Raw genomic sequence first — 144,179 nt, 5'->3', positions numbered from 1 at the left:
CAACTAGTCACAGACATAGACTTCCAATCCAGCACATGATTATGTATCTGCAACCATGGAAAACCCAGCACAATAGCATCATGCAAATTATGCAACACCAGAAAACGACAATCTTCCTGATGGGCTGGCGCCATGCACATGGTCACCTGTGTCCAAAACTGGGGTTTATTTTTAGCCAAAGGTGTAGCATCAATGCCCCTTAAAGGAATAGGGTTCTGCAAAGACTGCAAGGGGAAACCACAACGCCTGGCAAATTCAAAGTCCATTAAGTTCAAAGCGGCACCTGAATCCACAAACGCCATGACAGAAAATGACGACAATGAGCATTTCAAGGTCACAGATAACAGAAATTTAGGTTGTACAGTTCCGATGGTAACTGAACTAGCGATTCTCTTTGTATGCTTTGGACAGACTGAAATGACTTGAGAAGCATCGCCACAATAAAAACACAACCTATTCTGACGTCTGTTGTTCCGTTCTAGACAGAATCCTATCATACTGCATAGGCTCAGGCATCTGCTCTGAGGACAACGCCAAAGTGCGCACAGTTCTGCGCTCCCGCAAGCGCCGATCGATCTGAATGGCCAGAGACATAGGATCACTCAGACCAACAGGCGTGGGAAACCCCACCATAACATCTTTGACAGATTCAGAAAGACCCTTTCTGAAAATTGCCGCCAAAGCATCCTCATTCCATTTAGTCAGCACAGACCATTTTCTAAATTTCTGACAATACAATTCTGCCGCTTCTTGACCCTGAGACAGGGCCAACAAGGTCTTCTCCGCTTGATCCACAGAATTTGGTTCATCATATAATAATCCTAGAGCCTGGAAAAAGGCATCTACATTAAGCAAGGCCGGATTCCCAGATTCCAGGGAAAATGCCCAATCCTGAGGGTCGCCACGCAGCAGGGATATGACAATTTTAACCTGCTGAATGGGATCACCAGAGGAACGAGGCTTCAGAGCAAAAAACAGTTTACAGTTGTTTTTAAAACTCAAAAATTTGGACCTGTCCCCAAAAAACAAATCAGGAGTAGGAATCCTAGGCTCTAAAAGTGAAGTCTAAGCAATATAATCAGAAATACCCTGTACCCTAGCAGCAAGCTGGTCTACACGAGAAACTAATCCCTGAACATCCATGCTAGCACAAGACTCCTCAGTCACCCAGAGAAAAGGAGGGAAAAAAAGTCAAAGCAGACTACAGAAAAAAAAATGGCTCTTTCTTCCCTTCTTCTGAGATGCATTTAACTCATTGTTGGCCAGTTGTACTGTTATGATCTGGTGACCGTGGAGCCGCATGAGAGACTTTCTCAGGAGTAGGTGTTACCTGTACTGACCTCAAACCCTAAACTAACACCGCAAATAGAAGTAGCCGTGGGATGTACCTAACACATCCTAGACACCTCGACACAGCCGGAGAACTAAATACCCCTATAGATAGAAAAGGGAATTCTATCTTGCCTCAGAGCAGAACCCCAAAGGATAGGCAGCCCCCCACAAATATTGACTGTGAGTATAAGAGAAAAGACGCACGCAGGCAGAAAAACAGGATTTAGCAAAAGAGGCACTTCTAGCTAAATAGAAAAGGATAGGACAGAATTCTAAGCAGTCAGTATTAAAATCCTAAAAATATCCACAGCAGATAATACAAATATTCCACATCTAATTAAAGACATATAAAGTATATCTGCATCTCCTGAGAATCCAGCATGACTGAAAAATCCAAACAAAGTCTAAGCTGGACAAAAACACAATAAATTGCACTGAATTGCAAAGCACACTGCATGTGTGCACAGAGACAAAAAAACAGACACTTATTTTATCTGAATTGGCAGCATGGCATGAGGAGCCAGAGAGAGATGCAATCCCTCCAAATACAATGGACAACTGGCACTGACTCATGGAGCCTGCACACCTAAATACCTAATAGAGCTGCAATCAGCAGAAACACCTGCCCAGATTACAACCCCAAGACAACTGCACTACCACCAACAACCACCGGAGGCAGCCCAAGAGCAGAATTCACAACATTTACACAGTATGTTAGATAGTATATCAGTGGGCAAGTCTGTCCTCTTCACCCACCAGACACAAACACCTAAATTCTCAAGCCAATATACAGACAAAAAGCCAGTTCTTTTGGCTTTGCAAAAACATGGCTGTCTGGGAAATTAAGATACAATCTGGTTTCTTCACACACCCATATTGTATTAATGGCCCCCTGTTGTCCCCCCACATTATATGCATGGCCCTCAGCATTCCAGTAGTCCCCCACACTGTATGCAAGTTCCCCAGTAGCCCCCCCACACACTATGTATGGCTTCCGGTAGTCACCCCACACTATATGCATAGCCCCCAGTAATCCAGTAGTCCCAACACATTGTATGCATGGCCCCACAGTAGTCTGCCCACACTGTATATATGGCCGCTAGGAGTCCCCCACACTGTATGCATGGACTCCAGTATTCCAGCAGCCTCTTACACTGCATGGAGTGCTCCCAGTAGCCTCCTGCACACTCTATGCATACCCTAGATTAGCGCCCCCCGCATATTATATGTATGGCCCCCAGTAGCTCTGGGGGCCATTCATTGTATGCAGGGCCCCAAGTAGCCCTCCACATTGTATGCATGGCCAAAGAGTAACCCACCCACATTGCATGCTTGGTCTCCTGTAGCCCACACACACTATTTGCATGGCCCCCAGTTGCTCGCTAACATTGTATGCAGGGCCTCCAGTAGTCCTCCCACGAGCACTATTAAAATAAGATAAAAACATCTTATACTCACCTAACCATAGATCTTGAGTCCACAAGCAGTCTGGACCAAGGTGTGGGGGAAGCAACAAGGTGATGTAATTGCGCCGGGGCATGCAAAGTCACGTCATGATGATGTCATCATGTTACTCACCTCTGCCATATCTGTGCATCTCCCTGATTTTCTGTAGACAGCTTTAATTGACCTGCAGTATATATATCATATAAGCTGGACAGTAGTCCAGGGACATCGTCTGTCCCTGCTCTACCACAAAGTTCAACTGCGCATGCTGATACAATTTAGAGTAGCTATAGTCTGAGTGGGCCCATGTAAGCATGGAGCCTTGGGTGACCATACCCTCTGCCCATCGGTAGCCACACTACTGATTGTATACCATGTGAAGTGAAAGATTTGAGGCATTATGGGAGACACAACCTCTGACTAAGCTGGGCGAAACGCGCTTTGGGGTTCAAGGACTACACTACAAACAGGTTTTCCTATTAGACTATCAAGTAAAATATGCTAAAAATCATTGTTATGTCTTGTGACTTAGACTATGGGCATGGACATATTACAATTGCTATATACTGCAATCTAGGTGTGTTTTTTAGCCCCCATTGCATTACTCTGCTTTTTATTAATAAGTTGCTATTTAAATACATTCTTTATATTAATGAAGTATTTTTCTTCTATGAGACTTTTGGAGGACCTTTTTGTTTATTTTTGTTTTTGCTGTTATGGGGGAAGCTCGCGCAAAGTCATTTGCGTCTTTTCTGGCTGATGCAATGGGTAAAACAGGGGCCATAATAAGTGATTTGTGCAAAGCAAATTAAAATATGTTCAAATTCATCAGATTCGGTGAATTCCTTAAAATTTAATTTGCATTGAATCGACTCTCTCATCTCTAGTAAACAATGATATGTTATATAGTAATTACATGGTAGATGCAACATTCACCTTTCCAAGCAGTAACACTTCCTCGTCCTATTTAAGCTGTAAAAGGCTCTCTGCACATAATTATATGTAACTTTTGCGTGTGTAATGTGAAGGAATTAATAATGATTGCAATAATTCACTTATTTTTATAAGTAAAAAGCACTTACTAGATGAATGGGTGTTTGCTATGAGACATTCAGTGAACATATCGGCATGGCCATGCGTTGCTCTAATTATAACTTAGCTTTAATGAGCCTTTTTTATAAGTATGTTTTTCAATGGAACTTCACAATCTTTATGGATACATTTACCCATGATTGAATGAATTCATTTACATCTAGAAATCATCTCGGAGTTTTTGCACCAGGCAGCCGATTTAGCATTGCAGATTACTTTGTAATCTACTTGGCACGCCTTATCTACCCTCAAAATTAACAGTTCCATGGTTAAACCATGCATGAAAATTTTATAACACTAAAATCCATTTTGTGAAAGTCTTTGGGCACTCATAGTCTTTTGCACAGTTTTTTGACCAGAAATGGAGCAGAACTGCCAAGTTTTTATGGAGTTTTTAATTTTTAAGGGGGATTTGGAGAGTTTCTGCTCAGTTCTCACTGAGTGGAAATGTATTCATAGAATTTTTTTTTTTTTACGAGGTTTTGGAAACTGAGTCAAAATTCTCCAAATCCTTCTCAAAAATGCAAAACTCCTCAAAAACTTGGAGTTTCGGCTCAGTTTCCTAAAAAAAACCTTGACGAAAGACTCCATGTGCATGTAGCCAGATTCTGCTCCAAAACGTTTGAAAAAAAAACTCATTCACAAATTGGGCTTTTGACCAGAATCATATCCAAAATCTCTCCAATGCTTTACTTAACCAAATGCTCCCATCTAAAAGAGTTCTTCGCTTTGGACAATCCCTACTTTTGGAAGGGTGCTTATGAAAAAAATCTGATCGCTAAGGGTCTCCCTGTTGAGAACTGCAGAAATCAAATGTAAACTGAGGTGTGTTTTCACAGTATGTGTTTAACCCCTTTACCCCCAAGGGTGGTTTGCACGTTAATGACCGGGCCAATTTTTACAATTCTGACCACTGTCCCTTCATGAGGTTATAACTCTGGAACGCCTCAACGAATCCTGGTGATTCTGACAATATTTTCTCGTGACATATTGTACTTCATGATAGTGGTAAAATTTCTTTGATATTGACTGCGTTTATTTGTGAAAAAAATGGAAATTTGGCAAAAATTTAGAAAATTTTGCAATTTTCCAACTTTGAATTTTTATGCAATGAAATCACAGAGAAATGTCACACAAAATACTTAATAAGTAACATTTCCCACATGTCTACTTTACATCAGCACAATTTTGGAACCAAAATTTTTTTTGTTAGGGAGTTATAAGGGTTAAAATTGACCAGCAATTTCTCATTTTTACAACACCATTTTTTTTAGGGACCACATCTCATTTGAAGTCATTTTGAGGGGTCTATATGATAGAAAACAACCAAGGTGCTCAAAACCACATTCAAGAAGTTTATTAACCCTTCAAGTGTTTCACAGTAATTTTTGGAATGTTTAAATAAAAATGAACATTTAACTTTTTTTCACAAAAAATTTACTTTAGCTCCAATTTGTTTTATTTTGCCAAGGGTAACAGGAGAAAATGGACCCCAAAAGTTGTTGTCCAATGTGTCCTGAGTACGCTGATACCCCATATGTGGGGGTAAACCACTGTTTGGGTGCATGGCAGAGCTCGGAAGCAAAGGAGCGCCATTTGACTTTTCAATGAAAAAAATTGACAGGAATTGAGATGGGACGCCATGTTACGTTTGGAGAGCCACTGATGTGCCTCAACATTGAAAACCCCCACATGTGACACCATTTTGGAAAGTAGACCCCCTAAGGAACTTATCTAGATGTGTGTTGAGCACTTTGACCCATTAAATGATTCACAGAAGTTTATAATGCAGAGCCGTAAAAAAAATCATATTTTTTCACAAAAATGATCTTTTTGCCCCAATTTTTTATTTTCCCAAGGGTAAGAGAAGAAATTGGACCCCAAAAGTTGTTGTACAATTTGTCCTGAGTACGCTGATGATACCACATATGTGGGGGTAAACCACTGTTTCGGCGCATGGGAGAGCTCGGAAGGGAAGGAGCGCCGTTTGACTTTTCAATGCAAAATTGACAGGAATTGAGATGGGACGCCATGTTGCATTTGTTGAGCCACTGATGTGCCTAAACATTGAAACCCCCCACAAATGACACCATTTTGGAAAGTAGACCCCCTAAGGAACTTATCTAGATGTGTTGTGAGAAATTTGAACCCCCAAGTGTTTCACTACAGTTTACACAGAGCCGTGAAAATAAAAAATCTTTTTTTTCCACAAAAATTATTTTTTAGCCCCCAGTTTTGTATTTTCCCAAAGGTAACAGGAGAAATTGGACCCCAAAAGTTGTTGTCCAATGTGTCTTGAGTACGCTGATACCCCATATGTTGGGGTAAACCCCTGTTTGGGCAAACAGGAAAGCTAATAGAAGGAAGGAGCACTGTTTTACTTTTTCAACGCAGAATTGGCTGGAATTGAGATCGGACACCATGTCGCGTTTGGAGAGCCCCTGATGTGCCTAAACAGTGGAAACCCCCCAATTATAACTTAAACCCTAATCCAACACATCCCTAACCCTAACCCCAATGGTAACCCTAACCACATCCTTAACCCTGACACACCCCTAACCCTAATCCCAACCCTATTCCCAACCGTAAATGTAATCAAAACCCTAACCCTAACTTTAGCCCTAACCCTAACCCTAACTTTAGCCCCAACCCTAACTGTAGCCTTAACCCTAGCCCCAACGCTAACCCTTGCCCTAACCCTAGCCCTAACCCTAGCCCTAAACCTATCCCTTGCCCTAACCCTAACACTAACCCTAGCCCTAACCCTAGCCCTAACCGTAACCCTAACCCTAGCCCTAACCCTAACCCTAATGGGAAAATGGAAATAAATACATTTTTTAAAATTTTTTAATTTTTCGCTAACTAAGAGGGTGATGAAGGGGGGTTTGATTTACTTTTATAGCGGGTTTTTTAGCGGATTTTTATGATTGGCAGCCGTCACACACTGAAAGACGCTTTTTATTGCAAAAAATATTTTTTGCGTTACCACATTTTGAGAGCTATAATTTTTCCATATTTTGGTCCACAGAGTCATGTGAGGTCTTGTTTTTTGCGGGATGAGTTTACGTTTTTATGGGTATCATTTTCAGGCACATGACATTTTTTGATCACTTTTTATTCTGATTTTTGTGAGGCAGAATGACCAAAAACCAGCTATTCATGAATTTCTTTTGGGGGAGGCGTTTATACCGTTCCGTGTTTGGTAAAATGGATAAAGCAGTTTTATTCTTCGAGTCAGTTTGATTACAGCGATACCTCATTTATATCTTTTTTTATGTTTTGGCGCTTTTATACGATAAAAACTATTTTATAGAAAAAAAAGTTATTTTTGCATCGCTTTATTCTGAGGACTATAACTTTTTTATTTTTTCTTTGAAGACGCTGTATCATGGCTCGTTTTTTGCGGGACAAGATGACATTTTCAGCGGTACCATGGTTATTTATATCTGTCTTTTTGATCGCGTGTTATTCCACTTTTTGTTTGGCGGTATGATAATAAAGCGTTGTTTTTTTACGGTGTTCACTGAAGGGGTTAACTAGTGGGACAGTTTTATAGGTCGGGCCGTTACAGAAGCGGCGATACTAAATATGTGTACTTTTATTGTTTTTTTTTATTTAGATAAAGAAATGTATTTTTAGGAACAATATATATATATATATATATATATATATATATATATATATATATATATATATATATATATATAAAAAAAATTTGGGGGATTTTTTTTATTTTTTTTACACATGTGAATATTTTTTTTTACACTATAACATTGCCCCAGGGGGGGACATCATGTTATAGTGTAAGATCGCTGATCTGACAGTTTGCACAGCACTCTGTCAGATCAGCGATCTGACGTGCACAGCCCCTCCAGGCTTCTCGGCGCCTGCTCTGAGCAGGCGCTGTGAAGCCACCTCTCTGCGGGACCCGGATGCTGCGGCCATTTTGGATCCGGGCCTGCTGCAGGGATGAGGAGGTAAGAGACCCTTGGAGCAACGCGATCACATCTCGTTGCTCTGGGGGTCTCAGGGAAGCCCGCAGGGAGCCCCCTCCCTGTGCTATGCTTCCCTATACCGCCGGAATACTGTGATCATGTTTGATCGCAGTGTGCCAGGGGTTAATGTGCCCGGGGCGGTCCGTTACCGCTCCTGGCACATTGTGCCGGATGTCAGCTGTGATAGTCAGCTGACACCCGGCCGTGATCGGCCGCGCTCCCCCCGTGAGCGCGGCCGATCACATATGATGTACTATCCCGTCGGTGATCATACGGGCCCACCCCACCTCAACGGGATAGTACATCTAATGTCAGAAAGGGGTTAATTCCACGTCTCCACCACCATGAGCAGAGACTTGGCATTACATGTAGTCCATTGAAATATTGTCTTTGAATTGCAAAACAGATCATATTCTTCAGAGTGAGAGACGTTCTATATACCCAATTCTTACTGTGGTCAATGGAAAGGAATCTTGTACAAAAGAATCACCCTTCCCCGCTATTATATTCTCTGATAGGCTGTATGAAATTGCTCTCTACTCTTATGAAATTTAATCAGTTCAGCTTTTATCCTAAGTCATGTGACAAGGCTCGTTAAAGAGTCAACATTGACTGTTAGGATTGCTACTTCCAATAGGTGGCACTAGAGTTCTAGTCCTCTTCCTCTCTGAAGAGACAATTTGCATATTACCCAGAGGAGCATTGCGGCTTTAAGTCTCCTCAACTCGACATGCTTAACATGTCACTCTCCGCAAGGAGAAACGATACTTCTTGGATCCCAATCAATTCAGTGGAGACATTCGATTAGCATCAAATAAATTTTGGTGCAAATCAAATCTACCAGAAACAGGTTGAAAATAATAAACTCTCGTTGGCCCTCCCCACATTTGTCTCATCAAGGCCGCCCTCATCTCACTTTGTTAGGCCACATGCTGCCACATGGGTTGCAACACACTTCAATGATGTAAACTGCCTCTCAAGTGGTCAAGTGGAATATGACACATTAATGTGACAAAATGGGGCATAGTCAGTTGTAATGGAGCCCATCGAAAGACCTGGAGGAGTAACAAGAAGGAAATGGAGTTAATCAGAGGAATGGGCAGGGCCCGACATCGGTGAACAGGTATAGGGAGAGCCAAGTGTTTACCTCAATGCACAAATTTTGAGAAATTCTAAATTAATTAGTATCAATTTGCTAATCTCTATATGCTATACTATATATTTTATGTGTCCCTTTTCAGCTTTTATTTTTATTTTTAAATCATAAAGCAAATTTAAAAGGTAAATTCATTTTTGAGGGTTTTTATATCTTGCAATTTGTTTTCTAATTTCTGGACATAAAACTGGTGCAATTGCAGTGGGACCTGGATGTGGAGGGGGGCCATTGGAGGGAGGCTAATAATGAGAACAATCTGGTCTGTTTCTCAGAGCCCCAGGCTCCAGGGGGCTCATGGCCAGATTGCTTTCATCATGTGTGGTGTGCTGGGCAGGGACCAATCCTGAAGCTCTGCTGTGTACAGTAGAAAATGGAAGTGGAGCTGCAGGAAGAAGTCCTCAGGTTGTTGCCCGGTGGTTTCTCAGTGACACAAGAGCATCACAGGCTTGATGATGTCAGAATGCAGTGCATGCCTGTGCCATTTAAAAAGTTACAAGCGAAGAAGAATTATGTGATGCTGCAGAATAATGGATGGAGAGGTGAGTGCATTTTTTCCTGTATGCTGGGAGAGGTCAATGATTGAAGTGGGGAGAGGACAATGATAGGAGTGGAGAGAGGACAATGATTGGAGGTGGGAGAGGACAATGATCGGAGTGGGGGTAGGACAATGATTGGAGGTGGGAAAAGACAATGATTGGAGTGAAGATAGGACAATGATTGAAGTGGGAAAACAAAAAATGTTGTTGTGGGGAATAGGACAATGATGGGAGGTGGGATTGGACAATGATTGAAGTGGGAAAACAAAAAATGTTGATGTGGGGAATAGGACAATGATGGGAGTGGGTAGAGGACAATGATGGGAGTGGGGAGAGGACAATGATAGGAGTGGGAGAGGACAATGATGAGAGTGGGAAGAGGACAATGATTGAAGTAGGGAGAGGACAATTATGGGAATTGGGAGAAGACAATGATTGGAAGTGGGAGAGGACAATGATTGGAGTAGGGATAGGACAATGATGGGAGTGGGGAAACAAAAAAGGTTGCTGTGGGGAGAGGACAGTGAGGGGATGGGGAGAGGACAATGATTGGAGTGGGAAAGGACAATGATGAAAGTGGGGAGAGAACAATGATTGGAGTGGGGAGAGGACAATGATTGGAGTGGGAGAGGATAATGATGGGAGTGGGGAGAGGACAATGATTGGAGTGGGAGAAGACAATGATGAGAATGGGGAGAGGACAATGATTGGAGTGGGAGATGACAATGATAGGAGTGGGGTGAGGAGAATGATTGGAGTGGGAGAGGACAATGATAGGAGAGGGGAGAGGACAATGATGGGAGTGGGCAAGAAAACAATGAGAATTGCTGTGGAGAGGACAATGATGGGGTGGGTAGAGGACAATGATGAGAGTGGGAGAGAACAATGATGGGAGTGGGTAGAGGACAATGATTGGAGTGGGAGAGGACAATTATGGGAGTGGGAGGGGATAATGATGAGAGTGGGGAGAGGACAATGATTGGAGTGAGAGAGGACAATGATTAGAGTGGGCAAGAAAACAATGAAAATTGCTGTGGAGAAGACAATGATGGGGTGTGGAGAGAACAATGATAGGAGTGGGGAGAGGACAATGATGGGAGTGGGGAGAGGACAATGATTGGAGTGGGAGAGGACAATGATGGTTGTGGGGAGAGGACAATGATTGGAGTGGGAGAGGACCATGATGAGAGTAGGGAGAGGACAATGATTGGAGTGGGAGAGGACAATAATGGGAGTGGAGAGGACAATGATTGAAGTGGGCAAGAAAACAATGAGATTTGCTGTGGAGAGGACAATGATGGGGTGGGGAGAGGACAATGAGGGGGGATTGGAATGGAAGTAAGGGGGACTTATAATGGACTTAATAACAGAGGTAGGGGAGGAGGACATTGGAAATGGATGACAAATGAAGTGGGTGGTGGAGGAGGGTGTTAAGTCCTTTAAGGCATCCTCCCCATCTCACAATTCATTATAACATTATCAGGGGCTTAAAATATATTGGATAGTCAGAGAGGAGGGAGTAAGATGCATAGGACACTTTGTAATGAATTGAAAAGTGGGAGAAGATACTGTCAGAGATTTGTAATGAATTGGGAGGTGGCGGAGGATTTTAAGCACCTGATAATGTCTCCTTCCACCCCCAAATTCATTATGATTGTATCAAGGACTTATAATGAATGGTGGAGGACAGGACAGGGACTAAGACTATGTGCATACATGTAGGATTTGCAGAGAATTGTAATGGGTTTACAGGAAGGACGCTGTGTAAAATATTTTTTTGCCACGTTTTTGACATGCTTTTGATGCATATTTTCTCCTACTCATTAGTATGAGTGAAATACACTGCAACAATTGAGATTATGCAGATTTTTATCTGCAGCAAATCTGCAAGGAAAAAATAAACAACATGTATATGAGACTTCAGGGATCTCATTCACTTTTTCTCATACTTTAACATGCTGCTTATTTTCCTCAACAAAAACGAAATGTGTGCACATAGCCTTCAAATGAATGGGCTGAACAGTCACAGAGACTGATTAATTTATATTTATTTGGCGGCTTAGATTATAGTTAATGGGGGGCACAACGCTGCTTATCACTTTATATTTTGATTGGTTTGCTGCGAATAGCGTGTTAATGGAGGGGTACATATCTGTATACAGTGGTGTAGTGGTGGGGAGACACATATACGACCTTGTTATTTTCAGGCCTGGGGTGATGTAGACAAGATGGAGAAGAAACAGCAGAAAACAACTAATCAGACAAGACGTCAGTAGTAAGTCCCTGGATGTAAGTATAATTCTGCATGTGTACCGTATTCTCACATTTGTGTGAAATATCCATGTGCTGTCAGATTATTTTATCAGACGGCATATGGACTCGAAGAGTTTTATTGATCCATTTACATGAAACACGAATCTGAGAATAAGATCTGGGAGGGTCAGAGAATGTTCTGTTCTGATCCAATTTTGAGAATCATAGTAGAACATGCTCAATGCATTTGTAAAATACACCGACACTGCACACGGATACAAGAATGTAGCCTTGTTATGTATAGCACAGTCTCATAGCATGCAGTGTACTCACTTATGTATAGCATGGTCCCTTAGTATATAGTGTACTTAGTTATTATTTATAGCACAGTCCCTTAGTATATAGCATACTCACTTATTATTTACACCACAGTCCCTTATTACATACCATCCTCTCTAGTAAAGTATGGTTGTGGTCCCTTATTATATAGCTTCCCAACTGTTATGTGCATTGTTGTCCCTTACATAGTGTATTCTTGTTATTTTTATTACATAGTCCTCATTTCTTAGACATAAAATGTCTGCTAAAGGAGGAGCTGATGGAGAAGCCCATGACTAGAAGACCGATACATCAGCCTTCTCCATTAAAAAAGAAGCTTTCCCATGCTTCATCAGCATCATTTGCATTATATATTTAGCAAGAGAGGATGCTATGTAAAAAAACAAACAAACAAACAAAAAACAACAACAACCAGGGCTTTATATAATCCGATATGTAAGGATGGAGCTGTACAAAACAAGAGAGGGCATAAAATGTATAATAAAGAAGATATATATATATATATATATATATATATATATATATATATACATATATATATATATAATGTGGTGATACGCCACCTGAGTGTGTTGAGGAACACTCACTTGGCATGGGATTTAAGCACTCAGGCACGATTTCTCCACTTAAACAGTCTATTCCGGTTTATTAAACGTCATAAACCATAACACAAACAGTTCATTATTTACATCAACGGAACACATTAACCATCGATAGTCTGTTCCAATGGCAGATCTGTCTCTACCCGTAACCCCCTTGTTACCTGGAGTTACCTTACAGGAGCTCCGGCTCCATATACTGACTCCTGACAGTGCTGATTCACAGGGGAAAGCTGCCTCACTGGGATCAGCGTCCTTGTGACCAGGGCACCTCAGATAGTCCAGACCCACAGTAGGAACTGTAGCCTCCCCAATACAGAAGCCGTCACAGGTTCTGTAGTTGCAGCCTCTCCATGTGCTTTCAGGAAGTCCAGTCACAGGCACTTTCAACACACAGGCCATCAGTCCATGATCTTACCAGGTGCTTGCAGGACTCCTGTCCAACACAGGACAATCCAACATCCTGACCATTCCAGGACTCACACTCTTATCAGGTGCTTGCAGGACTCCAGTCCATACCAGGACAATCCAACACCTTGTCCACGGTCTCAGGTGATTCCAGGAAGACTCCACTCACAGGAGCTTCCAAAACCGACCGTCCAGGACCTTGGACAGGAACCAAACGGATCCATACACAGGAACCATGCGACCCACACCCTGGTCACATTACATACCTGTAACCACTCCCATGGGTGGGAGTGGGTGTGTGTGGCTAGTCTGACCCTCCCATCTCTCATAACTAGCCCTGCCAATCTCCCATTAGAACTATACAATCACACGTGGGACTACAGGTCCCAGCACACCAACTTAACTTCAGACTGACAGCGCAGAGTGACCTCCTCTGCGACACACATACCGGCCATTTATAATCCTGCCGGATTTTCTCTCATCACCATTATGCCTCCAAGCGCATCTTGAAGCGCACACACAGCGCCCCCTGGCAGTAACATTGGTCACTGCACCACAATTGTTATGACCCCAGTGGACAGGGTCTCAGAGGAACGTGTAAGTCTGCAAGATACAAAAATCCAGCTCATAGGGCTGTGGTAACTGGGTTGACCAAATAGCTACTCCTAACGCCAACACTAGAAGTAGCCGGGGATCATGCCTACGGTGATCGCTAGATGACTCGCGCCAGCCGGAGAATCTAACTACCCCTAGGAGAAGAAAACAAAGACCTCTCTTGCCTCCAGAGAAAGGGACCCCAAAGCAAGATACAAGCCCCCCACAAATAATAACAGTGAGGTAAGAGGAAATGACAAACACAGAAATGAACCAGGTTCAGCAAAGAGAGGCCAGCTTACTAATAGCAGAATATAGCAAGATAACTTATCTGGTCAACAAAAACCCTATAAAAATCCACGCTGGAGATTCAAGAACCCCCGAACCGTCTAACGGTCCGGGGGGAGAACACCAGCCCCCTAGAGCTTCCAGCAAAGGTCAGGATACAGATAGGAACAAGCTGGACAAAAATACCAAACAAAACAAAAGCAAAAAGCAAAGAAGCAGACTTAGCTTGAAAAACAGGAACCAGGATCAGAGGACAAGAGCACAACAGATTAGCTCTGATTTCAACGATGCCAGGCATTGAACTGAAGGTCCAGGGAGCTTATATAGCAACGCCCCTGAACTAACGGCCCAGGTGAGGATATAGGAAAAGACAGACGCTCCAGAGTCAAATCACTAATGACCACTAGAGGGAGCAAAAAGCAAAATCACAACAGTACCCCCCCCCTTAGTGAGGGGTCACCGAACCCTCACCACGACCACCAGGGCGATCAGGATGAGCGGCGTGAAAGGCACGAACTAAATCGGCCGCATGAACATCAGAGGCGACCACCCAGGAATTATCTTCCTGACCATAGCCCTTCCACTTGACCAGGTACTGAAGCCTCCGCCTGGAGAGACGAGAATCCAAGATCTTCTCCACCACGTACTCCAACTCGCCCTCAACCAACACCGGAGCAGGAGGCTCAGCAGAAGGAACCACAGGCACAACGTACCGCCGCAACAAGGACCTATGAAACACGTTGTGGATAGCAAACGACACAGGTAGATCCAGGCGAAAGGATACAGGATTAAGAATTTCCAATATCTTGTAAGGACCAATAAAACGAGGTTTAAATTTGGGAGAGGAAACCTTCATAGGAACAAAGCGGGAAGAAAGCCACACCAAATCCCCAACACGTAGTCTGGGACCCACACCGCGGCGGCGGTTGGCAAAGCGCTGAGCCCTCTCCTGTGACAGCTTCAAGTTGTCCACCACAAGATTCCAGATCCGCTGCAACCTATCCACCACAGAATCCACCCCAGGGCAGTCAGAAGGTTCCACATGACCCGAAGAAAAACGAGGGTGGAAACCAGAGTTGCAGAAAAACGGCGAAACCAAGGTGGCGGAACTAGCCCGATTATTAAGGGCAAACTCAGCTAACGGCAAGAAGGTCACCCAATCGTCCTGATCAGCAGAGACAAAACACCTCAAATAAGCCTCCAAAGTCTGATTAGTTCGCTCCGTCTGTCCATTAGTCTGAGGATGGAAAGCAGACGAAAACGACAAGTCAATGCCCATCCTACTACAAAAGGATTGCCAGAATCTGGAAACGAACTGGGATCCTCTGTCTGACACAATATTCTCAGGGATGCCGTGCAAACGAACCACGTTCTGGAAAAACACAGGAACCAGATCGGAAGAGGAAGGCAGTTTAGGCAAAGGAACCAAATGGACCATCTTGGAGAAGCGATCACATATCACCCAGATAACAGACATGCCCTGAGACACCGGAAGATCAGAAATGAAATCCATGGAGATATGTGTCCAAGGTCTCTTAGGGACAGGCAAGGGCAAGAGCAACCCGCTGGCACGAGAACAGCAAGGCTTAGCTCGAGCACAAGTCCCACAGGACTGTACAAATGACCGCACATCCCTAGACAAGGAAGGCCACCAAAAGGATCTGGCCACCAGATCTCTGGTGCCAAAAATTCCTGGGTGACCTGCCAACACCGAGGAATGAACCTCGGAAATGACTCTGCTGGTCCACTTATCAGGCACAAACAGTCTGTCAGGTGGACAAGAATCAGGCCTATCAGCCTGAAATCTCTGCAACACACGTCGCAAATCCAGAGAAATGGCTGACAAGATAATACCATCCTTAAGAATACCAACAGGTTCAGCGACTCCAGGAGCATCAGGCACAAAGCTCCTGGAAAGAGCATCGGCCTTCACATTCTTTGAACCTGGTAAATACGAGACAACAAAGTCAAATCGGGAGAAAAACAATGACCAGCGGGCCTGTCTAGGATTCAGGCGTTTAGCAGACTCGAGATACATCAGATTTTTGTGATCAGTCAAGACCACCACACGATGCTTAGCACCCTCGAGCCAATGACGCCACTCCTCAAATGCCCATTTCATGGCCAACAACTCCCGATTGCCCACATCATAATTTCGCTCCGCAGGCGAAAACTTCCTAGAGAAAAAGGCGCAAGGTCCCATAACAGAGCAACCAGGGCCTCTCTGCGACAAAACGGCCCCTGCTCCAATCTCTGAAGCATCCACCTCAACTTGAAAGGGAAGCGAGACATCAGGCTGGCACAAAACAGGCGCCGAAGTAAACCGACGTTTCAACTCCTGGAAAGCCTCCACGGCAGCAGGAGCCCAATTAACCACATCGGAGCCCTTCTTGGTCATATCCGTCAAAGGTTTCACAATGCTAGAAAAGTTAGCGATAAAACGACGGTAGAAGTTAGCGAAACCCAAGAACTTCTGAAGACTCTTAACTGACGAGGGCTGAGTCCAATCAAGAATAGCTCGGACCTTGACTGGGTCCATCTCCACAGCAGGAGGGGAAAAAATGAACCCCAAAAAGGGAACCTTCTGTACACCAAAAAGACACTTTGAGCCCTTGACAAACAAAGAATTTTCACGCAAAATTTTAAAGACCATCCTGACCTGCTCCACATGCGAGTCCCAATTATCAGAAAAAAACAGAATATCATCCAGATAAACGATCAGAAATTTATCCAGATAGTTCCGGAAAATGTCATGCATAAAGAACTGAAAAACTGAAGTGGCATTAGAGAGCCCAAAAGGCATCACCAAGTACTCAAAATGACCTTCGGGCATATTGAATGCGGTTTCCCATTCATCCCCTTGCTTAATGCGCACAAGGTTGTACGCACCACGAAGGTCTATCTTGGTAAACCACTTGGCACCTTTAATCCGGGCAAACAAGTCAGACAACAGCGGCAAAGGATACTGAAATTTGACAGTGATCTTATTTAAAAGCCGATAGTCAATACAAGGCCTCAAAGATCCGTCCTTTTTAGCCACAAAAAAGAATCCCGCACCAAGAGGGGAAGAAGACGGACGGATGTGTCCTTTCTCCAGAGACTCCTTGATATATGAACGCATAGCGGTATGTTCAGGTATCGACAGATTAAACAGTCTTCCCTTAGGAAATTTACTGCCTGGAATCAAATCTATTGCACAGTCACATTCCCTATGAGGAGGCAATGCACTGGACCTGGACTCGCTAAAGACATCCTGATAATCAGACAAGTACTCCGGAACTTCCGAAGGCGTAGAAGAAGCAATAGACACAGGCAGGGAATCCTCATGAATACCACGACAGCCCCAACTAGACACTGACATAGCCTTCCAGTCAAGGACTGGATTATGGGTCTGTAACCATGGCAGCCCCAAAACAACCAAATCATGCATTTTATGTAGAACGAGAAAACGTATCACCTCGCGGTGTTCAGGAGTCATGCACATGGTAACCTGTGTCCAATACTGCGGCTTATTTTCTGCCAATGGCGTAGCATCAATACTCCTAAGAGGGATAGGATTTTCTAATGGTTCAAGAATAAAACCACAGCGCTTAGCAAATGAGAGATCCATAAGACTCAGGGCAGCACCCGAATCTACAAACGCCATGACAGGATAAGATGACAGTGAGCAAATCAAAGTTACAGACAGAATAAACTTAGGATGCAAATTACCAACGGTGACAGGACTAACAACCTTAGATATACGTTTAGAGCATGCTGAGATAACATGTGTAGAATCACCACAGTAGTAGCACAAGCCATTCCGGCGTCTATGAATTTTCCTCTCATTTCTAGTCAGGATTCTATCACATTGCATCAAATCAGGTGTCCGTTCAGACAACACCATGAGGGAATTTGCGGTTTTTCTATCACATTGCATCACATCAGGTGTCTGTTCAGACAACAACATGAGGGAATTTGCGGTTTTGCGCTCCCGCAACCGCCGGTCAATTTGAATAGCCAGGGACATGGTATCATTCAGACCTGTGGGAATGGGAAAACCCACCATAACATTCTTAATGGCCTCAGAAAGGCCATTTCTAAAATTAGCGGCCAGTGCACACTCGTTCCAATGTGTCAGCACGGACCATTTCCGAAATTTTTGGCAATACACCTCAGCCTCGTCCTGGCCCTGAGACATAGCCAGCAAGGCTTTCTCTGCCTGAATCTCAAGATTGGGTTCCTCATAAAGTAAACCGAGCGCAAGAAAAAACGCATCAATATCAGCCAATGCCGGATCTCCTGGCGCCAACGAAAAAGCCCAATCCTGAGGGTCACCCCGTAAGAATGAAATAACAATTTTTACTTGTTGAGCAGAGTCTCCGGACGAACAAGGTTTCAGGGACAAAAATAATTTACAATTATTCCTGAAATTCCTAAACTTAAATCGGTCTCCTGAAAACAGTTCAGGAATCGGAATCTTGGGTTCAGACCTAGGATTTCTGGTAACATAATCTTGTATACCCTGCACACGAGCGGCAAGCTGGTCCACACTTGTAATCAAGGTCTGTACATTCATGTCTGCAGCAAGCTTAAGCCACTCTGAGGTAAAGGGGAAAAGAAAAAAAAAAAAATGAGAGAGGGAAAAAAAAAAAACTCAAAGATTTCTTTCTTATAATCCCACTTCTGCAATGCATTAAACCTTTAATACTGGCCTGGCATACTGTTATGACCCCAGTGGACAGGGTCTCAGAGGAACGTGTAAGTCTGCAAGATACAAAAATCCAGCTCATAGGGCTGTGGTAACTGGGTTGACCAAATAGCTACTCCTAACGCCAACACTAGAAGTAGCCGGGGATCATGCCTACGGTGATCGCTAGATGACTCGCGCCAGCCGGAGAATCTAACTACCCCTAGGAGAAGAAAACAAAGACCTCTCTTGCCTCCAGAGAAAGGGACCCCAAAGCAAGATACAAGCCCCCCACAAATAATAACGGTGAGGTAAGAGGAAATGACAAACACAGAAATGAACCAGGTTCAGCAAAGAGAGGCCAGCTTACTAATAGCAGAATATAGCAAGATAACTTATCTGGTCAACAAAAACCCTATAAAAATCCACGCTGGAGATTCAAGAACCCCCGAACCGTCTAACGGTCCGGGGGGAGAACACCAGCCCCCTAGAGCTTCCAGCAAAGGTCAGGATACAGATAGGAACAAGCTGGACAAAAATACCAAACAAAACAAAAGCAAAAAGCAAAGAAGCAGACTTAGCTTGAAAAACAGGAACCAGGATCAGAGGACAAGAGCACAACAGATTAGCTCTGATTTCAACGATGCCAGGCATTGAACTGAAGGTCCAGGGAGCTTATATAGCAACGCCCCTGAACTAACGGCCCAGGTGAGGATATAGGAAAAGACAGACGCTCCAGAGTCAAATCACTAATGACCACTAGAGGGAGCAAAAAGCAAAATCACAACACACAATATATATATATATATATATATATATATATATATATATATATATATATATATATATATAAGAAAAAAGGAAAACAGCACAAAAAGTAACAAAAAAGTGGGTCTTTAATGCCTGAATGGCGTGGCGACGTTTCGGATTTTCCAATCCTTTTCAAGGCTTGAAAAAGGATTGGAAAATCCGAAACGTCGCCACGCCATTCAGGCATTAAAGACCCACTTTTTTGTTACTTTTTGTGCTGTTTTCCTTTTTTCTTATATTATTGGAGCCACTGGAATACTGGCTTGGGAAGCTCTGCACTGCAAGTGTGGTAATATGGTGCTGTTCTAATTTTTTCAATATATATATATATATATATATATACAATACAGACCAAAAGTTTGGACACACCTTCTCATTTAAAGATTTTTCTGTACTTTCATGACTATGAAAATTGTACATTCACACTGAAGGCATCAAAACTATGAATTAACACATGTGAAATTATATACTTAACAAAAAAGTGTGAAACAACTGAAAATATGTCTTATATTCTAGGTTCTTCAAAGTAGCCACCTTTTGTTTTGATGACTGCTTTGCACACTGTGGAGGCCAGGTCATCTGGCGTAACACCCCATCACTCTCCTTCTTGGTCAAATAGCCCTTACACAGCCTGGGAGTGTGTTTGGGGTCATTGTCCTGTTGAAAAATAAATGATGGTCCAACTAAGCGCAAACCGGATGGAACAGCATGCTCCTGCAAGATGTTGTGGTAGCCATGCTGGTTCAGTATGCCTTCTTTCTATTTTGAATAACTCCCCAACAGTGTCACTAGCAAAGCACCCCCACACCATCACACCTCCTCCTCCATGCTTCACGGTGGGAACCAGGCATGTAGAGTCCATCCGTTCACCTTTTCTGCGTCGCACAAAGACACGGTGGCTGGAACTAAAGATCTCAAATTTGGACTCATCAGAACAAAGCACAGATTTCCACTGGTCTAATCTCCATTCCTTGTGTTCTTTAGCCCAAACAAGTCTCTTCTGCTTGTTGCCTGTCCTTAGCAGTGGTTTCCTAGCAGCTATTTTACCATGAAGGCCTGCTGCACAAAGTCTCCTCTTACCAGTTGTTGTAGAGATGTGTCTGCTGCTAGAACTCTGTGTGGCATTGACCTGGTGTCTAATCTGAGCTGCTGTTAACCTGCGATTTCTGAGGCTGGTGACTAGGATAAACTTATCATCAGAAGCAGAGGTGACTCTTGGTCTTCCTTTCCTGGGGCGGTCCTCATGTGAGCCAGTTTCTTTGTAGCACTTGATGGTTTTTGCCACTGCACTTGGGGACACTTTCAAATTTTTCTCAATTTTTCGGACTTGCTGACCTTGATTTCTTAAAGTAATGATGGCCACTCGTTTTTCTTTACTTAGCTGCTTTTTTCTTGCCATAATACAAATTCTAACAGTCTATTCAGTAGGACTATCAGCTGTGTATCCACCAGACTTCTGCACAACACAACTGATGGTCCCAACCCCATTTATAAGGCAAGAAATCCCACTTATTAAACCTGACAGGGCACACCTGTGAAGTGAAAACCATTCCCGGTGAATACCTCTTGAAGCTCATCAAGAGAATGCCAAGAATGTGCAAAGCAGTCATCAAAGCAAAAGGTGGCTACTTTGAAGAACCTAGAATATAAGACATAATTTCAGTTGTTTTACACTTTTTTGCTAAGTATATAATTCCATATTTGTTAATTCATCATTTTGATGCCTTCAGTGTGAATTTACAATTCTCATAGTCATGAAAATACAGAAAAATCTTTAACTGAGAAGATGTGTCCAAACTTTTGGTCTGTATTGTATATATATATATATATATATATATATATATATATATATATATATATACACACTATGTTCCAAATTTTTATGCAACTGACATTTTTATTGGATTTTCCTAAATCATTGGTGCGAATGACAGTCAGTCTAATAAAAGTAATCACCCGTTAGATTATACATCGAATTTTATTGAAGAAACCTCCCAATAATAACAGTGTAATCTCCAAAATGAATAAACACTTAAAATGCACTGTTCCAAATTATTAGGCACAGCAGAATTTCTAAACATTTGTTATGTTTTAAAGAACTGAAAATGCTCATTTGTGGAATTAGCAGCATTAGGAGGTCACATTAACTGAATACAAAATCTATTTAACTCCAAAACATCCTAACGGGCCAAGTTACATGTTAACATAGGACCCCTTCTTTGATATCACCTTCACAATTCTTGCATCCATTGAACTTGTGAGTAGGGTTGAGCGAAACGGGTCGATCATTTTCAAAAGTCGCCGACTTTTGGCTAAGTCGGCGTCTCATGAAACCCGATCCGACCCCTGTGCTTGTCGGCCATGCGGTACGCGACTTTCGCGCCAAAGTCGCGTTTCAATGACGCGAAAAGCGCCATTTCTCAGCCAATGAAGGTGAACGCAGAGTGTGGGCAGCGTGATGACATAGATCCTGGTCCCCACCATCTTAGAGAAGGGCATTGCAGTGATTGGCTTGCTGTCTGCGGCGTCACAGGGGCTATAAAGGGGCGTTCCCGCCGACCGCCATCTTACTGCTGCTGATCTGAGCTTAGGGACAGGTTGCTGCCGCTTCATCAGAAGCAGGGAGAGCGTTAGGCAGGGTCCACTAACCACCAAACCGCTTGTGCTGCAGCGATTTCCACTGTCCAACACCACCTTCGGTGTGCAGGGACTGTGGAAGCTATTTTTTTTTTTTTTTCCCCTCAGCGCTGTAGCTCATTGGGCTGCCCTAGAAGGCTCCGTGATAGCTGTATTGCTGTGTGTACGCCACTGTGGAAACCAACTGCTTTTTTCAAAGCACATATCCTCTTGTTCCTTCCTTTCTGCACAGCTATCTTTTCTGTTTTTCCACACTTTTTATTTAATTTGTGCATCAGTCCACTCCTATTGCTGCCTGCCATACCTGGCTTACATTACTGCAGGGAGATAGTAATTGTAGGACAGTTTTTTTTTTTTTTTGTTTTTTTTTTTTGTGGGAGATTAAGATTGGCATTTCTGCTACAGTGCCATCCCTGTGTGTGCCATCTCTCACTGAGTGGGCCATAGAAAGCCTATTTATTTTTTCCGTGATTTGTGTTCTAAAATCTACCTCAACACAAAAACAGTACATCAATCAGTGGGAGAAAAATATTGGCCTCAGTCAGGGCTTGTGTGCCACTGCTGTGTGTGCTATCTCTCATTCAGTGGGCTATAGCAAGCCTATTTTTTTTTTTTTTTTTAATATTATTTGGTTTCTAATTCTCCCTGAAAAAAAAAAAAAAAACCTAAAAAAACAGTGGGAGAATAATATTGCCCTTTCAGCTTGTGTGCCAGTCTTGACTCCTGGGTGTGCCACCTCTCTCCCTCTCATTCAGTGGGCCATAGAAAGCCTATTTATTTTTTTTTTTAAATATTATTGGGTTTCTAAAGTCTCCCTGAAAAAACAAAAAATACATAAAAAAACAGTGGGAGAGTAATATTGCCCTTTCAGCTTGTGTGCCAGTCTTGACTCCTGGGTGTGCCACCTCTCTCCCTTTCATTCAGTGGGCCATAGAAAGCCTATTTATTTTTTCCGTGATTTGTGTTCTAAAATCTACCTCAACACAAAAACACTACATCAATCAGTGGGAGAAAAATATTGGCCTCAGTCAGGGCTTGTGTGCCACTGCTGTGTGTGCTATCTCTCATTCAGTGGGCTATAGCAAGCCTATTTTTTTTTTTTTTTTTTTTTTTTTTAATATTATTTGGTTTCTAAAGTCTCCCTGAAAAAAAAAAAAAAACATAAAAAAACAGTGGGAGAGTAATATTGCCCTTTCAGCTTGTGTGCCAGTCTTGACTCCTGGGTGTGCCACCTCTCTCCCTTTCATTCAGTGGGCCATAGAAAGCCTATTTATTTTTTGGTTTTTTTAATATTATTTGGTTTCTAAAGTCTCCCTGAAAATAAAAAAAAAAAATACATAAAAAAACAGTGGGAGAGTAATATTGCCATTTCAGCTTGTGTGCCAGTCTTGACTCCTGGGTGTGCCACCTCTCTCCCTCTCATTCAGTGGGCCATAGAAAGCCTTGTTTTTTTGTTTTTTTTTTAATATTATTTGGTTTCTAAAGTCTCCCTGAAAATAAAAAAAAAAAACATAAAAAAACAGTGGGAGAGTAATATTGCCATTTCAGCTTGTGTGCCAGTCTTGACTCCTGGGTGTGCCACCTCTCTCTCTAATTGTGGGCCATAGAAAGCCTATTTATTTTTTGGTTTTTTTAATATTATTTGGTTTCTAAAGTCTCCCTGAAAATAAAAAAAAAAAATACATAAAAAAACAGTGGGAGAGTAATATTGCCCTTTCAGCTTGTGTGCCAGTCTTGACTCCTGGGTGTGCCACCTCTCTCCCTTTCATTCAGTGGGCCATAGAAAGCCTATTTATTTTTTGGTTTTTTTAATATTATTTGGTTTCTAAAGTCTCCCTGAAAATAAAAAAAAAAAATACATAAAAAAACAGTGGGAGAGTAATATTGCCATTTCAGCTTGTGTGCCAGTCTTGACTCCTGGGTGTGCCACCTCTGTCCCTCTCATTCAGTGGGCCATAGAAAGCCTTGTTTTTTTTTTTTTTTTTAAATATTATTTGGTTTCTAAAGTCTCCCTGAAAATAAAAAAAAAATACATAAAAAAACAGTGGGAGAGTAATATTGCCATTTCAGCTTGTGTGCCAGTCTTGACTCCTGGGTGTGCCACCTCTCTCTCTAATTGTGGGCCATAGAAAGCCTTTTTATTTTTTTCCTTCATTTGTGTTTTAAAATCAACCTCAACACAAAAACACTACATCAATCAGTGGGAGAAAAATATTGGCCTCAGTCAGGGCTTGTGTGCCACTCCTGTGCGTGCCATCTCTCATTCAGTGGGCCATAGAAAGCCTTGTTTTTTTGTTTTTTTTTTAAATATTATTTGGTTTCTAAAGTCTCACAGAGAAAAAAAAAAAAATAAATTAGGTGGGAGATTAATATTGACATTAGTGCTTGAGTGACAGTCCTGCGTGTGTGTCATCTCTGTGATTTGGTGTCACAGAAAACAGAGTGTGTAACATTGTGCCTGATTTTCCTTGTGGTCTCACCAACCTGTTAAGGGATATTGAAATCATACTGAAGTTATAGCTCACCGTGTAAGTTGTTTGACAGCAACAAATAAAGTTAGTTTGGTTACGATTTTTAAACAATGAGGAAGTCTGGTGCAAGAGGTCGTCGTGGGCGTTCATTGTCAGCTGGTAATGATGGTAGTGGTAGTGGAGCATCAGGTGGTCGTGGGGATAAAAATATTCCACCTAAGTCTGGAGCTGTGGAGCCAGTTTCGTCGTCAGGCTACACAAGGCCTCGAACGCTCTCTTTTCTGGGAGTAGGAAAACCGCTTTTAAAGGCTGAGCAGCAACAGCAAGTTTTGGCTTACATTGCAGACTCAGCCTCTAGCTCTTTTGCCTCCTCTTCCGAAACTGGTAAATGTAAAAGCAGCGCGTCGCTTGTGGATGTTCACGGTCAGGGACAAGTCGCTTCCTTGTCCTCCTCAGCAAAAACTACAACAAGAGAGAAGGATGCAGCAGGCGACACAACGGGTCACTCCATGGAGCTCTTTACACATACCGTCCCTGGCTTAGAAAGTGAAACATTTAACAGGCCATGCCCATTACAAGTAGATTCTGACATGGAGTGCACTGATGCACAGCCACAGCCAGAGTACTATGCTGCTCCTTTGACTCAGACCACCACATTGCCCTCTCAGGGTACAGATCCACAATCAGACCCTGATGAGACTATGTTGCCCCGCCACGAACGCTATACCACCGACCGACACAGTGACACAGACGAAGTTGCACACGAGCTCGAAGAGGAGGTAATAGATGACCCAGTTATTGACCCCGATTGGCAGCCATTGGGGGAACAGGGTGCAGGCGGCAGTAGTTCAGAAGCGGAGGTGGAGGAGGGGCCGCAGCAGGCATCAACATCGCAACAGGTTCCATCTGCCGGGCCCGTATCTGGCCCAAAACGCGTGTCAAAGCCAAAACCTGTTGGAGGACAGCGTGGCCATCCGGTTAAAGCTCAGTCTGCAATCCCTGAAAAGGGATCCGAGTCTAGGAAGAGTGCAGTCTGGCATTTTTTTAAACAACATCCAACTGATCAGCGCAAAGTCATCTGTCAAAAATGTTCAACTAGCTTAAGCAGAGGTCAGAATCTGAAAAGTCTAAATACTAGTTGCATGCATAGACACTTAACCACCATGCATTTTCAAGCCTGGACTAACTACCAAACGTCCCTTAAGGTTGTAGCACCCTCGGCCAATGAAGCTAGTCAGCAACGCAACATCCCTTCCGTCACTGTAAGGCCACCATTTTCCGCACCACCGGCAGTATCTGTGCAGGTTTCTTTGCCAGCCAAAAGCAGTCAGGGTCAGGGAATCACCAGTTTAGTAGGAGGAAATATTGCATCTAGGGCACCGGCGGAAACAATACCGTCTCCAACCGTCTCTCAGTCTGCCATGTACACCGGCACACCCGAAAGTTCCACGATCTCCTGCTCTCCAGTCCAGCTCACCCTACATGAGACTCTGGTTAGAAAAAGGAAGTACTTATCCTCGCATCCGCGTACACAGGGTTTTAACGCCCACATAGCTAGACTAATCTCGTTAGAGATGATGCCCTACCGTTTAGTTGAAAGCGAAGCTTTTAAAGCCCTGATGGAGTACGCTGAACCACGATACGAGCTACCTAGTCGACACTTTTTTTCCAGAAAAGCCATCCCAGCCCTGCACCAGCATGTTAAACAGCGCATCGTCCATGCACTTAGGCAATCTGTGAGTACAAAGGTGCACCTGACTACAGATGCATGGACCAGTAGGCATGGCCAGGGACGTTATGTGTCCATCACGGCACACTGGGTGAATGTGGTGGATGCAGGGTCCACAGGCGACATCAATTTAGGGACAGTTGTGCCTAGCCCACGGTCTAGGAAACAGTTGGCTGTAGGCGTTCGCACCCCCTCCTCCTCCTCCTCGTCCTCCTGCAGAAGCTACAGCTCTTCCACAGAACGCAGTCGGCCAACCACTCCATCGGCAGATGACACTGTTGCACACCAGTTGTCCCATTATGGGCCAGCTACTGCCAAGCGTCAGCAGGCTGTATTGGCTATGAAGTGTTTGGGCGACAACAGACACACCGCGGAAGTTCTGTCCGAGTTCTTGCAACAAGAAACGCAGTCGTGGCTGGGCACAGTAGATCTTGAGGCAGGCAAGGTAGTGAGTGATAACGGAAGGAATTTCATGGCTGCCATCTCCCTTTCCCAACTGAAACACATTCCTTGCCTGGCTCACACCTTAAACCTGGTGGTGCAGTGCTTATTGAAAACTTATCCTGGGTTCTCCGACCTGCTCCTCAAAGTGCGTGCACTTTGCTCACATATCCGACGTTCGCCTGTACACGCCAGCCGTATGCAGACCTATCAGCGGTCTTTGAACCTTCCCCAGCATCGCCTAATCATAGACGTTGCAACAAGGTGGAACTCAACACTGCACATGCTTCAGAGACTGTGCGAACAGAGGCGTGCTGTTATTTATTTGTGGGAGGATACACGGGCAGGCAGTAGGATGGCAGACATGGAGTTGTCAGGTGTGCAGTGGTCGAAGATACAAGACATGTGTCAAGTCCTTCAGTGTTTTGAGGAATGCACACGGCTGGTTAGTGCAGACAACGCCGTAATAAGCATGAGCATCCCCCTAATGCGTCTGCTGATGCAAAGTTTGACGCACATAAAGGAGCAGGCGTCTGCACCAGAGGAAGAGGGAAGCCTTGATGACAGTCAGCCATTGTCTGGTCAGGGCAGTGTACAGGACGAGGTAGCGGGCGAAGAGGAGGTGGAGGACGAGGAGGATGATGGGGATGAGTATATTTTTAATGCGGAAACTTTCACGGGGGCACAGGAAATTGGTTGCGTGTCACGGCCGGGTTCTGGTTTTTTGAGGGACACAAGTGACGTAGATTTGCCTGCAACTGCCCCTCAACCAATCACAACCGGAGATTTGACAACTGGAACTTTGGCCCACATGGCGGATTATGCCTTACGTATCCTAAAAAGGGACACACGCATTACGAAAATGATGAACGATGACGATTACTGGTTGGCCTGCCTCCTTGATCCACGCTATAAAGGCAAATTGCAAAATATTATGCCACATGAGAACTTGGAACTAATATTAGCAACCAAACAATCAACTCTTGTTGACCGTTTGCTTCAGGCATTCCCAGCACACAGCGCACGTGATCGTTCTCACACAAGCTCCAGGGGGCAGCAGACTAGGAGTGTTAGGGGTGCACACATCAGAAGTGGCGTTGGACAGAGGGGTTTTCTGACCAGGTTGTGGAGTGATTTTGCTATGACCGCAGACAGGACAGGTACTGCTGCATCAATTGAAAGTGACAGGAGACAACATTTGTCCAGTATGGTTACTAACTATTTTTCATCCCTTATCGATGTTCTCCCTCAACCGTCATTCCCATTTGATTACTGGGCCTCCAAATTAGACACCTGGCCAGAATTGGCAGAATATGCATTGCAGGAGCTTGCTTGCCCGGCAGCAAGTGTCCTATCAGAAAGAGTATTCAGTGCTGCAGGTTCAATATTAACCGAAAAAAGGACTCGTCTGGCTACCCAAAATGTTGACGATCTAACATTCATTAAAATGAACCACAACTGGATTTCGAAATCTTTTGCCCCACCTTGCCCGGCCGACACCTAGCTTTCCTATGAAAAGCTCTTGCCTGTGAATTACTTTTCTAATGTCTAATTTGCTGCAGCTGATTGTACAGCATACGACATGTTTACACCTCCCTAAATGGCAAAACTCCCCACACGGGGCCGTGGTATCGCGACTTGGCGCAAGCACCCGTGAGACTGCTGTTTGTCTGAAGAGGTGGGTGTGCTCGCTTTTGGTTGACGGCATTGCTACTGGGTCCCTCATAGTACAATGTAGTGTCTCTGGCGGTGGTGGTGCGCACCCAACGTCAGACACACCGTTGTAACATGAGGGGCCCTGGGGCGGTCCCGCCGGCCTCAAGAGAGTTCCCCCCTACCCCAGCTCAAAATGTGCTCTACCACGTGCAAAATTATGTCGCACAGCTCCACCAATCTTTAGTCTATTCGCTGACATCATTCAATGTCTGGCACTGACAATACAAATTTGTAGACATCTATGATGCAACTTAAAGTAGTCTGTGTCTGTGTCCTATATTGGCACCATTAAATAGTTACTGCCAAATTACAATGTCAGAAACTCAGTAGATGAGCCCACCCCTGTACCTAAGTATGCCACCTTTTTTTTTTGTTTTGGTTGTTTTGCGAGACATTAACATCTATTTATATTTTGGGAGTACTGGGACAGACACTCCTTGCACTACTCCTCCACTCACCACCAAGCTGCCTGTGTATCCATGTAACCGCTGTAAAACTGCCATGAGCCTATTGTTTGTTATTTTAGGCCTTTGATAGCCTGTCTGCGGTCCCTACTTTAAATACTCCTCCACTGACCACCAAGCTGCCTGCCCGTGTATCCATGTAACCGCTGTGAAACTGCCATGAGCCTATTGTTTGTTATGTTAGGCCTTTGATAGCCTGTCTGCGGTCCCTACTTTAAATACTCCTCCACTGACCAGACCACTGCTGCCCGTGTACCCCTGGAACCAATTATAAAGTGCCTACAGCCAGCCCATTTTCTTATGTTAGGCCTTTGAAGCCTTTCTGCGGTCCCTACTTTAAATACTCCTCCACTCACCACCACCAAGCTGCCTGCCCGTGTATCCATGTAACCGCTGTGAAACTGCCATGAGCCTATTGTTTGTTATTTTAGGCCTTTGATAGCCTGTCTGCGGTCCCTACTTTAAATACTCCTCCACTCACCACCAAGCTGCCTGTGTATCCATGTAACCGCTGTAAAACTGCCATGAGCCTATTGTTTGTTATTTTAGGCCTTTGATAGCCTGTCTGCGGTCCCTACTTTAAATACTCCTCCACTGACCAGACCACTGCTGCCCGTGTACCCCTGGAACCAATTATAAAGTGCCTACAGCCAGCCCATTTTCTTATGTTAGGCCTTTGAAGCCTGTCTGCGGTCCCTACTTTAAATACTCCTCCACTCACCACCACCAAGCTGCCTGCCCGTGTATCCATGTAACCGCTGTGAAACTGCCATGAGCCTATTGTTTGTTATTTTAGGCCTTTGATAGCCTGTCTGCGGTCCCTACTTTAAATACTCCTCCACTCACCACCAAGCTGCCTGCCCGTGTATCCATGTAACCGCTGTGAAACTGCCATCATGAGCCTATTGTTTGTTATGTTAGGCCTTTGATAGCCTGTCTGCGTTCCCTACTTTAAATACTCCTCCACTGACCAGACCACTGCTGCCCGTGTACCCCTGGAACCAATTATAAAGTGCCTACAGCCAGCCCATTTTCTTATGTTAGGCCTTTGATAGCCTGTCTGCGGTCCCTACTTTAAATACTCCTCCACTCACCACCAAGCTGCCTGCCCGTGTATCCATGTAACCGCTGTGAAACTGCCATCATGAGCCTATTGTTTGTTATGTTAGGCCTTTGATAGCCTGTCTGCGGTCCCTACTTTAAATACTCCTCCACTGACCAGACCACTGCTGCCCGTGTACCCCTGGAACCAATTATAAAGTGCCTACAGCCAGCCCATTTTCTTATGTTAGGCCTTTGAAGCCTGTCTGCGGTCCCTACTTTAAATACTCCTCCACTCACCACCACCAAGCTGCCTGCCCGTGTATCCATGTAACCGCTGTGAAACTGCCATGAGCCTATTGTTTGTTATTTTAGGCCTTTGATAGCCTGTCTGCGGTCCCTACTTTAAATACTCCTCCACTCACCACCAAGCTGCCTGCCCGTGTATCCATGTAACCGCTGTGAAACTGCCATGAGCCTATTGTTTGTTATTTTAGGCCTTTGATAGCCTGTGTGCGGTCCCTACTTTAAATACTCCTCCACTCACCACCAAGCTGCCTGCCCGTGTATCCATGTAACCGCTGTGAAACTGCCATGAGCCTATTGTTTGTTATGTTAGGCCTTTGATAGCCTGTCTGCGGTCCCTACTTTAAATACTCCTCCACTGACCAGACCACTGCTGCCCGTGTACCCCTGGAACCAATTATAAAGTGCCTACAGCCAGCCCATTTTCTTATGTTAGGCCTTTGAAGCCTGTCTGCGGTCCCTACTTTAAATACTCCTCCACTGACCAGACCACTGCTGCCCGTGTACCCCTGGAACCAATTATAAAGTGCCTACAGCCAGCCCATTTTCTTATGTTAGGCCTTTGAAGCCTGTCTGCGGTCCCTACTTTAAATACTCCTCCACTCACCACCACCAAGCTGCCTGCCCGTGTATCCATGTAACCGCTGTGAAACTGCCATGAGCCTATTGTTTGTTATTTTAGGCCTTTGATAGCCTGTCTGCGGTCCCTACTTTAAATACTCCTCCACTCACCACCAAGCTGCCTGCCCGTGTATCCATGTAACCGCTGTGAAACTGCCATCATGAGCCTATTGTTTGTTATGTTAGGCCTTTGATAGCCTGTCTGCGGTCCCTACTTTAAATACTCCTCCACTGACCAGACCACTGCTGCCCGTGTACCCCTGGAACCAATTATAAAGTGCCTACAGCCAGCCCATTTTCTTATGTTAGGCCTTTGAAGCCTGTCTGCGGTCCCTACTTTAAATACTCCTCCACTGACCAGACCACTGCTGCCCGTGTACCCCTGGAACCAATTATAAAGTGCCTACAGCCAGCCCATTTTCTTATGTTAGGCCTTTGAAGCCTGTCTGCGGTCCCTACTTTAAATACTCCTCCACTCACCACCACCAAGCTGCCTGCCCGTCTATCCATGTAACCGCTGTAAAACTGCAATGAGCCTATTGTTTGTTATTTTAGGCCTTTGATAGCCTGTCTGCGGCCCCTACTTGCAATACTCCTCCACTGACCACAATGCTGCCTGGAGTGCCTGCCTGTGTATCCATGTAACCGATGTAAAACTGCCATGACTGCCTACTGTTTGTTATTTTAGGCCTTTGATAGCCTGTCTGCAGCCCCTACTTGCAATACTCCTCCACTGACCACACCAATGCTGCCCGTGTACCCCTGGAACCTATTTAAAAGTTCATAGAGCCTAGTTATATATTTTATTTACTATTAATAAGGCCATGATGGACTACGCTGTACCACGCTACAAGCTAACCAGTCGACACTTCTTTTGCGAGAAAAGCCATCCCAACCCTCCACCAGCATGTAGAAGACCGCATTGTCCATGCACTCTGGCAATCTGTGAGTACAAAGGTGCACCTGACAACAGACGCATGGACCTGTAGGCATGGCCACGGAAGATTACGTGTCCATTACGGCGCAATGGGTTAATGTGGTGGATGCATGGTCCACAGGGGACAGCCTACTAAGTCTGTCTGCAGTCCCTAATTCAAATTGTGCTCCACTGTCTAAATCGGAACTTCCACCTTCTGGCTTTCGGCCTATAGTATCAGAAATTAAACTGCATTTGGCCTTCAACTTTGGTTAGGGCCTACTAACGGCTTCTGCCCCTCCCTGGTGTTGCCCTCAACTAAATAAAGCTGAGCTTCAACCTTCCGGCTCTCATTATGTGGTTTTAAAAAAAAAAAAGGTGGTTAGGGCCTACTAACGGCTTCTGCCCCTCCCTGGTGTTGTCCTCAACTAAATAAAGCTGAGCTTCAACCTTCCGGCTCTCATTATGTGGTTTTAAAAAAAAAAATGGTGGTTAGGGCCTACTAACGGCTTCTGCCCCTCCCTGGTGTTGTCCTCAACTAAATAAAGCTGAGCTTCAACCTTCCGGCTCTCATTATGTGGTTTTAAAAAAAAAAAAGGTGGTTAGGGCCTACTAACGGCTTCTGCCCCTCCCTGGTGTTGTCCTCAACTAAATAAAGCTGAGCTTCAACCTTCCGGCTCTCATTATGTGGTTTTAAAAAAAAAAAGGTGGTTAGGGCCTACTAACGGCTTCTGCCCCTCCCTGGTGTTGTCCTCAACTAAATAAAGCTGAGCTTCAACCTTCCGGCTCTCATTATGTGGTTTTAAAAAAAAAAAATGGTGGTTAGGGCCTACTAACGGCTTCTGCCCCTCCCTGGTGTTGTCCTCAACTAAATAAAGCTGAGCTTCAACCTTCCGGCTCTCATTAAGTGGTTTTAAAAAAAAAATGGTGGTTAGGGCCTACTAACGGCTTCTGCCCCTCCCTGGTGTTGCCCTCAACTAAATAAAGCTGAGCTTCAACCTTCTGCTCCAAATTACCATTTTAAAAAATGCAATAGGCTTTTCCGGCCTACTAAAGGTGTCTGCCCCTCCCTGGTGTTGTCCTCAACTGAACAAAGCTGAGCTTCCACATTCTGGCTTTCGCCCTATACTATCAGATATTAAACTGCATTTGGCCTACTAGTGTGGTTAGGCCCTTGAAACAGTGTCTGCTGCTCTTGGGTTTGCTACTCCACTGAACAAAGCAATGCCGCCTGTTTAGTCCTGTTACCAATTTTGAACTGCATGTAGCCTACTTTATTCTTTGGCCCTATATCTGTTTCCTCCTCATCCTGCCCATTGCCCAGCCACTGCTAAATGAGTCTGCTGGTACATTGACCGAGACCACTACATTCCCCTTGTACTCTACACAGCCAGAATCTGTCCCTGCTGAAAGTAAGGTTCCCCTTCCCGCATGTTATACCACCTTACACAGGGACAAAGAGGAAGGTGCAGATGAAAGTGCAGGTTCCTTCATCAGGTGGGGGGGCATACTCGTTGGCGACGTCACTGGCACAGGGCCCCTCAGAGTACGCAAAAGTGTCGCTGCTGGTGGGAGGCGCCCCCGCCATGCAAACACACCGCCGTACTTTGAGGGGCCCTGTGCCAGTGGCAATGCGAACGAGTGGGCCCCCCCCCTGCTTGCTCAGGATCACAGCACTTGCAACTTTTAAATAATTACCTTTCCCTGCAACACCGCCGTGACGTAGTCCGCATTTCCTGGGCCCACGAAAAACTTGAGCCGGCCCTACTCCCCCCACAACTTTTGCCAAATGACCCCCAATTCCCTATGCCCAACTATTATTATAAAGTTAATTACGATTGGCAAGCTTCAGAAACAAGAATGGATGTTTTTGGCATTAAAATGGGCACTGTAGGTGTTTTCCTGGCCTCCACTCACTGCCGACTATGCTTCCCCATTGACTTGCATTGGGTTTCGTGTTTCGGTCGATCCCCGACTTTTAGCGATAATCGGCCGACTGCACTCGACTCGACTCTGGACAAAATCGGGTTTCCCAAAACCCTACTCGATCTTAAAAAAATGAAAGTCGCTCAACCCTACTTGTGAGTTTATGGAGAGTTTCTGCTTGTATTTCTTCCCTCCCTGAGCTGCTGTTTGGATGTGAACTGCCTCCACACCCTCATAGATCTTTTGCTTCATGATACTCCAAAGGTTCTCTATAGGGTTGAGGTCAGGGGAAGATGGTGGCCACTAGGGTTGAGCGACTTTCATTTTTTAAAGATCGAGTCGGGTTTTGTGAAACCCAACTTTGTCCAGAGTCGAGTCGAGTGCAGTCGGCCGATTATCGCTAAAAGTCGGGGATCGACCGAAACACGAAACCCAATGCAAGTCAATGGGGAAGCATAGTCGGCAGTGCGTGGAGGCCAGGAACATCATGCCAAATACATCCATTCTTGTTTCTGAAGCTTGTCAATCTTAATTAACTTTATAATAATAGTTGGGCATAGGAAATTGGGGGTCATTTGGCAAAAGTTGTGGGGGGTAGGGCTGGTTCAAGGCTTTAGTGGGCCCAGGAAATGTGGACTCCGTCACGGCGGTGGAGCAGGGAGAGGTAAGTATTTCAATGTTGCAAGTGCTGTGATCCTGAGCAAGCAGGGGGGGGCCCACTCGTTTGCATTGGCACTGGCACAGGGCCCCTCAAAGTACAGCAGTGTGTTTGCATGGCGGGGGCGCCTCCCACCGGCAGCGACACTTTTGCGTACTCTGAGGGGCCCTGTGCCCGTGACGTCGCCAACGAGTATGCCCCCCCCACCTGATGAAGGAACCTACACTTTCATCTGCACCTTCCTCTTTCTCCCTGTGTAAAGTGGTATAACATGCGGGAAGGGGAACCTTACTTTCAGCAGGGTCAGATTCTGGCTGTGTAGAGTGCAAGGGGAATGTAGTGGTCTAGGTCAATGTACCAGCAGACTCATCTAGCAGTGGCTGGGCAATGGGCAGGATGAGGAGGAAACAGATATAGGGCCAAAGAATAAAGTAGGCTAAATGCAGTTCAAAATTGGTAACAGGACTAAACAGGCGGCATTGCTTTGTTCAGTGGAGTAGCAAACCCAAGAGCAGCAGACACTGTTTTAAGGGCCCAACCACACTAGTAGGCCAAATGCAGTTTAATATCTGCTACTGTAGGCCAAAAGCCAGAAGGTTGAAGCTCAGCTTTATTCAGTTGAGGACAAACAACACGGAGGGGCAGACACCTTTAATAGGACCTAACCACCAATTTTTAAAAACACAGCACTCAATGAGAGCCAGAAGGTTGAAGCTCAGCTGTATTCAGTTGAGGTCAGACTCAACACCAGGGAGGGGCAGACACCGTTAGTAGGCCGTAACCAAAGTTGAAGGCCAAATGCAGTTTAATATCTGATATTATAGGCCGAAAGCCAGAAGGTTGAAGCTCAGCTGTATTCAGTTGAGGGCAAACACCAGGGAGGGGCAGACACCGTTAGTAGGCCCTAAACATCCTTTTTTTAAAAAATACCAGCACTTAATGAGAGCCAGAAGGTTGAAGCTCAGCTTTATTCAGTTGAGGACAAACACCAGGCAGGGGCAGACACCGTTAGTAGGCCCTAAACACCCTTTTTTTTAAATACCAGCACTTAATGAGAGCCAGAAGGTTGAAGCTCAGCTGTATTCAGTTGAGGTCAACACCAGGGAGGGGCAGACACCGTTAGTAGGCCCTAAACACCCTTTTTTTTTAAATACCAGCACTTAATGAGAGCCAGAAGGTTGAAGCTCAGCTGTATTCAGTTGAGGTCAACACCAGGGAGGGGCAGACACCGTTAGTAGGCCCTAAACACCCTTTTATTTAAAAAAAAAAACAGCACTTAATGAGAGCCAGAAGGTAGAAGCTCAGCTTTTTTCAGTTGAGGACAAACACCAGGCAGGGGCAGACACCGTTAGTAGGCCCTAAACACCCTTTTTTTTTTAAATACCAGCACTTAATGAGAGCCAGAAGGTTGAAGCTCAGCTTTATTCAGTTGAAGACAAACACCAGGCAGGGGCAGACACCGTTAGTAGGCCCTAAACACCCTTTTATTTAAAAAAAAAAACAGCACTTAATGAGAGCCAGAAGGTAGAAGCTCAGCTTTTTTCAGTTGAGGACAAACACCAGGCAGGGGCAGACACCGTTAGTAGGCCCTAAACACCCTTTTTTTTTTAAATACCAGCACTTAATGAGAGCCAGAAGGTAGAAGCTCAGCTTTTTTCAGTTGAGGAGAAACACCAGGCAGGGGCAGACACCGTTAGTAGGCCCTAAACACCCTTTTTTTTTTAAATACCAGCACTTAATGAGAGCCAGAAGGTTGAAGCTCAGCTGTATTCAGTTGAGGACAACTTGAATTAGGGACTGCAGAAATACTTACCAGGCTGTCCCCTGTGTGGACCATGCATCCAATACATTAACCCATTGCGCCACAAAAAACACGTAACCTTCCGTGGCCATGCCTACAGGTCCATGTGTCTGTTGTCAGGTGTACCTTTGGACTCACAGATTGACATAGTGCATGGACAATGCGGTCTTTTACATGCTGGTGGAGGGGTGGGATGGCTTTTCTCGCAAAAGAATTGTCAACTGGGTAGCCCATAGCGTGGTACAGCGTAGTCCATCATGGCTTTATTAATATTAAATAAAATAAAAAAATAGGCTCTATGCACTGTAAAATAGGTTCCAGGGGTAAACGGGCAGCATTGGTGTGGTCAGTGGAGGAGTAATGCAAGTAGGGACCGCAGACAGGCTATCAAAGGCCTAAAATAACAAACAATAGGCTCATGGCAGTTTTACATCGGTTACATGGATGCACAGGCAGGCAGCATTGTGGTCAGTGGAGGAGTAATGCAAGTAGGGACCGCAGACAGGCTATCAAAGGCCTAAAATAACAAACAATAGGCTCAAGGCAGTTTTATATCGGTTACATGGATGCACAGGCAGGCAGCATTGTGGTCAGTGGAGGAGTAATGCAAGTAGGGACCGCAGACAGGCTATCAAAGGCCTAAAATAACAAACAATAGGCTCATGGCAGTTTTATATCGGTTACATGGATGCACAGGCAGGCAGCATTGTGGTCAGTGGAGGAGTAATGCAAGTAGGGACCGCAGACAGGCTATCAAAGGCCTAAAATAACAAACAATAGGCTCATGGCAGTTTTACATCGGTTACATGGATGCACAGGCAGGCAGCATTGTGGTCAGTGGAGGAGTATTGGAAGGAGTGTCTGACACAGTTAGTACTCCAAAAAAATAAATAGATGTTAATGTCTCGCAATACAACTATAAGTAAAAAAAGGGTGTCATGCTTAGGTACAGGGGTGGGCTCAACTGCAGAGTTTATGACAAAGTAATTTGGCAGTAAATTAGTATTTACTGGTGTCAATATAGGACACTGACCCAGACTACTTTAACTAGCATCATAGATGCAAACAAATTGGTATTGTTTGTCAGTGCCAGGCATTGAATGATGTCAGTGCATAGACTAAACATTGGTAGAGCTGTGCGAGATAATTTTGCACATGGTAGAGCACAGTTTGAGCTGGGGGGGGGGAACTCTCTTGTGGCCGGCGGTACCGCCCCACCACCACCGCCAGAGACACTACATTGTACTATGAGGGACCCAGTGGCAGTGCCGTCGACCAAAAGCGGGCACACCCACCTCTTCAGACAATCAGCACTGTAACGGGTGCTTGCGCCAAGTGGCGAGACAACGGCCCCGTGGGGGGATTTTTCCCATTGGGGGAGGTGTAAACATGTCGTATGCTGGACAAACAGCTGCTGCAAATTAACAGATTGGAACACTCAGTAAGACCAGTCCACAAGCAAGACCTTTTTATAGGAAAGCTAGGTGTCAGCCGGGAAAGGTGGGGCAAAATAATTTGAAATCCAGGAGTGGTTCATTTTAATGAAGGTGAGATCATCCACATTTTGGGTAGCCAGACGAGTCCTTTTTTCGGTTAATATTGAACCAGCAGCACTGAATACTCTTTCTGATAGCACACTAGCTGCTGGGCAAGCAAGCTCCTGCAACGCATATTCTGCCAATTCAGGCCAGGTGTCTAATTTTGATGCCCAGTAATCAAATGGGAATGACGGTTGAGGGAGAACATCGATAAGGGATGAAGAATAGTTAGTAACCATACTGGACAAATGTTGTCTCCTGTCACTTTGAATAGATGCTGCAGTACCTGTCCTGTCTGCGGTCATTGCGAAATCACTCCACAACCTGGTCAGAAAACCCCTCTGTCCAACGCCACTTCTGATTTGTGCACCTCTAACACCTCTGCCATGTAGCCCCCTGCAGCTTGTGTGAGACTGAGAACCATCACCGGCGCTGTGTGCTGGGAATGCCTGAATCAAACGGTCTACAAGAGTAGCTTGTTTGGTTGCTAATATTTGTTCGAGGTTCTCATGTGGCATAATATTTTGCAATTTGCCTTTATAGCGAGGGTCAAGGATGCAGGCCAACCAATAATCGTCATCGCTCATCATTTTAATAATGCGTGTGTCCCTTTTGAGGATACGTAAGGCATAATCCGCCATGTGGGCCAAAGTTCCAGTTGTCAAATCTGCGGTTGTGCTGGTTGGAGGGGCTGTTACAGGCAAATCTACGTCACTTGTCTCCCTTAAAAAAACAGAACCCAGCCTTGCAACGCCACTAATTTCTGTTGGCCCAGGAGAAGCTTCCTCATTCAAAAAGTACTCATCCCCATCATCCTCCTCGTCCTCCTCCTCCTCTTCGCCCGCTACCACGTCCTCTACACGGCCCTGACCAGACAATGGCTGACTGTCATCAAGGCTTTCCTCTTCCTCGGCTGCAGACGCCTGCTCCTTTATGTGCGTCAAACTTTGCATCAGCAGACGCATTAGGGGGATGCTCATGCTTATTATGGCGTTGTCTGCACTAACCAACCGTGTGCATTCCTCAAAACACTGAAGGACTTGACACAGGTCTTGTAGCTTCGACCACTGCACACCTGACAACTCCATGTCTGCCATCCAACTGCCTGCCCGTGTATGTGTATCCTCCCACAAAAACATAACAGCACGCCTCTGTTTGCACAGTCTCTGAAGCATGTGCAGTCTGGAGTTCCACCTTGTTGAAATGTCGATGATTAGGCGATGCTGAGGAAGGTTCAAAGACCGCTGATAGTTCTGCATACGGCTGAAGTGTACGGGCGAACGGCGGATATGCGAGCAAAGTCTGCGCACTTTGAGGAGCAGGTCGGGTAACCCCGGGTAACTTTTCAGGAAGCACTGCACCACCAGGTTTAAGGTGTGAGCCAGGCAAGGAACGTGTTTCAGTTAGGAAAGGGCTATGGCAGCCATGAAATTCCTTCCGTTATCACTCACAACCTTGCCTGCCTCAAGATGTACAGTGCCCAGCCATGACTGAGTTTCATTCTGCAAGAACTCGGACAGAACTTCCGCGGTGTGTCTGTTGTCGCCCAAACACTTCATTGCCAATACAGCCTGCTGACGCTTGCCACTAACTGTCCCATAATGGCACACCTGGTGTGCAACAGTGGCAGCTGCGGATGGAGTGGATGTGCGACTGCGGTGTGTGGACGAGCTCTCGCTTCTGCATGAGGAGGAGGAAGAGGAGGAGGGGGGGCGAACGCCTACAGCCAACTCTTTCCTTGACCGTGGACTAGGCAAAACTGTCCCAATATTGCTGTCCCCTGTGGACCCTGCATCCACCACATTCACCCAGTGTGCCGTGATGGACACGTAACGTCCCTGGCCATGCCTACTGGTCCATGCATCTGTTGTCAGGTGCACCTTTGTAGTCACAGACTGCCTGAGTGCATGGACGATGCGGTCTTTAACATGCTGTTGGAGGGCTGGGATGGCTTTTCTAGAAAAGAAGTGCCGACTGGGTAGCTTGTAGCGTGGTACAGCGTAGTCCATCAGCGCTTTGAAAGCTTCGCTTTCAACTAACCAGTAGGGCATCATCTCTAATGAGATTAGTCTAGCAATGTGGGCGTTCAAACCCTGTGTACACGGATGCGAGGATGAGTACTTCCTTTTCCTAACAAGAGTCTCATGTAGGGTGAGCTGGACTGGAGAGCTGGAGATCGTGGAACTAGCGGTGGTGCCGGTGGACATGGGTGAGTGAGAGAGGGTTGGAGATGGTATTCTTGCCGGTGCCCAACATGCAGTGTTTCCTACTGCAAACCTGGTGATTCCCTGACTGCTTTGGCCTGGCGACGAAAGCTGCACAGATACTGCCGGTGGTGCGGGAAATGGTGGGTTTACAGTGAGGGAAGGGATGTAGCGTTGCTGACTAGCTTCATTGGCCGAGGGTGCTGCAACCTTTAGGGACATTTGGTAGTTATTCCAGGCTTGCAAATGCATGGTGGATAAATGTCTATGCATGCAACTTGTATTTAGACTTTTAAGATTCTGACCTCTGCTTAAGGTAGTTGAACATTTTTGACAGATGACTTTGCGCTGATCATTTGGATGTTGTTTAACAAAATGCCAGACTGCACTCTTTCTACTATCGGATAACTTTTCAGGCATTGCAGACTGAGCTTCTTTAACCGGATGGCCACGCTGTCCTCCAACAGGTTTTGGTTTTGCCACGCGTTTTTGGCCAGAGACGGGCACGGTAGATGGAACCTGTTGTGATGTTGATGCCTGCTGCGGCTCCTCCTCCTCCGCTTCTGAACTACTGCCACCTGCACCCTGTTCCCCCAATGGCTGCCAATCGGGGTCAACAACTGGGTCATCTATGACCTCCTCTTCTATGTCGTGTGCAACTTCGTCTGTGTCACCGTGTAAGCCGGTGGTATAGCGTTTGTGACGGGGCACCATAGTCTCCGCTGGGTTTGATTCTGCCTCAGTACACTGCGAGGGCAATGTTCTGGTCTGAGTCAAAGGAACAGCATAGTAATCTGGCTGTGGCTGTGCATCTGTGCACTCCATGTCCGATTCAACTTCTAATGGGCATGGCCTGTTAACTGTTTCACTGTCTAACCCAGGAACGGTATGTGTAAAGAGCTCCATGGAGTAACCTGTTGTGTCGACTGACGCATCCTTCACTGTTGTTCTGGGTGAAGGACACAAGGAAGCGACTTGTTCCTGACCGGGAGCATCCACTGATGATGCACTGCTCTGACATTTGGCACTTTCCGAGGAGGAGGCGAAAGAGCTAGAGGCAGAGTGAGCAATGAAAGCCAAAACTTGTTCCTCCTGCTCCGGCTTCAAAAGTGGTTTTCCTACTCCCAGAAAAGAGAGCGTTCGAGGCCTTGTGTAGGCAGACGACGTTTTTGGCTCAACAACTCAAGACTTAGGTGCTGTACTGCTTTTACCACGACCACCTGATGCTCCACCACCACTACCATCATTACCAGCTGACAATGACCAGACACGGCCACGACCTCTTCCACTAGACTTCCTCATTGTTTGCAAAACGTAACCAAAGTAACACTATTTGTTACTGTAAAACAACTTATAAGGTGAACTCAAACTTCTGTAGGATTTATGTATACCTTTATAGGTGCCTGACACTGAAAGGAAAATCAGGCCCAATGTTACACACTAGGCTTTCTGTGCCCCAATAATTTGAGACATATGGCACACACAGGAGCAGCACTCAAGCAGACTTGACAATATTTATCACCCACAAATTATTTTTTTTTTAAAAGGGAGAATTTACCCAAAAATAAAAAAAAGGCCCAGTATTACACAGTGGTTTTCGGTGGCACACAATGAGAGAGAGATGCCACCCACAGCAATGGCACGGAGGCAGACTTGCCAATATTTATCTCCCACTAATTTTTTTTGGGGAAAAGGGAGAATTTAGCAAAAAAAAATAAAAATGGCCAAGTATTACACAGTGTTTTCGGTGGCACACAATGAGAGACAGATACCACACACAGCAATGGCACGGAGGCAGACTTGCCAATATTTATCTCCCACTAATTTTTTTTTTGGAAAAGGGAGAATGTACCCCCCAAAAAAAAAAAAGGCCAAGTATTACACAGTGTTTTCGGTGCCACACAATGACAGACAGATGCCACACACAGCAATGGCACGGAGGCAGACTTGCCAATATTTATCTCCCACTAATTTTTTTTGGGGAAAAGGGAGAATTTAGCAAAAAAAAAAAAATGGCCAAGTATTACACAGTGTTTTCGGTGGCATACAATGAGAGACAGATACCACACACAGCAATGGCACGGAGGCAGACTTGCCAATATTTATCTCCCACTAATTTTTTTTTTTGGAAAAGGGAGAATTTAGCAAAAAAAAAAAAATGGCCAAGTATTACACAGTGTTTTCGGTGCCACACAATGACAGACAGATGCCACACACAGCAAGGGCACGGAGGCAGACTTGCCAATATTTATCTCCCACTAATTTTTTTTTGGGAAAAGGGAGAATTTAGCAAAAAAAAAAAAAGGGCCAAGTATTACACAGTGTTTTCGGTGGCACACAATGAGAGAGAGATACCACACACAGCAATGGCACGGAGGCAGACTTGCCAATATTTATCTCCCACTAATTTTTTTTTTGGAAAAGGGAGAATGTACCCAAAAAAAAAAAAAAAAAGGCCAAGTATTACACGGTGGTTTTCGGTGCCACACAATGAGAGACAGATGCCACACACAGCAATGGCACGGAGGCAGACTTGCCAATATTTATCTCCCTGCAGTTATCTCAGAAAAGTATGGCAGGCAGCTATAATAAGGACTGCTGCACACAAAAGTGTGGACAAACACACAAGATAGCTGTGCAGAAAGGACGGAACAAGAGGATTTGTGCTTTGAAAAAAGCAGTTGGTTTGCACAGCGGCGTACACACACAGGCACAGCAACGCAGCTATCAGGGTCAGGGAGCCTTCTAGTGCAGCCCAATGAGCTACAGCGCTGAGGAAAAAAAAATGTAGCTTCCACTGTCCCTGCAATCAAAAGGTGGTGTTGGACAGTGGAAATCGCTACAGCACAAGCGGTTTGTGGCTTTATGTACCCTGCCTATCACTATCCCTGCTTCTGAAGAAGCGGCAGCAACCTCTCCCTACACTCAGATCAGCAGCAGTAAGATGGCGGTCGGCGGGAACGCCCCTTTATAGCCCCTGTGACGCCGCAGAAAGCAAGCCAATCACTGCAATGCCCTTCTCTAAGATGGTGGGGACTGAGATCTATGTCATCACGCTGCCCACACTCTGCGTCCACCTTCATTGGCTGAGAAATGGCGCTTTTAGCGTCATTGAAACGCGACTTTGGCGCGAAAGTCGCGTACCGCATGGCAGACCCCACACAGGGATCGGCTCGGTTTCATGAGACGCCGACTTTGCCAAAAGTCGGCGACTTATGAAAATGAACGATCCGTTTCGCTCAACCCTAGTGGCCACACCATGAGTTTATCTCCTTTTATGCCCATAGCAGCCAATGAGGTATTCTTTGCAGCATGAGATGGTGCATTGTCATGCATGAAGATGATTTTGCTCCTGAAGGCACATTTCTCCTTTTTATACCATGGATGAAAGTTGTCAGTCAGAAACTCTATACAGTATACTTTGCAGAGGTCATTTTCACACCTTCAGGAACCTTAAAGGACCCTAACAGCTGTTTCTCCATGATTCCGGCCCAAAACATGACTCCTCCACCTCCTTGCTGACGTTGCAGCCTTGTTGGGACATGGTGCCATCCACCAACCATCTACTACTCCATCCATCTGGACCATCCAGGGTTGCTCAACACTTATCAGTAAACAAGACTGTTTGGAAATTAGTCTTCATATATGTGTGGGCCCAATACAACTATTTCTGCTTGTGAACACTGTTTAACCCCTTTCTGACATCGGACGTACTATCCCGTCGAGGTGGTGTGGGCCCCCATGACCACGGACGGGATAGTACGTCCAGCGCGATCGGCGGCGCTCACGGGGGGAGCGTGGCCGATCGCGGCCGGGTGTCAGCTGCCTATCGCAGCTGACATCCGGCACTATGTGCCAGGAGCGGTCACGGACCGCTCCCGGCACATTAACCCCCGGCACACCGCGATCAATCATGATCGCGATGTGCCGGCGGTGCAGGGAAGCATCGCGCAGGGAGGGGGCTCCCTGCGGGCTTCCCTGAGCCCCCCGCAGCAACGCGATGTGATTGCGTTGCTGCGAGGGTCTTACCTCCCTCCCTGCCTGCTCCAGACCCAGATCTAAGATGGCTGCGGATCCGGGTCCTGCAAGGAGGGAGGTGGCTTCACAGAAGCCTGCTCAGAGCAGGCACTGTGAAGCAGCCTGCACTTCTCTCAGATCGGTGATCTGTCAGAGTGCTATGCAAACTGGCAGATCACCGAACTGTATTGTCCCCCCCTGGGGCAAAGTAAAAAAGTTAAAAAAAATTTTTCCAAATGTGTAAAAAAAAATAAAAAAAAATATTCCAAAATAATGAAAAAAAAAAAAATATTATTCCCATAAATACATTTCTTTATCTAAATAATAAAAAAACAATAAAAGTACACATATTTAGTATCGCCGCGTCCGTAACGACCCGACCTATAAAACTGGCCCACTAGTTAACCCCTTCAGTAAACACCGTAAGAAAAAAAAAAAAAAACGAGGCAAAAAACAACGCTTTATTATCATACCGCCGAACAAAAAGTGGAATAACACGCGATCAAAAAGACACATATAAATAACCATGGTACCGCTGAAAGCATCATCTTGTCCCGCAAATAACGAGCCACAATACAGCATGATCAGCAAAAAAATAAAAAAGTTATAGTCCTGAGAATAAAGTGATGCAAAAATAATTATTTTTTCCATAAAATAGTTTTTATCGTATAAAAGCGCCAAAACATAAAAAAATAATATAAATGAGGTATCGCTGTAATCGTACTGACCCGAAGAATAAAACTGCTTTATCCATTTTACCAAACGCGGAACGGTATAAACGCCTCCCCCAAAAGAAATTCATGAATAGCTGGTTTTTGGTCATTCTGCCTCACAAAAATCAGAATAAAAAGCGATCAAAAAATGTAACGTGCCCAAAAATGTTACCAATAAAAACGTCAACTCGTCCCGCAAAAAACAAGACCTCACATGACTCTGTGGACCAAAATATGGAAAATTTATAGCTCTCAAAATGTGGTAACGCAAAAAATATTTTTTGCAATAAAAAGCGTCTTTCAGTGTGTGACGGCTGCCAATCATAAAAATCCGCTAAAAAACTCGCTATAAAAGTAAATCAAACCCCCCTTCATCACCTCCTTAGGGAAAAATAAAAAAAATGTATTTATTTCCATTTTCCCATTAGGGCTAGGGTTAGGGTTAGGGTTAGGGTTGGGGCTAGGGTTAGGGCTAGGGTTAGGGTTAGGTCTAGGGTTAGGGCTAGGGTTAGGGCTAGGGTTAGGGTTGGGGCTAGGGTTAGGGCTAGGGTTAGGGCTAGGGTTAGGGCTAGGGTTAGGGCTAAGGTTAGGGCTAGGTCTAGGGTTAGGGTTAGGGCTAGGGTTAGGGCTAGGGTTAGGGTTGGGGCTAGGGTTAGGGCTAGGGTTAGGGCTAGGGCTAGGGTTAGGGCAAGGGTTGGGGCTAGGGTTAAGGCTACAGTTAGGGTTGGGGCTAAAGTTAGGGTTAGGGTTAGGGCTAAAGTTACGGTTAAGGTTTAGATTACATTTACGGTTGGGAATAGGGTTGGGATTAGGGTTAGGGGTGTGTCAGGGTTAGAGGTGTGGTTAGGGTTACTGTTGGGATTAGGGTTAGGGGTGTGTTTGGATTAGGGTTTCAGTTATAATTGGGGGTTTTCCACTGTTTCGGCACATCAGGGGCTCTCCAAACGCGACATGGCGTCCGATCTCAATTCCAGCCAATTCTGCGTTGAAAAAGTAAAACAGTGCTCCTTCCCTTCCGAGCTCTCCCGTGTGCCCAAACAGGGGTTTACCCCAACATATGGGGTATCAGCGTACTCAGGACAAATATGACAACAACCTTTGCGGTCCAATTTCTCCTGCTACCCCTGGGAAAATACAAAACTGGGGGCTAAAAAATCAATTTTGTGGGAAAAAAAAAAAATTATTTTCAGGGCTCTGCGTTATAAACTGTAGTGAAACACTTGGGGGTTCAAAGTTCTTACAACACATCTAGATAAGTTCCTTGGGGGGTCTAGTTTCCAAAATGGGGTCACTTGTGCGGGGCTTCTACTGTTTAGGTACATTAGGGGCTCTGCAAACGCAATGTGACGCCTGCAGACCATTCCATCTAAGTCTGCATTCCAAATGGCGCTCCTTCCCTTCCGAGCACTTCCATGCGTCCAAACGGTGGTTCCCCCCCACATATAGGGTATCAGCGCACTCAGGACAAATTGGACAACAACTTTTGTGGTCCAATTTCTCCTGTTACCCTCGGGAAAATACAAAACTGGGGGCTAAAAAATAATTTTTGTGGGAAAAAATTTTTGTTTTATTTTTACGGCTCTGCATTATAAACTTCTGTGAAGCCCTTGGTGGGTCAAAGCGCTCACCACACATCTAGATAAGTTCCTTAGGGGGTCTACTTTCCAACATGGTGTCACTTGTGGGGGGTTTCTACTGTTTAGGTACATTAGGGGCTCTGCAAACGCAATGTGACGCCTGCAGACCATTCCATCTAAGTCTGCATTCCAAATGGCGCTCCTTCCCTTCCGAGCACTTCCATGCGTCCAAACGGTGGTTCCCCCCCACATATGGGGTATCAGCGCACTCAGGACAAATTGGACAACAACTTTTGTGGTCCAATTTCTCCTGTTACCCTCGGGAAAATACAAAACTGGGGGCTAAAAAATAATTTTTGTGGGAAAAAATTTTTGTTTTATTTTTACGGCTCTGCATTATAAACTTCTGTGAAGCCCTTGGTGGGTCAAAGCACTCACCACACATCTAGATAAGTTCCTTAGGGGGTCTACTTTCCAAAATGGTGTCACTTGTGGGGAGTTTCTACTGTTTAGGTACATTAGGGGCTCTGCAAACGCAATGTGACACCTGCAGACCATTCCATCTAAGTCTGCATTCCAAATGACGCTCCTTCCTTTCCGAGCCCTCCCATGCGCCCAAACAGTGGTTCTCCCCACATATGGTGTATCATCGCACTCAGGACAACTTGGACAACAAATTTTGGGGTCCAATTTCTCCTGCTACCCTCGGGAAAATACAAAACTGGGGGCTAAAAAAATAATTTTTGTGGGAAATTAATTTTTGTTTTATTTTTACAGCTCTGCATTATAAACTTCTGTGAAGCCCTTGGTGGGTCAAAGCGCTCAAAACACATCTAGATAAGTTCCTTAGGGGGTCTACTTTCCAAAATGGTGTCACTTGTGGGGGGTTTCAATGTTTAGGCACATCAGTGGCTCTCCAAACGCAACATGGCGTCCCATCTCAATTCCTGTCAATTTTGCATTGAAAAGTCAAACGGCGCTCCTTCCCTTCCGAGGTCTCCCATGCGCCCAAACAGTGGTTTACCCCCACATATGGGGTATCAGCGTACTCAGGACAAATTGTACAACAACTTTTGGGGTCCAATTTCTTCTCTTACCCTTGGGAAAATAAAAAATTGGGGGTGAAAAGATAATTTTTGTGAAAAAATATGATTTTTTATTTTTATGGTTCTGCATTATAAACTTCTGTGAAGCCCTTGGTGGGTCAAAGCACTCACCACACATCTAGATAAGTTCCTTAGGGGGTCTACTTTCCAAAATGGTGTCACTTGTGGGGGGTTTCAATGTTTAGGCACATCAGGGGCTCTGCAAACGCAACATGGCGTCCCATCTCAATTCCAGTCAATTTTGCATTGAAAAGTCAAATGGCGCTCCTTCGCTTCCGAGCTTTGTCATGCGCCCAAACAGTGGTTTACCCCCACATATGGGGTATCGGCGTACTCAGGACAAATTGTACAACAACTTTTGGGGTCCATTTTCTCCTGTTACCCTTGGTAAAATAAAACAAATTGGAGCTGAAGTAAATTTTTTGTGAAAAAAAGTTAAATGTTCATTTTTATTTAAACATTCCAAAAATTCCTGTGAAGCACCAGAAGGGTTAATAAACTTCTTGAATGTGGTTTTGAGCACCTTGAGGGGTGCAGTTTTTAGAATGGTGTCACACTTGGGTATTTTCTATCATATAGAACCCTCAAAATGACTTCAAATGAGATGTGGTCCCTAAAAAAAATGGTGTTGAAAAAATGAGAAATTGCTGGTCAACTTTTAACCCTTATAACTCCCTAACAAAAAAAAAATTTGGTTCCAAAATTGTGCTGATGTAAAGTAGACATGTGGGAAATGTTACTTATTAAGTATTTTGTGTGACATATCTCTGTGATTTAATTGCATAAAAATTCAAAGTTGGAAAATTGCGAAATTTTCAAAATTTTCGCCAAATTTCCGTTTTTTTCACAAATAAACGCAGGTACTATCACAGAATTTTTACCACTATCGTGAAGTACAATATGTCACGAGAAAACAGTGTCAGAATCACCAGGATCCGTTAAAGCGTTCCAGAGTTATAACCTCATAAAGGGACAGTGGTCAGAATTGTAAAAATTGGCCCGGTCATTAACGTGCAAACCACCCTTGGGGGTGAAGGGGTTAAGGGTGGCCGAAAAGTAGGTTTATGCACCACAGCAAGCCTTTGAAGGAGCCTACACCTTGAGGTTCGAGGGACTCCAGAGGCACCAGCAGCTTCAGATATCTGTTTGCTGCTTTGTAATGGCTTTTTAGCAGCTGCTCTCTTAATCCGATGAACTTGCCTGGCAGAAATCTTCCTCATTATGCCTTTATCAGCATAAACACATCTGTGCTCAGATACAGCCACAAATCTCTTAACACTACGATGATCACTCGTAAGTTTTCGGGAAATTTCTAATGTTTTCAGCCCTTCACCAAGGCATTGCACTATTTGATGCTTTTCGGCAGCAGAGAGATCCTTTTTCTTTCCCATGTTACTTGAAAACTGTGACCTGCTTAATAATATGGAACATCATTTTTAAGTAGTTTTCCTTTAATTAGAATCATCTGGAAAACCAATTATCACATGTGTTTAAGATTGATTTCAGTGATACATTGAGCCCTGAGACACAATACCATCCACGAGTTTATTTGAAAAACAAAACAATTAAATCTTTATCACACTTAAATCCAATTTGCATAATAATTTGGAACACAGTGTATATATATATATATATATATATATATATATATATATATATATATATATGCATATGTATATATGTACTGCTCAAAAAAGTAAAGGGAACACTAGTATACCACATCTTAGATATCTCTGAATGAAATATTCCAGTTGCAAATGTTTATTCATTGCACAGTGGAATGTGTTCAGAACAAAAACAAAAACATAACAATTATCAACGTAAATCACAACTAATATCCCATGGAGGTCTGGATTTGGATAGTAAAAATCTAAGTGGAAAATCAAATTACAGGCTGATCCAACTTCAGTGGCACATGACAAGGAAATGATGTTCAGTAGTGTGTGTGGCAGCAGATGGTCTCCTGAGGGATCTCCTCCCAGACCTGGACTAAAGCATCCGCCAACTCCTGGACAGCCTGTGGTGCAAATTGACTTTGGTGCATGGTGCGAGATATGATGTCCCAGATGTGCTCAATTGGATTCAGGTCTGGGGAACGGGCAGGCCAGTCCATAGCTTCAATGCCTTCATCTTGTAGGAACTGCTGACACACTCCAGCCACATGAGATCTGGCATTGTCCTGCATTAGGTGAAACCCAGAGCCAACCGCACCAGCACATGGTATCACAAGGAGTCTGAGGATCTCATCTTGTTACCTAATGGCAGCCAGGCTACCCCTGGAGAGCACATGGAGGGCTGTGCGGCCCTCCAAAGAAATGCCACCCCACACCATTACTGACCCACTGCCAAACCGGTCATGCTGAAGGATGTTGCAGGCAGCAGATCGCTCTCCACGGCATCTCCAGACTCTGTCACGTCTGTCACATGTGCTCAGTGTGAACCTGCTTTCATCTGTGAAGAGCACAGGGCTCCAGTGGCGAATTTGCCAATCCTGGTGTTCTGTCGCAAATGACAAGTGTCCTGCACTGTGCTGGGCTGTGAGCACAACCCCCACCTGTGGACGTCGGGCACTCAGACCATCCTCATGGAGTCAGTTTCTAACCGTTTTTGCAGACACATGCACATTTGTGGCCTGCTGGAGGTCATTTTGCAGGGCTCTGGCAGTGCTCCTCCTGTTCCTCCTTGCACAAAGGCTGAGGTAGCGGTCCTGCTGCTGTGTTATTGCCCTCCTATGGCCCCCTCCATGTCTCCTGGTGTACTGGCCTGTCTCCAGGTAGTGCCTCCAGCCTCTGGACACTACGCTGACAGACACAGCAAACCACCTTGCCACAGCTCACATTGATGTGCCATCCTGGATGAGCTGCACTACCTGAGCCACTTGTGTGGGTTGTAGAGTCCGTCTCATGCTACCACGAGTGTGAAAGCACAACCAACATTCAAAAGTGACCAAAACATCAGCCAGAAAGCATTGGTACTGAGATGTGGTCTGTGGTCTCCAGCTGCAGAACCACTCCTTTATTGAGGGTGTCTTGATAATTGCCAATAATTGTGTTGTCTATTCCATTTGCACAACAGCATGTGAAATTGATTGTCAATCAGTGTTGCTTCCTAAGTGGACAGTTTGATTTCACAGAAGTTTGATTTACTTGGAGTTATATTCTGTTGTTTAAGTGCTCTCTTTATTTTTTTGAGCAGTGTACATAGATATATATATATATACACAGTATATATTTGGAGCTTTGTCACCATAAAAAGAGAGGGCCCTGCAGACACGTTTCTTGCACAGAGGTCCTGACCTGTGAGCTTCCGTCCCTGCTAAAATAGTGGCCATGTAAGACCTCCGGCTATCTATATTATTATTATTATTATTATTTGTATTATTATTTTTAAAGATTGATTCATATGTAAAATAAAAACTTTGCCATTTTTTTTAAGTGCATGTAACACAAAAACCTCATTTAAACAATAGGTCATTTTCTAATTATATACTTAATCAAAGGTCTGAATAAGTCTGATCATAAAGAGGTTAAAAAATTGAATAACGTCTCTTTTCATTTTGTTTTGTTATAAATGAGCACTGACTGCCGCCACATAAGAATTATTTTCTGGTGGGATTGCTCTGCGTTGTATATTTAGGCCAAGTTCACACTTTCACAGTTTGTCAGATGCTATATGTTAGTGAAGTGCAGCCTGGAGCTTTCTGCTTTCTAGGACATGCAGGAGACCGAATTAGCAGCAGCGTGCACCAAACGTCTTTTACAAATTGTGGGGAGGGAATATATAACACACATAGGGAAGGAGGTGGCACCATATTTATTACAGGTGTTTATGACGCTTTTTATGAGCCCTGTGAAAAAACAGAGAATTGTTTAAAGGAGCCATAAAGTGCTGAAAAAAAATCTTTAAAAAATAAATTCAATTTTAATGCTACCTTTGTGTGTGGGGTGAAGCTGCATTATTTTTGAGATTTTTTTTATTTTTCTCATTTTATTTTAGATAACTTGCATGACACAATAGCATTTTGCATGAATGTTAGATGGCGAAGCCTTGTTACATTCTTAGACGTTACCTAAAATATGACAAAATTACCTCTAGTAACCAATATTATTACAAGATCTCCAACGAGATGCATTGAAAGTGTTTGATCAGCTTCTACAGCTAATTTTCATATTCCACTGATAGGGCTTGTTCACACATCGAGTTAGTGAAATGTGTTTTTTTTTATAGTAACAGCAAAATGAATGAGATTTCTAAAATGCTTTTTTTTGCTTTTTTTTTACTGTTTAGCAGTTTTTCTCCATTGAAATTAAAATGATTTTGCACCAAAAAAAAATGCATTAAAAAAAACGCTGTAAAAATGTGCATAATTTCTGTTGCTCTTTTCTTGCCAATACATAAAAAAAGCTGATCATATCCTTAAATAATTTAGAGGCCTGATCAGTATCCTCCTGGTAAAAAGGTTGCAAAGATCAGCTCTCACACTGGGGGACCTGTCATTTGCTACATTACACAGACAGAAAACACATTAATATACTGTGTAATACTGCATTTCCCCTGCGGAAGTGCTGTACAGACACTGAACGTATACTATCAAGTTTTCCAATAGATTACTGTAAATCATTGAGGTTGTTTTTTTTTAAACATTTTGTGGTTGTGATGAGATCTAAAAATGTGCACTGTTGTGTCTACCCTTAAAACAAATCTGCTGGATTCATGCATCCCAAACCACTGCAGCATGCATCAGAGGTTGGCTGCAGAATTGCAGCCGAGTATGCTTTTTTCAGAAACTCTCCATCATTTCAGAGATAATTTAGTTTGAAGCCCCCGATTAGGTTCTCGCTGCTTTACTCTAGTTGATTGACAGGTCTCTGGCATGTTTGTATATAAAGTGATGTAAAGTAAGCTGCGGAGATACCATCACGTGTTTCTCAACGCAAGCAATGAATAGCCAGGCCTTTCTCCGGGAAGGAACAACCACGTGAAGGGCAGCATCCAATAAAGGAGAATATCCAATAAAGGAAGACCACCTATGCCAAGCATGGCATCCATACACAAACAGCTGTTTCGGGGTTTTTGCCCCTCATCAGTGTGGAGCAGGAAACTGGCTATTAGGAGCAGTGCCTGGTGAAAGGCTATGAAGGAACAGATGAATGACCTCGGAGAGACCAAAACATCCAACACTGCGGAGACACCATCACGTGTTTCTCAACGCAGTGTTGGATGCTTGTGTTCATTGCTTGCGTTGAGAAACACGTGATGGTGTCTCCGCAGCTTACTTTACATGCGTTTGCATATTTCCCATAAGGGATGGGGGCAGTGTTCTGGATCACTGCATTGAGAAACACGTGATGTTGTATCCGCAGTGTTGGATGTTTTGGTCTCCCCGAGGTCATTCATCTGTTCTTTCATTGTATATAAAGTGAAACCTGTCAATCAATGCCAGAGCGTTTTAGATAAAAAAAAACCCTTGTTGCAATGGAGTATCAAGGCTTTGATTCTCATGCTGATTCTCATGCTGCCTGAGACTTGGGGCAGCATAAATCAAGTGACAGGCTCTCTGCATACACCTACAATTTGTCATGATGAAAAGTCAATATGCTCTCAAATGATCCAGTAAAAAAATACTTCTTTTGGGTGATTGATGGCAGCTGGATTGTACCTATCAGAAACAACCTAGTAGTAAAAAAAGTATGCATTAAAGGGGTTGCCTTCCAAATAAAGTACATTTAAATTAATAGATCTTGGAATAATATTAAGTTCCATAATTTGGATGTGTTAAAAAAAATGTTCCTGTGCTGAGATAATCTTATAAATGTGCCCTTTTTGTGGGCTGTGTAATGGCCGTCTCTGATCATGCAGGAACATTGTCTGATCATACCACAGCTCCTGGGCAGTGGAGGAAGCAAAAAAGAGTATACAGACATTACAGCATGTGTTCACATTAAAGTATACAGACAGGACAGCATGGGATCACATGAGAGTATACAGACAGGACAGCATGGGATCACATGAGAATATACAGACAGGACAGCACAGGATCACATGAGAGTATACAGACAGAACAGCACAGGATCACATGAGAGTATACAGACATTACAGCATGGGATCACATTAAAGTATACAGACAGGACAGCATGGGATCAAATGAGAGTATACAGACAGGACAGCATGGGATCACATGTGTTGTGAAATTGGATTTTGGGCTCCCCCGGTGGCCACTGGTGGAATTGAACTGGTGTGCATCATCCTCTCTGTTCACCTGTTTCCATCAGGATGTGGGAGTCGCTATTTAGCCTTGCTCCTCTGTCACTTCCATGCCGGTCAACATTGTAATCAGAAGCCTTTCTGTGCATGTTCCTGCTGCTAGACAACTCCCAGCTAAGTTGGACTTTAGTCCTTGTTTGTTTTTGCATTTTGTTCCAGTTCACAGCTGTAGTTTCGTTTCTGTGTCTGGAAAGCTCTTGTGATCTGAAATTGCCACTCTGATGTTATGAGTTAATACTAGAGTCTTAAAGTAATTTCAGGATGGTGTTTTGATAGGGTTTTCAGCTGACCATGAAGGTGCCCTTTCTGTCTTCCTGCTATCTAGTAAGCGGACCTCAATTTTGCTAAACCTATTTTCATACTACGTTTGTCATTTCATCTAAAATCACCGCCAATATTTGTGGGGGCCTCTGTCTGCCTTTCGGGGAAATTTCTCTAGAGGTGAGCCAGGACTATATTTTCCTCTGCCAGGATTAGTTAGTCCTCCGGCCGGCGCTGGGCGTCTAGGGATAAAACGCAGGCTACGCTACCCGGCTACTGTTAGTTGTGCGGCAGGTTTAGTTCATGGTCAGTTTAGTTTCCATCCTTCCAAGAGCTAGTTCTTATGTTTGCTGGGCTATGTTCTCTTGCCATTGAGAACCATAACAGTTTGACCGGCCCGAAAGGGTTAAATTAATTGACAGAGAAAGGAGAGAAAAGAGAAGTCTGCTGAAGATTTTTTTTTTTTTTTTTTTTCAGTTCTGAGTGTGCTTGTAATTGAATCTCTTGCAAGTCTGCCTATATTGCAGCCTTTCTCTCTCTCTCTCCTTCTAATCCTGGAATGGCTTTGTGTTCACCTGTTTAAAATGGATATTCAGAGTTTAGCTGCAGGTTTGAATAATCTCACCACGAAAGTTCAAAATTTACAAGATTTTGTTGTTCATGTTCCTATATCTGAACCTAAAATTCCTTTGCCTGAATTTTTCTCGGGGAATAGATCTTGCTTTCAAAATTTCAAAAATAATTGCAAGTTGTTTTTGTCCCTGAAATCTCGCTCTGCTGGAGATCCTGCTCAGCAGGTCAGGATTGTGATTTCCTTGCTCCGGGGCGACCCTCAGGATTGGGCTTTTGCATTGGCTCCAGGGGATCCTGCGTTGCTCAATGTGGATGCGTTTTTTCTGGCCTTGGGGTTGCTTTATGAGGAACCTCAGTTAGAACTTCAGGCGGAAAAGGCCTTGATGTCCCTATCTCAGGGGCAAGACGAAGCTGAAATATACTGCCAGAAATTCCGGAAATGGGCTGTGCTTACTCAGTGGAATGAGTGCGCCCTGGCGGCGAATTTCAGAGAGGGTCTCTCTGATGCCATTAAGGATGTTATGGTGGGGTTCCCTGTGCCTGCGGGTCTGAATGAGTCCATGACAATGGCTATCCAGATCGATAGGCGTCTGCGGGAGCGCAAACCTGTGCACCATTTGGCGGTGTCTACTGAGAAGACGCCAGAGAATATGCAATGTGATAGAATTCTGTCCAGAAGTGAACGGCAGAATTTTAGACGAAAAAATGGGTTGTGCTTCTATTGCGGTGATTCAACTCATGTTATATCAGCATGCTCTAAGCGTACTAAGAAGCTTGATAAGTCTGTTTCAATTGGCACTTTACAGTCTAAGTTTATTCTATCTGTGACCCTGATTTGTTCTTTATCATCTATTACTGCGGATGCCTATGTCGACTCTGGCGCCGCTTTGAGTCTTATGGATTGGTCTTTTGCCAAGCGCTGTGGGTATGATTTGGAGCCTCTTGAAACTCCTATACCCCTGAAGGGGATTGACTCCACCCCATTGGCTAGCAATAAACCACAATACTGGACACAAGTAACTATGCGGATTAATCCAGATCACCAGGAGATTATTCGCTTTCTTGTGCTGTATAACCTACATGATGTGTTGGTGCTTGGATTGCCATGGCTGCAATCTCATAACCCAGTTCTTGACTGGAAAGCTATGTCTGTGTTAAGCTGGGGATGTAAGGGGACGCATGGGGACGTACCTGTGGTTTCCATTTCATCATCTATTCCCTCTGAGATTCCTGAATTCTTGACTGAATATCGTGACGTTTTTGAAGAACCTAAGCTTGGTTCATTACCTCCGCACCGGGAGTGCGATTGTGCCATAGATTTGATTCCGGGTAGTAAATACCCTAAGGGTCGTTTATTTAATCTGTCTGTGCCTGAACATGCTGCTATGCGAGAATATATAAAGGAGTCCTTGGAAAAGGGACATATTCGTCCTTCGTCATCTCCCTTAGGAGCCGGTTTTTTCTTTGTGGCTAAGAAAGATGGCTCTTTGAGGCCGTGCATTGATTATCGGCTTTTGAATAAAATCACGGTTAAATATCAATATCCATTGCCACTGCTGACTGATTTGTTTGCTCGCATAAAGGGGGCCAAGTGGTTCTCTAAGATAGATCTCCGTGGGGCGTATAATTTGGTGCGAATTAAGCAGGGGGATGAGTGGAAAACCGCATTTAATACGCCCGAGGGCCACTTTGAGTATTTGGTGATGCCTTTTGGTCTTTCAAATGCCCCTTCAGTCTTTCAGTCCTTTATGCATGACATTTTCCGTGATTATTTGGATAAATTTATGATTGTGTATCTGGATGATATTTTGATTTTTTCGGATAACTGGGACTCTCATGTCCAGCAGGTCAGGAGGGTTTTTCAGGTTTTGCGGTCCAATTCCTTGTGTGTGAAGGGTTCTAAGTGCGTTTTTGGGGTTCAAAAGATTTCCTTTTTGGGATATATTTTTTCCCCCTCTTCCATCGAGATGGATCCTGTCAAGGTTAAAGGCTATTTGTGATTGGACGCAACCCTCTTCTCTTAAGAGTCTTCAGAAATTTTTGGGCTTTGCTAACTTTTATCGTCGATTTATTGCTGGTTTTTCTGATGTTGTTAAACCATTGACTGATTTGACTAAGAAGGGTGCTGATGTTGCTGATTGGTCCACTGCTGCTGTGGAGGCCTTTCGGGAGCTTAAGCGCCGCTTTTCTTCCGCCCCTGTGTTGCGTCAGCCTGATGTTGCTCTTCCTTTTCAGGTTGAGGTCGACGCTTCTGAAATCGGAGCTGGGGCGGTTTTGTCGCAGAGAAGTTCCGATTGCTCCGTGATGAGACCTTGTGCTTTTTTCTCGCGTAAATTTTCGCCCGCCGAGCGGAATTATGATGTTGGGAATCGGGAGCTTTTGGCCATGAAGTGGGCTTTTGAGGAGTGGCGTCATTGGCTTGAGGGGGCTAGACATCAGGTGGTGGTATTGACTGACCACAAAAATCTAATTTATCTTGAGTCCGCCAGACGCCTGAATCCTAGACAGGCGCGCTGGTCGTTGTTTTTCTCTCGGTTTAATTTTGTGGTGTCCTACCTGCCGGGTTCTAAGAATGTTAAGGCGGATGCCCTTTCTAGGAGTTTTGAGCCTGACTCCCCTGGTAATTCTGAACCTACAGGTATCCTTAAGGATGGAGTGATATTGTCTGCCGTTTCTCCAGACCTGCGGCGGGCCTTGCAGGAGTTTCAGGCGGATAGACCTGATCGTTGCCCACCTGGTAGACTGTTTGTTCCTGATGATTGGACCAGTAAAGTCATTTCTGAGGTTCATTCTTCTGCGTTGGCAGGTCATCCTGGAATCTTTGGTACCAGGGATTTGGTGGCAAGGTCCTTCTGGTGGCCTTCCCTGTCTCGAGATGTGCGAGGCTTCGTGCAGTCTTGTGACGTTTGTGCTCGGGCCAAGCCTTGTTGTTCTCGGGCTAGTGGATTGTTGTTGCCCTTGCCTATCCCGAAGAGGCCCTGGACGCACATCTCGATGGATTTTATTTCGGATCTTCCTGTTTCTCAGAAGATGTCTGTCATCTGGGTGGTGTGTGATCGTTTCTCTAAGATGGTCCATTTGGTTCCCCTGCCTAAGTTGCCTTCTTCTTCCGAGTTGGTTCCTCTGTTTTTTCAAAATGTGGTCCGTTTGCATGGTATTCCGGAGAATATCGTTTCTGACAGAGGTACCCAATTCGTGTCTAGATTTTGGCGAGCATTCTGTGCTAGGATGGGCATAGATTTGTCTTTCTCGTCTGCTTTCCATCCTCAGACTAATGGCCAGACCGAGCGGACGAATCAGACCTTGGAGACATATTTGAGGTGTTTTGTGTCTGCAGATCAGGATGATTGGGTTGCTTTTTTGCCTTTAGCGGAGTTTGCCCTCAATAATCGGGCCAGCTCTGCCACCTTGGTGTCTCCCTTTTTCTGTAATTCGGGGTTTCATCCTCGATTTTCTTCTGGTCAGGTGGAATCTTCGGATTGTCCTGGAGTGGATGCTGTGGTGGAGAGGTTGCATCAGATTTGGGGGCAGGTAGTGGACAATTTGAAGTTGTCCCAGGAGAAGACTCAGCTTTTTGCCAACCGCCGGCGTCGGGTTGGTCCTCGGCTTTGTGTTGGGGACTTGGTGTGGTTGTCTTCTCGTTTTGTCCCTATGAGGGTTTCTTCTCCCAAGTTTAAGCCTCGGTTCATCGGCCCGTACAAGATATTGGAGATTCTTAACCCTGTGTCCTTCCGTTTGGACCTCCCTGCATCTTTTTCTATTCATAATGTTTTTCATCGGTCATTATTGCGCAGGTATGAGGTACCGGTTGTGCCTTCCGTTGAGCCTCCTGCTCCGGTGTTGGTTGAGGGCGAGTTGGAGTACGTTGTGGAAAAAATCTTGGACTCCCGTGTTTCCAGACGGAAACTCCAGTATCTGGTCAAATGGAAGGGATACGGTCAGGAGGATAATTCTTGGGTGACTGCCTCTGATGTTCATGCCTCCGATTTGGTCCGTGCCTTTCATAGGGCTCATCCTGATCGCCCTGGTGGTTCTGGTGAGGGTTCGGTGCCCCCTCCTTGAGGGGGGGGTACTGTTGTGAAATTGGATTTTGGGCTCCCCCGGTGGCCACTGGTGGAATTGAACTGGTGTGCATCATCCTCTCTGTTCACCTGTTTCCATCAGGATGTGGGAGTCGCTATTTAGCCTTGCTCCTCTGTCACTTCCATGCCGGTCAACATTGTAATCAGAAGCCTTTCTGTGCATGTTCCTGCTGCTAGACAACTCCCAGCTAAGTTGGACTTTAGTCCTTGTTTGTTTTTGCATTTTGTTCCAGTTCACAGCTGTAGTTTCGTTTCTGTGTCTGGAAAGCTCTTGTGATCTGAAATTGCCACTCTGATGTTATGAGTTAATACTAGAGTCTTAAAGTAATTTCAGGATGGTGTTTTGATAGGGTTTTCAGCTGACCATGAAAGTGCCCTTTCTGTCTTCCTGCTATCTAGTAAGCGGACCTCAATTTTGCTAAACCTATTTTCATACTACGTTTGTCATTTCATCTAAAATCACCGCCAATATTTGTGGGGGCCTCTGTCTGCCTTTCGGGGAAATTTCTCTAGAGGTGAGCCAGGACTATATTTTCCTCTGCCAGGATTAGTTAGTCCTCCGGCCGGCGCTGGGCGTCTAGGGATAAAACGCAGGCTACGCTACCCGGCTACTGTTAGTTGTGCGGCAGGTTTAGTTCATGGTCAGTTTAGTTTCCATCCTTCCAAGAGCTAGTTCTTATGTTTGCTGGGCTATGTTCTCTTGCCATTGAGAACCATAACACACATGAGAGTATACAGATAGGGTATAAATGGCCTTCCCCAGATTGGTTCTGTGAGAAGAGGCCAGATAATAGTCTTAGATTAATCCTTTAAGTGCAATACTATATGCTGTGCTGTCTGTATACTCTCTTGTTATCCCATGCTGTTCTCTCTGCATACTCTCATGTTATCCTGTGCTGAATATTATCTGGCCTCTTCTCACAGAGCCCATCTGGGGAAGGCCATGTATACCCATTGTTAGTTACCATCACAGTAATGTTCATGTGGTAGTTGTTGCATCTGGTGTTTCAACTTAGTACCTTTCACATATAAGTCATATGTCAACATTAACAAATGCTTCTGTGGGACATAGCAATAATAAATATTGTACTCTTAGTGTCCAAATCCAATGCTGCATTTGTCAGAAATAATTAATTGAAATATGCGTATGAGGCGCTCAGTGCACCAATGGCCGTGTTGAAACAGTTCAGAGCAAAGGGATAATAGGAACAATTTGATTGTATTGTACTATTACTCTTGAATTGAAGCTTGAAAATGGAAGCGGTAGTCAATGCTTGCGAATAATAATTCAAAAATTTGAGTGAGATAGCGATGTGCTGGACCTGAAGAGTCAGTGTGAATTGACTGCTCTGTGCAGTAACAACACACTGCAAACAAGGAGGGCAATATTAAAACCATCAGTGCTAATTTTGCTGATTAACAAAATTCCAGAAACCGAGGCTTGTGAGTCATAGAAAGTGTGACAGCTGAACTGTGAGACAGGCAAACAACATTTTTGTCAAGTCAAAAGAAAGATATCCACATTCCACAAAAGTAAACACAACTGTCTACCTCAAAAAATGTTGTAGAAAAGAATGATTGTTATATCACTTTCATGTTGTAGTAGTCCAATATTACACCTGTTCACACCAACTCAAATACAGTTGCTGGTTACCACCGGTTAAAATATTAAAATCCATTTTTCACAAGCCAGATACCGTATTTTTCAGACTATAAGATGCACTTTTTTAAAAAAAAATTTGGGAGGAAAATGGGGGGTGGGTCTTATAGTCCGAATGCAGGCTTACCGGGGGTTGCGGCACTGGTGTAGCAGCGTCCCTTCCTCAGCGGCGGCAGAAGTGTGGCGATGCTGAAGCTCAGTGTCGACAGTGAACAGTGTGGAGTGCATCATCGGTTTCCCTGTGACCATCTTCCTAAAGCCGTGGGCTGCCAGAGGCAGCGAGTGCACGGATTGAGATCTCGGCTGGGCCTCTCATGCTCCATTTTTCTGAGGCTGTGGGCTTTAGTAAAGTAGTCGCTGGAGGCCGCGCTTGTACAGATTGAGATGTCGGCCGCCCTCAGCTTCAGGAAAATGGTCAAAAGAGATGGCGCGTGCGCAGATTGAGATCTCGGCATCCCTCGGCTTCAAGAAAATGGCCACCAAAAAAACAATAATGCACTCGACTCTGCTCACCACGAACACCGGGCCACAGCATCACCACATTTCTGTCACCGGCATTGTGACGAAGGGACCCTGCTCCATGCAACACCCTCCGCTCTGCCTCACTGCTGACACTGGACCCGTTGCATCGCACCGCTGGGATACACCGGGACTGCAGCATTGCCCCACCTCTGCTGCTGCCAGCTTCCTGAGGAAGGGACCATGCCTCCTGTGACCTTGCTCTACCACCGCCGGCCCGCAGTTAAGATACCTTAAATTCAGACAATAAGACAACCCCTATCTTATAAAAATCTTTTTTTTGCTATTTTTCACCCCAAAATTTGGGGTGCGCCTTACGGTCTGATGCGTCTTATAGTCCAAAAAATATGGTAAGTTAAGGTCACTTGGACATTAAGAAGGCTGAGGTTGCATAAAAAGGCTTTTAAAAGAGGAAGAGGACTTATTGGAAGTAGCAATCCTAAAAGTCAGTAATGACCCTTTTATGAGCCTTGCCACATGGCTTAGGATAAAACCCAAGCCAGAATCTCAGTTTGCAGACACCTGTTCTGGGATGTTGACCGTCCTCAGTGCAAAGCGTGAGAGCTGACTTGGTTATCTAAGACGCCTCTCTGAAGAGACAATTTGCATATTTATTTTCCCAGAAAAGAATGGCACAGCCTATAGGTCTCCTTACAATGGTGTATCAGAGGCATGTCACTCAATATACTCTATATATTATGCATGTGTACAATGTCTCCTTGTTCTGATGTCTCTACTTACCTCAGCCTAGAAAATCATGTTTTTTTTGTGACAGCTCTAGAAAAAAAAGTGTGAATAAAGGTTTTAGAAGGAACATTGGTAACTTGGGACAACTTCAGAGCTGATTAGTAATTAATGACAACTTCCAGCATCTCGTTGCTTCTCTCACACTATTTTGTGATGAGCATTGTTAACCAGAGAACAAATGAGTCCCTGAGTGCGGCTGTTTGTGTGTCTTCCCTACAATGTTTTTCCCTGACAGCCGAGGGACGCATTTATGGGAATTTCCAGAAGCTGCCGCAGAGATGCTTGTCTGATCTCTATCGATAAGCTGGTGTGAAAGGTATTATATTCCTTCTTAAGTACATCCGGGGAATATGGGCAATTACAGGTGACCGGGGCTTCAAACGCAAGATGAAAACAACTCAATAAATAGTTACATTCTTCCACTTTACGATGTGGATGACCAATAATATAGACACGAAACAAAGAAAACAACAACCACTGCATGCACTAAGATGTCTGCAAACACTGAAAACATGTAACATAAACCGCATTACTGCAATAGAGATTGTAGCAGATAGATCAGCATAAAAGTGTTAATTGGGACCTAATAGCCATATCAAAAAAAGTCATAAATGACAGAACAACTCCAAGGCAAGGGGTCCATTTAAATACTGAAAAAAAATGGAGTCAAGAAAGGTCTGTTTAAATATAATACAAAAAAAATCCTTTTATTAAAGTATCATGTACTGGCATTCAGTAACAAGAATCAATAAAACATGATTACATAAAGAGCAAAAGATATGTCATAAAGGACTTGGGTATAGAGGTCAATACCAAATAGTTTATAGATCGGGAGAATCATATTCCTTTAAAGTATAATATTTATATCCAACGTTACAAATGTGGACAGATATCATTAAAGGGTCCAGAGGAATTGCTATATCATGACAAGTGTCAAACTAGATATATCTATAAATATATGGTGGAAAATTACAAGCTGAACCTGCAAAATAACAATTGAACAACCTAAGGTGTAAAGTATTGATTCTTACCCATGTGGATCTTTATTAAGATGCCACACAGCCCCAACGCGCGTTTCGCGTGGGCTTACTTTAATATAGATTATATTTATGAAGTGAAGGCACATGCATTGCTTTTGGTCCAGCAGAAATAAGTCTGATAGAAATGGTTAGAGTGCTATCAGATAAAGGTCACTGCTTTTTCGTGCCTAGTGGGCTCTCATTAATTGGCCAATCTGTGCACGTAGCACGTTTATTTTACAAGTACATCCTATATAGCAGTAATGCATCCAAATGACAAATATTCAATATTTGCAGACATCTTAGTGCACACAGTGACTGATGTACTCTGGTTTGTCTTTACTGCAGTTAAAGCAGCTTGCACCTGTTCACATTTGCTTCATTCTGTTAGGAGGTGCTGATCAGTTTTTTTGCTTATTTACAATATGTAGACAAATCTTATATTTGTGTTTTCATATTTCTAATTCTGTTCATTTTATTTTTCAATGGTCACCTTAAAAAATACTTTAAAGATTACCTGTCAGCATGATTTTGTGATGTAAAGACATGACTGCAATGGGGCTGAAACAAAGTTTAAATTGATACATTCGGTGAAGAAATCCGCTTTGTGGTTCTCGATTAATCACCATTTAAAGTTTCTGCTAATTAGATTTCGGTGCACAGGGGCCGGACTGTGCACTGAATCTCTTCCTCCCTATCCTCCCGCTGCCTCTGGTCTGTTATTGTCTTGCCCCTCTGGTCTGTAAATGACAGGTCACTGCTGAGACTTCAATGGCAGCTCAATAATAAACCGGAGGGAGGTGGAGGAGTTGGGGAATCACAGACAGGAAGGAAAAGACCCAGTGCACAGTCCGGCCCCTGTGCACCAAAATCTAATCAGCAGAAAACTTCAAATGATGATTAAATGAGAAAGAAAAAGCGGATTTCTTCCCCGAAGGTATCAATTTAATCAGTATTACAGCATCATTACAGACATGGCTTTACTTTACATTACAAACACGTGCTGACAAGTTCTGTTTAAATTACTCTGATTTGCATCAGTTTTTTGTATTATTATTATTATGATTATTATTATTATTGTTGTTGTTGTTCTAGGTTTTTTGTATTACTATTTTAAAAATCTGACTTAGACATTGTACAGATTGCAGAATCTTGTTCATAAAGTAAATCCACATTGAGCCCCTGTACTATGGAGCTGTTCTCTGCTGTTTGGGCCTCTGGAGATTGCAGGTTGTAACAATGCTTTTGGCAAATGAGCAACGTGCAACTCTTTGGTTGTAGCGCGCCTCACATATTGCGCTCACAGCTGCTATATGTGAACAGAGCCTGAGCCAAACACAACCTAATGCAAGATCCAAAAGCAAGAAAAAAGCAAATGGCACTGAGTAGCGCACTTTACTTACTATCATCGCAGAGTAGTCGCAGAATCACGGACACAATACAGTGGTTGAATCACGCTGTTGAAGGTGCTTGCTGGAAAGCCACATGAAGAAATCCCAAAATGAAGAAAAATAGCAGCAACACTCCAAATATTGGTGAAAAAAAATCCTTAGTCCTTTATTTTACAAAGAATTGCATGGACAAGGTTATGCAGGCAAGGACAAGTGCAGGTTATGCACAAAAGAGAAACAGGACCACGGGTCAGATGGGACCCGTGGAAGCGTGAATAACACGAAACGGCCGTCATCCTGTTTCTCTTTTCTGCATAATCTGCACTTGTCCTTGCCCGCCTAACCTTGTCCATGCAATTCTTTGTAAAATAAAGGACTAAGGATTTTTTTTTCACCAACATTTGCAGTGTTGCTGCTATTTTTCTTCATTTTGGGACAACCTAATGCAAGATTGTGGTCTGAGTCCATAGTTTGATCAAAAAAATACTGCATGGGATGTCATATGGTCTGGTTTTAACAACCAGATCGTTTCATCAACTGGCGTGAAAATATTTTTTTTCTGAAAAGAAATAAAGGAAGGAATAATCACCAGCTTTGGCCCTCGTCGCTCAGGCAAAGGCCAATCCGCTGGTCCCAGCCAACAAAGGAAGCAATGGCGTCCCATGGTTGGGTTGCCTTTGATAAGTTGCAGAGGTCCAGTGACAATCGCACATCGCATATCACATGCATGACCCCTATCACAAGCCTAAGCAGTCAGGTGGACAAAGAATGGTACTGACCACTGCTTCCTGTTCCGCTGGAGACCCCTGGAGACAATGGATTTGCTGGAATGACATTGATTAGAGTTAGTAACTATGTATTTTTTTTATTATTTTGCAAAATATGTATCATTTTGAGAATTTTTTTTATAAGTTTGTACATAACTTTAGTTTTTTAGTTTTTCATATAGGTGTGACTCAAGGACCTTAGTATTAGGTGTAATATTGAGTTTGCCCTGTGGGGGCACTGCAGTATTCAGCTCAAGCTGTCGTAAACCTTTCACATAAGGATTTGCTTAAAACAAATTTCTACCGCATTAGTCTATAATATGCGCATCTGAGTTGTCAAAAAACTACAACTCCCAGCAAGGCCAAGGCATATTGAGAGATATACCGGTAGCTTACAGACTCGAATTCTACAGTACCTCAAAAGGACTTGATGCGCTATCAAACTACTCCATGTGGCAGAGAGTCCATTACCTGTGGACATCTTAAAGAGAAATCTCCTCCTGACATCCTTAAAAGAGACGACTTTGAGGTCCATGGCTAATTTTGCCTATTTCTAATATTAGGATATTTTTGTGTTTACTTGGTCTATTTCGAGCAATGACTAATTTCCCATCATATCGAGTGTCAGGCAGCTTGTCATACGCGTTTAATCAATGTTTCCATGCCTCGGCTCCCTGATAGGCAGCATAATAATGCCAATTAATTAATATAATGAGTGACTCCTCTGGAGAAAGAATTAGTATCCGTATAAATAAAGTATATCTGACATTTTGCACTCAAGTTACTATGGCTGGATAGCAATTTCCACATTATAATGCAAAGAAAACAGCAGGGTAGGAAACTTAAAACTTAAAATTTGATAATATATTTAAAAGATACAACAAACATAAAAATCAGAACCTTCAAAGACCTGCAAGAAACCAAATCAGCTCAGTCAGGGCACCAGCGGTCTATCCTGTGCTACCTATGCCAGTAACACTGGCGGTATAGTGAACAGACCTAATGGGGTATAGCAAGCAAGTATCCGTGCCAATGCCACTGACACCTTACTAATCAAACCCCAGTAATATACACTCACCGGCCACTTTATTAGGTACACCTGTCCAACTTCTTGTTAACACTTAATTTCTAATCAGCCAATCACATGGCGGCAACTCAGTGCATTTAGGCATGTAGACATGGTCAAGACAATCTCCTGCAGTTCAAACCGAGCATCAGTATGGGGAAGAAAGGTGATTTGAGTGCCTTTGAACGTGGCATGGTTGTTGGTGCCAGAAGGGCTGGTCTGAGTATTTCAGAAACTGCTGATCTACTGGGATTTTCACGCACAACCATCTCTAGGGTTTACAGAGAATGGTCCGAAAAAGAAAAAAAATCCAGTGAGAGGCAGTTCTGTGGGCGGAAATGCCTTGTTGATGCCAGAGGTCAGAGGAGAATGGGCAGACTGGTTCGAGCTGATAGAAAGGCAACAGTGACTCAAATCGCCACCTGTTACAACCAAGGTAGGCCTAAGAGCATCTCTGAACGCACAGTGCGTCGAACTTTGAGGCAGATGGGCTACAGCAGCAGAAGACCACACCGGGTACCACTCCTTTCAGCTAAGAACAGGAAACTGAGGCTACAATTTGTACAAGCTCATCGAAATTGGACAGTAGAAGATTGGAAAAACGTTGCTTGGTCTGATGAGTCTCGATTTCTGCTGCGACATTCGGATGGTAGGGTCAGAATTTGGCGTAAACAACATGAAAGAATGGATCCATCCTGCCTTGTATGGAGCATCTTTGGGATGTGCAGCCGACAAATCTGCGGCAACTGTGTGATGCCATCATGTCAATATGGACCAAAATCTCTGAGGAATGCTTCCAGCACCTTGTTGAATCTATGCCACGAAGAATTGAGGCAGTTCTGAAGGCAAAAGGGGGTCCAACCCGTTACTAGCATGGTGTACCTAATAAAGTGGCCGGTGAGTGTACTTAAGATCCATAGAATAAAACTAGAATGGTCTCACCCAATTCTGTTTGTCACTTGGACCTCTGGCAAAGAGTCAAAGAAACTCATGTGGAGCTAAAGGCGTTGAAGCCACTGAAAAAAATCATCCACATCATAGGTTGGAATCTTTATGCCATTTCCAGAAAGAACCACCTCCCGACGCATTTCATCCCATCAGGACTAATGAGGGTACATGGCTGCCAATCTTAAGAGGGCTCCACCATGTCAGGCTCTTTCTTTCTTTTCAAATTCAATTTTAATTCAGTGGAAATTATGGTTGGTGGTTGTTTTTAATCCAATATTCATGTTTTGCACATGTTTTAATCTTGTTTTTTTTCAAGAGGTCACGTGACAATGTATAAAAAGGAAATGACTTACCATCAGTTGTATCTGGACCCGTTGAAGCGTTTTATACACGAAACGGCCGTAGTCCATTAACAACACCAGATTGTTCTGCTATTGCCCTGCCCTCTCAAACCATGTCCACAATTTATTGTTGAAATAAAGGACAAAGGTTTTTTTACTGGAAGAATTGATAAGTGCAGCTATATTTCTTTTTCATTGGATCTCACCCAATTCTGTTTGTAGCTTGGACCTCTGGCAAAGAGTCAAAGAACCTCATGTGGAGCTAAAGGTGTTTAAGCCACTGAAAAAATCGTCCATATCATGGGTTGGAATCTTTATGCCATTTCCAGAAACAATCGTCTCCCGACGCATGTCAACCCACCAGGACTCATTAGGGTATATGGCAGCCAATTTTAAGAGGGCTCCACCATGTCAGGCTCTTTCTTTTTTTTCTGTCTGACATGGTCTTTGAGGGTTCTAATTTTTATATTTATGTATCTTTTAAATATATTATTAAATATTATGTATGTTTTACGTTTCCTACCCTGTTATTCTCTCTCTTAGACTGGGGTCACACTTGCGAGTGCAATGCGAGAATCTCACGCAAGTCTCTCGCCTCAATACCCGGCATTCGGGACCGGAGCGTTCAGCTGCAAGTATTTCTATGCCGTTGTTGTGTCTGGATACAACACAACATTATGACTTGTTTTTGGCCACTTTTGATATTTTTTTGGCACAGTTTCACCCTACATGGCGTTCTGCTCTGCTTTGAATAGCCATAATAAGGTACAAGCTAATCTTTCCTTTGAGTTTTCTATAATAAAAACCCATGAATTTGAATGTCTGCTCCAGCAGAAAGTTTCCTTCATTGAAGACTGATTGATTCCAATCTGCTGCTGAGCGGCTCCATTACTACACCCCATTCCTGGCTATGTGGTGATGAACTAATTTTTATCTAATTGCAGAGAAAAGTGAGCAATGACACTTTGCAAAGAAAATAAAACATCGCGGCTTCTTTGTGTCAAGGTTAAACATCAACATTTGCATTCAGAGCTCAACGCGCAAACCTTGGAGGAGCAAATGGAAAAAGGAAAAGATGAATATGTGTTTGTTTTGACTGACATGTTACATCTAACCAAACACACTCGCTATGGGCCTAATACTGGAATACTGCAGCTATTTTCTTATACATTTCTGTAAAAAATTCCAAAAATATATATTTTTGACAAATGTGAAATATTTGTATTTTAATTGTTACCGAGGCATAAAGTCACATTCTGTTTGCTGCCATTGTTTATGCCCCACTTGTGACCTGCATGAGAGAAGAGAAGCTGTGGATCTATCTAAGACAAGCAAGCGTTTTATCACAAAGAAGTGTGTATGAATGGATAGAGAATGTTAAGGAGGGTCACCCAAGTGTCAGCCATAAAGAAGGCGTTCGTCCATGACCGTTGATGATACTGAGTGTGCACACGTGATCTGATTCTTAACAACTGTCAAATTTAAAAGTGAAAAACTATTTTAATTTGAAATTTAGAAATTAGAATTTAAAATTTCCAAAGCTAAAAATCCAGAATGTTAAATCGCTTAGTTTTAAAATTGAAAGTTTAAATTTTTAAATGAAAAAAAGAAGAATGAATCTTTAAAAAAATAAACATAAGGGATTGAAAATAGTACAAGTATTAAAAGTAAACTTTGTAATAACATTAATAATTGACTCTACATAGACATCAATTTTCAGTTTAAAGAGGTTGTCCACTACTTTAATCTTGATGACCTATCCAATGTCTGATTGGCATGTAACATATTGGTGGGGGTGGGACACCTGTTGGTGGCATCCGGAACTGCTCAGGTACAGAGCTACACAGCACAGTCCGATTTACTGCATAATGGACGTGTCCTCTTAGTTTGCACCTGTTCACACTTGTCTTTTTCTCTTTGGAAGTTCCGGTCTGTATTTTTGATATTCAATCCTTAGGATAGGTCATCAATATCTGATTAGTGACACATTGGTGGGGGTGTGGCCAATGTTCCCAGTCTTGGCGGCCAGAACTGCTCAGTTACGGAGCTGCACCGCACAGCTTCGTCTGCTGTATAGTGGACTCGGCCTTGTACTGCACATTCTATTGATTTGAAGAGGTGGCAGATGTGCAGTACTTAACTGTAGCCAAAATACAGTAGATGGAGCTGCGTAGCTCCATAACTGAGCACTTTCAGCCACTACCGACCATGGGAACAAAGGTCATGACCTCACCAATGTGTCACACCCCCATTAATGTGTCATCAAGGTTAAAGTAGCGAACAACCTTTTTAATCCCTTTTTGACATTAGGCATAATCATTCGCCCACGTTGGAATCCCTCCCTTTGATGTGGATTTTGGCACTGAGCCCACTTCTTTCCTGGCACATGTCAGCTGTTTTGAACAGCTGACATGTGCATCTAACATCCGCGCGTGGAATCGCAATCCACCGGCGGCTGTTATCCTGTTAAATGCCGCTGTCAATCTCTGACAGCGGCATTTAACGAGCTCCTACCAGAAGCTTGTCCAAAATCCCACCCATCGGTGATCTCGTCATGTGAACATGGGTCACCCATTGGTTGGCATGATAACCAGAGGACTCCAGCAGACCTCTATGGTTGTCATAGCCGAATTGCTATGAGTGCCGTCAGGTGGTTGGCGCTCATAGCAAGTAAGCATTTCTGCTACACACAGGTAATCTGATCATCGCCTGTGTGGAGGAGATCAGCATACTACAGCTTCTAGTCTCCCATGGAGACTATTGAAGCATGGAAAAAGTAAAAAAAGTTTTAAAAAATATTTTAAAAAATAAAAACAATACAGAAATTAACATCACCCCCTTTCGCTCCTTTCAAAATAAAACAATAAAAAAAATCAAATATACACATATTTGGTATCATTGAGTTCAAAATCACCCAATCTATTAATATAAAAAAGAATTAACCTGATCACTAAACTGCGTAACGAGAAAAAAATTCAAAACTACAGAAATATGATTTTTGGTCTCCGCTGCATTGCCTTAAAATGCAATAACAGGCGATCAAAAGATCATATCTATACCAACATGGTACCAATAGAAAGATAAGCTGAGCTCTCAAAAAATAAGCCCTCACCCAGTCCCACACCATGAAAAATGGAGACGCTACAGGTCTTGGAAAATGGTGCTTTTTTACCAAAGTTTGGATTTTTTTTCATCACTTAAATAAAAAAGAACCTATACATGTTTGGTGTCTATAAACTCACAATTTTGGCATAGGTGGTTTTCCTTTGTTGGATGCTGCCCTTCCCGTGGTTGTTCCTTCCCGGTGAAAGACCTGGCTATTCATTGCTTGCGTTGAGAAACACGTGATGGTGTCTCCGCGGCTTTTCTACATGCATTTGCATATTTCCTATAAGGGATGGGGGCAGTGTTCTGGATCACTGCGTTGAGAAACACGTGATGGTGTTGAATGTTTTGATCTCCCCGAGGTCATTCATCCTTATGTTTATGAACTGACAATGACCTGGAGAATCATAATGGCAGGTCATTTTTAGCATTTAGTAAACATGGTAAAAAATAATAAATAACAACTGTGGAATTGCACTTTTTTTTGCAATTTCACTGTGTAATGCTGCTGCAGCGCATTATGTACAACCTCCACCAGGGGGAGCTAGTGGAGGAAGAAAGGTTGTGCTCACAGTGTACATCCACAGTGTGGCAGTGCAGAGCCCACTAGGTGGCGAGCGAGAGTGGTCAGTCAAGCCAAGTCAGAAACAGTCAGGAAATGAAGTACCAGAGGAAACAGCAACAAATGTGGTCAGATGCAAGCCAGAGAAGTCAAAGCCAGACAGGAACTGAAGCGCCAGAGACATGAAACAGACAAGTCAGAGGTCAAGCCGGGTCAGATACCAGGAGGTCAGAGTATGGGGAGCAAACACTAAGTCAAGCAGGGTAGCAGGAGTGGGAAAGCATGGGGACTGAGCAAATAAGCAGAGGACAAATCAGGGAGTAACGGGGTCAGATGCTCAAGCCTGGGCAGGAACTATAACTGACACTGTCTACAGACAGCAGCGGGCAGAAATAGCCAAACAGACCCCAGAACGAGGCAGAGGAAGGCTAATCCCTGCATGACCAGACCGGGGAGAGCATAGCAAGAAACAAACCCCGGCCTGGATCATGACACACTGCACTTGAAATTTTTTTCCTGTTTTCCAGTACATTATATGTTAAAACCAATGGCGTTGTTCAAAAGTACAAGTTGTCCCACAAAAAAACAAACTCTCATATGGCCATTTTGACCTAGAAATAAAAAAGTTATGGCTCTGGGAAGAGGGGGAGAAAAAAAGAAAAGGCAAAACCTAAAATACATCCAGTCATGAAGGGGTTAACCAAGGCAGATTTAATCAATTAGAGAAGAAATATGGGGAATTAAATTTGGGTCAAATAAATTTGATATCAATGAAATCTGCTGGGAAGGGATTAAAAAAAACCCTCTTATACTCAACTTTCCTTGGCCTTCTTCACACCTGTTCCGCCATCGGACTACTGATCCCCTGGAGGACACAGAAAAGGGAAAAGGGCCCCTGTGCAAGAACAGTATATTGGCCGTTTGCATTCCAATAGCTCATCATAATGTATAAGACCACCTGTTTTAGAAGTTGAACCTCTTGGACCCCTTTTGTTACGGCATAGGTTACACCAATGATATGTCTGCTCATGCTCTGATCATTTCTTATGTCTTCTATATTTTTTCTTCTGTTCTCTATCTTCATTCCAGGCCCACAACTATTTACAGCTGAGTCTTCTGCTCACTAGGCGACACGACATCACGTGGGGCAAAATGGACTCCATTGATGTGATGATGTACAATATCATACAATATGCAGTCACATTGGGTGGGACGCATGACATGGCGTCTAGTGAGGGAAAGACTTGGCAGAAAGTGGCCAGAACCACAGAAAAATACAGAAGAACCAATTGGAGGACTCGCAATGGTTTGACAAGTACTGGGAAGGTCAAGAAGAGGCACATAGAATTTATTCAACCACTTCTATCCCATTTGAATCAAGCAAAATGGTATCTGGACAATGATTGATTTAATAAAATCGCAAAAAATATTAGATTGATTTGCTCTTTGGATGAATCGATTTGCTCTACTGCCTAATATTAGTTCTACTTTTATTTAACCTCTCATATTTCCATGTATTTCTACCATTTTCTCAGGAGTTGTCTGAAAGGGGCCTATAGCTCTGCTCAATCTACAGGGAATGGAAGGGAACTCTAAGAGATAGATTATAATGCATAGCAATGGTTCTGTTATGGAGAACATAATGGTGACTTAAAGGTCGGAGGTGGCAGTGGAGCGGGGTCACAGGAGGCAGGACCAAGGTCACATTTACGTAACTTGACAGCAGGAGTAGGGCAATGCTGCAGGCCCTGGACTAAAGGCCCCGTCTCACATAGCGATTTACCAACGATCACGACCAGCGATATGACCTGGCCGTGATCGTTGGTAAGTCGTTGTGTGGTCGCTGGGGAGCTGTCACACAGATAGCTCTCTCCAGCGACCAACGATCAGGGGAACGACTTCGGCATCGTTGAAACTGTCTTCAACGATGCCGAAGTCCCCCTGCAGCACCCGGGTAACCAGGGTAAACATCGGGTTACTAAGTGCAGGGCCGCGCTTAGTAACCCGATGTTTACCCTGGTTACCAAAAAAAAAAAACAGTACATACTCACAATCTGATGTCCGTCAGGTCCCTTGCTGTCCGCTTCCTGCTCTGACTGAGTGCCGCCGTACAGTGAGAGCAGAGCGCAGCGGTGACGTCACTGCTGTGCTGGGCTCTCACTGTACAGCCGGATCTCAGTCAGAGCAGGAAGCGGACGGCAAGGGACCTGACGGACATCAGATGGTGAGTATGTACTGTTTTTTTTTTTTTGGTAACCAGGGTAAACATCGGGTTACTAAGCGCGGCCCTGCGCTTAGTATCCCAATGTTTAACCTGGTTACCAGTGAAGACATCGCTGGATCGGTGTCACACACACCGATTCAGCGATGTCAGCGGGACCTCAACGACCAAAAAACGGTCCAGGCCATTCTGACACGACCAGCGATCTCGCAGCAGGGGCCTGATCGCTGGTACGTGTCACACATGGCGAGATTGCTACTGAGGTCGCTGTTGCGTCACAAAACTTGTGACTCAGCAGCGATCTCGCTAGCGACCTCGCTATGTGAGATGGGGCCTTAAGATGAGGGGCTGTCAGGGTGGTATGAGGCAGGAGTGAAATCCCTGCTGTGCACAATGATCACTTTGAGTTCTTCAGTAGAATGGCGATGAAGGTGGCTCATGCTCAAGTCTACGCATGCGCCGACAACCAGCACAATTTCTCTGAGGCCCACGGCGAGGTCAATGTGTTCAGCAGGGACTTTGCTACTGCTTCGCAATGCTTGGACGCCCCTCTTCTGAGCCCAGCGCCCACAGCAGAACCTCCCTCCTGATGCCGCCGGCTTCCTACAGCAGCAACGCTGCTCCTACCTTCCATGAACTTGCTCCACTGCCACTTGCCCCCCTGGAAAGCTACATTTGGACTATAAGATGCAGCCCAATTTTCCTCTCAAATTTGGAGGGAAAAACTGCATCTTATAGTCTGAAAGATATGGTAATATTAGGTCACGGAGTGAATTTTCCCTAAAAAAAACCCTGCCATTAGCTAATGTGACTATAAACAGTGTCGACAGCTCTGAAGGACCTACAAAGACATTAAGTTCAATAAGAATTGTGAATTTCAATAAGAATTGTGTAATACTTAATTACCCCTGTGGAGGCGCTGCAGAAGAATTGAACAGTTGAGTTGGGCTTTCCTTACAAATTATAACAATCTTCCAAGGGTGACTGCACCAGGAGACTTAGATAAGAGCATATGGTCAAGGTTCTTTGTTAATGGGGTTGTCCTTCTTTGGGGACATTTTTTTCTTAATTTTTACTTACATTTTCTAATTGGTTTTTATGAAATGTTTAACTTCTATAGCCTTCAGCAAGCATTTGTTTCTCCTTTATCTATCATTTTTGAGGTCCTCTTAGCTGATATATGACCATATGAAAGTTGAACGTGCTGTAAAACAAAAATCCTGTAAAAGTAAAATAGGGCAAAATTTGTAATAACGCGGAATTGCAAAACTGATATTGATTGAGCCTCAAATAATTGCGTTTTCAAAAAATGTCATGAGGTGGACAAGCCCTTTAACAAAAAGTGTTATCTAAAATTGGGCGCTCCTTTATACACTTTATATTTTACAGATGTCTTTTAAATAGAAAAAAAAAATGAAAAAAAAACGAGATAATGTTTTATTCAATTTTTTTTCCTGTTCCTAATGCTTCCAGGTCTGCACGTCATTGATAAGTTTTCCTTCTGAAGTCTGAAAAATCAATTGAAGCCTATGTGACTTTTATTTATATATTGATAAAGTGCTAAGTGCTGTAAAACAAGGCTTCAGTTACAGCAGCGTAAAAATAGGCAAATGGCAAACACGGCATGTTCAATGACTTCTCAATGTCAGACATGGAGGAGGAGAAGAAGGATAATAAATAAAGGGATATTTCATAATTTAACAGTGGGAATGACAGAGCCGCCTGCATTTGATGGAGCCGGAGAGTAAAAGGAATGAAATGAGAGCCGGGCTTTCTCCATGCTCAGTATTTTATAATATGACATGAATAGTAGGATGAGTCGACTGAAAATACTGTATCGCTGTGAAGGCGAAACACTGGAGTTTCAATCTTGAGGACATCAGCAGAGTTAAGTTTATGGACCTCTACAAGTTATTTTTTTGAAGGGTATAAAGGGGGACAAAGGATGAGAAATAGATTGTACCGTAACGTTTATAGCAGGCTGCATTAATAAAAAATAAAGCCAAGTGCAACCACAGGATTAATATATTTCATATGATTTTATCATTATTACTGGTGATGAACGCATCGTTTGAGATTCGAATTTGTCAAATCTTTCCTTATTGTTCCTTAAAGGGGATACATGGGACAATATAAAAAACAAAAAATGTACAATTGTGCAATTGCAGCTTACCTGCCGTTGTGCCCAGCACCGTTCTTATGTTCTGGGGTCTGGAAACACTGTAGAGCATATTATCAGGGGTGCAGAGAGTTTATGGAAAAACAGAAAATGTACCTAAGCACTAACAGACAGGTTATTGCAGCTTATGCAGATAGAGAGGGGGCTGACAGCACTCACTCATCGGGGTGCCCGTTCCATGTCCAGGGAACCTTCCTGGATATCCACGAACAGTAAAAAAGAGGTGAACAGCGCTCCAGCCAGGTGTATGAATATCAAAAAGAGGTCTTTATTGAGCCATAAAAAGCAACGTTTCGACCACCATTTGGTCTTTTTCAAGCATATCAAACATTGCAAGGGGTTGGCTTAAATAGGGTGCATGCCACGCAGGGCACCAATCCCTAACCAACCACAGCCCTTATTAAAATATACACCATATAATACACAAAACGAACATCAACAGTGTTTAAATCAACCACCACCAACATTAATGTATGCATCAATCAGATCAATCCAATATTCCATCCATAAACATGAAATCTATACTTTGTTGATACTGTGTTCAACCAATCCACTCTTTGCATCGGCGTTGTCATGGAAAGCTTCAACCAATAGATGTAAATGTCTCCGGGTCTTAAAGCTCCAATCAGCTCAATGGAGCAAAACGGCGCTAAAAAGGAAAACAGCCTATCCATGCACTTTATATGTAACATCGCAATCCATATGCCCAATCAGGTAGCCCTATACAATAGAATATATCCACATCATCAGCAAGCGCTTCCTCTGATTGCTGTAGCAACCACAGCGTGCGAGCGCCGGCGCACAAAAAGCCAGGCTAAGCCACATCACATGACTGCAATGAAGCCACACCCAGCTCCGGAGCGCACGTCCGTCACAATGCAGCGGACCCACATGATCGGCTTTCAGAAAGGTCACCCAGGCAACATCAATAAGCACCGAAGCTCTCAAGGATCTCCCCAGGGAGCACAACGGGCAGACGCAGAGGCGCCGTTATGTCAGACGGGACCCCATCACGTGACCGCAACGAGGCCCCGCCCACACACGGCGCACATCCACGCAGCACAGCCGCGATCCCATGTGGTCCATCCACAGGTTGATCACCAGGGCAACCATAGTAAACAGCAAAGGTTACTCTCGTAATCAGAGTTATACCGCCCTAAAGCAGAACACAGGAACTACAACAAACCATAGCATTCTTCAATGATGCACACAGAAATTATTCATTTGTGGTAATAAGGCAATCGGAAGACAGTCGGTGGACTATATATGAAAACAGCAACCTAGATATAATCCTACAACTCTTCACATCATGTTCCAACTCTATAGTTATCATTATCCATCCACCGACTGTCACATCAAACGCCTATATTAAAAGACAAAAAACATAATAGATAAAAAACATAAACAGTGTATTAAAAACAGCATAACCGATGATGACACTATCCCTTAGTGGAGACGATTAGCTCATTATCATGGGGTAAATGAATGGAGATTGAAATCTATATTTAAACCCTTGGGCTGTAAAGAGCCCAGGGTATAGATCCATCTCATTTCCTTCCTCTTAAGTATCTGTAATCTATCCCCCCCTCTCCTTAGGACAGGGACACTGTCTATAACCCTAAATCTTAACTGGTTTACCGAGTGTTTGCTCTCCAAAAAATGTTTAGGAATAGGTAGTTCAGTGAGACCCGTCCTGATCGTACTCTTATGCTTGCTGATGCGGGCTCTCACCTCCATAGTGGTCTCACCAATATAGGTCAGACCACAAGGGCACGTAATCATGCATACGACAAAACTTGACGCGTTTTGCTCCATTGAGCTGATTGGAGCTTTAAGACCCGGAGACATTTACATCTATTGGTTGAAGCTTTCCATGACAACGCCGATGCAAAGAGTGGATTGGTTGAACACAGTATCAACAAAGTATAGATTTCATGTTTATGGATGGAATATTGGATTGATCTGATTGATGCATACATTAATGTTGGTGGTGGTTGATTTAAACACTTTTGATGTTCGTTTTGTGTATTATATTGTGTATATTTTAATAAGGGCTGTGGTTGGTTAGGGATTGGTGCCCTGCGTGGCATGCACCCTATTTAAGCCAACCCCTTGCAATGTTTGATATGCTTGAAAAAGACCAAATGGTGGTCGAAACGTTGCTTTTTATGGCCAAAATAAAGACCTCTTTTTGATATTCATACACCTGGCTGGAGATCTGTTCACCTCTTTTTTAAGGTTATTGCAGCTTATCTGCCTGTTTTCCCCCGGCACAGAGATGTCACAGACTGCTCCTGTCGGCGATTCAGAAGCTTCTAGTGCTGTTTATAATTTCAGTAACAGACAGCAAAAAAAGTGGTCCACCGGCAATGCCCAAACTTGGAGCACGCAGATATATAAGGGCTGTCACGAGAATACCACACTGGCAAATATGTGGCCTTTTTATATTTTTTATGCTAAATAGTGCTGTATAGAATTAGAGTAACAGACAGCAAAAAACGTGGTCCACCGGCCTACAATGCCCAAACTTGGAGCACGCAGATATATGAGCCCTTTTTTTGGTGAATTTAAAAAAAAAAAAAAAAGTGGCACAAGGCGAGCACACACAACTATGCTACGTATGCCTGACAAACTAGGATTTTTCAACAGGCCTCAGTCTGGCAGAAAAGACTGTAGATTTTTGTTTTTTTGTGGTGAATGTTTGGAAAAAAAAATGCAACTAAGTATATAGTAAAGAAGCTGCAGCAGCAGCAGACTGTTATGGAGCTTTTGGAGGGATGCAGCGGGAGCAATGGACGCACATACACTGCCTGCAGGCCTTGCACTGATGTGGATATGCTGTGCCCTGCCTACCTAGCGCTGCAATATCGGGACCCACGAATTAGCCCTAAAAAGGACTGTTGGATTCTCAGGAGTTGTGGATGTAAGAGTTGCAGACCTACACTAACTCTAAAAACCACGATTCTGACCCTATCTTGGCACCAGCTCTCCCTACTCTCGCTGAATCCGGAGCAGAATGCGGCGAGCAGGGCGTTGCCGGGTCTCTTATACTCGGGATGATGCTGTGTGGCCAAGCCAATCACTGCACGACCACAACAAAGATGGCTGCGACGTTTCATGGCCTGGCAGACAATCCCTGCAATGTGACTGGGTCTCTAAAGTCCGCCAAAAATGCTGGGTGGAGACACCAGTTACCACCGAATAATCCCGGAAATGCTCGCCGCTCGCTGAGTACGCTGAGCATAGTGATACTCGGGCGATTAACAAGCAGTGGCGAGCACATTCGCTGATCACTATTATACACCTGTTCTTAGAAGTTACTGTGTAGCTGTGAATCCAGCATTGAGGTAGGATAAAACACTTACTAAAAAGCTGCAATATTACTGCCTCTCTTTCACTCTTCTATCTCATATGTTATAGTTTTTTCTATCCGCTGGTACTATTTATTTGTGCAAAGTGTGTTGAAGCAAAATGACCATTTAGAAAAAAAATCCTTAGTAGGGAATTTTACTTGTTGGATGATACCTTGGCAGTAAGTTGGGCTGCCCAGAACTGCTAGCAGGGCATGTGCACAGGGTGCTGGTTGCTATATAGGCAGTTAGAAGCTCTTGGCAACACAGTATAACAACGTCTTTAAATGCACAGCAGATGGAGTTTCATGAAATCACATTCACTTTTATTGAACAGTTAGGCGGTGTTCACATTTAGCGCAAATGTTGCATATTTTTATGCAAATCGGATGTAATTTAATAAAAACTGAACTCACTGTGCGTCTAAACACGTTGCTGACGTGTGCAGCTTTGGTGCTTTTTTTATCTCTAGAGGCTTGTACAGTACATGAAGCCTGAAAAAAATACATGTAAAAAAATGCAGATACTTTTTTTAAGTGCAGAATAAAAACTTAAACAATAAAAAAGCTGCTTCACATCTGCATTAAAAAAACACATCAAATAAGGGGGGAAAAGTCATAAAAATTTAGCAAAAATGCAATAACCATACAAGATTGCTTTGTGTAGTTTTGTATGTGTTTTTGTCTCTCTTTCATATGTTATTAGATGTGCAAAGATATACTGTATATAGATAGAAAGATAAATAGATAATTAATAGATAATAGATACAGTAGATAGATAGATAGATAGATAGATAGATAGATAGATAGATAGATAGATAGATAGATAGATAGATAGATAATAGAAAGATGAATAATAGATAGATAATAGATAGATAGATTACACAGGTCAACAAAAAAAAAAAAATTTCTGGTGTCCAAAATATTTTAATGAATTTGGGGTATTTTTGGGGTGCTGATTCTGAATATGCTATCAGTTTTGCCAGATTGGCTCAAGTTTTTGAGATTTTTGGTATCTTATTTATAGCACTTGTTGGTAAATGCGACGCATCATCTCATTAATTTCTTTGGATTAGTACTTGAACTGAGCAGTTCTCAATATAGTTTTGTGTTACACACTGCCAAAACATAGAAGAAACATAACAGACTTCGTAAAAAAAGTGTATTTTGCCTATTTTGGGGTTATGCTTGGGGACCAAGACATAGTGTGCAAAGCATGTATCGAATTAATATGAAAATGGAGCAAAGGACAAAGAAAAAGCTTCAAATTTGGTGTTCCAATGGTGTGGAGAGAGCAAAAAAATCATCATGATGACTGTTATTTCAATAAAGTTAATGCGCATGTAGCAAATTACGTCTTTTTTTTACACATTTTACGAAAAATCTCAAAAACTTGAGCCAATCTGGCAAAACTGATTACATATTCAGAATCAGCACCCCAAAGTTACCCTAAATTCGATGAAATATCTTTGGCACCAAAAATGCTGTTGACCAGTGGATAGATAGATAATAGATAGATAGATAATAGATAGATAGATAGATTATAGATAGATAGATAATAGATAGATTATAGATAGATAGATAGATAGATAATAGATAGATAGATAATAGATAGATAGATAGATTATAGATAGATAGATAGATAATAGATAGATAGATAGATAATAGATAGATAGATAATAGATAGATAGATAGATTATAGATAGATAGATAATAGATAGATAGATAATAGATAGATAGATAGATTATAGATAGATAGATAGATAATAGATAGATAGATAATAGATAGATAGATAATAGATAGATAGATAGATTATAGATAGATAGATAATAGATAGATAGATAATAGATAGATAGATAGATAGATTATAGATAATAGATAGATAATAGATAGATAATAGATAGATAGATAGATTATAGATAGATAGATAGATAGATAATAGATAGATAATAGATAGATAGATAGATAGATAGATAGATAGATAGATAGATAGATAGATAATAGATAGATAGATAATAGATAGATAGATAGATTATAGATAGATAGATAATAGATAGATAGATAATAGATAGATAGATAGATTATAGATAGATAGATAGATAGATAATAGATAGATAGATTATAGATAGATAGATAGATAATAGATAGATAGATAATAGATAGATAGATAGATTATAGATAGATAGATATATAATAGATAGATAATAGATAGATAGATAGATAGATAGATTATAGATAGATAGATAGATAATAGATAGATAGATAATAGATAGATAGATAGATAGATAGATAATAGATAGATAGATAATAGATAGATAGATAGATTATAGATAGATAGATAGATAATAGATAGATAGATAATAGATAGATAGATAGATTATAGATAGATAGATAATAGATAGATAGATAATAGATAGATAGATTATAGATAGATAGATAGATAGATAGATAATAGATAGATAGATAATAGATAGATAGATAGATAGATAGATAGATAGATAGATAGATAGATAGATAGATTATAGATAGATAGATAGATAATAGATAGATAGATAATAGATAGATAGATAGATTATAGATAGATAGATAGATAATAGATAGATAGATAATAGATAGATAGATAGATAGATAGATTATAGATAGATAGATAGATAATAGATAGATAGATAATAGATAGATAGATAATAGATAGATAATAGATAGATAAATAATAGATATATAGATAATAGATATATAGATGATACATAGATAACACTGGTCAACAGCATTTTTGGTGCCAAAGATATTTCATCGAATTTAGGGTAACTTTGGGGTGCTGATTCTGAATATGTCATCAGTTTTGCCAGATTGGCTCAAGTTGTTGAGATTTTTCGTAAAATGTGTCAAAAAAAGACGTAATTTGCTACACGCGCATTAACTTTATTGAAATAACAGTCATCATGATGATTTGTTTGCTCTCTCCACACCATTGGAACACCAAATTTGAAGCTTTTTCTTTGTCCTTTGCTCCATTTTCGTAATAATTCGATACATGCTTTGCACACTATGTGTGGTGCCCAAAACTTGTCTTGGTCCCCAAGCATAACCCCAAAATAGGCAAAATACACTTTTTTTACGAAGTCTGTTATGTTTCTTCTATGTTTTGGCAGTGTGTATTCACCACAAATGTAACAGAATGAGTCTGGATCGTTAAGACAACTTCTTCTTGATGAGTTCATGCTTTTCACTGGAAAACAGACAACAACATAAAGTTAGTGCAAAAATCAAGCTATGAACAAACTTTTAGAACACTAATTAACACAAAACTATATTGAGAACTGCTCAGTTCAAGTACTAATCCAAAGAAATTAATGAGATGATGCGTCGCATTTACCAACAAGTGCTATAAATAAGATACCAAAAATCTCAAAAACTTGAGCCAATCTGGCAAAACTGATGACATATTCAGAATCAGCACCCCAAAAATACCCTAAATTCATTAAAATATTTTGGACACCAGAAAAAAAATTTTTTTTTGTTGACCTGTGTAATAGACAGATAGAGATAGATATTTGTGATATTTATAAGTAGTGCTGTACGCGTGTAGTTTATTACACATGTAATTGCCTGTTAAATAAATAAATGAAGAAACAATAATGTGGAATCTCCTCTTTTTTTGACAACCAGCAAAGGTAAAGCAGACAGCTGCGGACTTATATTATCAGGCAGGGAAGTTCTATGGTTATTGAGTCGTTCTCAGCCTAAAAACTCCAGCCTGCAGCTGTCCCACAATTGTCACATCACATTAGATGCACCAATTCTGGAACTTTGTTTGGTTCCTCCAGATTACCCGGGTGCAGTGGAAATTGGGGTAATGGTAGTTGGGTTTGATGATAGCTATGATTTTTCGTCAATCCCAACTACCATTACCCTGTTTGCCACCGCACCAGGGCAATCAGGAAGAGATTAGGCTAAGCACCAGAACTGGCACTTCAAATGTGATGAGCCAATTCAGGGATGGCTGTGGGCTTGTATTTTTAGACTGAGAAGGGCACAATAACCAGGAACCTTCCCAGCATGATCACATAAGCCTGTAGCTGTTGACTTTACCTTGGCTGGTTATCAAAAATAGGTGGGACCCCATGTTATTTGTTTACATTATTTATTTATATATTAGGTTAAACTTTACACAGTTATAAAAAAGAAAAATGTACATGAGATTTCTCCTAGACAAGCTCGTCCTTGCTTAATACAAGTGAATTGTATGAGGTCGCACACGTCTAGTTGGAATGTGGCAGGAAATATGCAAATTGCATACTTGCGGTCACATGACCGCCTACTCTCGCCTCTGACACCAAAGAACCTCCGAAACATGTGGGGTACATAAAGTGACTGAAGATATTTACCAGACAATCCATGTAAGACAAGTAGGACTGCTAGCTCACTGATTGGTCAGATTACAGCCGTCTATTATCTAAGCCTATAAAGAGGTTAGGTGGGAGACATAAGAAGAGAGTCAGATAGTGAGACACAGATGATTCTGCTGCTTCCTAGTAAGAAAACAACATACGCCAGTCTTTTTTAAGACTGAATCTTTATTAAAACTTAATTAAGATAACAACAAACCTGATTGCTTTTCAAAAGAAAAATTACAGAATTGTAGTGAAAGGCCAGAAAAAGAATAATGGGACAGGCTACCTGATTCTGGGAAAAATGCCATACCGCTTATTCTAATAGGTGTATTTTCCAGCAAGTGTTTATCTGACTCCAAAGCTGTATTCACATCTACACAGCTCAGTACCGCTGTATACTGACGTCCATGATGCTGCTGGTGCCGCTTCTTAAAAAGTGTTACATAGAGACTCAAGAGCAGAAATCAATCATGTTTGTATAAGGGAGACATCATAGAATCTTTTGCCTGCTCACTAGCTCAGAGACAACTGAAAATTAGACAAATAAAAAAAAAAAGATAAAAGTAATGTAAAAATAGAGTTAAAGGGAACCTGTCATGTTGTACAAGTAGTCCGATCTGTGGACAGCAAGGTATAGAGAAGGAGAAGCTGAGAGGAAAGTTTATAGGTTTGATGGAAAATATTCAGTGTAAACTTGAAATCCTTGCTGCTCATATGCATATTAGTCAAGTAGGCGGTCCTTATCTGCATGCACAGTCATACACTGTCACTCATAGGACCGCCCACTGGACTCATGTACATACAAACCTCATGGTTTCAGCGAATAAAATGTAAGTTTTACTAAAACTTTTCAATGTATCAGCCTCATCAGCTACTCCTTCTCTACAACATTCTACCAGCGGATCAGATACCATTTCAACAAGACACATTCCCTTTAATCCTTATGTACACACACAGGACAGCTTAATCTGAACAGTCACTTGAAATGACAGCTACTTTTTATACTTGGAAACTTTTCAAAAACTTCTTCAAACTTTTTATTTTTTATTAATGTCATAAAAGTATGTCATAAAATGCACAATCGGAACAGTAAATAATCCCATAGGAAAAGGAGAGCAGCAGAATAAGGAACAATAAAGCCACACAATAGTGCAGGAAAAAAAAAAACTATTGACATTCTTGCACGGCTGGGTGAAACATTCTCGCTATATATGTTTTTAATACTTTTTGTCCTTCAGTTAATAGAAAAAGTCAAGCTCCCGAGTGAACTCTGAGGTGTGCAGCTTAGGGGATCTAATATGCCCTCCCTGCTTGTACCAAACAATTAGTAATTGAAGAAACAGCGGGCTTTTATGAGATCTATCAAGTGCTTTTATTTAAGGTATTTCCCACAGGACTGTCTTTGAACCTGCGTAGCCACGTCATTAGTCTTCATATGCTACAGACTGAAAATGAGCCAACTAAATCTCCCGAGATGGAAAAAATCAAAAGTATCAAAATTTTCACAGATGACATTTTAATAGGAAAAAAATGAAGTTAACGAACAATGAAAATATCAAGATCACAGAATTGTCTTCAGGGACTTCAACCGTTCTACATAAAATCTCTGTTATGCTGTATAATACTGGGGACCTGACTTAGATTTGGACTCCTGTCTGTGGAAGAAAAAAATGTGATTTCATTAAATGGTCACTGTCATGTTACTAAACTTTGCATAAATCAGTAGTATAATCCATCATAATAATTTTTTCAATATAGCCTATCACAGAAATATGCACTTTATCCACTTATGACCCCCTTCCTCTTCTCCCTCTGCCTCCAAAACTCATCATTCACTTTCAAACATTTTCTAAAATCCATCTTGCTCAAAACAAGACTACCAATTTACTGAGGGATCTCATTACAGCTGCCTTTTGAAGTCTATGGAGAATGGGGGGGTGAGAAGTGAAAATCAGATCAAAGGTAAGAGACATCGATGAATACAGATGGTGTTGATTTATTATATGTTTTATTTCACTTTGCTGATGGAATCACAGCTACACTACTCAGTAGCTGCAACTTCTAAAAATGTGCTACATTAAGATAAGAATGTATGAAAATCTTATTTCTGTCTATTATGCGTATAGGAAGCTTAATGGCTGCTGGTGTCCACTCACTAGCTCAGAGACAAATGAAAAATAGTGTATTCATAGTGTACCTAGAGCCTTCAACTTCACCAAACCAAGCTTTTCCATGGTCCCTGGTGAACCCTGTAAAGTGTCCCACAGCTATTGGCCCAGATTGGGCGCTAATGTGGAAATGAGTGCTTCAAGGGTTGACACAGCACTACAGGGTCCGTCACGTACCCCAGGACAATCAGTCTGGATCTCAGACATTATTGCCCAGAAAAAGAGACATGGGAAGGAGATTTGGGCCCAACTACACCAACGTGGAGAGGGCGCTATTGACGGGTGTCGCTCTCGGGGCCACTTGGTCTATGCCAACATTGAGACAGCATATGGTTTTATACGGGAGGCAGGCACAGACGATAAGGTCTATATCAACGCTGCCTCCGTGAAATATGGGAGACCCATACTGGAGGGGGATTGGGTCTCCTTCTTTAAAAAAGACTGTCCCACTCCCAAGGGATACTATGCCATAGCTGTGACTTTATGTACGGAGGAAAGGGTGCTGGACTCAGGACGGGAGCAGACGGCTACCCGTACAGATATTCCTTCCCACTCTGCCCCTGCTACCCCCTGGCAGACAACTGGCTCTGCGGCTGCAGAGTCCCCTCGGGCCGTACTCAGACCAGAAGCACTGATGAAAAAGCGGTACGGGATGTGTACCTGTGAACTGTGCATTTAAACCTGTGACTGTGAAATGTTGTGCTCGCTGCACCATTGCTACATTAGTAAATTACGGGACTATTCTGTGTCCTCACAGGCAAAGGAGCCCTAATACGCCTCACGATTAAGGGAAATATGGCCGGACGGCCGGAAGAGACAAAAATTTGGAGTTATGTTCAGTTTTTGTTTTGTTGCTCCCGTTGCACACTTCTGCTGGATAGCAGGACTTGGCCTTTGTGGAACTACGGGGCTGGGTGTAGGCTGCCACAATAGAAATTGGTGCTCCGCTCAAAGGAAGGGTGACCACCCCTTTAAGACTTTGGACCCTAATGAAAAGGGGTCAGTAATTGGAACATTGGCGCTAACGTAGGACACCATCTGAGGACTGCCTAAACAGGCTTTAGTTTTATTAAAGGAGTGGACTGTTGCTCCTTAAGGACTCAGCTCACGTTGAGCCAATATAAATATGCTACTTCGGTTAACATATTTCTCCCGGTATGAAGTATTTATTGTAACATAATAAAGTTGTATTTTAGGTGTAAGATTGTCGAGGACGACAATGGTAAAAGGGAGGGGGAATGTAAGGGGTTACAAGGACTATGCTACACCCCTAATCCCTTAATAATGTCCTCTTTTATAATGTAATAGTGTATGCTGCTGTATATATGTGTGTTATATATCTTTTTGCTGGACATTGTATATTATAGGTACAGTGCAGTTAGTGTTTAAGCCACTAGATGGGGGTACAGAGTCCTTAGTCTAGTCACCCTGTTAATAGTTAATGAAGGAGGGGTCACTAAGGCTAATGGAAGGGATCTTCCTGTTTTCCAGTCAGAAGGGCCTGGGCGCACGTAAAGCGCAGAAGGGCTTAGATGCCCAGAAGCCAAATAAATACGCCGCAACGTTGGTGCTTATGCTTATTGCCCAGCCATCCAGCGCCCCATTACCAGCTTGGCCAGAGACGTGCAAGCGTCAGCAGCTTCTGGACGAAGGTTATATTTATCAGAAGACATGGCAGGAAAGACGGGCAGGTCACTCGCATGTGGCAGATGATTGCATGGGCTGGTGCCCTCGGAGCAGGGGCAAAACAGCTGCTGAGGGAACCCCCACATGAGGCAAGGAATCTGGACAGGGAGGACACTGAAATGCCATAAGTGACGGTAGGACCCGGGCTCGAGCCGTGTGAGGAGGAAAGAAAGAGAGGGAAAGCTGAAGTGACGTATGTTGTAAGCTATTACCTTAACAATCTTATTACTATGTACATACTAGTATGCTAATTTTCCCACCATTTGTCCTCTTTGTGGTTTCTCACTTTTAAATCTATTTACTGATATTTTATATTTTGTATGTTTAATAAAATATGTTTTAAGCATTTTCTTCTTGGTGTATGCCCTTCTTGTTTGCATCATGTGAAGAATAAAAAAATAATGTTGTTATTAAGGTGCTGCTATTGCAGTATATGAAAGAAATCATAAAACAGTACAGAGCAGTGTAGCTGTGAATCCAGCTCTACATAGACTTCAATAGAGAGCGGACATTTTGTCTGATAGTTTTAGCAGTTTTTCTTTTGAGGCATTGGTGAATTCAGGAGGCAGGGGAAGGAGAAGTGAGCCATACATATTTATCCTATTAGAGATATTACAACATTTATTTTTTTTTTCACTTGTATTTTTGAATTATGCAAAATTTGACAAAATGACAGGATTTATTTCAAAATACAATGTTCTTTTTATATTGTTTATTATTTATTTATTTATTATTTTTTATACCACTCACCACTTTATACCATTTATTATTTCCAACAACCCTCGAAGACCACAAAGAACTGCATGGCGTATCATCATCCTAGAATTCAGCCCGCAGCTTGCAGGCTAATCGCCAGAGTTCACCTTTTATGATGACAGCTCAAGGTCCAGTTTCCTATTTCCTATTGGGGCATGCTCTAGGTACTGCATGCCCTCACAGATGGCCCATATCCACAGGCATAATGTACGAGTGGATAGTAATAAGTCAGTACATTAAAAAAGAAAAAAAAGTTTACTTATAGTTACAAAATAATAATTCTAAATCAGGAAAAGCAACATTTAAAAAAATAAATATTTATTAAAAAAATATTAAATAAATATATTATGTGTTTTTATTGCAATCATAAAGAGTGTCATTTCATTATACTAATTTAGCATAAAGGAACTGGAATATTCTAAAAACCAGGGAGCATTAGTCTGTGTCCTCACAATGCATTTTTTTCCCCCAAAATGCAATAGTTTAAAGGCATTTTTTGATGCATTTTTTTAATTCCATTTTTTTTTTCACAAGGAGAAAATACACAGCGTTTTACAGTAACTGCAAAATCAATTTTCTAAACTCACATTCACATGATGAGGTTTTTTTTTCCATTGCGTTTTTGAGATGTGGTGCATCAAAAAAGTAAACGGCATATTTTTTCTGCAGTTTTGCAGCTGTTTTTGCCATTAATATTAATATGGCTCAGCGACAAAAATCCCAACATAAAAGCATTGAAAAATGCTTCATTCATGCTGCGGCTTTCTGGCCATAGCCTGCAAATTTCATACAGTAAAAAAGCATAAAAAATGCTGCATGCGATCTGATTGTAGTGTGATCCGATTTTTTTGAATGAGAAGATGATGGAGAAAATAATGTCTCCATCTTCTCCATTGTGTCAGTCCGTGGAAATCAGACTGCACTCAGATGTCATCCAAGTGCAGCCTGATGGTTTCCATGGACTCATTGCCTCCAAATATTGGATTCAGCTCGGGCATGCTGCAATTTTTTTTACTCTGCCTGTGAGAAAAAAATCGAACATATGCACGGCCCCATAGATTAACAAGGAGTTGAATGCTTCAGGTCAAAACAATGGCTATCACTCCTCCGATTTTTATGGTCGTCCAATCTAAGGACAGTAATGGTCCAGTTTCTAAAAGAAAAATTGCGGAATCCTATATAAAATATTATGTAAAACCCACACAACTTCTGTAACTCCATATGAGCCAAGATGGAAGGAGACATCTGGATAACACATTGGGGTCCAAAACATCACTCCAATTTCTTCATGCCAGTCATCAGATAGTGATAAGAGCCTATTAAGCAAACACCTTCTTCTTCTTTTAATGGGAATCTGTCAAGTTTTTTGCCACTTAATCCCTCTAAGAGCAGCATGATGTAGAGATAGAGACCCTGATTCCAGTGATCTGTCACTTACTGGGCTGCTTGCTGCATTAAATCGCTGTTTAATCAGCAGGAGATTATGTCTACAGAACTAGTTGTCTCCTCCTGATCCAACCACATCCCCATCACTAATTGGCAGCTTTCTGCCTATGCATGGTGTACACAAAAAAGCTGCCAATCAGTGATGTAGGTGGAGTTTTACACAGCTCAGGATTCACAAAACTGGTAGATCGGGATGAGCAGACCCGTGGATGTTTGGGTTCGTCGGGTTCGACTAAACTTTAGTCTAAAGTTCGGTTCGGGTACCAAAACTTAAATCTGAACCTGAACCCCATAAAAGTCAATGAGAACTTTAACTTTAGTGCTGTGAAAGGGCCGTAAAATGGTGGTAGTAAGGATTAGGAGGCGGTAAAAGGAAGCACAGTTCTCTCACTCCCTCCTCAGCATCCAAACTCCGAACACTAAAATAGACTTCCGGGAGAAATCCAGATTCGGAATTCATCCCCAGATACTACGTGTCTGGTACGAACCCCAAACTTCACAGTTCGAGTTCTCTCATCACAAACTGTGATTGCATCAAAACTGCAGCAGGCAGTCGAGTAAATGACACATCGCTGGAATCAGGGTCTCTGTCCCTACATCGAGCTTTTCTAAGATGGGTTAGCAAAATCATGGTGATAGATTCCCTTAAAGCCCAAAGCAATTGCTGAGATTTCCTTTATACTGTGTATAACTCTGCAAAAACTCTTACTGTCTCACTTATTCATTCTCGTCTGGACTATTGTAACTCTCTACTAATCAGCCTCCCTCTTATCAAACTCTCCCCTCTCCAATCTGTCATGAATGCTGCTGCCAGGATCATATTTCTCACCAACCGTTACACCGATGCCTCTACCCTGTGCCAGTCATTACACTGGCTACCCATCCACTCCAGAATCCAGTACAAAACTACTACTCTCAAAGCACTCCATGGCTCAGCACCACCCTACATCTCCTCTCTGGTCTCAGTCTACCACCCTACCCGTGCCCTCCGCTCCGCTAATGACCTCAGGTTAGCATCCTCAATAATCAGAACCTTCCACTCCCGTCTCCAAGACTTTACCCGTGCTGCGCCGATTCTTTGGAATGCACTACCTAGGTTAATACGATTAATCCCCAATCCCCACAGTTTTAAGCGTGCCCTAAAAACTCATTTGTTCAGACTGGCCTACCGCCTCAACGCATTAACCTAACTATCCCTGTGTGGCCAATTAAAAAAAAAAAAAAAAAACATAATCAGGTTCATCGCATCATGTTCTCATACACTTTATGCAGTTAATAGCCCTCTGTGTCTGTACTGCTACATACTTAGGCTGATAACTGGTTCATGCTGCTTTACATGAACACCCGAGCCTTACACTATGGCTGGTCCAAATAACTAAAGCAATTGTTACCATCCACCTCTCGTGTCTCCCCTTTTCCTCATAGTTTGTAAGCTTGCGAGCAGCAGGGCCCTCATTCCTACTGGTATCTGTTTTGAACTGTGATTTCTGTTATGCTGTAATGTCTATTGTCTGTACAAGTCCCCTCTATAAGTTGTAAAGCGCTGCGGAATACGTTGGCGCTATATAAATAAAAATTATTATTATTATTATAATACAACATTGAATAACCCATCGTTTCCTGTATATGCAACATAAAACCACTTTCGAATAAAGCAGGTTTCATATTTTGCGTTTTTCGTGCCTATATGTAAATGCCATTTGCGGAATCCCACCCTGTACCTGTCCTTCGTCGTGTCCTTGCAGATTTGAGCTCATTTTTGCTATGAATGGGATGTGAAATTCCCCGCGAGTCGTCACGGGATTCTATTGAATGGCACAAGATGCGTTTGAGAATGAATTGAATGACCAGTTATCTCCACGTAGCCTTGAGGAGGCGTTCTGAGCATGTAGGGCGACATTGTTTTTAGGGAGGTGAATCTTTCCTGGTTCTTCTGTGAACGCTCTCGGGTAATCTATCTCATATTCGCGACCTCTCACGCTACATTTCACCGCGGAAGGTTTGTTTTTCTCATAACTTCTTTTATGCCGGCGTCTGGTATATTACATATTATATTGGACACAACATTCCATTTATGATATCTCGGCCGCTCCGGGGCATTCTTCACGCTCGCGGACTTATCTTACTTTAGCATAGCGGTATTTCTTCAAATAAGAAAAGCAAGGACTCCATGAAATGAATGTAACGACGAGTGCGTAAAGAGCATCCAGATCCAGTCACATTGGGAGGAGAATCTAATAACGAGCAGCGAAACCCAAAATAATAAAGTGACAAAATGATTTGATGCTTCGCGTTAGTTTATGATGTGAAATTGTAAAGCAATTTTTTTTTCTTTTTCTTGTAAAAGAAAAGTAAAATCATTCTGTTAGGGCTAGCGGAACAATGCACCGAGTATAGATAGGTAGCTACAAGGTGCGTTTGCAGCCTGGGGTCCACCGTGCAGAGATATCTGCTGCAAAGTAGCGGCGGATAAACTCAGAGCTCACACGTGGGTTAAGCTTCACCCCGTGTGAACTGGAAGCGATCTCTGTTGATTCCCAGAGTCGCGCTGTTCACAAAAATATTACCCTAACTAGGGTTGTGCTTGCTCTGGAACTCTTCTGTGCTAACCACACACATGAAGGAACCAGACGCTAAGCCAAGGCTAATTGCCCCCACTGACACTAGCTTCCTGCCTGAGTGTACAGTCCCAAAGCTACAGCCTCACACCACATAAGTGTAGAGTGGTAGAGTATCCACTGGCATAAGCCAAACACATTTGATACTAACACATGGCCATGCGGCTCTTCAGGACCTCCCTGGTGGACCAATAGGAGCTGCTACAGGACCTGAGCGTGTGACCCCCGACCTCCAATGAGAGGTCCTCCTGTGGGCATGCTCAGTGCGTGAAAAGCTGGACTTAGACTGAGAAAAGCCTGCTTGCCGCTGACCAGTGCTGGCTACAAAGGCAGAGCCTGGAAAGGCAGCAGTAACCATTCGCACAGTATCAGGCTGAGCCAGACGCTGGGACCAACGTCTCCGCTGAGCAGGTTCCACTGTGGCTGGAGGAGAATGGGAGTCCGCAGCAGACATGGTTTGAGATTCCCCCTGTGCAGTGTTGGGAACTTGACACCTCACATTACCCCCCCTCCTAGGGCTCCCTCCTCCTTGAGCCCCGCTATGCTCAAAGGCTGCAATGAACAGCGGAGCCCGAATGTGCTTCCCAGGTTCTGCCCTCTGGGCTGTGACCCTTCCAGTCCACCAGATAGTATTTCTTGCCACGTACCACCTTGCACCCCAAGATAGAGTTCACCTTGTAATCATCCGTGGATGAAACCGATGTCCCGGCAGATGACTCATAAAACCGGGACATATAGACGGGCTTTAAGAGGGAAACATGAAAGGTGTCGGTGATACCAAGGTGCGGAGGAATAGCCAAATGGTAGACCACAGGGTTAACCTGTTCCAGAACCTTGAAAGGACCAATGTAACGAGGTGCAAACTTAGTGGACTCAACTCGCAGCCTGATATTACTGGCGGGGAGAGCCACACTAAGTCACTAGGAGCAAAAGTCAGAGCGGGGCGCTGGTGTGCATCGGCAGAAACCCTCATTCTCTCCTTGAAGGCCCGAATGGCATCCTGTATGTGGTCCCAAATGTCACGTGCCTCCACTGCCCAGTCTGCCACCCTGGAATCAGTGGATGACACGGGCATGGGCACAGGGACATGCAGATGCTGGCCGTAATTAAGGAGAAGTGGAGTCGGCTATGGCGTTGTTTAAAGCAAATTCCGCTCAAGGTAGCAAAGATGCCCAGTCATCCTGCCTAGCAGAAACAAAATGTTGCAGGTATGTCACCAGAGTCTGGTTGGCCCTCTCTACCAACACATTCGTCGCAGGATGGTATGCACTAGAGAGATTCAGCTCAATGCAGAGTAAACGACAGAGCTCTCTCCAAAACCAAGATGCGAACTGGGGACCCCAGTCACTGACTATTTTGTCAGGCATGCCGTGTAGACGGAAGATATGTTTTATGAACAATGCCGCCAAGGCCCGAGCAGAAGGTAACCGTTGAAGCGGCACCAAGTGTACCATTTTAGAAAAATGATCGGTGACTACCCAGATAACGGTGCAGCTGCGAGACTTAGGTAAACCCACCACGAAGTCCATCCCAACCATATCTCAGGGCCTGTCTGCCACCGGCAGGGGGTAAAGTATCCCAGCAGGCCGTTGCCAAGGAGACAGATTCTTGGTGCAGGAGTCACACGCCCGAATATAATCCCTGACATCACGAGCCATATGCGGCCAGCAGTATGCCCTCGCCAGAAGCTCAAATGTCCTCTTGGTCCCAAAATGTCCACCTACCCAGGACGAATGAGCCCAAGAGAAAACCTCCAGTCGCAAATTAGATGATACAAAAGTCTTGCCCGGGGGCACAAACTCTAGCGATACCGGAGCCACGGTTCTCAGGCTCTCAGAAGGGACAATAAGCCAAGGCTCCTCCTCCTCTGATGACACTATGGAGCAGTAGAGAGCATCGGCATGAATGTTCTTCTCCCCGGAAATAAATGGAGGGTGAAATGGAACCGGGAGAAGAACAGGGACCATCTGGCCTGGCGAGAATTTAGCCGCTGGGCTGTCTGTAAGTAAACCAAATTTTTGTGGTCTGTAAAAACTTGGAAGGGAAAGTGGGCCCCCTCCAGGAGGTGTCTCCACTCTGAGAAAGCCAACTTCATGGCTAGCAACTCCCTGTCCCCGATGGAATAATTCCTCTCCACTGGTGAGGCCTTGGAAAAGAAGAATCAAGGATGCTTCTGACCTTGAGCATCCTTTTGGAAGAGGACTGCTCCAGCACCAATGGATAAGGCATCCACCTCCATTATAAACGGCTTATCTACATCGGGGTGATATAGGATGGGAATGCTAGCAAAGTGTGACTTAATAGCGAGAAAGGCCTTGGAGACATTCTCCAACCACAATTTGGGGTTTACTCCCTTCTTGGTGAGGGCAACCAAGGGAGCTACCAAAGTTGAGAAGTGGAGAATGAACTGGCGATAGTAATTGATGAACCCCATAAAGCGCTGCACCACTTTAAGAGAATGGAGGTCATGCCAGTCCATCACAGCCTGTAGTTGGCAGTATCCATAGCCAATCAATGGGCAGAGATGATATAGCCCAGGAAAGGCAAGGACTCCTGCTCAAACACACACACTTCTCCAACTTGACGTAGAGGCAGTTTGCCCGTAAGAGGTCGAAGACTTTGCAAACATCTCTCTGGTGTGAGTCAATATCTGGAGAGTAGATGAGAATATCTTCCAGATAGACTGCGACCGAGGTGGTGAGCATAACCCGGAAGATGTAGTTCACAAAGTCTTGGAAAATGGCTGGGGCATTACAGAGCCCGAAGGGCATCACCAGATATTCATAGTGCCCATCCCTGGTGTTAAAAGCCATCTTCCATTCATTCCCCTCATGGATGCGAATCAGGTTGTAAGCACCCCGCAGATCTAATTTAGTAAATACCCTTGCTCCCCGTAGCCTATCAAAGAGAATAGATATCAGGGGTAGTGGGTACTTATTCTTAACGGTGATGGCGTTAAGACCCCTGTAGTCTATGCATGGACGTAGTTCTCAGGATTTACTCCCTTCCCAGAATTATTATTATTATTATTTATTATTATATTCTCCCTGAGGACCACTCTATATGAGGAGAGTGGTAGCGTAGCCATGGTATCCCCAACAGGACCTTATCAATTCCCTCGGGAATGACTAGTAGGGAAATAATCTCCTGATGAGATGGAGACATGGAAAGAGTGAATGGAATGGTTTGGTGTGTTATCTGTGAGGGTAGTGTTGACTCATTTACCACTCGAACGGTCACATGTTTGACGAGCATCACCAGGGGTATTGCGTGTCGTTGGGCAAAAGAAGATTACATAAAATTGCCCTCCGCCCCAGAGTCCACGCAAAGCTCTACCATATGAGTGAATGGGCCTAAGGTAATTGACCCCTTGAAGGACAATTTGGAGGAAAACGTCGCCGTGTCTAGTGTACCTCTTCCGACTACCACTAGGCGCTGACGTTTTCCTGACCTCTGAGAACACCTGATGGCAAGGTGTCCTGACTGCCGGCAAACATGACAGGACCTTAAGTGCACGAGCGGTCCGGAACATAGATCCTGCTCATGACACCTCCATGGCCTCATGTGACTCGGACGCCTGGACCGGAGAGTCCAGAGGTTTGGCGAAGATGAGAGCCAGCGGAAAACTCTGCCAGCACTGGATCTCCCTAGTGGCCAAATCATCCTTCACATGGTCAGCCAGCCCCCTCCAAAATACCGGGATGAGGGCTTTATCCGGCCACTCCAGCTCGGACGCTAAAGTCCAGAAGTGGACGGCAAAATGGCTGACCATGGATGAACCCTGTGTTAATGCCAGCAGTGGGAGCGCCGTATCATGGGTGACTCGAGGTCCTAAAAAGACCTGTTTCAGAGTGCTCAAAAACCGAGGAGCACTCTGCGCCACATGATTGTTGCGCTCCCACAGTGGCATAGCCCACTCCAACGCCCTGTCTGACAGAAGAGAAATAATGAATCCCACCTTTGCCCGCTCTGTGGAAAAACGTGCAGCCAGGAGCTCGAGGTGTATACCGCACTGGCTCACGAAACCCCTACATGATTCACTGTCACCGGAGTATTTCTCTGGCAGCGGGAGGTGGGATAAGGTCGGAACAGGGGTGGTAGTAGTTAAAGATGCTGCAGCCATGCTAGCAGCCTGAACAGCTAGTACGGTAACATCCACATCTGAGGTTGCACTCTCGACAGCCATCAACCTGCCCTCCAGCTGCTGGATGTACCCTTGCAATCACTGTTCGTCCGCCATTACTTAGCCAGACCCTGGCACTAGTATACTGTTAGGGCTAGCAGATTGCACCGAGTATAGATAGGTAGCTACAAGGTGCGTTTGCAGCCTGGGGGCCACCGTGCAGAGATATCTGCTGCAAAGTAATGGCAGATAAACTCAGAGCTCACACGTGGGTTAAGATTCACCCCGTGTGAACTGGAAGCAATCTCTGCTGACTCACAGAGTCGCGCTGTACACAAACTATTACCCTAGCTAAGGTTTGAGCTTGCTCTGGAACTCTTCTGTGCTAACCGCACAGATGAAGGAACCAGATGCTAAGCCAAGGCTAATGCCCCCACTGACGCTAGCTGCCTGTCTAAGTGTACAGTCCCAAAGCTACAGCCTCACACCACATAAGTGTAGAGTGGTATAGTATCCACTGGCATAAGCCAAACACATTTGATACTAGTGCATGGCCGTGCGGCCATGCAAACCTTTTATAGTTGCAGCTCTTCCGGACCTCCATGGTGGACCAATAGGAGCTGCTACAGGGCCTGAGAGTGTCACCCCCGACCTCCAATGAGAAATCCTCCCATGGGCATGCTCAGTGCGTGAAAAGCAGGACTTAGTCCCAGAAAAGCCTGCTCGCCGCTGACCAGTGCTGGCTACAAAGGCAGAGCCTGGAAAGGCAGCAGTAACCATTCACACAGTATCAGGCTGAGCCAGACGCTGGGACAGATGTCTCCGCTGAGCAGGTTCCACTGTGGCTGGAGGAGAATGCAGCAGACATGGTTTGAGATTCCCCCTGTGCAGCGGTGGGAACTTGACACCTAACACATTCTGCCTTAATTCCTAATGAACTGCTTTTTTTTACCATAAATTAATTAAAGGCAATCACTACATCAGAGGTGTCCTAGTAATCCGATGATTGTTGCTGGTCTGGCTGCTGAGAGAGGACAGACATTTTTCATGCAGTGGCCACTGCTGGACAAATGTGGTATTACAAGTAGCTAGAGATGAGCAGATCTGGCACCAGTTTGCGCAGATTTTCCTGGGAAATTTTATGTCTCCAGACCCCAGAGCATAATTAACTTAATATGTAAAAAAAAACTAACTCCATCCTTATACTCATCTTATCGCTCATTTTTTTTGCCTATCTGAAACTCAACATCAGCTATCTGGTCCTCCCCATAACTACGGATACCCAACTCTCACTTGGGATTCCCTGGGACTCACATAGTGAGCCAAGTTTCCGGTTATCACGAGGACTTGAGGGTTCTGCTCAAGCACCGGAGGTCATGGCACACATTGTGACATCATGGTGCGGTGCTCTTTCATGAAAGGTCGACGTTCCGACACACCTCGAGATGATCAAAGATTCCATGGTAAGCTACGGGGGATCTGAAGGCCCGAGGCTTGATTGGTGAGTAGTGAAGTGAGTATAAAGATATATATTTTCATGTTTTGATGGCCTTTTATGGTTTTATGTTTATGGTTCTAGGTTTATGGCTTTATTGTACAGATTCTACCATCACCTATCTCAAATAGGCCTTACTATCTCAGACCCAAGAATCAGAAGGCCCACAAACAAATTTAAACAATGGGCCATCATTGCTGTCCATGACCCACAACTCCCTATTTATGGCATACTTACATGCTTAACATCCATTATTGCCTGGTATGGTAACAGCACTTCCATCATCCCTTCTCCCTGAGTGTGGAGCGCTGCGCTGAAGCACAACACCAACACCATGACAAGCGTGCTCCTCTGAGCTCTGCAGGTCACCCCATCTTCAGTTTATGGTGCCAGCATCATGACCTCCAGTGCAGAAGACAAAAATAGGAAAGGACACTGGGAGCACAGCACTCGGCACCCCCGACAATCAGCTGTTATGGTTGCCATTGGCGGCCGCTGGCTGGAAGTACTCACTTGCGGAGCTTGGCTGTCTACTTGTAGTGGTCACCGTAGAGTACTACACGTCGTCACTTCCTACTTCCTATTCAATTCAATAGGAGGTAGATGTGCAGTATCAAGCCCCGGCCACTACAAGTAGACATACTAGCTCCGCAAGTAAGTACTTTCAGCCGGTGGCCGTCACTGCTGGCACTAATAACAGCTGATCGGCAGAGGTGTTGAGTGCCGAACCCAGGCCAATCAGACATTGATGCCCTATCCAAAGAATAGGTCATCAATACAAAAGAAGTGGATACCTTCTTTAAGTCCTTGCCACTTAACCACTTAGATGCTATGGTCTTTGCTACTTGCAGCAACTAAGTGGTTGAAAGGAGGGAGTTCTCTATGTCAACCAATCAAGCCCCTGTGACACATTTACAATTTCCCAATGGGTTCCTGTGTCAGTCAACAGCCTAACAACGGCTCCCAGGTCTTCATTTTAGTATTTTTGCAGTGCATTATCTGCATGATCAAGATCATAGAAGTGAGTGCTCAAGTGAGACTAAAATAAAATAAAGAAGTAGAAAAAAATGTTTAACAATATTTAAAAATAAAAAATAACAATAAAATTTTACTTATTGCAAACGCTTTTTTATGCACTGTTTATAAAAAAGGAAATAAGTGCTCGCAATTCATATCTGCAGTTTTGTAACATCCCAAACTATAACAGGGACATGTAAAAGAATTTTAAAAATTACCTTTTTTTAAGCAACTTCTGAAACTGGGAATGCAATGACTGTCATTTGATGCTTAATCACTCCAATTACAGGGATGACAGTTGATACCAAAATCCTTGAAATTGACTAAAAACAAAAATTGTCTGCGTCCTTAAAGAGTAACCATCATTTTAACTTTTTTTAAAATGTCAATAGTACATATGAAAATAAGAAACTTTGTCAAAGTTTTTATTAACGAAATCGGCTTCTTTCTCCTCCAGGACTGATCTTTCGTTTTCAAAATTCTCAATTCCAAACCAATATGTGTGTTCGGTGAATACAGATTTTACAATTTCTGACGTGGTGCTCATAAATAATTATTGAGTTTGTGTTCTTCAAAAATTACTGAGTTGGTGATCATAAAGTTCTATGCAATCTTTCCTCCTGTCCCTACACTCCACGTTTATCTGATCCAACCTTCTCCTATGCCCTTTTCTTTCCTTACCGTTCCTCTCTACCTTTCCTAACTTTTCCTTCTGCATTATTTTCCTCTTGCATCAACCTTTTTTCTCTGTTGATCCTTCTTTGAATATATCTTATTACTTACTTGATTAATAGGACAAGTTTTATATCACTCTGTTATGTTTTATTAATCACCTTATTGACTACAACTATAATCCCCTTCCCAGAAATTGTTAAAAAATCCCCCCAAATCAAAAGAATATTGTTGTAAAGTTCTTTGGAGAATAGTAACTGTGGTTTCAGGAGAACTTGCAACCGAATATTTGTCTCTTTACTTAGCTCCTCCCTTCTCCATAGGATTTTAGAAGAACTAACTGTCGTCAACTATCTCAGTAAAGTGAACTTTTATCTTCATTGAATCCATATTTTACCCATGAATTGTGATGGAAAGATCAATCCAGGAGGAGAAAGAAGCAGATTTCACTGATCGGGTACATTACAAAGTTAATTATTTTCATTTGTACTATTGATTTATGAAACAAAAATGAAAAGGATGGACACTCTTTTAAAGGGTTAATGTAACTCTGTGCATTACCCCCATTTATTACCCCCATATTCTGATCTGAATTTTCAGATTGGCTTCTACCAATTGAGTTAATTTATTCTACTCTAAAACTAAGTCCAATTAAAGACAATGTCAATCACCAAAAACTACCGCCCCAAAGATACAATTGGCGACCAGTTACTACGACATCATCATTTTGACAACATTGCCGACTTCTTGTCTGACCATTGAACCTGACTATTCCTGTAAAAAGTGGAACAAACAAAGAGTAAAGAATAACTTTCTTCCCACAAGTTCTTCTCACGCGATCTGTATTCTTCCGATACAACGTGCTTTTTCTCTTGCACAACCACAATTACTTTAAATATTAATACGAAGTAACAAGTGTGCGAAGGGTGAAGGAAATGTCACCGGCCAGATGTTGCCGATAACAAGTAAAAGAGGAAAAAATTAGAGAATCAATCGTCAACAGTAATGAATGTTTTATTTATAACAAACTGGAAATAGTGTGTGCGACGCAGAGGAGTGGAGCGGACGGTCCCAAGAGCCCTCCGTGATTAGGACGTTGCATGAAATGTCAAAAGATATTAGCATGTGAATAATGTCCATTTTAATTAGTTGTCAGCGATTCTGGAGTCCTGAAGATCCTTCTTGAATAATGATTCTCTCAATTCTTCTTTGTTTGTTGCCTCTCTCTCCCTCTGAAGAATATAATAATGTCGGCCCCTCATTAAGTTTTTATCTCTTTCACAGAAAGTATTCAACTTATTTGCTCGTTTTTCATGGAGAAGCTTCTATTCTTTAACCTACTTCAAAACATTAGATGAGATATTGACAGCCACACTTGCTTGACCTTTACATCTTTTCATTTTCTCCAGAAGGTATTTTTTTTCGAGAAGGTCTCTACCTAAATGTAGTTTTACGGAAATATGAATAATATAGTAGTAAATATGGTCCTAATACAAACTGAGTGTCATGACTCTGTAGTCAGGTGTCCTTGCCTGTCCCTATCGTCAGGAACGCCCTAGTTTGCACTGTTCCCCGGATCACTTCTGATGGTGAAGACGCAGGGGCCACGTACCTTGCCTTAGCTCCTGAATCCGCTCAGTGTATACCCTTCCTCCACCTAAGGAAGAAGGGAGTAGTAGTATACCGTAGTACACCAACCAGACTAACAAGGTAAAGTGAACAGGGATAAAGGAAAATACCAATCATACAAATATACTCACAAACATTAAAGAGGAATGCACAGGCGAGTGGAGGACCTGCTTTAACCAAAGTAGGAGAATAGGAATTATCACACACTCAAAACCTAGCAAACAGTCACCTTTAAATCCACCTAACCCTTCTTCCACAACAACCAACAACAACAACAACCTCCAGCCATGCAGCATAAGCTACTCTGACAGTGAGTGCTAGCCAGAACCCAGATTATATATGAGATGACAGTGACTAAAAGTGCACAACTGAGAACCTTAATGCAGGAAAGCTTCCAGGAGCTCTATACTGAGCAGATTAACCCCTGCACTGCTTAAAGAAACTTACACCATTAAATATGAGGGTGAAGTGCTTCTAATCAGTGAAGGAGTAGGAGAAACCATACGCTGTCATCTTCTAGCTCCTCTCTGTAGCGGTAAACCCGTTACACTGAGCCCAGTGTTGGTTCAACTTTAAATGATAGATTTGGGTAATTTGAGCCAGGTTGGTTGATAGGGTATAACTCCCTAAAAACACTTGAGATGTGCGAATTGCTTCAAGGTGAATCAAATTTATCTTGAATATCCCTCAAAATTCAAATTCCCTTGAGTCTAATTTTTTGGCATTGTGGTTCATAAGAATCCAAGAAAACAAAGGCTGTCCATGAAAGAATTAAAACATATAAAAGTTAAAAATAAAAGTCACCTAGCCATCACATTTCATTTTTGTTCTAGTCACCAAAGTGGTAAACACTGTGCCATCTTCACAGTGTTCTGGCATCCAGCAGCTTTGGCGTCTCTTTCCCTGGATAGCTCATGATGCATACCATGCAACGCTGATGGACGTCTCCCTGAAACGGCTTTGCTGGAAGTTTTGCTGTCGTCTTTTGCTATATACTGCTCTACATGAAGAATTAATGACACTTCTCTTAAACACTTCAAAGTTTCCAAAAACTCAAGTAGTTAAAAGAAGTGATATAAGATAAAATATGTGCACAGCAATGTCATTTTGATATTACTGTGCACTAAGATAGGGGCAGCACAGCAGCCTTGCAGCGCTGGAGTCCTGGGTTCAAGCCCCACTAAGGACAACATCTGCAAAGAGTTTGTATGTTCTCTCCGTGTTTGCGTGGGTTTCCTCCGGGTACTCCGGTTTCCTCCCACATTCCAAAGACATACTGATAGGGAATTTAGATTGTGAGCCCCAACGGGGACAGCAATGATAATGTGTGCAACCTGTAAAGCGCTGCGGAATATGTTAGCGCTATATAAAAATAAAGATTATTATTATTATTATTAAGATAATTTTATGAGGTGTCTTATCTCTGGGCTTTTTCAGGCGGAATCCGCATGAAAAAAGATTTCATGTGCACATACCCAAAAAGAGATTACTGAGCTTGTCTATGCAAGGAAACTCGTTGTTTTTGACCACCTCAAAAAAAAAACACTGAAGGACAGATTCATCAAAGCTTTTATGCCAGCATTCTGGAGTAGAAAACGTTGAAAGGTTGTCAAATTTTGGTGCAACTCGAGGCTATGCTAAAATGTTGTGACTTTTGGCATTCTTGTAAATTAAAGTAGCACTCTGTAACTGTACAGCATGCAAATACAGAATATATGAAATTAAATTGCATTACTGCTCTAGAAAATAGGTTCAAATGAAGATTCTTTGCACATAAATTGACCAATTCATGTGTACCCAGCAGCAAACAACAAGGCGATCCTCTTTTCTGGGTACCTAAACTCATGTGATTCCTCTTATAGGCTGGTTGCCCACATTTATATGGATAGGTAGGTGGTGGTTAACACCGCCATAGGCTGATTGTTGAGTGCTCGGTCAGAGAGCCTGTGTATAAATACCAAAGTCTGATCGTCAGTTCCAAACAGAAAACAGGTGTGTACAGGTGCAAACTAAGATTAGCTACCCCCATATATAACTAAGAAATTAAAGTCTATCAGCCCAGGAAAGGAATCACATGAGTGTAGGTTCCCAGCGAAGAGGATTACCTTGTTGCTGGCCGCTGTGCACACATGTATTGGCCAAGAATCTTCATTTTAACCAATTTTCTAGAGACAGTAAAGCAATTCTAATTTCATACATTTTTTACAGTTTTTATTTGTTAGTTAAATATGGCGATGGCTATGCAGCGCCCCAGAGTCCTGGTCGATGCAGTATTGTCGCTCTTCCACAAGGGGGAGTGATGGCACGTCTGATGGCACTAAAGGAGTTCACCTGACCAGGTATCACAGTCACACACTACACTTCACACTCCGGCCACCAGGGGGAGCAAAAGGTTCTATGTATTAGGCCACTCCTCACACTCTGGTAAAACTGGGAGTCGGATAGGAAGTTAGGGAGAAGCTGACTGGGTTTTGCCCAGGTAACATCTAGTGAGAGAGAGCGTTGCTTGGGAAGATTCAGGGGGGTCCCTGTCAGGGGTGGGATCCTGGCAGTGGCCTAGCATGAGACAGATCGTTATTGAGCCGTGCCTGCACCTCATTGCAGCAGCATCCTAAGAAAGGACACGAAGCAAAGTATATTGAGGAGAAGTGAGAAACGAGATCACAGCACAAAGGAGATAGAACCAGGAGGAGTCATGCCCCAAGATCGGCAACATCCTTCTGAGGCGCGTAGCCGGCGGCCGGAACGCCGAGGAAGTAATAGGCTCTACGCATTACTTTCAACTACGGCAGGGCAGTTAACTCTAGGTTGGCTGTCTCACCTTTACACCTCATGAAGACAACGGAGGCAATTGTGGGAGAGGGGCATATCTAGGGTCCCTATAAAATAACTCCAGGCCTACCCCGTCATACGGGTGCGTCCTATCCAGACCATCTGGGGGATGGAGAGAAAGAACAGAAACATGCACGACAGTTGTGAGGACTATCCCGTGGTGCTCAGCAGGGAGGTACTACAACATACAGGCGCTAGTAGGAAGGCTACTGATTTCCACCTGCAAAGGGAACTCTGGATGTGCCTTCGGACCGGCCGGTCTCAGCCAGCCCTGTTAGCAGTGCTCTGGATTGTGGATGCCGAAGCCTTCAGTAAAAAGGTAAAGAGACTGCAACCCTGTGTCCTTGTCATTTACTGCGACCTACACCATTACCATCTACTCATCAAGGGAAGCCCTGGGGACACACTTCACCTGTGGGAAGTTACACCATCTAGCTGCCATTCCATCACCCCAGTAGACCCCTAGCAGCGTCGGTCACCCTGACCGAATACCACAGGTGGCGTCATGAACACTTGACAAACTCTCACCTACACCTTTATTTGGGCTCCCCTTAGCAGGGCCACAGACCGGGTCGGGCCACCGTGACACCCCTAGAACCGAGACCAAGGGACCCGGTACCGAGTACCCCGCTGCCCTGCGTTTGGGGGCCGCTCCAAACTTGGCGTCACGAACAGGATCTACTTAAGCCTGAGAATCAGGTCATGTGTGCCTTGGAACTGTGACTGAATTGTGCTTGAATCATGATTTATTGCAAAGACTATGTATTGCTATTTGCCGCCAAAACCGACGCCATTACAGCGCAACGAGGTGCGCAGGAGAAGAAGAAGGGCATGGATCTGTGGGCGTGAATGAACTGAAGAGCGCGAAGAACAATGGCCGCCCAGTCTAAGTATTTCTGTACCTTGAGGAGGTGTCCGTCAGCAGCCGAGATCCACCTCCTGATTCTCAATGGAGGGCAGAGACAAAGAAAGCGAAACCACCCACGAAGGAGAGAGCATTAAAAGGACCAGGAAGCGAGCCACGTGGAGGACGCCATGGCCAGCCACCCGGAGCCAGAGTGTGGGGTCGGAGCAGAGGACTCCCCCAGCTACCCGGGGGGGCACCGTAACCAGGCCTCCACCGCTGATGCTGAATTCCTGCAGGCCGGAGTGGACGAGCTCAGCGACCAACTCCGGCGGACGCAGCTGAGCACTGAGGCCGGGTGGAAGAAGACTTTCATCGGGAGCGTCCTCAGACACCTGTCGCAGCCTCGTCTGGTTCGGAGCAAGAAAGAAGTTCCAGCGCTCCGAAGCCAGAAAGCAAGGCCCTGCCGGAAGGCGAGATGCTGCCAACAGAGATGACAATGCAGCAGCACAAGGCCCTGCAACCAGCGTTCCAGACCCCAGCGGAGACGGAGCAGACTGGCACCGGAGGGATCGCATCTAAAGCAGGTATGAAGAACCACCCTGCCCTGATGACTGACACCACTCCAGCAACTGCTCGTGCCACCGCTACTGACTCCGTTCCAGTGACTGATCTTGCAGCAGCGCTACCTGCTGCCACAACTAAGACTAACGACAACCCCCTAGTCTCTGAACTAGTGAGTCCCAACACTACTACCACTACGACTATTACGCCTACTTGTACCTTTACTAAGACAACTGTGTGCACTGTCACAAATACTGAAACTGTCGTGGCCACAGAGCCAACTCCAATGGTAACCGGTGCCCAGGTTACCCCTGAATGGAACACTGTGGGTACTCAGACCCTCGTCTGGAGTAAGGGAGCACCCTATGTAGCACCTGGTAGCCACCAGTATCCAACCGGGCTACCTCCACCAGTGCTACCTCCAGAGCTGCAATAAACCTCGAAAACACGGCTTGTAAATAGTTAACTGTTCATTCCTTCTTTGCTGCTTTAAGACCCATCTAGGGTTAATTCTTAAAGGGACCCCTTTGTTGACCCGGGATCCCTATTGTTTTATGTTTTTGCACAAGTTGTCTACGTTTATCAAAGACTGCCGAATCATGGATGGTGAATGATTCACAAACTGTTGCTTGTACATAGTTTGCACCTTCTTAAGGGTGCCCCCTACTGTTTTTACAAAAAGAAGAGCTTTTTTAAGAGACTGTTCCTGATTACAGCGCAGAAGTTCTTGCTTTAAACTGACTTGCAAATAATTTGCACTACCTCAGAAGAGACTTGGTTTCCTCTTAAAGGGAATGTCTAATTGTTGCACTTAGCCTAAACCATAATGTGCCTTAAAGAAGTTAGATAGTAATAATGTTGATACATAGTAGTAGTATGTAGTTGGTAAGCCAATAATAAGAAATGTTTGATGATGTTGAGAAATATAAACTGAGGACAGAAGAAAAAGTTGAAAGCCGAATTTCAATGAAAGTGAACCCGTAGGGGTTAGTGAGTCCTCTAGAGAGCCATAGATAGATGGTTGATAAATCTTGCACTTAGGAAAATAAAGAAGAGTTAATTTTTACTGTAGCGTTAGATAATATACCTTTAGTGGGTACTTGCCCTTACGCCCTTAAAGGAAAAGTTAAATTATTGTTCAAGAAAAGTTTGCACTTAGTAGAAAGTAGATAGTATGCCCGGTTGGGTAATGATAGTTATTTATAGTTAGTTAATTATAAGTGTTATTTAAAATCTTAAGTACAATGTAAATATGTTTCTGTTTGCAACGTTCAAGTGTACTCACCTCCCATAAAGGGAAGCATTGTTAAATTTACTTGTTTACAGCATTCCCAAATTTTGTATGTCTTTTACTAACATGTATTGTTGTTCTTCTTTTCCCAGTCGGGGATTACTGGATTTAACGGGGTCGGGGGAGTACAGCGCCCCAGAGTCCTGGTCGATGCAGTATTGTCGCTCTTCCACAAGGGGGAGTGATGGTACATCTGATGGCACTAAAGGAGTTCACCTGACCAGGTATCACAGTCACACACTACATTTCACACTCCGGCCACCAGGGGGAGCAAAAGGTTCTATGTATTAGGCCACTCCTCACACTCTGGTAAACCTGGGAGTCAGATAGGAAGTTAAAGAAGAAGCTGACTGGGTTTTGCCCAGGTAACATCTAGTGAGAGAGAGAGTTGCTTGGGAAGACTCAGGGAGGTCCCTGTCAGGGGTGGGATCCTGGCAGTGGCCTAGCACGAGACAGATCGTTATGGAGCCATGCCTGCACCTTGTTGCGGCGGCATCCTAAGAAAGGACACGAAGCAAAGTATATTGTGGAGAAGTGAGAAACGAAATCACAGCACAAAGGAGATAGAACCAGGAGGAGTCGTTCCCCAAGATCAGCAACATCCTTCTGAGGCGCTTAGCCGGCGGCCGGAACACCGAGGAAGTAATAGGCTCTACGCATTACTTTGAACTATGGCAGGGCAGTTAACTCTAGGTTGGCTGTCTCACCTTTACACCTAATGAAGACAACGGAGGCAATTGTGGGAGAGGGGCGTCTCTAGGGTCCCTATTAGTGTTGAGCGATACCTTCCGATATTTGAAAGTATCGGTATCAGATGGTATCGGCCGATATCCGAAAAATATCGGATATCGCCGATACCGATACCCGATACCAATACAAGTCAATGGGACACAAGTATCAGAAGGTATCCTGGATGGTTCCCAGGGTCTGAAGGAGAGAAAACTCTCCTTCAGGCCCTGGGATCCATATTCATGTGTAAAACAAAGAATAAAAATAAAAAATAGGGATATACTCACCCTCTGACGCGCCCTGGTAGTAACCGCTGTAACCGGCAGCCTCCGTTCCTAAGAATGAGCGAGTGAAAGACCTGCGATGATGTCGCGGCTTGTGATTGGTCACGTGACAGCTCATGTGACCGCTCACGCGACCAATCACAAGCCGCGACGTCATCACAGGTCCTTCACTCGCTCATTCTTAGGAACGGAGGCTGCCGGTTGCACGTCTGAGGTCCAGGCTCCGTCGGAGGGGTGAGTATATCCATATTTTTTATTTTTATTCTTTATTTTTTACATGAATATGGATCCCAGGGCCTGAAGGAGAGTCCCCTCTCCTCCAGACCCTGGGAACCATACACTGGGAACTTCCGATTCCAATTTCCGATATCACAAAAATATCGGAACTCGGTATCGGAATTCCGATACTGCAAATATCGGCTGATACCCGATACTTGCGGTATCGGAATGCTCAACACTAGTCCCTATAAAATAACTCCCGTCATACGGGTGCGTCCTATCCAAACCATCTGGGGGACGGAGAGAAAGAACAGAAATATACACGACAGTTGTGAGGACTATCCCGTGGTGCTGAGCAGGGAGGTACTACAACACACAGGCACTAGTAGGAAGGCTACTGATTTCCACCTGCAAAGGCCAGCCCTGTTAGCAGTGCTCTGGATTGTGGATGCCGAAGCCTTCAGTAAAAAGGTAAAGAGACTGCAACCCTGTGTCCATGTCATTTACTGCTACCTACACCATTACCATCTACTCATCAAGGGAAGCCCTGGGGACACACTTCACCTGTGGGAAGTTACACCATCTAGCTGCCATTCCATCACCCCAGTGGACCCCTAGCAGTGTCGGTCACCCTGACCGAATACCACAGGTGGCGTCACAAACACTTGACAAACTCTCACCTACACCTTTATTTGGGCGCCCCTTAGCAGGGCCACGGACCGGGTCGGGCCACCATGACACCCCTAGAACCGAGACCGAGGGACCCAGTACTGAGTACCCCGCTGCCCTGCATTTGGGGGCCGCTCCAGCTACTCTTAGCTTGCACTTGTTCACACCTCTTTTCTGCTTGGAAGTGACGGTCCGTCTTTGATATTTATACATAGGCTCTCTGACCGAACACTCCACCCATCAGCCTATGGTGGTTCTAATCACAGCAGGATCATATCTACCCATATAAATGTAGGTTATCAGTCCAGGGCAGGAATCACATTAGGTTAGGTTCCTAGCAAAGAGGATCGTCTTGTCGTTGGCTGCTGGGCATACATGAATTGGCCAACTTATGAACTTCATTTTAACCTATTTTCTACAGCAATAATGCAATGCTAATTTCATATTTGCGTGTTATAGCGCTGCACAATGCAGCTTTCATTTGTTAGTTTTATATGTAGGTCAGTACACTTGGCTTGCACCTGATCACGTGTTTTTTGATGACATTCAGTCTTTGATATTTTGGCATTCTGATGCCATTTTTGCTCACCTTTGACAATCTGGGTGACACTGGGATGGGCCGGTGGTGTGGAGATCATCACTTGCCAAATTTGTGAAGAGTAGCGGCATTGGCTATGACACTCAACTTACCCCAGGAGGAAATGTAGTAGGATTTGTGGCGAGGTTCACACAGAGGTGAACCCCAGTCATCCAACTCTCCTGATTCATGACAAGGCATATTACTTAATTGTATAACATTGATGATTCTTCATTCCCACAAGTGTAGCCCAGGTACTGTGACATCTCCAGTAAAGTGAATTGGTATCTAGAATAATTTTTCCTCCAGCCATTGGCTGGAAACGTCAATACTAAGACTCTTATAGGTGTTGTGTCCCTACACAACCACCCCAGGAAGGCACCACCATATTTCTCTTGTGGTATTGCCCTACCAGACCTCGGCTCTTCATAAATTCCAGCAGACCTCCTCATCAAGACTAACCTGAACAACGCTGCTCTTGATGAATCGAAGCCTTTATGCATATAACATTCGGCTGAAACTTTAGAACCTTAGTGCAGAGGCAATGAGCATTGAAAAAGGGTCCTTTGAGAATCCTAGGTTGGAGGAGCATTGGTTGAGAAAAAGATCTTTGGCGTAAATCAGACTTTGTTAATGAGTTGAGGCACAGAGTCCAGAAGTGGAAAGATGAGTAGAAGGCAGGAGGAAAGCAACAGAGGTCACAGCAGGTGGTGGCACCATGTTGAGCATTTATCTTCACCCTCTACCTCTTTCTCGAATATGATTTTGCCTTCTGACCTCATTTTCCTAATGGATTTCTGGTTTCCACCTCTACAGGCTTTACGCGTATTTCAATTTATTTGTCTTGTTCAGATACCAGGACTCAATCCGGCAGTAATGTCAGCCTTATTTCCTTGATGACTCCGAGAGCATCATTACTTAGAGCGTGTATGTTTTTAATAACACATTTTATTTCTCCTGGATGAAGATAATCCCGGGCTCGTAGGTATCATTATTCCTCAATGGATCTGTGCAATGCTTGGTTTCAGTCGTCTCTCTGTGCCGAGCTATAAGCTTTCTCTCATGGCCTCCAAGGACACATTTGTTTACTATGTGTGCATTTTCTACACCGATGAAGGTTTTTCCTAGACAAGGGCAGATGGTGGAGGGAAAGACACTCCACTACCATACTCAATATTTTCACACCTATCGTTCAATGTCATATTGCTCATGTCACTGCGTGAATTTCATAGACGGTAATCTGCCGGCATCTGGTATGTGATATCAAAGGATAGAGGAAGTACATTCCTGGCCGATCGGTTCAATAAATCATATTGAAAATAGGACAGGTAAGGTCAAAGCCAGCAAGATATAAAATCTGCTTCTTTAAGTATTTATTAGCTCCTCAGTTTTATTACAGTATATAAGATGTTCTCTGTAAATATAAATTATAGTAGGTGACAATAGGGAGTAGACCTTTCCTTTAATACGGTAATATTGCAAATTCACCTTTCGGTTATTTTTACCTGGTCACTGTTATCTCAAAAAAAGCTACATAAATCAATACTACAAATGTAAAAAACTTTGCAGCACATCAGAAAAAAAATCAGTTTTTTTCTCCCCTTATGAGCCACTTCTTTTCCTTTTCCTGTCTCCCGAACTCATCATTTACTCCGAAAAAAAGAGGTAAAGCCTGTTGTGTTCAATACAAGATGAACTTGCAGTCGCCGGATCACAGGTACTTAATGAAGTCTCCAGAGAAGGACGTGGGGACGTCAGAGCGAGTGAGAAAGAGACAGAGACTGATACACTGATGGCGCTGCTGCTCAACACTGCTGTCTGATGTCCTCCATGCTGCTGCAGCTTCTTAACATGTGCGACATAAAGACAAGAGAGCAAGAATCCCTCATGTCTGTATGTGCTGTGCATCAATGAGAGAAACTCAAAAGTACCACTTAGGAGACATAGCTATACTATAGATCAATGTCCGACCCTTCAACGAGCCTTGTAACGTGACAAGGAGTCAATGCCGATCCAGAAATCTCTTTAAAGGAGCTGTATGGCCTTGGGGTACAAGTCTACAGTCACTTAATCTGACTGTAGACTTTTGAATCCTCACAGTGCACACACTGCAAGCTGTGAGGATTCTCCAGTGCCAGCAGGAGCATGACCGTAAGTATGCATTTTGCATACATGCAGACACATCCCGACTAAACTTGTTGGTCTCGACCAATGCAAGTGTATTGAGAGAAGCTGGGCAAGTCTAGTCGAAATGTGGCCAGGAGCGTACAAATCACACACTTGCGATCACGTGACTGCTGTTCCTGGCACCGGAAGCAGATAATCCTCACAATGCACTGGGAAGGTTCACAAGTCTGTGGTTAAAGAGGCTGGACCACCGCTTTAACTTGTTCATGGCTGTGACATTTTCCCCATTCCTGAAAAGGCTCATTTTGGAGATTTTTGCACATGTACTTTTAACAGCTTTAAAAATGTTATCAATCGGGTATTCAAATAATTTTTGAATTTTTTTCATCCTACATGGAGCTTAATTTTTATGTCATTTATCTATACTTTTTTTTGTTGATATCCGGAATTTTTTTTTATAAAAATTCAAATTATGCTCTTAGTTTCCATATTTTTTTATATTTTACAGCCACAGAGGACCACTGAAAAACATTTTATATTTCATTCGCTTTTTCCAGATAAATTATTGCTATATATTGAACTTTTTATTTTTTTTTACAGATTCAGGGTTAGAATCTGTGATTTGATCTTGCTGTCTTGCAAGTAATTAAAAACAAAAAATAGTGAAAAGAGGAAAAATTGTGATCACGGACATTGATTTCTGGACATATTCCTAAGCCCATGCGGTGATCTGCATGGCTGATTCATGTCTGTGTGGTTTATGCAAAGCCCCGACGCGTCTGTAGATCACAAGAATCCCTTTTTGACTATTACATAGTCCCTTGTGCACATGGATTTCTCCAGAATCTCTGAATCTTTTCATGATTTTGTGTTCTGTAAGTGGTGGCATTCAAAGTTTTTACATTTTTACATTGAGGAACATTTTTTAAAATTATTCCACAATTTTTAGATGCAGTTTATCACAGATCAGTGACCATCTTTGCTTCTGGAAGACTCTGCCTTTATAACATTTTCTTCTTATACACAGTCATGTGACTTAGTTGACTCTTGACCCTCCAGCTGTTACTTTTGCAGTTTTTTTGATAACCCTTTCCCACCTTTTATTCAGTAATGTTGCTGCCATCAATTTCTAAATGAGTCATGATTTCCAAATGAAATGGAAAAATGTCGGACGTTCACATCTGATCTATTCTATGTTCTGCTGTGATAAAAAATATAGTGATCAGACATTTCAATTCTTGTTTCTTTACATTTTGCAGCATCCCAACTTTTTGGGGGCTTTGAGGTTGTAAAATGGACTTTAAAAAAGTTGTAAATGAAAAACACTAAAACTAAGTAAAAAAAGGAACGTTGCAATTATGAATTGAACTGTACATTTGGATGCAATGTATACATATTGCAAATAGCAAATAAATAATAAATTAAATGTATGTGCTCTTTCAAAGTGGAATCCTATGCTGCCTCAGTATGGCATCGATCAGAGGCATCAGGAAGTGTGCATTAAGTAGACCGCTAAGCATGACATGTTCATACCCTTAATACAGTGAATTATCTCAACAGTTGCAGACTCGGAAAGTGTCTGAGTGTTCATTGTGCTCTTGATCAGAAGTAGCTTGCTGTGCGGTTACAATATAGTGCTGGGTACCACCTCTGCAGATCACACAATGAGGAGCAGCGCCGGCCCATGCAGATCTCATGTGTGCTCATCTAAAGGTGAAAGAACTGAGCAGCAGTTGATACTTGATGACGGGCAAACTGTGACCACAGAGGGAGCAAATTATCACCCATATTAAAATTGAAAAGAAACTCTGGGCTGAGCGGGATCCACAGGGATCATCTGCATGGATTTTCCGGATGCCAACACCTACCATGAAATCGAGGTTCTCCACTTGCATGCCAAGTTTTACCATCGAGAAAAGAAGTGTTTAGAGACAGTGCTCCCCAACACAACCTATCCATGACCTATCCTAGTCCTCAACCTTCCTTCACAGGTTCAGAGCGTAGTTGGACCTTTTATTCCAAGAGCACAATACTAGCAGAATGGTACATCCACCATATGGAGACGTGTAAATGACAGCACAGGCCTAATGAATGGTAGAGGATGGAGGACCGGAATGAAGATGGAAGATAGAATACAGAAGAGCTGATTGAAGGACTGACGGCCAAACAGGTACAGGAAGGGACAAGGTGAAGTGAGGATAAAATATTTTTTAAACCCTTTCCCTGCAATCTATAATCCAGCAAAATGGCAGCCACCCAACATTGTGATGGATTCAGCATCAGGAATTTGCACAAAATTCAGGTTTGGACAAACTCAATTTTTTTGCACAAACTTCAGGAAAATTTGATTCACTTTGAATTGTTTAGTTTATTTCTAATGGCCGGCGGTGCAGAGCTCACAGATAACAGTGCAGTCCTGGAATAGGAGCCACCGGGGTAATAAGTCCGTTCATGATATTTCTTCCTGTTGGATCTTCCCCATCACCTGTGAGTGATGTTACCGAGACGTGGAAGAAACCGCAGCAACTCAGCCACAGAGTGGAGATCCTGAAACGTTACAGAGCGGGGGGCCGAGTGCTGAGGGGCAGAGGGCAGAAAAGTCACCAATGCTCTGCTGACCCCATAACAGCAGGGTCCAGACCTCCTCTGGTATAACATCAGCACAAACACTGTGCCCCTGCCGGGAGCCTCATGGCTGAGCAGCTGCATGCAGCCGTACATCACCAAGCACAATGCTGAGCGTCGGATGGAGTGGTGAAAAGCCGACACCACTGGACTCTGGAGGAGACGTGTTCTGTGCAGCGACGGATCACACTTCTCTATCTGCGTCTGATGGAGGAGTCCAAGTTTTGTGATTTTAAGAGAACATTACCCCCTGACTGCATTGTGCCCCTGTACATATGGTGGAGGAGGATAATGCTATGGGGGATGTTATCAGGGGGCGGCCTCAGCTCTTCGTTCCAGTGGAAGGAAATATTAAAGGGGTGGTCCGATAGCTATAATGCCCTTCTATTATCTTCCTCTGATGACGTTTCATTTCAGAAAAAAGAGATGGTGGTATTAGGAGCAGGGACATGTTGGAGGTGATGGAAGATGTGGGTGATGGGAACAGAATAAGTGAGGCAGGTGAGATTGAAGGTGTAGGTAGTGGGCACAGATGAAGTGTGGCAGCAGAGACAGAAGATGCTGGTGGCGGGGACAAATGAAGTGTGGCAGGTGAGACTGAAGATGGAGGCGACGGGCACAGATGAAGTGTGGCAGCAGAGACAGAAGATGCTGGTGGCGGGCACAGATGAAGTGTGGCAGGTGAGACTGAAGATAAGGGCGGCAGGCACAGATGAAGTGTGGCAGTGGAGACTGAAGATGCAGGTGACGGGCACAGATGAAGTGTGGCAGCAGAGACGGAAGATGCCGGCGGTGGGCACAGATGAAGTGTGGCAGTGCAGACAGAAGATGCGGGTGGCGGGCACAGATGAAGTGTGTCAGTGGAGACTGAAGATGCGGGCGGCGGGCACAGATGAAGTGTAGCAGCAGAGACTGAAGATGCAGGCGGTGGGCACAGATGAAGTGTGGCGGCAGAGACTGAAGATGTGGGCAGTGGGAACAGATGAAATGTGGCAGGTGAGACTGAAGATCCGGGTGGTGGGCACAGATAATTTGTGGCAGGTGAGACTGAAGATACTGGGGGTGGGCACAGATGAAGTGTGGCAGCGAAGACTGAAGATGCGGGTGGTGGGCACAGATGAAGTGTGGCAGATAAGACTTAAGATACTGGCAGTGGGCACAGATGAAGTGTGGCAGTGCAGACAGAAGATGCGGGTGGTGGGCACAGATGAAGTGCGGCAGTGCAGACAGAAGATGCGGGTGGTGGGCACAGATGAAGTGCAGCAGCAGAGACTGAAGATGTGGGCGGCGGGCACAGATGAAGTGTGGCAGAGGAGACTGAAGATGTGGGCAGTGGGCACAGATGAAGTATGGCAGCGGAGACTGAAGATGTGGGCAGTGGGCACAGATGAAGTGTGGCAGTGCAGACAGAAGATGCGGGTGGAGGGCACAGATGAAGTGTGGCAGTGCAGACAGAACATGCGGTTGGTGGGCACAGATGAAGTGTTGCAGGTGAGACTGAAGATGTGGGTGGTGGGTACAGAAGAAGTGTGGCAGCGGAAACAGAAGATGCGGGTGGCGGGCACAGAAGAAGTGTGGCAGTGGAGACTGAAGATGCGGGCAGCGGACACCGAAGTGTGGCAGTGGAGACTGAAGATGCGGGCGGCGGGCACAGATGAAGTGTGGCAGCAGAGTCTGAAGATGCAGGTGGTGGGCACAGATGAAGTGTGGCAGCAGAGACTGAAGATGTGGGCAGTGGGCACAGATGAAGTGTGGCAGCGGAGACTGAAGATGCGGGCGGTGGGCACAGATGAAGTTTGGCAGGTGAGACTGAAGATACTGGCGGTGGGCACAGATGAAGTGTAGCAGCAGAGACTGAAGATGGGGGCAGTGGGCACAGATGAAGTGTGACAGTGAAGAGTGAAGACAGAAGATGCGGGCTGCGGGCACAGATGAAGTGTGGCAGTGCAGACAGAAGATATGGGTGGTGGGCACAGATGAAGTGTGGCAGCGGAGACTGAAGATGTGGGCAGTGGGCACAGATGAAGTGTGGCAGTGCAGACTGAAGATACTGGCGGTGGGCACAGATGAAGTATGGCAGGTGCCACTAAAGCTGCGTTCACTTCTCCATCACTCCCATGAGACATCATTAGGGGATGGAGGTGATGAAAGCTATGATAAGTGATCACAGTGACACTCCTTGATTGACATCCTGCTCCAGGATGGATGATAGAAGCTGCGGAGAAGTGACTGCAGGTCCTTCCTTCTGTGACACCCTGTTTGAGCCTCCCCTCCATTATTATTATTATTTATTTATATAGTACCATTAATTCCATGGTGCTTTACATGAGAAAGGGGTAACATACAGGGTTATAGATATCAGTAACAGTAAACAAATTTACAATGACAGACTGGTACAGAGGGGAGAGGACCCTGTCCTTGCTGGCTTACATTCTTTGGGATAATGGGGAAAAGACAGGAGGTTGGGCTGCTGCAGCACTGGTGGTGGTGAGGCGGAAGCTCTGGTAGTAATGAGGCGGCAGCTCGGGTGGTCGGTGAGGCGGCAGCTCGGGTGGTCGGTGAGGCGGCAGCTCGGGTGGTCGGTGAGGCGGCAGCTCGGGTGGTCGGTGAGGCGGCAGCTCGGGTGGTCGGTGAGGCGGCAGCTCGGGTGGTTGGTGAGGCGGCAGCTCAGGTGGTTGGTGAGGCGGCAGCTCGGGTGGTCGGTGAGGCGGCAGCTCGGGTGGTCGGTGAGGCGGCAGCTCGGGTGGTTGGTGAGGCGGCAGCTCAGGTGGTTGGTGAGGCGGCAGCTCAGGTGGTTGGTGAGGCGGAAGAATGGTTATTGCAGGCTGAGGGCTTTCCTGAAGAGATGGGTTTTCAGGTTCCGTCTGAAGGATCCGAGGGTGGTGGATAATCGGACGTATTGAGACGTGGAATTCCAGAGGATGGGGGATATTTGAGAGAAATCTTGGAGCCGGTTATGTGAGGAACGAATAAGTGTGGTGGAGAGTAGGAGGTCTTGGGAGGATCGAAGATTACGTGAGGGAAGATATTGGGAGATTAGTTCACAGATATAGGGAGGGGACAGGTTGTGGATGGCTTTGTACATCAGTGTTGGTAGTTTGAACTGGATTAGTTGGGGAATTGGGAGCCAGTGGAGGGATTTGCAGAGGGGATAAGCAGGGGATTAGCGAGGAGAGAGGTGGATAAGCCGAGCAGCAGAGTTGAGGACACACTGGAGCAGTGCAAGGGAGTTAGCGGGGAGGCCACAGAGGAGGGTGTTGCAGTAATCAAGGCGGGAGATGATGAGGGCATGAAACATTATAAGAAGTAAAGAAAAAATAGATATCCTGTATAGGGAGAACGGCAGGTAACTTTATAGTAAAGCAAATTACAACAGTGATTAAGGCTTAAAAATAGCTATTTATAAAGGGCATAGTAGGCATTGGACCGCCCCTTTCATTTTTCAGTGCAAGACATTGTGGACAATTGTAGCTTCAGCTTTGTTGGAACAGTTTGGAGAAGACCCTTCTCTGTTCCCCATGACTGTCCCGACTCCCCAGTACACAAAGTCCCAGACATGAAAGTGGGAGAACATGAGCGGCCACACCGAGCCCAGACCTCAGCCCCATCTAACACCTTACGAAGTGAAGGAGATGGTGAGTCCGGCCTCTACTCAACATAAGAGTCTGACCTCACAAATGCTCTTCTGGATAAAGGGGAAACAATTCCTACAGATGCCTCTGACATCTTGTAGAAAGTCTTCTGAGAAAAGCAGCATGTCCTATGAGGAACGGTTAAAGGATCTGAGAATGTTTAGCTTGTTAAAAAGAGTGATCACTGAGTGGAACAGGCTGCCATAAGAGGTTGTGAGTTCTCCTTCAATGGAAGTCTTCAAACAGAAGCTGGACAGACATCTGTCTTAGATGGTGTAGTGAATCCTGCACTGAGCAGGGGGTTGGACATTGTTGGAGGTCCCTTACAACTCTACCATTCTATCATACTATAATTCGATGATATCTGCAGAGGGCAGACTCTTCATAGGTGTCTGTCTATATCTATCTATCATCTATTCATCCATCTCTGGTGTAACTGGTGTAACTTTTCTGGAGTATTTATTTCCCCTATGAGATTTTTCTTGTGACTTTTATAGGGTCATCATGAGAGTCGTCCACTAATCATTATTGATTAATATCCAAATTTCATTAATAAAAAATAAAGAGTAAATTGTAAAGTAAATAAATTAATAAATAATAAACAAATAAATTGTCAGTCATTAGGACACATGAAGAGTCCAGTGATGCTCAATGATGCGTCCGCACCCGGCTCCTGGGTAAGAAGGTCTCTCCGGTCGTTGCATGTGTCCATACTCGTTACATGTAGCAGGAAGAACACCGGCCGATGATGTGTCTGTATCAGCTCTGTTCCTCCTCCGCCATCATCACTCAGATTCATGACCGTAAACTGACCCATCGGCGTCCATAGTAATATGATGAATAATAAATACACAATTTCTGATGTCAGCCAGACAACATGAAAGAAAGTGCAGCGGAATGATGAAAGAAGGGTCAGACGGGCAGTAAATGGGATATTGGGAGTAATAGTACCCAGAATCATCATCATCATCATCATCAAGTAACATGTTCCGTCTGTAAGAGCAGAGACTGTAACAATGAGAAGAAATGTATCCGGAGTGATCACATAATGTGTAGTAATAGGACCGAGCATCGGAACTCCTGACCACCAGCTCAGCCCACAGAGAGCTGTCACGTGCATAGATCCAGCAGAGCTGAGGCTCAGCAGAGACGGTTTTGTTTGTTGTTTGCTCTTTGTTACAACCATTCTCCTGCACTGCAGACCAGAGACAGATATCAGATAGATAAATATTTGTGAGTTTTATGTTAGGTGTCAGGGCTCACAGATCAGGTCTGGTGGGTACACAAACCCTGGGTGTTGATGCAGGAAGGCACATGGGCAGGGAGGACTTGGGAATCTCAGGAGCAGCAGGATGGAAGGAGAGGAACCCAGCAGGGATGGAAGCAAGTTTAGAGAACGGAGGAACCCAAACACTGAACACAAGAGTCTCTATCCCGAGACAGAGGTGTGTGTGTCTTAACTGGCCTTAAATTACTCCACTCAGAGCAACATGTGAAACCCGACGTGAAGCACAACATAGGGCAGCGGAGGAAGGGGAAAGAGGCAGAGCACAGGATAAAATAGATAGATAGATAGATAGATAGATAGATAGATAGATAGATAATAGATAGATAATAGATATGTAATAGATAGATCATAGATAATAAAAGATAGATAGATAATAGATAGATAGATAATAGATAATAGATGATAGATAGATAATAGATAGATAGTGTAGCATAGCGCCTACTACGTGTCTTGGGGAACACTCGCTTGGCAGCAGAATCAAAGCACTCGGGCACGGTTTTCTATCAAAAACAGTCTTTTCGGTTTATTTCACATAATGTAAACCACATCCACAGGAACTTGGTAACAGTTTGAACACAGTCTGCATATATTCATCTTTACCACAGTTCATCTCTTACCCCGGTCAGCATTATACACGGTTTTCAGACCGTTACCCGTTGGCAACCTTTACGGGTTCCTGGACACCACTTGGCCTCCGAGGTGCCCATACACAATGTCTCTCACTCTGACCCCTGTCAGTATCACACGGTTCCTTCCCGTTACCTGTTGGTGCCACACAGGTTTCCCGGATCCCTCTTCTCCACAGAGGTATCCATCAGACGTTTCTCACTCACACTGACTTCAGGTCAGTCCCAGGTCCTCAACACAGACCTCCCAGGTCTACGGTCTCCAGGTGCTTCCAGGACGACTCCACTCGCCGGAGCCTCCAACACCAACCCTCCGTGCTATGTCCAGCATGCAGGCTCTCCAGCCTGGAATGGTCACTGTGTGCTTCCAGGATGTCTGTCCCCTCCTGGGACCGTCCAGCACACAGGCCACTTTGCAGTGTCCTGCCAGGACACACGGAAGTGTGTCCACCCTGACGGACACTTACCCACTAACACTCACATTCCACCATGTGCTCCACACACCTCCTTTACATAGGTGTAACCACACCCAGGTACCTGTCACATGGCTAGTCAGGTGAGCGTGACATCAACACAGGTCCTTGCACACCATATATATACCTTAATGCATATCTCAAGGAGCACACACAGCGCCCCCTAGCTGCCACAGGGGTCGCTATACCACAAAAGATAATAGATATATAGATAATAGATAGATAATATATAGATAGATAGATAATAGATGATAGATAGATAGATAGATGATAGATAGATAGATAATAGATAGATTGATAATAGATAGATAATAGATAATAATAGGTAGATATATAATAGATAGATAATAGATAGATAGATAGATAGATAGATAGATAGATAGATAGATAGCAGATAGATGATAGATAGATAATAGATAGGTAATAGATAGATAATAGATAGATAATAGATAGATAACTAATAGATAGATAACAGATAATAATAGGTGGATAAATAATAGATAGATAATATATAGATAATAGATACTGTAGATAGATAGTACATATAGCGATAATGACATCATATATAATTGGGGAATAGATGGCAGAAAAGAGGGGCACACAAATGAAGCCCAAAAATAACCCCAGTATTGGTATGGACAGTCGCAGGACAAACTGCAAAATTCAATAAGAAAACATAAAAGCACCAACAACAGTTTTTTTAGTCCAAAATATCAAAATTGCTTTATTATAGTAGATAAATAGACAGATTGAGGGGGAACACAGGAGAACATGCAGCAATGCGGCACAGAAGTGCCCGATGAAAGTAGTGGACAGTAAATTATTCATATATGTGAACAACAGATTCCATCATACATAACCATGGTGCGGCTGGTGTACGTACAACAAATAACAGATACATTCCCATAGCTAAGTAACAAGATAACAATCTATGCATAGCAGAGCCGAGCAGACATAGCACAGGGAAAAGTAAAGCTTACCCGAACGTGCACACCAGCCACCACGCTGTCCACAGCTAACCCCGACGCGCGTTTCGGATTGAAACCTTCCTCAGGGGGCGTGCCGTGGTTCCCTGTGCGCAATCATTTATAGTCTATGTAATACCGCTAGGCCGGAAATGAGGTAGCGTCACCATGGCAACGACTGCAGATAGATAATAGATAGATAATAGATAGATAGATAATCTATATATATGATTGTCTAAGGGTTTTTCTGTCTGTCTGTCTGTCTGTCTGTCCTGGAAATCCCGCATCTCTGATTGGTCGAGGCCACCAGGCCGACGGGCACAGCATGGCGACGATGATGTCATAAAGGTTGCCTCGACCAATCAGCGATGGGCACAGTCTGCCGCGAATTCGCCTCGACCAATCAGCGACAGGCACAGTATCGACGTAGATGTCATAATGGTTGCCATGGCGACGATGATGTCATAAAGGTTGCCTCGACCAATCAGCGACGGGCACAGTCTGCCGCAAATTCTGGAATCATCATTGTCCATATACTACGGGGACATGCATATTCTAGAATACCCGATGCGTTAGAATCGGGCCACAATCTAGTCTACTATGTAATTGTCTAAGGGTCACTTCTGTCTGTCCTTCTGTCTTTCTGTCTGTCTGTCTGTCACGGATATTCATTGGACGGGGCCTCTGTCTGTCATGGAAATCCAAGTCGCTGATTGGTCGTGGCAAAACGCCCACGACCATTGCCATGACCAATCAGCGATGGCCATAGTCTGGCAGTGAAATGGCCGCTGCTTTACTGCCCTGCAGTCAGCGCTGAGCGCTCACACAGGGTTAATGCCAGCATTAACGGACCGCCGTGTAACGCACTCCGTTAACGCAGCTGTTAACCCTGTGTGACCAACTTTTTACTATTGATGCTACGTATGCAGCATCAATAGTAAAAAGATCTAATGTAACAAATAATAATAATAATAAAAAAAAGGTTATTCTCACCTTCCGCCGTCGCGTTCTGTCCTCGGCGGTGCAAGCGGCAGGTTCCGGTGCCAAGGATGCTATGCGAGAAGGACCTGCCATGACGTCACAGTCATGTGACCGCGACGTCATCACAGGTCCTGCGCTCATACCAACCCTGGGACCGGAAGCTGCCGCGTGCACCGCACACAGGCGCCAGGACTTCAAGGGGCCTTCGGAAGGGGAGTATATGTTTATTTTTTATTTTAAGTCTTTTTTAACCACGCATATAGCGCCCACATTGCTACATACTACGTGGGCTGTGTTACATACTGCGTGGGCTATGTTATATACTACATCTCTGTGCTATATACTATGTAGCTGGGCAATATACAATGTGACTGTGCAATTTACAACGTGCTCTGTGTTATATACTACGTAGCTGTGCAATATACTATGTGGCTGTGTCGGTTCTGTTATATACTACGTCGACTGTGCAATATACTATGTGGCTATGCAATATACTACGTGCCTCTACAATATACTACGTGGCTATGTTATATACTACGTGGCTCTGCTATATACTATGTCGCTGACCAATATACTACATAGCTGTGCAATACACTACGTAGCTGTGCAATACACTACGTGACTGTGCTATATACTACATGCCTGTGCAATATACTACATGGCTCTACAATATACTACGTAGCTATGTTATATACTACATGGCTCTGCTACATAATACGTGGCTGACCAATATACTACATACCTGTGCAATACACTACGTGGCTATGTTATATACTACGTGGCTCTGTTATATACTATGTAGCTATGTTATATACTACGTGGCTGTATTATATACTACGTCACTGTGCAATATAGTATGTAACCTGTGTTATATACTACCTACGTATTCTAGAATACCCCATACGTTAGAATCGGGCCGCCATCTAGTAGGTAATAATAGGTAGATAGGTAATAGATTGATAATAGATAGATAATAGATAGATACAATGGGGAAAATAAGTATCTGATACACTGATGATTTTGCAAGTTTTCCCACCTACAGAGAATGGAGAGATTGTAATTGTTATAGTAGATACACTTCACCTGTGAGTGACAGAATCTAAAAATATAACCCAGAAAATCACAGTGTGTTGTAAATTTGCATTTGATTGCATGAAAAAGTATTTGATACAATAGAAAAGAAGAACTTAATATTTGGTACAGAAACCTTCGTTGGCAATTACAGAGGTCAGCCATTTCTGATTGTTCTGGGTAGATGTGTCTGCAACTAATTTTATGATCAGTCCTATGATAAACCACAGATAACACCGTGTGAACTTTGAAAGCTTTGAAGAATTGTCAAATTACTAACTCAGTTCTGCTTCATAACTCCAGCTCTAACTCCACATTCTGAGTGCTGCTGTGGCAAAACCAGCTCTGCTACATCTGCCATTCAATAGCTGATCCTGTACTGTAGCACGTACATACCTATGGTGCCCATTACACTCTCACCTCTGCTGATTAATCGTGCAGTGCTACACTGACAGCTCTCCTGCTTGGTTGAGCTCAGCTACATCTGAGTCTCACATGTTGACTTCATGGCAAGGTGTAAAATGACAAACAGAGCTCTGCTACATCCATAGAGGGGTCTGATGCCTGCAGTAAAGTGATGTGCTGCCTCCTAGTGGTCACGTGCTTTGTAGTGTTTGGATACTTAGTGTTGATAATAGGGTCTGCAATGTTTCCTCCTCTTCTTTTTCTTCCTCCTCCTCCTGCTGCCGCTGCTCCTGAACAAAACCTCAAAATGTCAAATGATTATCCCGAAAGAAGCGAGTGTAAATGTTTCCTTACCTCTGTCACCAGCGCGGTATGTTCGATTAATCTTCGTCTCGGTGCTCGTTCACGAGCCGCTGACCTTATGTTTTGTTTACATGTTATTTCATGCTGCGCTTTTTTTACAATGTGTGACATTTTAAGAAAAGTACTTTCCTTCCCCTCTGTGGCCGATATTCTTATTTCATGATCACAGATTTATGAAGAGAGGACAGAAATCAAGAGAGTGGAGAAGACATCGGCGCTTGAGATCTGAGGATCTTGTTATGGGGCCAAAGTAAAAAACATGAAAACCGAAAAAGATACATTTTATTCCATATCAGAAGCCTTTAAAGAAGCAATCCTTCTCCTCCTCCTTCTTCTCCTCCTCCTTCTCCTCCTCTTCCTCCTCCTCCTGCTCCTTCTCTTCCTCCTCTTCCTCCTCCTTCTCCTCCTCCGCTTCCTCCACCTCCTCCTCCTCTTCCTCATCCTCCTCCATCTCTTCCTCCTCCTTTTCCTCCTCCTCTTCCTCCTCCTCCTTCTCCTCCTCCTTCTCCTCCTCCTCCTCTTCCTCCTCCTCCTCTTCCTCCTCCTCCTGTTCTTCCTTTTCCTCTTCCTCCTCCTCCGTCTCTTCCTCCTCCTCCTCTTCCTCCTCCTTCTCCTCCTCCTCTTCCTCCTCTTCCTCCTCCTCCTCTTCCTCCTCCTTTTCCTCCTCCTCCTCTTCCTCCTCCTCCTCTTCCTCCTGTTCCTCCTTCTCCTCCTCCTTCTCCTCCTCTTCCTCCTCCTCCTGCTCCTTCTCTTCCTCCTCTTCCTCCTCCTCCTCTTCCTCCTCCTGTTCCTCCTTCTCCTCCTCCTTCTCCTCCTCTTCCTCCTCCTCCTCTTCCTCCTCCTGTTCCTCCTTCTCCTCCTCCTTCTCCTCCTCTCCCTCCTCCTCCTGCTCCTTCTCTTCCTCCTCTTCCTCCTCCTCCTCCTCCTCTTCCTCCACCTCCTCCTCCTCTTCCTCCTCCTTCTCCTCTGTCTCTTCCTCCTCCTTTTCCTCCTCCTCCTCTTCCTCCTCCTCTTCCTCCTCCTCTTCCTCCTCCTCTTCCTCCTCCTCCTCTTCCTCTTCCTCCTCCTCTTCCTCCTTCTCCTCCTCCTTCTGCTCCTTCTCTTCCTCCTCTTCCTCATCCTCCTTTTCATCTTCCTCCTCCTCTTCCTCCTCTTCTTCCTCCTCCTCTTCCTCCTCCTTCTCTTCCTCCTCTTCCTCCTCCTCCTCTTCCTCCTCCTCCTTTTCCTCTTCCTCCTCCTCCTCCTCTTCCTCCTCTTCCTCCTCTTCCTCTTCCTCCTCCTCTTCCTCCTCCTCCTTTTCCTCTTCCTCCTCCTCCTCCTTCTCCTCCTCCTCTTCCTCCACCTCCTCCTCCTCTTCCTCCTCCTCCGTCTCTTCCTCCTCTTCCTCCTCCTTCGCTTCCTCCTCCTCGTCCTCTTCCTCCTCCTCCTCTTCCTCCTCCTTTTCCTCCTCCTCTTCCTCCTTTTCCTTCTCCTCCTCTTCCTCCTTCTCCTCCTCCTTCGCTTCCTCCTCCTCTTCCGCCTCCTCATTTTCCTCCTCCTTCTCCTCCTCCTGTTCCTCCTCCTCCTTCTCCTCCTCCTCCTCTTCCTCCTCCTCCTCCTTTTCCTCCTCCTCTTCCTCCTCTTCCTTCTCCTCCTCTTCCTCCTCCTCCTTCTCCTCCTCCTTGGCTTCCTCCTCCTCTTCCGCCTCCTCATTTTCCTCCTCCTTCTCCTCCTCCTGTTCCTCATCCTCCTTCTCCTCCCATCAAGATTTTTATGTTAATATATTGCTGTCATCATATTATACAGCATGGTCTACTTACAATTGCTAATTTTTCCTTTCTACCCAGATAATTCTCTTTTCCATCAGATCTATGGCATCACATGATTAAAAACTGACTAGCTGAATCCTTCTAAGCTTTATGTAGAAACAGGAGGTCAATTTTTCCTGTATGAGTCATCAGCCACTGCTAAAGTCCCTGACAGGGGAGGAGGGAACAGCTGGGTCAGGAGTTGAAGAGGGGAATGATAAATGCCGGGACAAGAGACTTCCTGTTTCTACACAGAGCAGAGAAAAGAGAAGAATTAGCTGGGTAGAAAGGCAAAATGAGCAATTGTAAGTACACAGTGCAATATAATATGATGATCGCTATATATTAATGGGAGGGAAACTTTGATGGGAGGAGGAGAAGATGTCATAATCTCCAGACAAGTCTTTTTCACTAAACACTTTTCTTCCATATGGAATTTTATTCCAATTCTGTATTGTGATACCTCTGTTATTCCTCCTGGCATTTAAGAACTAAACTGAGAACTGGCTGTTACCAGTTTGGCACAGACACGCCCCTGCACACTTTCACAATGTCCAGTCCATGCTGATGTTATCAGACTGTGCAGGGACACACCCCTTTGACAAAGTGAATGGTAGCATCCCTTATATTCATAAATATCCAGAAGGCATAACACAAGAACTAGAGATCTGATGAGAAGCAAATTCCTCAAATTACACAGATTTTACCTGGAAATTCAATTTGCAGTGAATATTTTAAAATTTCGATTTGATTGTTGACAGGAAGGCGCCATCATGACCAATTCCCATGGAGCAAATTAGAAAAAATCTGCATTCTGGAGAATATTGACCCAACTTTATTAGTAACAATACAATGTGGAGATTTTGCAAAGCTGACAATACATGAATTTACTCAGACAAGACTTAAAGGGGTATTCCCATCTATAAAGATCCTACCTCCATATACTGTAGGTGTAATTATAATAATATTAGCAAATATCTCCAATTCAAAATGTAGTATAGTTCTTCTGATTTGCTATGTCTCTTTCCTCATGTGTATTCATTGCAGGACCTAGGGTATCCATTTTTAGGACCACTAGCTGTCACTATATCAATATAACCATGGATACCTAAGGTCCTGCAATGCCTGCACATGAGGAAAGACACATAGCGAATCAGAAGAACTATACTACATCTCTAATTGGAGGTATTTGCTAAAATTATTATTATTACTACAATTACTAGATATTGGGATAGGATCTTGGAGATGGGAAGACCCTTTTAACCCTTTTTTGATATCCCGATGCAGAATAATAATATCTTGATGCAGAATACTGTACCTGGACCCTCAGCGCAGCACAATCCACCGCACTTGACAAGTTGGGTGTGCAATTTTCTGCATGAGGATATTCTGCTGCATCAATGTTTTGTGTCAAGATTTTATTCTAAGTTTGAGAAAGAAAAGTCCAGCTTCCAAATTCAACAGGAGATAATAATAATTATTTTATTAATTCATTAAAAAGATATGGACATTGTGAAAATAAAGAAATAAAAAGGGAGATCATGAAACTATGCAAGTAATGAAACTATGGAGGTCTCCCCCTACATTTTATATTTTTATAGTGAGTATATCTGTTTAATGGATTATTAATAAAGTCACCTGTTGAATTTGGAATTTGGAAGCTGGACCTTTTCCTCTCACATCTGGATCTACAAAGGCTGGATGGTGGCGTGGCCTCGTGCGTCCTCACTAATCAGAAGAGAAAGGCTGAGCTGGGGATTTTTTCCTTATGTTCTGAATGAGGGGTGTAAAGGCCGTACTTCCCAGAAAGAAAATCAAGAGAGGAAGATCTGGAAAGACAATAAAAAAGCAGGCAGAGGAGTAGATAGGGATTCAGAGGGAGCCAAACTTCTGAGTGGCCTGATTACAACTAGGGTGGAGCATCTTAATAGTGGATGTAGGAGAACCTCAGCAGATGACCAACAGTGATAATACCGCCATATGGTCAGTGGTAGATACCAGTCTTACAGAACATATAAGTGATCACAGCACCGTTATAGATGGTGACGTTCTTTCTGATGGAATCATTGACTTTTCCCGTCTTTTCCATCTGGCCCATACCGACATGATAACTTCTCCATCCAGACCACGACTCGGCTGCAGAGATTATAACAAAAACATATTTCACATCTCACATTTCCAGCGCCGTCCCCTTGTATTCCCAACCTGCACAAACTCCTTATCCTGCTGATACCCCAATACTGAGCCGCTGCTGCCGTATGTGTCCCTATTACTACACCTGATACCCCAATACTGAGCCGCTGCTACTGTATGTGTCCCTATTACTACACCTGATACCCCAATACTGAGCCGCTGCTACTGTATGTGTCCCTATTACTACACCTGATACCCCAATACTGAGCCGCTGCTGCCGTATGTGTCCCTATTACTGCTCCTGATACCCCAATACTGAGCCGCTGCTGCCGTATGTGTCCCTATTACTGCACCCAATACCCCAATACTGAGCCGCTGCTGCCGTATGTGTCCTTATTACTGCCCCTGATACCCCAATACTGAGCCGCTGCTGCTGTATGTGTCCCTATTACTGCCCCTGATACCCCAATACTGAGCCGCTGCTGCCGCATGTGTCCCTATTACTACACCTGATACCCCAATACTGAGCCGCTGCTGCTGTATGTGTCCCTATTACTGCCCCTGATACCCCAATACTGAGCCGCTGCTGCCGCATGTGTCCCTATTACTGCACCTGATACCCCAATACTGAGCCGCTGCTGCCATATGTGACCCTATTACTGCACCTGATACCCCAATACTGAGCCGCTGCTGCTGTATGTGTCCTTATTACTGCCCCTGATACCCCAATACTGAGCCGCTGCTGCTGTATGTGTCCTTATTACTGCACCTGATACCCCAATACTGAGCCGCTACTGCCGTATGTGTCCCTATTACTGCACCTGATACCCCAATACTGAGCCGCTGCTGCCGTATGTGTCCCTATTACTGCCCCTGATACTCCAATACTGAGCCACTGCTGCCGTATGTGTCCCTATTACTGCACCTGATACCCCAATACTGAGCCACTGCTGCCGTATGTGTCCCTATTGCTGCCCCTGATACCCCAATACTGAGCCACTGCTGCCGTATGTGTCCCTATTACTACACCTGATACTCCAATACTGAGCCGCTGCTGCCGTATGTGTCCCTATTACTGCACCTGATACCACAATACTGAGCCGCTGCTGCCGTATGTGTCCCTATTACTGCCCCTGATACCCCAATACTGAGCCGCTGCTGCCGTATGTGTCCTTATTACTGCACCTGATACCCCAATACTGAGCCGCTGCTGCCGTATGTGTCCCTATTACTGCCCCTGATACCCCAATACTGAGCCTCTGCTGCCGTATGTGTCCCTATTACTGCCCCTGATACCCCAATACTGAGCCGCTGCTGCCGTATGTGTCCCTATTACTGCCCCTGATACCCCAATACTGAGCCGCTGCTGCCGTATGTGTCCCTATTACTGCCCCTGATACCCCAATACTGAGCCACTGCTGCCATATGTGTCCCTATTACTGCACCTGATACCCCAATACTGAGCCGCTGCTGCCGCATGTGTCCCTATTACTGCACCTGATACCCCAATACTGAGCCGCTGCTGCCCTATGTGTCCCTATTACTGCACCTGATACCCCAATACTGAGCCTCTGCTGCCGCATGTGTCCCTATTACTGCACCTGATACCCCAATACTGAGCCGCTGCTGCCCTATGTGTCCCTATTACTGCCCCTGATACCCCAATACTGAGCCGCTGCTGCCGTATGTGACCCTATTACTGCCCCTGATACCCCAATACTGAGCCACTGCTGCCGTATGTGTCCCTATTACTGCACCTCATATCCCAATACTGAGCCGCTGCTGCCGTATGTGTCCCTATTACTGCACCTCATACCCCAATACTGAGCCGCTGCTGCTGTATGTTGTGTCCCTATTACTACACCTGATACTCCAATACTGAGCCGCTGCTGCCGCATGTGTCCCTATTACTGCCCCTGATACCCCAATACTGAGCCGCTGCTGCCGTATGTGTCCTTATTACTGCACCTGATACCCCAATACTGAGCCGCTGCTGCCGTATGTGTCCCTATTACTGCCCCTGATACCCCAATACTGAGCCGCTGCTGCCATATGTGTCCCTATTACTGCACCTGATACCCCAATACTGAGCCGCTGCCGCCGTATGTGTCCCTATTACTACACCTGATACCCCAATACTGAGCCGCTGCTGCCGCATGTGTCCCTATTACTGCCCCTGATACCCCAATACTGAGCCGCTGCTGCCGTATGTGTCCCTATTACTACACCTGATACCCCAATACTGAGCCGCTGCTGCCGTATGTGTCCCTATTACTGCACCTGATACCCCAATACTGAGCCGCTGCTGCCGTATGTGTCCCTATTACTGCCCCTGATACCCCAATACTGAGCCGCTGCTGCCATATGTGTCCCTATTACTGCTCCTGATACCCCAATACTGAGCCGCTGCTGCCGTATGTGTCCCTATTACTGCACCTGATACCCCAATACTGAGCCGCTGCTGCCGTATGTGTCCCTATTACTGCCCCTGATACCCCAATACTGAGCCGCTGCTGCCGTATGTGTCCCTATTACTGCTCCTGATACCCCAATACTGAGCCGCTGCTGCCATATGTGACCCTATTACTGCACCTGATACCCCAATACTGAGCCGCTGCTGCCGTATGTGTCCTTATTACTGCCCCTGATACCCCAATACTGAGCCACTGCTGCCGTATGTGTCCCTATTACTACACCTGATACTCCAATACTGAGCCGCTGCTGCCGCATGTGTCCCTATTACTGCCCCTGATACCCCAATACTGAGCCGCTGCTGCCGTATGTGTCCCTATTACTACACCTGATACCCCAATACTGAGCCGCTGCTGCCGTATGTGTCCCTATTACTGCACCTGATACCCCAATACTGAGCCGCTGCTGCCGTATGTGTCCCTATTACTGCCCCTGATACCCCAATACTGAGCCGCTGCTGCCATATGTGTCCCTATTACTGCTCCTGATACCCCAATACTGAGCCGCTGCTGCCATATGTGTCCCTATTACTGCCCCTGATACCCCAATACTGAGCCGCTGCTGCCGTATGTGTCCCTATTACTGCACCTGATACCCCAATACTGAGCCGCTGCTGCCGTATGTGTCCCTATTACTGCCCCTGATACCCCAATACTGAGCCGCTGCTGCCGTATGTGTCCCTATTACTGCTCCTGATACCCCAATACTGAGCCGCTGCTGCCATATGTGTCCCTATTACTGCCCCTGATACCCCAATACTGAGCCGCTGCTGCCATATGTGTCCCTATTCCTGCCCCTGATACCCCATTACTGAGCCACTGCTGCCGTATGTGTCCCTATTACTGCACCTGATACCCCATTACTGAGCCGCTGCTGCCGTATGTGTCCCTATTACTGCCCCTGATACCCCAATACTGAGCCACTGCTGCCGTATGTGTCCCTATTACTACACCTGATACCCCAATACTGAGCCTCTGCTGCCGTATGTGTCCCTATTACTGTCCCTGATACCCCAATACTGAGCCACTGCTGCCGTATGTGTCCCTATTACTGCCCCTGATACCCCAATACTGAGCCGCTGCTGCCGTATGTGTCCCTATTACTACATCTGATACCCCAATACTGAGCCGCTGCTGCCGTATGTGTCCCTATTACTGCACCTGATACCCCAATACTGAGCCGCTGCTGCTGTATGTGTCCCTATTACTGCCCCTGATACCCCAATACTGAGCCGCTGCTGCCATATGTGTCCCTATTACTGCTCCTGATACCCCAATACTGAGCCGCTGCTGCCATATGTGTCCCTATTACTGCCCCTGATACCCCAATACTGAGCCGCTGCTGCCATATGTGTCCCTATTCCTGCCCCTGATACTCCAATACTGAGCCACTGCTGCCATATGTGTCCCTATTACTGCCCCTGATACCCCAATACTGAGCCACTGCTGCCGTATGTGTCCCTATTCCTGCCCCTGATACTCCAATACTGAGCCGCTGCTGCCATATGTGACCCTATTACTGCCCCTGATACCCCAATACTGAGCTGCTGCTGCCGTATGTGTCCCTATTACTGCCCCTGATACCCCAATACTGAGCCGCTGCTGCCATATGTGTCACTATTACTGCACCTGATACCCCAATACTGAGCCACTGCTGCCGTATGTGTCCCTATTACTGCCCCTTATACCCCAATACTGAGCCGCTGCTGCCGTATGTGACCCTATTACTGCTCCTGATACCCCAATACTGAGCTGCTGCTGCCGTATGTGTCCCTATTACTGCCCCTGATACCCCAATACTGAGCCGCTGCTGCCGTATGTGTCCTTATTACTGCACCTGATACCCCAATACTGAGCCGCTGCTGCCGTATGTGTCCTTATTACTGCACCTGATACCCCAATACTGAGCCGCTGCTGCCGTATGTGTCCCTATTACTGCCCCTGATACCCCAATACTGAGCCCCTGCTGCCGTATGTGTCCTTATTACTGCCCCTGATACCCCAATACTGAACCGCTGCTGCCATATGTGTCCCTATTCCTGCCCCTGATACCCCAATACTGAGCCGCTGCTGCCGTATGTGTCCCTATTACTGCCCCTGATACCCCAATACTGAGCCCCTGCTGCCGTATGTGTCCTTATTACTGCCCCTGATACCCCAATACTGAACCGCTGCTGCCATATGTGACCTTATTACTGCACCTGATACCCCAATACTGAGCCGCTGCTGCCATATGTGACCCTATTACTGCCCCTGAGCGCAGCTCTAGGGGTATAATACAGGATGTAACTCAGGATCAGTAATGTATGTACACAGTGACTGCATCAGCAGAATAGTGAGTGCAGCTCTCGGATATAATACAGGATGTAACTCAGGATCAGTAATGTAATGTATGTACACAGTGACTGCTCCAGCAGAATAGTGAGCGCAGCTCTGGGGTATAATATAGGATGTAATTCAGGATCAGTAATGTAATGTATGTACACAGTGACTGCTCCAGCAGAATAGTGAGTGCAGCTCTGGAGTATAATACAGGATGTAACTCGGGATCAGTAATGTAATGTATGTACACAGTGACTGCACCAGCAGAATAGTGAGTGCAGCTCTCGGTTATAATACAGGATGTAACTCAGATCAGTAATGTAATGTATGTACATAGTAACTGCTCCAGCAGAATTGTGAGCGCAGCTCTGGGGTATAATACAGGATGTAACTCAGGATCAGTACAGGATCAGTAATATAATGTATGTACACAGTGACTGCACCAGCAGAATAGTGAGTGCAGCTCTGGGGTATAATACAGGATGTAAGTCAGGATCAGTACAGGATCACCCGTTTCCTCACACTTGGCTGGCACAGCTGGAGCTCCTTTTTCGCCCGCACCCATTTCAGGCGGGCATTACTCACAGGGAGGTGCTGCTTCCTTCCTTTTGGTGCCAAATTCCTTCCATAACACCCATGAAAGGCAGAACTGCCCTTCACATTCGTGCCACTGACCGCCGTCTTCTTGTCAGTGTTCGGCACCATCTCAAAGTCACTGTCAGCCGCCATCTTTAACTCTTTCATGTCTGTCATTAGTCCACAAATCCTGGGAGTATTTTCAATCAGACTTATAGCTGCAGGGCTGCTGGACTTGATCCTGTCGACTACCCAATCTGTAACAAGGGGACACGGGGTGGTAGTCTTGGTCAAGTTTACTAAGACACAGTAGTGAGCACCCCGGCCCCTTGCACATGTAAAGACAAGTGAAGTCACAGTCCTTAGGTGCAGTAATTTACTTTCATCACATGCTTACTTCAGCCACTAGGAATGCAACCTCTGGATGCACCACAAGCCACAATTCTGTTCCAATGCTTGAACTTTTAATGAACATGAGGTAACAGGAGAAAAACAAAGTAAAGCTTCTGGCACATTCCCTGCATCTTCATCTAGTTATACAGCATCAACGGCTCCCATCCTGGTTCTGGAAACCACAACAGTCTCTCTGGAGATGTTCCCACAGCACCAGGGCCCGTCCACACTGCCCGACAGTCCGTGGCAGCTTGTATTCCCCCGACTGGTGTACCCTATTTTCCTGGATGTGGAGGGCATCTTGACAGGCGTGTGCTGCAAGAACAGGAAATCCTTCCTGTAAGCCTGGTGGACCGGCCCCCTATCTTAACTCCTTCTATCCCTGAACTAATAAGGTACACATGTAGTCACATAACATTCACAGTACATTACACTTAAAACATTATACATGAAACATCACACATAAACTTGAGGGAACCATTGGTGTCCCGCATGAGCTCAATATATAGGAGAGAGGAGGCAACTGAGGTTCTCCGCCCCCTCCTTACATAATCACTTAGCTTTGCCATATTTTTATGTTGATTGTGTCATATCTAACCCGTGACTTTCTGTTTAAATTGAAATTAAATGAATTTAGGTCAATCATATTCACCCTTGCACTTATGCACCCATCCATCCATTTGTCCTTTCATTCATCCATCTATCCATCTATCCTTCCATCCATTTGTCCATCCATCCATCCCTCCATCTATCCATCCATCCATCCATTCATCCATTCATGCTACATTTGATTCCTCCACTCTTTGATACTGAGTCACTCATGTTGGTTCCATGAATATTTATGAACGAGTCTTAAACCAACATCGCATGATTCACTGCTTATATTATCATAGTCAATGTTATCCATGAATTCCATGTTTTCTTACATGTATCCCTGATTTATGACTATATATCCAATTCTGGTCACACTTTGCATATTTATGTACATATTTCATCATTTCAGTCCTTTCCAGCATTTATCACTTGTCAGTGACTGTATCTATAAATGCTGACTTTTCATTATGATTTACAATCTGTGCTGGAGTTTAGGAGGAGATCACAAGGTGGATATGGAAGGGTTGTATGACTGGGGTGACTATAGTTTATTGTCCTAGGAGCTCCTCTCCTTGGGTTGTGTGAATGGGAATCGAATTTGTGTCGAATTTCAGAAAATTCGCTGAACCCAGCAAATTAGAACAATTTGCAATTTGAGTCAAGAAAATTGCCAAAAAAAACTCAGGTACAGCCACAATGGCATTTCCATAATACTTTGTAGATATCAAATCACATGGTATAGCACAGCTATTCAGGAAGGACTATCATTGCCAGTATAAAAGCCAAGGCAGGGAATGCAGCAGCCAGTTTTCTGGTGAATCTGGACAGTGAGAGGATGTCACAGCTCATAGTAACAAACATAGGAAGAGAAAGATGTAAAGATAATGTGTAAGAGCATAACAGTGAATAACTGCTATCATTCCTTTACTCATAGACATATAATATGGGTAAATTAAACATAATGGAATCTTTTGAAATTATAATTTTACAACTTTGCCAAATTTTCCTCACAACCTTGATTTGTATTGAACAAATCTCAATACCATCAAGCCTCCAATTCAGAATGCCGATGAATTGACTCAAATTTTTGAAGAACATTTATTGAATTAACATTTCAGAAATACTCAATCATGTTCTCTTGTGTCTCTGAGAAGAATTAAAGGGGGTCTTTGCTTCATATGATGAGATAAATACTATTTTTCCAGTAGGCGACTTTGGCATGTCACAGAAAGGGAGGATTTATGTTGTACAACCAGTCCTGTAGCCCAAAGGATAGGATAATATGACCACCATAGATGGCATGTGCCTGCAGGGTTCTCCTAGGTACCACATACAGTAGACAAGATATTGGAGAGGTAAGGTGACTTTTGTCTTGATGTGCTGTGATATGGCAATTAGAGGTGAGCAAATCTATTCAAATCACATCAAATTTGTTTCAAATTTTACAAAAACATCAGATTCACTAGATTCTGCCATTTTCTTTGCAATGTGCTTAATAGAGAAAGTTGGGATAGAGTTAAAAAAAATCTTACTCTAATCTCTCCACAGAACTCTCCGTATCGGTCCCACCTTCGTCAGTCCTCCAATCAGCTTCTCTGTCTTGTGTCTTCTATTTCTTCTGTCCTCCATCCAGGCTGGTTTACAATTCACTAGGTTCCAAGTCATCACATGGAGTGCAAGGTACAAGAGATGTGAGAATATGTTCGAGTGGAATTCAATTCTTTTCGAATTTTACAAAAATTGGCATTCGATAAAAAACTGATTTTTTGGTAATTTGGCGCCACTAGGATTCAGCAAAATGCTTAATTAATCATAAAGGTTAAACAATGCAAAAGTACTTATACACCCCTTACCACTCACCTCTCCGGGCCTTCTTCTTTGCACCGTCCCCTGTCCAGTCTGGGCACCTTCTTGTCACCACTGATGAGCGCAGAATAATATTCACGCTAAGCCAGGACTGTTGGCTCTTATGAAGACCAGGATGTTTCATATCATCGTGACTTCATAACATCATGACCTTCAGCTTGTGCAGAAACGTAGGCTTCAGAGTTTGGGGACAGTGTTAAAATGATAAGTAGAGGGCAGGATGGAGGATGGGGAAGAGCGTAGGGGTTGGAGAGATGAGTGGTAAGGTGAGGGTTTTGTTTCCCCATTTTACATTTATTCTGCTCTGTGGTCTGGAGAGAACACAGAGAATAACAAAGGATATTTAATTCAAAAGGAATAACTTTGCTGCAAATCACAATTCAAATGTTGTCAGATCCTACAATGTACGTTAATGACTTGCAATCTCACGCCACATGACTGCATGCAGCGCGAAGTAAACTACGATCCAAATTTCACTATTTTTTGTACTATCAGACGCACTTTTTTCCTCCAAAAATGAGGATGAAAATGGGGGGTGCGTCTTATATTCTGGATGCTCCTAATCTGGCTGTGGTGGGGAGGCAGAGCAGCGGGTCACAGGAGGCAGGAGGCGGCTGCTGCGGCTAACTCCTGTGCCTGCTGCTAAAGAGAAATGAATATTCACTCCATTCCACGCCCATGCTAAAGAGCAAGGAATACTCACTGCGCTCCATGCACATAGTCCCGGTGTGGAGAACAGTGAGTATTCCGGCAGCTGTTCTTGGTGGCTTGTAAGCAGCGCAAGACCTCACTGCCATGTACTGCTTGAAAGCATCAAGCAGCTGCTGGCACCAGAGAAGGACGCTGCGAGGGCGCGCAGGGAAGGTAAGAATTTTTTTTTCTGATGGGGCCATGCATACCAGGATGGGGAAGGTGAACAATTATATCAGGATAGGGATGGTGCCACGCATACCAAGATAGGGATTGGTGCCAATCATACCAAGATAAGGTTGAGGCAATGCATACCAGGAGAAAGATGGGGCCATGTACACCAGAATAGGGATGAGGGGGCCAGGCATACCAGGATAGGGATGAGGAGGCCATGCATACCAGGATGGGGAAGGTGAACAATTATACCAGGATAGGGATGGGGCCACGCATACCAGGACATAGATGGGGGCCCTGCATACCAAGATAGGGATTGGGGCCAATCATACCAAGATAGGGTTGAGGCAATGCACACCAGCATAAGGATGGGGCCATGTATACCAGGATAGGGATGAGGGGGCCGTGCATACCAGGATAGGGATGAGGGGGCCATGCATACCAGGATAGGGATGAGGAGCCATGTATACCAGGGTAGGGATGAGGGGGCCAGGTATACCAGGGTAGGGATGAGGGGGCCAGGTATACCAGGATAGGGATGAGGAGGCCATGTATACCAGGATAGGGATGAGGAGGCCATGCATACCAGGATAGAGATGAGGGGGCCATGCATACTAGGATAGGGACGAGGGGGCCAGGTATACCAGGATAGAGATGAGGGGGCCATGTATACCAGGATAGGGATGAGGGGGCCAGGTATACCAGGATAGGGATGAGGGGGCCATGCATACCAGGGTAGGGATGAGGGGCCATGCATATCAGGATAAGGATGTGGCCATGCATACCAGGATGGGGGATATTTAGTAGATTATTGACCACATTTTTGCTTCAATTTTTTTCTATTTCCCCCCCCCCTAAAACCTATATGTCTTATGGTCCGTTGCGTCTTAGAGTCTGAAAAATACAGGTATTATTCAAATTTATTTTTCGCTGATTTTCCTAAATGGTCTATTGAAATGAGTCAGCATAGTGTTCAAATCATCATCTGTTAGAGGATAAATCACATGTTATTGGACAAACCTCCTCATGATAATACAATATTTTTCAAATCTAAAAAAAAACTCAGAATGCACCAAATTATTCTGCACAATAGAGTTTCCAAACATTTTAAAGGCTGCAGAAATCTGAAAATTGTCATTTGTTGAATTTACAGCATTAAGAGGTCACATTTACTGAAATCAAAAGCTTTTCCAATTAAAAACACCTGATCAGGCCAAGTTATTTGTAACATAGGACCCCTTCTTTGATATCACTTTCGCAATTCTTGGATCCATTGAATTTGTGAGTTTTTGGATAGTTTCTACTTGAATTTCTTTCCACGATGTCAGAATAGCTTCCGAGAACTGCTGTTTTTATGTGAATGGCCACTCACCCTCATAAATCTTTTGCTTGAAGATGCACCAAATGTTCGCAACGGGTTTGGGATCACAGGAAATGGTGGCCGCACCTTGAGTTTCTCCATCGTTATACCCATAGCAGCCAATGAGTAGTAAGTTTCTTTTAATCATGAGATGGTGCAATGTTTACATGGAGATGATTTTGCTATGGATAGCATGGTTCTTTTTTTATACTATGGAAGAAACTCTATATACTTTGTCGAGGTAATTTTCACACCTACCATCTTTCCTTAATGATTCCTACTCAAAACATGACACCTTGCTAACATTGCAGCCTTGTTGGGATATAGTGGCCATCCACCGACCATTCACTACTCCATCCATCCAGACCATCCAAGGTTGGACGGCCCTCAATAAGACTGTTTTTTAAATTATCTTTCATGAATGACTGTAAAAAGGGTAATACACGTCACTCTGCAGAAAAAAATAGGTGCACGGAAAGGGGTACCACTCCCTTACATAAATAAGAAAAATATCCGGCACTCAAACGTAGATGCAAATAGGTTTTATTTAAATGCAATCCCAGACTTTATGTGTAACATTTCGGTCTGTAACTTAGACCTTCTTCAGACGGATTGCTGTGGTTGTTCCTAAGCCAAATGGGCAGCGCGTAGAAATGGATGTGCTCCTGTGTAGAAAAAGGCGCCTTTTTCTACACAGGAGCACATCCATTTCTACGCGCTGCCCATTTGGCTTAGGAACAACCACAGCAATCCGTCTGAAGAAGGTCTAAGTTACAGACCGAAATGTTACACATAAAGTCTGGGATTGCATTTAAATAAAACCTATTTGCATCTACGTTTGAGTGCCGGATATTTTTCTTTTCTTTTTCATGAATGACTGGGCCCCCATCAACCATTTCTGCTTTTGAGCACTATATATATGAGTGTAAGCCCTGGGGGATCCTACACCTTGAGGTTCTCGGGACTCTAGAGGCACCAACAGCTTCAATTACCTGTTTGCTGGTTTGAATGTTATGTTAGCAGCTGCTCTCTAAATCTGATAATAATAATAATAATAATCTTTATTTTTATATAGCGCTAACATATTCCGCAGCGCTTTACAGTTTGCACACATTATCGTCGCTCTCCCTGTTGGGGCTCACAATCTAAATTCCCTATCAGTATGTCTTTGGAATGTGGGAGGAAACCGGAGTACCCGGAGGAAACCCACGCAAGCACGGAGAGAACATACATACATACATAAATCTGATGAATTTGTCTGGCAGAAATCTTCCTCATTATGCCTTTATCTGCACAAACTAGTGTGTGTTCCGTATCAGTCACAAATGTTGTCATAGTATGATGATCACACTTTTTTTAAAGTATCTAATGTTTTCATACCTTTTCCAAGGCAATGCTCTATTTGATGCTTTTCATCAGCAGAGATGTGCTTTTTGGTTCCCATTTTGCTTGAAACCTGTGGCTGCTGACAAACTAAATATCACAAGTGTTTCCGATTGATTTCAGTGATCCAAAGAGCCCTGAGTTCGGCTCTGCCATGCTTAATGCATTTGGTCAAATCATCACCATCACTGCTGGCAATTCCCTGTGTAATTACAGGCCAATCACATCTCAGATGTGCTCGATAGGAGACAAATCCAGAAACACTGTAGGCCATGGCAGGATGTTTAGGCCACGCTGGCTGCTAACAGTAGCAGAAGCAACATAGGGTTGGCGTTCTAAAAAATGGCTACTTGGATATTTTTGAGAAATGGCTATCCCTTTTGCTTAGCAAAGGGTGAGGGTTAATAACACTTGGAACGAGGAGGGGGAGTAATGCTGGGAATCACAATGCAGTGACATTTATTCAGTGACAGCATTATGATACAAACATGGGCACATCAATCAACAAAGAATTACCCAAAAGCAAAGAGAAGCAGTGAGGACTGGAGAGCGAAGAGGAGCAGCTAGGTCCGGTGAAGCATTCCTCGCTGCTCCTCTAGTGTCAGAGGATGAATAGACCTCAGCGCATAATGCTAAGCTTCAAAAACATGGAACCAGTCTTCCCCTCCTGTTCTCCACTGCGTTTATAAATGAGCGTGCACAGTGCACAACTGTTACGGCCCCAAAGATAGGGTGAAAGACTTACCAGAGTCTCCAATGCCCGGGTGTGCCACATTTGCTGTGTGTTACTATTGTGCGGTGAATACTTGCACATGGGCAGATAGAAATGGCAGTTCCCAGTGGATGCATCAAAGTTAACAAAAAAATTAATTCAATTCATGTTTTAACTGTTTTAAATAGGTTATTAATAAATATACTATTTATTTATTTAAAATAAAAAAACATTACTTTTAATGTTTTAGATGCTGCATTCCCTGCCTCTGCTTTTATACAGGGTTAAGTTGCTTTCTACTGATGGGCTATGTGATATGATAGCTGCATAGCACTATAGAGACCTCCAGTCAGCCTTACAGGGGGGCATGTGATCCTTTTCTGGCTGATGGAATCTTATGTGTAAATAGCAAATTGTTCAAATTCACCAAGTTCAGAACATTTCCTAAAAATTTGACACAAATTAGATTTGTGTCAAACCGATTAGCTCAACCCTAGCTTATTTTTAATTTCTTTTATTACCTTACTTTTGGATTGCGGAAATGGGCCGATAAATAAATTTAGGTTTTATTGAAGGGCACCACGGTACCACAAAATCAAATGAGTCAAAAATATTAGACTGTGTTATTTTTTTAAATGAGGTACTGGAAATGATCTTTGAGGACATTGATCAAATTGACGAAAGTATGTAAACCTGTAGCATTAGCAGATAGCTTAAAGGTAAATTTAGAGTCTGGTGTTTTCAATCAATGGGAAGACAATCAAATGTGAGTGGGCGACCTGTTTTATTTAAAAAGCAGGGATCTATCAAAGTCTGATCTTCAAAACACGTTTGTGGAAGTGCATCATGGCAAGAACAAAGGAGATTTCTGAGAAACTCAGAAGAAAAGTTGCTGATATTCATTAGGTTGGGAAACATTACAAAACCATTTCTAAAGTGTGTTACAACTGTGTTCAATAATAAAAACCTTTTTATGAGCTTGTAAAATACACATGGGGAGAGGAGAGAGGACTGCTTTGATCATAAAAGCTTACACTCTGCAGGAGAGAGAGAGGACCCCGCTAACCATAAGAGCTTACGCTTTACAGGAGAGAGAGGACCCCGCTGACCATAAGAGCTTACACTCTACAGGAGAGAGAGGACCCCACTGACCATGAGATCTTACACTCTACAGGAGAGAGAGAGAACCCCACTGACCATAAGAGCTCACACTGTACAGGAGAGAGAGGACCCCACTGACCATGAGAGCTAACATTCTACAGGAGAGAGAACCCCACTGACCATAAGAGCTTACACTCTACAGGAGAGAGAGAGGACCCCACTGACCATAAGAGCTTACACTCTACAGGAGAGAGAGAGAGAATACCCTTTTTAACCACAACTTTCACTGTACAGGAGAGAGAGGACCCCACTGACCATAAGAGCTTATACTCTACAGGTGAGAGAGAGGACCCTGCTTACCATAATAGCTTACACTCTACAGAAGAGAGAGAGGGGATCACACTGATCATAAGGGCTTACACTCTACAGGAGAGAGAGGACCATGTTGACCATAAGAGCTTACACTCTACAGGAGAGAGAAGACCCTGCTGACCACAAGAGCTTGCACTCTACAGGAGAGAGAGGACCCTGCTGACCATAATAGATTACACTCTACAGAAGAGAGAGAGGGGATCACACTGACCATAAAAGCTTACACTCTACAGGAGAGAGAGGACCATGTTGGCCATAAGAGCTTACACTCTACAGGAAAGAGAGGTCCCCACTGACCATAAGAGCTTAGGCTGGGTTCATACTGCGTTATGGCAGGCCGTTATGCCGTGGTGTAATGCAGTCCGTTAACGCTACCATTAATCCCTATTTTTGCCATAAAGAGCATGCGCTAGTGATGCGCCGTCATTCTGTGACGGACCCTCGGATGCGGGATGCAGCGTTTCCAGGTCCGTCACCACTAGCGCAGATAGAGGATCTGCTTGCTCTATCTGCGCTAGCGCGATCTCATTTCGGCACTTGAGTTTACGCAGTCCGTTTAACGCATGAGTTGAACGGGCTGCTTTAACGCAGTATGAACCCAGCCTTGCACTCTACAGGGGAGAGACTTACCCAGTGACTCTGTCATACAAGCTGTGCTCTGTAGGGAATTGCTGATCAGTGATGTTCCAGGTACTGTACAAGTTATGAAACTCCGATCGATGTCACAGATGCAGGGTATCATGGGGAGGCCATGCAGCCTGCAAAATGACATTTGCTTGCTCTATGATGCTTCTGCACTGTGCAAAGTGGTGCCCGGTAGCGTTTTTTTTTTTTTTGCAAACCATGACTCGAATCTCAAAATGTTCTAAATCCCATGAAGTCTCAAATATTAGGAAATTATACTAGAACGTGATCCTCCTCGGATCAATCCGCTAATCTCTAATGATCATTAATACATGCATACTGTATGTTGTTTTTACAACCATGAATACCAATATTTGAAATTATATCTTATTCTTTTCCCATTTTTTTTCTTTCTATAAATTTTTAATGCCACAATCCCGCATAACAACCTATTTTCTTTTATCCTTCTTTGTGCTAGAGAACATAACCCGCTTATATCTCTAAACAGGACTTGTCTCAGTACGGGGTCCATCAAATGAAATCTGTTTGGAAGACGACATGAATTTCTGATTCATTTTGCACAATGAGGTGTGATAAATAATTCTGCACTCATCAGTCTGCTCAAGGCAGTTTAATGCATATGAAAACATGACTAAAAGCACACGGTATTATTTCACATGGGAAATCTCGTAGGAAGCATGTGAAATTACCGTGCAGTCAGCTTATGACTAATGTAGGTCTCTCCACTTTGCATCTTTGATGAATAGTCCCTCTTAATTCTGCATCACATTCACACGAGCGGTAACTGCTCGTTGCACCGACTGGATGACAGGGAACGTGCTTTCTGTGTCAACCTACATGCAATGCAGAAATTTCATTTGGTTCCTCGGGTTAATGATTAAACATGGAAAACAATGTGTACTCATTTGTTCTTTACCACCAAGTTGGTCAAACATATACATATATACATTTGGCAGCCGCAGGTTGTGGAAGAACATTAAAGGTTCTGGGGTAATTGTTCCGTCTCGTTCTGATGAATTGTGGAGGTTCCAGGGACTACCTAGAAGAACATTAAAGGATCTGGAGTAATAGTTTTGTCTCGTTCTAATGAATTGTCGAGGTTTCAGGGACTACCTAGAAGAACATTAAAGGATCTGGAGTAATAGTTTTGTCTTGTTCTGATGAATTGTGGAGGTTCCAGGGACTACCTAGAAGAACATTAAAGGATCTGGAGTAATAGTTTTGTCTCGTTCTAATGAATTGTCGAGGTTTCAGGGACTACCTAGAAGAACATTAAAGGATCTGGAGTAATAGTTTTGTCTTGTTCTGATGAATTGTGGAGGTTCCAGGGACTACCTAGAAGAACATTAAAGGATCTGGAATAATAGTTTTGTCTTGTTCTGATGAATTGTGGAGGTTCCAGGGACTACCCAGAAGAACATTAAAAGATCTGGGGTAATTGTTTTGTCTCATTCTAATGAATTGTGGAGGTTTACGGGACTACCTAGAAGAACATTGGAGGATCTGGGGTAATTGTTTCAGCTCATTTTGATGAATTGTGGAGGTTCCAGGGACTACCTAGAAGAACATTAAAGGATCTGGGGTAATTGTTTCAGCTCATTCGTTGATGAATTGTGGAGGTTCCAGGGACTACCTAGAAGAACATGAAATGGTTATACCCATCTGTTACTTTTATGGTGCTTCCACAGGATGTTCCACTGAGACTCACATCTGTCTTGAGAACAGTGCCCATTGAGAGGTGGCCGCACATGCGCGACACTCTGCACTTGTAGGGGTGTTCTGAACATTGGCAAGCAGGTTCGCCCACAAATCTTTGTAAAAATGTGCACACACAGAGAAAAACGAACAGTGCATGCTCGGCAACCTCCCTGATCCAGATGGCATGTGACGGCGCTCTGCTCTCTAGATTTTCACTTATTGGACATTATTATGCAAATTATTCCAAATGATGATGGGATAATTCCATCAGCGCTCTGGTTAACTAGAATCCAGATGCTTGTGAAATAATTTTTTTAATTTTTTTTCCATAAAGTAGAAGGTACCATTTAATCAAGGCATTAACGGAATGGTAGAAAATGAATGCTCTTCTATGCAGAGTGTAGTGAGCATGCTCTGTGCAATGTGCTGTAGCTGCTGTGCAGAGAGGGAGGAGGAGATGCTGAACTATGACTAGTATCAATGGTGGATAATGTGTTATCTGCCTTCAGCTTTTTAACAGAGATCCTGTCTGTGATGATAATGAGAAGAAAGTCTGTCGGATCCCCAGAGACCACTGGAGAGGCTGAAAAGTCCAATCTTTATAGAAACATTTTTTCAGAGAATATGGTACCCTGACATCCAAGTCCCCCTGTACAGAACTTGTTTCGGGGGCCCCTCTCCTTCATGTCCCACTGGTGTATACACACACATGCATGCAAATACATGTACAAAATCTGCATGCACAATACATACAGATGTAATGTAGGTACATAAAAGGCATAAATATTTGTTTCCTATACATTTTCTACCAAAACAACTCAAAATAAAAAAGAGGGAGCTGTAAAAAAGGAAAAAAATTAAATTTGTAATTTAATCCTTTCA

This window comes from Ranitomeya variabilis, chromosome 6 (genome assembly GCF_051348905.1).
Source record: "Ranitomeya variabilis isolate aRanVar5 chromosome 6, aRanVar5.hap1, whole genome shotgun sequence".
Taxonomy (NCBI): domain Eukaryota; kingdom Metazoa; phylum Chordata; class Amphibia; order Anura; family Dendrobatidae; genus Ranitomeya; species Ranitomeya variabilis.
This window is presented reverse-complemented; position numbering follows the sequence as displayed.